At 40.6% G+C, this 144,179-nt stretch overlaps 1 protein-coding gene across 1 annotated transcript; it reads left to right on the top strand.

The window, feature by feature from the left end:
* The first annotated feature begins 45,711 nt into the window (after nucleotides 1-45,711).
* SLC25A13 (solute carrier family 25 member 13) lies at nucleotides 45,712-141,248 on the top strand. Its single transcript, XM_084282252.1, has 18 exons — nucleotides 45,712-45,734; nucleotides 66,424-66,477; nucleotides 70,394-70,536; nucleotides 77,310-77,425; nucleotides 91,588-91,727; nucleotides 98,392-98,538; nucleotides 100,330-100,468; nucleotides 101,300-101,393; nucleotides 101,569-101,653; nucleotides 103,725-103,809; nucleotides 104,286-104,444; nucleotides 110,584-110,636; nucleotides 111,549-111,629; nucleotides 123,957-124,097; nucleotides 135,430-135,568; nucleotides 139,017-139,175; nucleotides 139,260-139,350; nucleotides 140,155-141,248. The coding sequence occupies exons 3-18, from the start codon at nucleotides 70,427-70,429 to the stop codon at nucleotides 140,342-140,344; spliced, it is 1,929 nt and encodes a 642-aa protein (XP_084138378.1). The 5' UTR covers nucleotides 45,712-45,734; nucleotides 66,424-66,477; nucleotides 70,394-70,426; the 3' UTR covers nucleotides 140,345-141,248.
* The last annotated feature ends 2,931 nt before the right edge of the window (nucleotides 141,249-144,179 follow it).

Here is a 144,179-nt window from a genome sequence, read left to right as displayed (position 1 = left end):
GGGAGCTAAGAAATTTTAAAAGGCAAGTATATGAAGCCGAAGACACTGCCCTGTCCCCTGCCCTGCAGGCAGCTCTGTTGGGACCAGCAAGCCTTAGCGTGACTGGGAGAGGCCACGGAGAGCTGCCCAATGGGTAGGGATCATACCCTGCTTCCTCTGGGGATGGAAAATAGGCAGAAATTCAGAAATCTGATGTCGGTTCTGGAGAACTGAAGCCAGAAAAGTTCCTGAGGGGGAAAAAAATAAAAATAAGAATAAGAATAAAATGAATTTGCATCCTGTCAAATGGAATTGTTGCAGGGCTAAAGAAGGAAGGATCCAGTAGATCATAGACATTAAATATGCAGGACTGAATATATAACAGAAAAATCAATTGTTTCTTTTTTTTTTCTTTTAATGTGTTGAATTGTAATGGAAATAAAACAAATGAAAAAAAATTTGACTGTGATTTTTTTTAATTAAAGCAAACAAACAAAAAGTATTTTTAGAGTTGTTAGGCTATTCTAATTACATTCAGTGGGTTTGCTCAATGTTCTTCACTCAGTTGCACTCTAAGGACCTAAATTCAAAAATAACAATGCCATACAGGCAGCAGGCCATGCTGTGACTCTAGGATTAGCCACAGAGCACGCGGCACAAAGTGGTGACCCAAATTCATACAACTACAGCTCGGCTGGAACTTTTTTTTATCGCAATAGACAGAAGCAGGAGGAAGCACCCAGAGAGAATGGATAGTGCTGCAACTCTTCCCAGAAAGGGAGGGTGTTTCTCAGCTGTAATCTTGATGTCTATCTGGTTGTGCTGATTACATCAGTAGGTACCAGATTTTCCAGTTTCAGGTGAGATCTTGATGGTGATTATTTCACTAGTAGGTCTACGCTTCTGGCTGGGTCACCAAGGTATCTCCTTCACGTGTTCTGTGGGACAGGTGGATAAGAAAAAACATCGAACTCCTGCCACCCTGTGCCATGCCTGCCAAGAGGTGTCGAACTTTTTAAACTAAGAAAGCAAAACCAGAAAAGAGTCACAAGCGTGGAACCACCTAGCTGTTTCATTTGTGTCCTCACACACCACGTGGCAACATGTGCAGAGAAGAGCCAGCTACCACAGCGATGGGCTCACGCCACCTCAGGGGCACAATCCCACCCAGGAGAGCAATCTGAACTAATCCTGCTGGCCATTCCTCAGGTTGTCTTGTTTTTCTTCTGATAAAAAGGCACTGTTAGTGCCCTGCTCTCTTTTATATGATCAGTTTTACATGTTTTTAATGAAGCAAAAACCTGCTTTCTTGAGCTGTATTGAAAAAAAAAACACGATAACAAACAGTACCTGCTCCCCACGAAGAATGTGGAGCAAATAACGACACACCTGAAATAGTCGCTGAGGCACACGGGAGGAACCAGAAACAACATACAGGTCTTTGCAGTTCCATTTCTGCGTCGTACCAGCTGGTGCATATTGAATAGCACGTGGAAAAAAAAAAATAAAAAATGATTGGAATGAAGCTGCCTTAAGAGAAAAATTGCAAATTCGTTCCTTAAGTAGCTCCTCTGAAGCTTGTGGAGTTACCCTAGGGATGGATTTGGTCCGGTATATGTCAACTGGCCCTGAGACATAATTTGAACTTCTACTTTTGCCAAATGAGCAAATATACACACACCATTTATTGCCAGTTCTGTTGGTTTAAGAGGTGCTCTGTATTTCAAAGCTAACATTTGTACCACTTGTTGCTGTGGTTGTCTCTTATTAACACAGCAAATAGCTAATGAAAATCTATGGCCTTGGAAAAACCCAGCTCATAAGTTTGGACTTTAAATTAGTCTGCCTGTCATATATACGCAGCACGGTACCCCACCACTTTTTGTCTCATTCAGTCAGCCCATTTATAAGGACACGAAATCACTGGGTACAAAGGTTGCAAGGAAAATTTTTTCCAAGAGGAAACAAGCCTGGCTCAACGGCAAACAACTCATGCTCTATTTAAAGTCAGGCAGCACTCATTTTTCATGCCAAAGAACCCGATTCATCCAGGGTGTAACTCCACAAACACCAGCGGAGTTCCACCAGAGACTAATTTAGTCCAAAGTGCTTAAAAATCATGCTTAATTTATACACATTTCAGTTAGGTCTTAATGCTGGCAGCTCCACACGGCCTTCCCTGTGCTTCACCTGCGCTACGGCCGCCATCTCCTGCAGCTTATGGTGCCACGCTGCTGGCTCCCTCCCCTTCGCCCAGCAGGGCTCATCTCTGCAGTCTTTCATCAGTGCACTGAGGAGATGGTGGAAAGCCATCTCCTTTCAAACCCATCCTCCTCCACAGCATCACAGAATGGCTGAGGTTGGCAGGGCCGTCTGGAGGCCACCTGGTCCCACCCCTGCTCCGGCAGGGCCACCCAGAGCAGGGTGCCCAGGCCCATGTCCAGGTGGCTTCTGAAGATCTCCAAGGAGGAGACCCCACAGCCTCTCTGGGCAGCCTGTGCCAGTGCTTGGTCACCCACACAGCACAGACATGCTTCCTGATGCTCAGGGGAACCTCCTGTGTTTCAGGTTGTGCCCATTGACTCTGTGTCACTGGGCACTGTGAAAAGAGCCTGGCTCCATCTTCTTTGCACCTTCCCTTCAAGTGTTTATTCATATTGGTGTGTTCCCCCCGAGCCTTCTTTTCCAGGCTGAACAGTTCTGTCTCTCTGCTTTTCCTCACAGGAGAGATTCTCCAGCCCCTTCCTCATCTTCATGGCCCTTCATCAGACTCTTCTTAGTGTGTCCATGTCTTTTTTGTACTGGAGAGCCCAAAACTGGACCCAGCACTCCAGGTGTGGTCTCACCAGTGCTGAGTAAAGGGGAATTAAATTCCTTCCTCGAGTGTCCTCTTCTACAAAAGTGTGATGCTAGTCTGCCTATGACAAGCTGACCAGTCCAGCAGGAAAGTGTTTCCAGTTTCAGATAGACTTTTTCTGAGATGACACCTCTTTCAGGGATGCCAGGTTTACTTTGAATAACAATGTGATGGTTTGTAAAGCCCACTTAGCACAGTTTTTCATAGCCCTACTTGCAAGGATGCGTTTGTGGAAAGCAATAATAAACTGTGTCAGGTTCATCTGAGCCGTAACTCCCTGGACTGTACTTAACCTGTAACGCTTAAACAACATCAGAAGCTCAGTTTGTCTAAAATGTCTTGTAGTTCCATTTAATCTCAAATATAACACGTCCATCACTTAACGGGACAACATTCAACTTGTGAATGTGCACTCTCAAGATGCCATTTACGCACGTCATTAAGGTATGGCCCACTGGTGAGGGGATTGCATCCCAGCTGTAATCACCGGCCTATCCCTAACGTGAGCTATAGGCAGGTTGTGGGTTTGTAGGAGCTCCTCCCGGGATAATTAAAGCACTGAGCTGTTAGGATTTTTTAAACAAGGTTTCTGGCCCTTTACAAAACATGTGTGCTATATATCTTAAAACATGACATGTTTTCCTCAAGGAGTTCCTTGTCAAGAATCTTTGTATTTAATAGTGGGTGATGATGAGAATATGCCCTAAATGAAATGTAATTGAAAATGAGATTATGTAACTTTACTTCCTCTCTAAGTAGACTTTCCCTTGACATATTGTAGTCAGGTTTTGCATTGAAGTCTTTAATGTTAAACAAGCTGACAAATACAAGATTTCTTTGAGAAATTAAGCAAAAAAAAACCACCACTGAAATCTGATTTACATCTGCTAGTCACCTGCAGCAAAGGGGAGCAGAGATGTGTTCCAAAGTCATATACTTGAATGAAAAAAAAAGCCAGTGGGTGACAAATTATAAAAAAGTTAGTTTAGAGAGAAAAAATCCTCATGTCACTCAAATAAATCAGACATCAAAACAAACAAGCTTTAATTTACTAATTACCCTATTGGTTGTCAAATAAAATTTTAGTCACTATTAGTGCAGCTGCATATTCTCTTTTGTAACAGCTCTTGAAGAAAACGGACTGAGTTTTTCTCTAATTGTAGACTGTTAAAGTGTATGATTTTTTTACATCCAGGCTTGAGAAGATGAGGAGGTATTTTGCTTGAAAGTTTTCCTACCATTTCAGCAGGCAAAGCAGAGTCTGGTTAACTATTCTCAGTGAGACAGTAATCTGAGTTTGTCCGGCAATTCACTTTCAGACCGAAAAAAAACAAGCTTTAATTTACTAGTTTGAACAATGAAACAGCTTCTACACTTTAGATGTCCATACAACATCAGAACAATAATGGAATTTGTGGGTTACAAAATACCAATTTCCAAAACCACTGGAGAGAAAAAGATTTGGTGCACTGCTCTTTTGCAATGGACCTGGTTAAACTTTGTGATTCTGCAAGTGAGATTATTTCTTGGAAAACTGCATGTGGGAAGGTTCCTTTTTAATTTTCTTTTTTTAGCCCTTTAAGATTTGCTACTTACACTGCTTAGTGGTTAAGGCAGCAAAAGTATTCTTTTATCCTTACAAAACCAATGGGAGCTTAATAACAGTCAATAGTTTTATTCACCATTTTTACCATAAGCACGCAGCAGTAGAAGGTACCAAATTCTGTGAAGGCTGCTGGCTTCCTGAGTTTCATTGAAACAAAGTAGATTTTCCTCACATGTCTTCTTCCCAGAAATGATGCTGATACTTGCTCCATCTTTCTTTTCTTTACTAGAGGAATAGTCCTTGAGCACAGTCCACGTGTGAATGACATGATCAGCAAAAGTAATTACAGTATCAACAGGAGCTAAGTTTCTGTCAATACTGCTGTTTCTATGTCAGTTTTCAGTTAAACTGAAACACTTTAAAAAATGTCAGGGGATGAGATTTTGGCATCCAACATTCAGATTAGAAACATTTTTTTGCTGGGGGTGGTCCGCACTGGCCATGTATTTAACATCTGTATATCCAGGTGGAAGGAGATGCAACTTTGGGTAGGGTAATTGCTCCCACTGGGCTGTGGAAGTTACAGTAATGCACTCAGGGGAATTGCAGCAGCTGCATGGCCAAGGAGAGGAAAGAAAGAAAATAACTGCTGATCTTTGAGCAAAACAAACAAACAGCCCTAAAATTATGCTGCCGCAGCATGCTGGCTTGGGTTGTGCACCTGAGACCTGACACGCTGGTCAAGCCTGTGCAAGAGGGGACACGGTCTTGGCCTGAGCACTGTGTTCTACCACTCCACTCTACAGGCAGATGGGAGGTGACCCCAATGGAGGTCCCCTTGTCACTGCCCTACTCTCCTGCCTGTGGGGCAGGCAAAGGTGGTACAAAAATTCTCTCCGATGCAGCTGCTTTGCACATCAGCACCTGTGAACACTGCAAAAGATGATCAGAATGGTCTCTAAGTTCAGGGATGGTTTCTTATTGGTATGTTTGCATCTGCTTAGGTAGGCTTGTTGAGTGTTTCATGACTTGGGACAGCCTACAGCACACCTTTCCTTATGTGAGAACCAAAGAGGACTTCTACCAAATATTCCTTAGCAAACAGGCAATTCTGTCTGTCTATACCCTTTTCTTACATTTCCCACATAAAATTGCCATTTTCTTTGTCTGCTGCAGATAAATATCAATTTTTATTGATTTTTGATTTTATTGATTTTTGATTTCATTGATTTTTGCAGCTGAAAGCAGTCGAGTGCAGCCAGCCATTTGGCAGCCACAGCTCCTTGCCCGTGGAGGTGAAAGCCAAGAGCATCCTACTGGGACCCCCATGTGCAGAATGTGCATTTCAACCATGGGCAGTGTAAATATGAGTGCATGCGAACAGGACTGCAAGTGCTATGACGCATTAACGTGCCAGGGAGCTGGTACCTGTTTCTAGGGCTGCTTGGGGCCTCTGGATAAATTTAATCTGGAAGCCAGCAACCTTCTTCCACCATCACCCAGCAAGCAAGGTCATTAGCTCAGGCATGCCAAGCAGAGAAGGCTGCACTGTTTTGACTTATTCCATCAGTGTTCCAGGTGGGGCAAGTAGGACACCACCACGATGGCTCGCATAGCTCCAAACTCAGCAGGAGCTGAGGAGCCCCAGAGGTGCAGCTTGGCAGAGAAGGCCTGGGACAACCGCCCTGCTCAGGCTCCACATCAGGACTACTTTGGCTTCAGCCTGTCCACAGGGGCAAGGGGCAGTGGCTGGGGACCTCCAGGAAATGTGCCCAGGGCTGTTCTGGCTCAGAGGCCGGCTGGCATGGGAGGGCTGTGTCCATGCTATTAAGCTGTCCATCCCCCCAGACCATTGAAAAGGACGAATGATTGATTTCTAGTGCCTGGAAACATTCTCCAGTCCCATTTAATTTATTAGCACAGACAGAGTCGATCTGAACCAACTGACAACCAAGTCCAGACAAGGAGCTGCAGTCCAGCTGTTCAGAGGAGCACCGCCAGCCACCCACAGCCAGGAGGCAGGAAAAGGGGGATAAGGAGTTTTGCTCCAACTTTGCTGCCTTTCTCTATCTGCTGTCCCCTATCCCAGCCAAATTTCTTTCTTCTCCTTTTGGACTCACTGGCTTTAAGTGGAGAATTGTTCTACTTGTGAGCACTCTGCCATTTCATCAGTGTTCTGGGTTCATTACATGGGATGGAGGCTGAGCTTATTACTTATAACATTTAAGTTGATGCTTACACCCACCCTCCCCTACCTCCAGGCACTAGATTATTGTTGCTTATGTTTTGGAATAAACCCATGTAATATCAGAGCTAGATTTTCCATTGCATTAACTAAATTTGTTGAAAAATGTGGAAAAAGCACTTGTCCCCAGCCTGATACTCATTTTACAGCATGCATGTTTTAACCAACAGAAGGGAGAATTCATGATGATGGGAGTGCAGTTTACCAAGAAATTTTTGATGACAAGGCTGTCAGACCCTATCTTACAGCCTTCTCCATTAGGAAAACATTTTCCAACAGCCCCAGTGGAGTACTCCAGCCTTTCCAGTGAAGCTAACACCCTAATTCTTCTTTTCTTTGGGCTGGTCTGTTTCTTGTGCTGTCTTTGTGTACATATGGCATTTTCTAGCCTGATTCTCCCTTGCGGCACTCAGCTGGAAGCTCTTCCACCCAAGCTACTACCTACAGGCATGGTGAAAGTGGGCCACAAAGCAGCCAGGGTCAGACAAAACATAGGAAGAGTTTGAATAGAAACTGTGAAGAGAAGGGAATAATTATGGCTGAAACTGGAGTGGAAGCTTCCCTCCTTTTTCTCGCAGGGTGTTCCTGTCCGATGTTTGCTCCATTTTTTATCTTATCCTCCGCACTCTTTTGTCCTTGCATCCCCAGGATCCCTTCTTTTCTGTCAGTGCCTGAGTGTCCTGGCCTGCTCTGCACAGTGCATTCTTCGCTTTTCTATTTCCCCTGTGCTTTCCTCATGTAGCCTTATAGCTTAGAGAAATGAATGTAAATTTTTTCTTCCATTACATGTGGCTCATTTTCTTTCTATGCTGCATTTTCTACTTGTTATCTGTATTTGTATGTAAATATCATTTCAAGTTCCCTTTATATAAAAGAGGGGCAACGAGCACAAATGGCCAGCAGAGCTATTGAAAAGCCACCACAGGACATACATCTGTATGAAAGAATACACTGCCTTTTGATACCAGTAGTTGCAAGGTCATTAATGGCAGGGACAGGAGACAAACAGTGTTAATAACAGGCTAGTAGGGAGCTGAAGGGGCTTCACGCTTCTCATGAAAGCTTTTAGGATTTTATTCAAATCCTTCCCTGACAAGAAGGGGATGAGAAAACTGGGAGATTTCTTCCATCCTAGTCATTTCTTCAATACACCATAGCTAAAGCAGAACACTGTAAGAGTCAGTGTTTCCTAACCTGGCCAATTAATACGCTATGCCTTGACCACAGAGGTGGTGGAGCCACCTTTATCTGCCCTCTTCTAAATGAAGCCCTCTGAACCCATAGGGGATTTAGATTATAACTTTCAGGGCAATTGCAGAGATTCTGACTAGATAGGGAGAAGAAGGATTATGAAAGAGAAACAGAGAAAGATACGGTCTGTTTCCTCTGATGCTCTCAAATAGTAAGTACACATACTTACAAGACTCATCCACCTCGGTGGAGACATACAAGGTGAGGTAGCTCATTCCCATGTGATGGTGAACCAGAATTTGGCTCACCAATGTAATTGCTTTTACAAGTTGGGAACAGCATTTTCTTCAACAATAGTTCAATTAAGAATGTCAAGTAGTTGGGATCTGGCTTTCATTTCTGCTGTTTACTAATTAAATTTAGGTGGGATTAGACCTCTATGAACTTCAAAATGAGCAATTGTGATCAGCTGGTCAATGAACAGCTGATCAAGAAAGGTTTGCTTAATTAGGGAAGAAGAGTAATTAGCTTGTCAACATTTAAGCTCCAGAAAGACTACATGGAAGGATTCCTATCACCGTATTTATTGACCTTTAAACCCTTCAGCTCTTCTGTCATTGATGTTTAATCGAGTCACTTAGGCTGTCAGGCTAATAACTAAGATAATGAAGTAGTCTAGGACCTTGCTTTACTACTTTGTTATTCTAACGCTAATTTTAGAATGCCAAAAATAGGTTCACTAAAAATAAGACGTTGTGGGTGGGTTTTTCTCCTAAAACAATTGAGCTTCTGTTACTTCCCTCCCAGAACTATTGGGGCTTTATTAGTTTTTGAAGAAATTCTTTTGTAGTAAAAGTTAATTGTAATTTTCATAGTGGAGGGCTTCATAAACCAGTTTCACATGGCAATTATATTTGAGGAATAAAGAAGGGTAGGATTTGTTGTTTGTTTTCAAATCCATATGCCTAAACATGAAGGGAATATAATGCTTACGACATAGTGAAGGTAGCAGGAAGATGAATCATTTTATTGAAGGGCTATATCTTTAAAAATCAAAGTCATTGAAGCAGGAGCAAACACCAATAAAATGCTTTAAATGTATGCATGAGGTCTTCGTAAGGTTCTCTGGGTGCTTACCTGAGCATTGTTTTTCAAACCTGAGTTGCCTGAATTTATTTTTAAATGTGATTTTGTTAAATTGTTTTCTGTGTATGGAGTACTTGGGGCTCAGACAATGTTGATGTATATGTGATTTCTTTATTTACCCTTAAGTTACTGGTATATATTCTTAATCTTATACCCATTTTAATATATCTGTATTTTAGTATAGACAGATTAAATCAGTGTGTTAAGTCTTTTCAGGAAAAAAAGCATGCTACTAGAATCAAATTCTGAGGAGAAACAGAAAGCATTTGAGTATGTTTTTAAAAATACTTGTTTGACACACATTTTTAGCAAATCGCTTTCTTAAAAAATCTTATTTTCTTTTGGTTCTACTTCCAGACTTTTTTTTTCTATGCAAAAGCACCATCTCTGCTGATACTCTTCACGTCCAGAATGTTATATCTATTTATGAAATTCTGGTTGTCTTTTAAAATAAAGTACACTTTCTTTCCCAAAACTAGACAATAAAACACACTTAATACCTGTGAAAAATTCTATGAGATTTTAGGTATTAAACAACATTAAGGGAAGTGGTTTTTTTAGGAAAATGTATTGGAAAATGTTTTATGTATCAGAAAATTATTTCAATGGGATTTTGCTTAATGTGAGTGGAAGAAAATAAATTCCTTACATTTTGGACATTTTTTACAAAGTGTTAGCCCATTCTTTTTGTTTTGAAACTGTTCACTATGCCAGTTTGACCTGTCAGCTTTGTAGTAATAATGGTGCCTGGCCAACAGGTCAGCAATTGCTAACTTTACGTTTTCTTCCTGTCAAAGAAAAGTACTTTCTTGAGTTCCCATCTCTTCAGAAAACATTCACCAAAATGAAAGTTATGCGGATAGCCTCAGTCTGTGCCTGACAGATTTCCCAGATTATTATTTTGAGTGCCCTAGGTAGAGGGAATAAAGCTACTACTACTCCCAGATCCTGCAGAAACCCTTATCATGGAATCATAAGATGGCTTGGATTGGAAGGGACCTTAAAGATCATCTAATGCCAACCCCCCTGCCATAGACAGGGATGCCAGCCACTAGATCAGGTTGGCCAAAGCCCCATCCAGCCTGGCCTCAAACACCTCCAGGGATGGGGCATCCACAGCTTCTCTGGGCAGCCTGTGCCAGTGCCTCACCACCATTTGACAGTGAAGAATTTCTTACTAGTATCTAATCTAAATCTATCCTCTTTTAGTTTAAGACCATTCCCCCTTGTTCTATCATTATCTCCCCCAGTAAAGAGTCCTTCTCCATCCTTTTTATAAGATCCCTTTAATTACTGAAAGGCTGCAATGCATCCATCCAAGAGTCTTCTCTTCTCCAGGCTGAACATCCCCAGCTCTCTCAGCCTTTCTTCATAGGAGAGGTGCTCCACCCCCTGATCATCTTTATGGCCATTGAGCCAAATCCTTGTCCACTGGATGGTCCACCCTTCAAATCTATATCTTTCCAATTTAGAGATTAGCATATCGTGTGGGACCATGTCAAAAGCCTTACAGAAGTCCAAGTAGATAACATCGGTCGGTCTTCCCTTGTTGACTGATGCAGTCACTCCGTCACAGAAGGCCACCAGATTGGTCAGGCACAATTTGCTCTTGGTGAAGCCGTGCTGGCTGTCCCGGATCACCTCCATGTCTTTCATGTGCCTTATCTATCCCAGCCCCACACTGATTTCTGATTTAATGCTGTGTGCTATGTCTAAAAAAAAATAATATAATAATAATAATAATTAAAAAAAAACACCTTTGGGCTGAAGCCATATCTGTTTTATTTGTCTGGTAGCCACTGTGCACACATTAAGACACAATACAAATGACAGCAAGGTCTTTGAGACTGGTTCTGTTGTTTACTGCACTTTCATACAGGGCTTAAACCTGGTGGCAGCTTCAGCGTTAAATAAACCATAACACTACTATCATCTTGCACTGTAGTGACTTACGCAGTCTTCTGGGTCACATCCTTCTTCTTGTGGATCCCTGGTTTTGAATGAGATGAATTTTCCGCTTTAGGGAAAAATCTTTTCTGGAATTTCTTCACCATTACTCCAGGCCATGCAGGCTGTCAAAGGCTGCGTTCAGCAACAGACTTTTATCTGACCACACTAATGGGGGCTGACCTCTCCCCAGCCTCCCGAAGATACAGCTTCCCTCAACCCTGTCACCTTCTGATGTGTTGATCCCTATACTTCCTTCTGGTATCGCCAGCTGCTGAAGCTGGAAGGCAGCATGAGCATCAACCCTGTGCATATTTTTTCTGTCTTCAGTCTACAGCAACGCTTTTTGCCAACTGTCCCTGAGTTTCTCGGGCTGCAGTTTTAGGGAACAAGGTGGGTTTGGGTTAGAGATTGGTTGCTGTTGGACATAACCACATTTTGCAGGTGTACTGACCCATCCTACACTTGCCAGGATTGCTTCCTGAGCTTCGTGCCGTGAAGTGCAATGGGACTCAGGGCTGCATTTTGCAGCTGCTGATAGAAAGCAACAGGAATGTGCACGTCTTGGGGCATGGTTCCTGCATGTCGATAGATTGAGGTCAGTGGCCATCACAGGGAGGCATAACCCTGGTAGAATATATAACAGGGCATTATTCCCAGTATTTCCCATATGGAATAAAGGTCTTTTGCATGATCAAGTGTACATGCACAGATCACATACGGACAGTGGACTTGGGGTGGAGGGGCTATTTCAGAATAAAATATGCTCCTATAGAAATGCATATCCATTACTACGCCAAGAGAATAATTGTATTCTCATAATTGTAAAGGTGTTCTGGTATTCTACAAATGGTGAATTTCATTTTATTTATTTATTTTTTATTTTTGCTTCTACAGGAATGTTACGTGAAGCCCATAATTCATCTGCATCTCCAAGTTATTTCTCTGATGAACACTCTCTCTACTCTCTAATTACATTTCTGAATGTGTCTTTGACAAACACCTGCTAGCATCTCTGTGCTCATTACTTTTGGAATGGCTGCTGCATTTTGCTTTGGGTTTTAGTTTGTTCGCATCTTCTCTTAGCAGTTGTTGTCAGGGGATTCACCAGTTCCACCCAAACTTGCAGGCCTTCCCAGCTGCCACAGGCTACCCAGTACCTCATTATGCTGGGCTGACATGGAGCCCAGCCTGATGGCTGTGCAGCTGAGAGCTGCTTGCACCACAGATTACCAGGGAAGGAGGCTTGTGTCCATAGCTATGCTGCTTTGATGCCCTGGAGCAGAGTTAAGGCCATGTGCCCTGGCTACACATCACCTCCACCTTACCAGAGCTCACAAAAACAGCCCCACACAAACAGAGGTACAGGACACAGATATTTTCCATACTTAGCACTGCTCCTTTGCATCCTTGTCTGCATGCCAGGCACCCTGCAGCACCTCCAGGTTCTCCTTGATCCTACAGCTGAAAGCGTCCCTGCCTGGAGCCACCTCCACCCACCACCACACACCTCCTGCCACAACACATCTAAGCCCACGCCTCTGTGCACTTGGAGAGTCTTTGCTCATCTGGACTGGCCATGCAGATGTCCCACCAGCCCTGCCTTGGCCAGGAGGATGGATTTCTGGGACCATAGGAGCATTGATGACACACTAGACTACCAGTGCACTTTTTTATCCAAAAAAAAAGGGTTTAATTTTGGCTCTCAGCAAGATTAAATTTGCCTCATACCTGAAGAAGCCCAGCCCTCCAAAAATCCCAGAAAAGTCCTCCTTTCCCTTCCCAAAAGGCTGATGACATAATTCTAAAGCAACACTGGATTCTTCTCTGGCCAAGCTGTTTGGATCCACCAGAGAGAAGCAATGAAGACCTTGGACTGTGGGTCTCAGAGCAGATGGAGGACATGAAGGGATGCACCAGCATGCACTGGCTGCAGTGCCCTGCAGAGCAGGAGAAGAGATGTCTTGGTCCATGAAAGCATTGGGTGGGATGAGCTAGAGAGTAGTAGTGCAAAGTATAGGAACAAACTAGCAGAAAGCTAGCCTCAAAGTCAGGCTCCTGTTCCCTCTTTCACAGCAAGGTGCTGGTGAATGATGTTACTGGTCAGGCAGAGTGCCTTGCAAGGAGGAAAGCTTTAGGCTGAGATCAAGAGCTAGAAAAGCTTTATAAGATGTGCAGAAGATGTAGGACAGGAACAATGCTCAGAGATGCACGAGACACAGCGTGACAGCACTAGGGCAGCAAGGTGGGACAGACATGTCTGTGTGAACAGTGATGTGTCCTGAGTGGCGCTGCATTCAGCAGCAGCAGGACAAAGCTCAATAGACATGGGCTCCCGTTTTCAGGCTACTGTGAAGGATTAAGTGACTGGTAGGAAACTGCTGCAGATTTGCTGCTTGATTTTCCCAGTCCTACACAGATGTCCTGAGTACCTTAAGGCATCTCCCTGGCACTAGGTTTAGGCACCTGAATCCTGCCCTAGATGGCAGTAGTAGGACAATGAGAGGCACAGACCATTCTTCAGTGGGTGCCCTACCTTGGAAATGACACAGCTGCGTGTCTTAATTCTGTATTTCACACTAGTGCACATGAAAATGAAAACTCCAGGTTGCACTGCCAGCTGCAGCTTGTATGCACACCGAGATGAAAAGAATCAGTATTTTTACTCATAGTCAGCCAGCATCCATTTCTCACATGAAATTAGGATTTTTCTTGTCATCTTCTATAGAACATAATTATATGAGCTACTCCTTAAAGGATAGACTTCAATGTCTGATACTGCCCCACTCTGGGCTTCCTGGAGCCCAGGGAGCCAGCTACTAAGCTGGCTGACACTTGGTCACATTTACAAATAGCCCACGCCGGTAGGCTTGCGACTTCGGTTAGTGCTGGTTCAGCATCGCCCTGAGTAACACTGCAGCCACTCATTCACCCTCCTCTATTTGCATTCCTGGACATTTCAGGAATGCATTTGAGTTAGATTCTTCACCGCAGCTGTATTGACTCTGAAAGAGAAATGCTGGCCTTAAAAAAAAACACCTCTAGCTCTGTGAAGGGATTTCCAATTGTGAACTGAACTTCTTTAATAGCAGAAATATTAAAATTCTCTTCTGCTATTCAAAATATGTAGGATTTGTGGTTTTATGAGCTTTGCAAATCTATTCTTTTTAAAAGAAAACACATTAATTAGACTCTATCTGCCTGAAAAATATTTTGGCATGAAAAAAATAAAATGAAGTGACTAAGAAGAATTTAAAAGAAGCTAGAATCCTTGCTACAGATGCCTTTAATCTAAAAAAAAAAAAATAAAATAATAAAAGCTTTGCTTTTATTTATGCATTTATGTTGGAGGGTGTATGTGTGTGCATACATAATTAAGATATTTACTTTAAAAGGGTTTTAAATGTATTCACCAGTTTTACTTTAATATGGATTCTTTTCTTACAGTTGGGCTCACCGTACTTTAGAAGTTAATAAATAAAATAGTACCAAAAATTACAATGCGTATTTTTAAATCTCACATATTTTAAAAATAACTGCTTTTTTCCTTTGTGGGAATGCAGTGGCATTCTGCCACTGGCCATGCGCAGAACTGCCTGGCTGTGGGATTTGCTAAATAGGCTTAACTGACACACATTCTCAATGACTATACTATTTAATGAATTTGACTCACATAAGTGATAATACAAAGATGGTGTATATGCAACTGACGTGTCTTAGGGGATAAAGGTTTTGCTAGCTCCTGAAGTGGCATCACCGTGTTTTCCTGACAACGGCATTGTGACTGCATTTTTGGATATTTGAGTAAAGAAAGGGTTTGCATTTGCAGAGAGAGATTGGTTTTCCCTGGAATAGCAAAAAGTCCTCTAGGTGCTGAGCTCAGCTTACATAAGATTTTTCTCAGAAGGCAAGCTGGGAGCTGGCTTTATGTGCGCACGTTAGTATTTGTTCCCTTTGCCAAATCCTTCCTACTTTTGTGTACCAAAGTGATCACTGCTTTATTATTTTGAAAACAATAATTTCAGTCCATATTTCAGCCATCAGTTTCTGTTTTCTTCATTTTTTTAATTTTTTTTTTCCCTTCTCTTGCTTTACTTTGCACTGTTTGCCTCTGTGCAGTGACTTACTGCACACATATACCCCTGGCCATAGCCCAAACTGGTTAATTATACTCTTCCTACCTCAGATGATTCACCCTCTGCTTCCAAAATGTGAAGCTGTTCCTTTTTCCTCTCCTAAGCAGTCTCATATAGTGCTGCCGGAGAAGTATCTGCTATATTTAAGTGGTATGTGTGGCTATATTTCACTGATGTTTGAACAAGCCTTGTCAGGATTGTTCCAGATGAAAGTGCGTTAATTCCTGTTATTATCAGGCACAAATGCAACAGAAAAACTTTACTTCAAAGTGGATGCATACTTTGCTCCCTCAGCAAGTTGCTGGATGTGACAGCCAAAGGATTTTGGTGCCGCTTGTCTTCTTCAGCATGTTACTGGAATACAATGCCTGGCTGCAGCATCCCAGAAGAGATTAACTTCCGAACAGCCTTGACTTTCCAGCAGGCTCCTCTCAAACCAGGGCCATGGCACTGCCTGGTGGAGAAGGTGTCTTTGAGAAAGGACTTGAAGTCCTCTTCTCACTTCCTAGTTCCCAGCAACTGAACATGGAAATAGAAGACAATGAGATCTTCCAAAGTAAGTAGGATTCTTCTAAAGTGATGTCTGAGGGACACAAGATATTTTCAGAATAAAAATTCTGGTCAGTAGATATTGTGTCAGCAAAGGTTTTTAAAATCTGCTAATCTCAACACTAGGCTCTTGTGAATCTTCATTCTTGCACTTCATTAAGCAAAACCATGGTGCCACAACTCCCAGCTGTGATTTAGCTAGAAATGCTTCAGAAGTGTCTGTCACTGTAGTATCTAAACACTGCAGAGCCACCCAGAAGGACAGCAGATCAATTCAGTGATGAGAAGTCATACAGGATTTCAGCAGATACAATTCTATTCATTTATTGTTGTACCCCACTGCCAGCCATTGTAGGAAACAATGAATGTGGTATTCAAAAGTTGCAAGGCTCCTCCTAAATATTAACGAATAGCACTGGATCAAACACCACTCTAAACTCCTGTCTCCCAAAGGACCCTCAAAAGACGATGGCCCCACACGTGCAAGCATAGAGGTTATGTACCCACATGGGACCTTCATGGGGGAAATGGTGCTCAGCTTGGGAAAACACAGCACAAAACATCTGAGGAAGGAGAAGTAAAATACTCCAGCGCTGGAGCTGCATGTTTGCACTTGTTACAGGAACATTCCTGTAGATGTGTGCCCCATCATCACGCCAATCCCCACCTTCCACTGCCTGAACAACTTTAAAAGTGTAGTGTGATTACATTAGACCTGACTCCAAGTCATTGAAAAGTACAGCCACCTCATGTCCTGACAATTTGCCACCTGAAGCAGCTTTGATAATGTTTAGTTTTTCTTAATGGACAGAAGGAGTGTACAAAGAGGTCACCCAGCTCTGCCATTGTCCTCATACCTCCCTTCATGACCCCCGCCTGTGTCAGGGCCTTCTCCGGCCACCCTGAGCACAGGCCTTGCTCAAGGCCTACATCACCTAATGATTGTCTGCAGGTATTGAATGAAAACAAAGATAAATCAGCCTGTGTGGCTGTATGCAATCTTTTCATGCTGCTACTACTGGCAGAAAATCTTATTGATCAATGAGCTACAAATTTAAACAATATTGAATGAAAACCATGTGCTTGTAGTATGCTTTAAAGTTCTGGAGCACTTGGGGGCTGGTGGAAGAGCAACGGGAGAACTACAGGGCTTGGACATCTCCCTGGAAAATGTGCCATCTCACCTTCAAAGTGGACATATCAGAGGACTGTCAACAAAAAGCACTCACACAAGTCTCACTCATTGCACTGCAGCACTGGATTGAAGGAAACGTCTCATCAGAACTCACTGCCAGTCCTCAGAAAATGTGGCAAGTGAAGCAAGGACAGGGGACTGCTGGATCATGACAATGAAATGCATTTGCTAAATGCCTCTTCTCTCAAGTCCCAACAAGGTATCCCAGCATATATGTAGAACACCTATAAAGACTGAAAGTCATTTAGCTCAAGCTTGGCGGAACCTATTACAAAAAGAAGAGCTGTAAAAGATAATGAGTTTAAACTTGTAAACTTGTAAAATTGGACATTAGGAAAACAAAATGCCTATCTTTTATGTAGTAGCTTATATATTCAGTATGTTAGCACAGAAGTCTTCACATTAAAAGAGGGCTAAATATGTTGCTAATTCTTTCTGTTTAATCATGGATTTTAAAAAGCATCAGACTCTGGAGTCAAATGATAACAAAAGACTTTGATTTTTTAGAGAAGATTCTGAACATCAAGCAAATGAAAAGCTTACACTGTTTGAGCACTTTTACTCAAAATCCTTGGGCATTCACTCCTGGTGGTAGTGGGTTAAAACAGGGTATGGCAGACCTGTGCCTCCCTGGGAGAAACACCTACTTGTATTGTAAAAGAAATTGTGTGTCACTGTGGAGGTCAAACATTACCTTCCATTCTGGAAATGAATCAAGATGTAAAGAGTTTTAGATTCTATATATCACATTGCTTTTTATTATTTAATGGTACAATAGAAATCATTTTGTTTGCTCTATCCTTAGCCTCCTTTCTTGAATGCAAAGAATGCTATCTCCTTCATCCACCAACACAAATTTGGGTAGTCTTCCCATAGAAACCAGACAGATGAGTGGGGAACAATGATCAGGCAGTTTCAGTAGAGGTGTTTGTGACTCTTCAGTGCTCAGTAACAATCTAAAGGGCATGGAACAATAGCACCTGAGATTTGCACATGTATTCACTTCTGATTTAGCAGTTCTCCCCCAGAAGTAAAGGTGAGTCCTTCTTGTTGCAATGGCAAATCTCATTGGCATCAAAGGGAAAAGGATTAGCAAAAACTGAGTGCTTTTGAAAATCCCATAAGTACTATTTTCAACCTAGAGAAGAGTATTGGAAGATGATTTGCTTTTTGTGTTGATAAAAGACATTTGCGGTGCAAGGCGGAGTGCTCTGCGCTGTTCCTTCCCTCTGCAAAAGCACCATTTACCGTTTTGCCCTGCTTTTTCCTGTTTCCTCTTCACACCATTACCAAGGCAAAGTTTGTGGTGTTTTTGTCATCGTTTGACAGAAATGCACCTAAATGACCCGTTGGAGCCTGCTGCCAAGGCCACGGTGCAGCTGGCTGGCAGGGCCACTGAGGGAGGCTGGCAGCCAGGGCCTTCTCCCCACCACCATACACCTTGTCCCACAGCAGGCCTGTGTGCTCCTGGGCCAAGGCCTCCCACCCAGGCGGTCACTTCTGGCCTCCAGCAAAACAGGACAGTGGTGAAGAAGCCCGCTGGTTGATTGACCCCATCCGCAGACAGCTGCTGGATCCATCGAGGCATCAGCACCCACTGGAGGCTGTTTATTTTTTTCACGTCTTTTACTGGCTCTGTGGCAAAAGCTCTAAATACTGCCTTTTATCCCTCTTAAAGCTCAGAAGAAATGTGAATGTTGTCTCAGTGCATTCGAGACTGAACTCCTCTGAGAGAAAAACAAAACACATTTCGCATCCAAATATTAAGAGTTTTCTCCAGCATGTGTGAAGGGCTCTTTTTTTTACAGAAATATGAAGTGGAAAAGGTCCATGACCCATAGCCCCACTGATGTGGGGTACTCGTACCCTCTGTTTGGCTGAGAGCAGCAGTAGGGATGTTTGTTAACCTCCCAAAGAGCGGAAATTTCTGCATCTACAGTATATTTAAATCACTTCCAGCAGGATGACTGAACATCCAGATACAGGGCTTGGGTTCAGCTACTGACAGCAGGAGAGACCAGGAGAAAATAGAGCAGAGGGTTATACCTACTGAGGGACCAGAGGGGTTGGGAGGAGATCTTGGTGACACCCAGGTGTGAGGCCAGGACTGCAAAGCTCAGCCAGATGCTCAGTTCAAGCAGACAGTTATGGAAAAATAACAGAAAATAAGTGGGAGCTTAGGGAACACAGCAATTGTCCTTTTGGAATTTCTCCACTTTATGAGATAACCAGGGCATGGTTTGCATTAAAAGGCTACTAGTGTGCACATGTAGAGTATTTGCTTTCTCACACTGAATGGGTGCAGCAATGGCTCAGCAATGTGCATGCTGGAATTAAAAGAATATGTTTGTTCATTTACTCAAACACAGGCTACTAACACTGTCTCATAATACTGTATCCTTCCAGTCTTGTGGCAGAAGAAGATCAGAAAATAGGAAGGGCACTAAAACGTGCTTCAGTCTTTTATTTCTGTTTTATCCACCACCACCCCTTTTTACAACTTTTCTTGCACTACACTGATTTCCACTCCTCCTTGTCTCCAAAACATCACCTCCCAGCAGAACCACCTCTGCTTCACAGCAACCATCAGGGTGCATCATGAAGAAGAGGTGGAGCTGGCAGGGATGCTGCTGAGAGCCCCCCACACACTGCATGCACCACTACTGCCCCTTCCTCTCCCACACCTTCCCTGCCCAAGCCACAGCTGCTCCTCCTCATTTTGGAGATGTCCCTTTTCTCCAAACACTGGGGTTCCTATCGTTTAACATCAGGTGAATGGAAACATTGATTTTGTGTTGACTTATCCCCAGCTGCTCACCTCTGGGAGCCAGAGAGTGGCTCAGTGAGTACACACTGGGCTAAGGAAAATCTGTTTTGATATAGCAATTGTAAAAACTGACATGTAAATATGAATGATCGTACATGCTTGCAGTTACTAATTTGTGCTAGTAGGTAAACAGAAATGTCAGCGGTCAGGGAATAAACAGGTTTACACATCCTGTGTGGAAACATGGGGCTATGAGCTTCTTCCATTGTTTGCTATTTACATTATGGAAATCAAATTGACAGTCAAGATGCCAGAGGTTAAAAATATTCTGCAAACTTAGCTGGAAAAAAAAAAAAAAAAAAAAAAAAAAAAAAAAACTGTCAAGAGTTCAGGTAGCTTCTATTTTATTTTATGTGCTGTCAGTAATACATTCGCACTTCAAGAGCCTCTCGTATAAATATTTGCTTGCAAATGCCAGCGGAATGGAAAACTACATAGTGACTCCTGATGCTTTGAATCAGGGTCCAAGGCTAAATTGACCAACTGTTTTAAATGGACTGCCTTGGTAAATCTGCTGCCTCATTTTCAAACAATCTCATTTACTCTTTATCGGCCAAATATTTGTGTAAAAACTGTTTATTTCTGATTTTGAATAAGTCTCTATATTTCCAAGTATCTGCAGTGGTGCATGGTGATCTATCCTAGGGCTGTATTTTCAAGCATCATAAATCAGAATTACTACACTGAACTTAAAGGAGAGACCTTTGTATAAATGAGCTGAAGCTCTGGCCAGCCTAATCAATGTGAAGGATTAAATATTTTATTTTTAAACTGTTTTGTAAATTCAGTTAAACTGTGATGTAGTGGTAGTACTGCAATTGGTAATTGGCTTCTAAGCTTTACCAGATTCTTATCGTAATAACTGTTAGGAGGCAAATCAGTGGCATTCAGTGATGACTTACAAATATGCTCTATAATATCTTCTTCCTTTTGCTGTGTGTTTTTCTGAGGTTTGGGGTCTGAAAAATTAACTTTGTCTTCCCTGTGGACTTCTGTCTGAAACCTCAACTGTCTAGAGATCAAAGAAGATCCCTTGTCTGTGTTGTCATTTTGAGTGACAGATCAGCAATGTGTAATTCAGTAGATCAGCCCCTACTATGAAAATAATAATACCTCTTCCTTAGTTAGATCGGTAGAATCAAAGTGCTGGTCTAACACAACTTAATTTCATCCTTCAGAAAGAAGTCTTTCTTGAGCTCACTATAACTTCAGAGATCTTTCTTTGTAGCTGTTTCCTAATTAACCATTTCACTGCTCAACCCTGTGCTTTGATTGTCTTTTATCACCATACTGCATTTTATTTTTAATTTGCTTCCCTTTTCCCCTTTATTTTGATAGTTGTGATTTATTTTTGTTTTTAATGAAACAGTTCAGAGGGAAATCATCTTATGGAGGCCACCAGAAAGCAGTGAATGTGGCAGCAGGGTCAGGAAACCCAAATTTATGCAAAATCTGCCAAAAATGTCAGTCAGGTCTCCCTGAATATCTGTGTGTGTCACAGACTTTTTCCTGGCATCACAAGAAGACATTTCTACATGCTGCAAGAGAAACATGCTTTGTTAAAACTCAAAACTTGTGAGGACATAAAGTGCTGCTGAGATTTTGGGCTGTAAACGGAGGTGAGTTGTCTATGCATTGGAGGGGGGAACCATATTTCCATTTTCAAGGAGAAAAAGAGGTAGACAGCCTCCATCTTAAAAGTGTGGCCACAACCTTTCTTGCCAGGCTTACCCTTAGATTTTTACCAGATTCTCACCTGTAGACATAATCAGTTCTGAGCACATTGGAGGTGTGAACATCTGTATACACACATGGAAAAATTCCAGCAGGTGGGAACATGCAGTGTAACATTTGCTGTCAGAAACAAACAAACAAACAAACAAAAACGTGGTAGCTCAGCTTTGTAGCTGGAAACTGCAGAATGGCCATATGGGATCAGCTGGTCTGATCCGCATTAGTGACCAGTGCCAGCTGCCTCAAAGGGAGATGCACAAATCCTTACAATTAGCATCTACAGGATAGTTTGTCCCTGTGGCAGTTCACCTCTCCTTTTTGCTTGTTAAGGATGTCTCATGCAATGGCACGTAAAGGGTCAGCACTTCTGAAGTTCTCACTCAGTTAAAAGATATTTTCATGCAACTAAAATTTTACATAGATCTGCTATTCATGTAAATGTCCAATCTTTTTTTTTTTTTTTTTTTTTTTTATTTGTTCGTTTAATCTTGTTAAATCTCTGGCATCAGGGTAACTTTAGCAAGAGCTTCATAGTTTCAGTAGCACTTGCAGGAAAAGGAGAAGTTCTGCCTTGTTGTCTGCTAGAAACGCAAATTCTCTTTCCAACTCTTGCTTTTCAGAAAGATCTGAGAATTGCTCGGGTTTAAGTCAACTATTCAGAAGAGATGGCTAGGCCTAACCACACCAGTCCCAGCACCCAGTTCATTGTTTCACAAGCACACTTGTAAACTCATGGGGGACAAGAAAGCAGCAGCCAGTGTCAGAAGGAAGGAGGCTTTATGTTGGCAGAGTCCTTTGCATCACCTTGCAGGAACAACAGAGAGGCCCAAAGAAATATTAATAGTACATCGGCCAATGGGAACTAATTATTTCCATGTATTTTCTTTTTTCTTTTTTTCTTAACTTCCATACTTTGGCCAACTTTTCAGTTGTTCTCAACAATGGCTTGTACTGTCCTTGACTCACAGTGTGAAAGGATTATCTCGATTGAGGTCACACAGTAGATTCCATTTCTCTGATTGCTTGTATAGTTACTCTTGTCCAAGAAGGACCCAACATGTGACTCATTTGATGCTTACTTTGTTATTAATACATATTTGTGTTAATTGTGGTCCTAGTTAGAAACCAGACTTGGTCCTAAAGTTAAGACTGTCTGGTGTTAAGCCCAGTACAAAGACAGTTCTTTTTTGCACTAATGCACTATATAGCAAGTACATGTTTAAGGCCACCTAGCATTGCCAGAGTAGTACAGGAGAATCAGGCCCAGAATATCTGTGAACTTCTGTGTGAAGCATGGTTAACTTTTCTCCCTCAAACTGGCCAACAGTGAAACAGAGGCTGTTCTGCTGTCTTATGTCACTATGTCTAATACTTTTGCACTGTCCCTTTTTCGCTGCAAGCTGTCCACATGAACCCCTTCTTTCATGTCTTCAAGCTTTCAGCTGTCTGTGCCTGCAGTTACTGAGAGGAGTGGAGGAGTGGCTGACACCGAGCTGTGGCACTTCCTCGGTCTCTTGGGGAAGTCTCTCCACATTTGCCTAATCAAGCCACGTACACGTTATGTCATGGTGACATGTCATGTCAGCCGGATAATAAGGTGCCACCACTGGATCTGAGGCAGTGCAATGAGATATTCCCCACCATTCCTAAATGCCCTGGCTGGCTTTGCAGGTAGAAGCGTGCACAATTTGGGATGCAGGATCTATGCATAGTCTATAAACTGCTGTATATCTGAGGGCAAGGTGAAGCAATAAAACTGAGTGTATTAAGAAATCAGTCCACTGAATTTCTTTATTGGTGATATTTCCTCCTAATACCTTTCCACGTGCTTGAACTGCTCTGACATTTTCAAGCTCCTGCACCTAAAATGCTGGGATATTCATTTCCATCTGATGAGAACAAGAGATTGTTTCATGTCACAACATTGGATTTGCTCAATTTGCCCAACCAAATTAATATCAGGATTTTGTTTATGATAAAAGTTCAGGATGCTTATTAACTTCTGGGAGAAAACACAAAAGCTCTATTATATACTGTATTAAAACAAAAAATCTTTGATGTATTCAGCATGTAACTTTTTGAAGTTTCAAATGCAATACCAGGTGAACCGTGGCACAGAGAGCCTTTACTTTGGTCTCTGCATCTATTGACCTGTGATCTCATGCAATAAGCAACTAATAAAAACATAATTTAGATACTGGAACAGATTTCCTTATAAAATTAGACTTTTTTCCTCCTGTAGTATCACAAGTCAAAGTATGTTTGTAATTGTTTTAGCAGTCTCAGAGTCTCAGCAGACTCTGCATGCTTACAGAAGTTAAACTACTTTCAAAGGGAATGGCAAGCTGTACAGTCACAGAGAGAGAGTTTAAAACCCCTCACATTCATTAAAATGCATTTGAAGAATGATAAATCTTCCCTACATGTCAGACAGCCATCTTTTCTGTTTTATTTTAAAAGCTACTTTTCAGAGATCTGAGAGTAAACAGCAGGCAAAGGCTTCCTTAACTGCACCTTTTTTTACTTTTTTCCCTCTCTCTAATAAAAGAGTGTTTATGGCTTCATACACAGGACTCGAAAGAAAAGGATGTGAGTAAGAAAGATTAAAGGTATAAAATCCACAGGCTATATTTAAAAGTAACTTTAAGTAGCTTTATTCAATAAAGAGCATGAAAAACAATTCATTCTCCTTTTAGTTTAAATCAAACTATTGCAACTTCCTTTTTTTTCTTGTTTATATAATGTTATTAGTTGGCATCAGCTTTTATCTGAACCTAATGAAAGTTTGGGAAAACCTAAATACAGTAATGGAATTTTCTGCATTAATTGAACACACAACATCTAATTACAAGTTTTAGAAACAATTTACCATTTGCCTAGAAGAATAACCAACTTTATGCAGACACAGCATTGTGATGAATTGATTCTAATTTCTTGATTTCAAGCAGGGTAGCTAACTGTTTCTACTGTCAAATTCACGATGCTGAGATGTTTGTTTTCATAAACACAGATTATTCAGAAAGAGAATGAAAGTCTTCAAGCATTGTAATTGTCACCATTCATTGACCTCGCTAAGCTAGGAAAAATTCATGCCAGCTCAGGGTTTTCTTTCCAACTTGCTTACCCATAAAATTATAAAGTGCCATCTCTATATTGTCCTCAGTGAAGAACCACATCATTTATATATTCTTACCACACAGTGCTGAGAATGCTACACTAATTTAGTTGAAAGCAGAGATAAAACACATCTAATATGTTTTGTAATTATGGCAAGTGACTTTGCTCATTCTCTGTGTTCAGCCATCCTTCATATTCAGGGCAAGGGGAACAATGTTGCTCTATACTCCCTTTGCTATGTGCACCATGGAAGTCATTGCCCTTTTTAATATCGCCATCCAGCTCCCAATAGTCTTCTCACCTCCCTTTTCATTCACAGTCACAGCTAGGCTCTGTGAAAGTCACAGTGACTCTCTCATGCTGAGCCACTCTAAATCCACTACTCCTGATGCCATCTGACCTTCTAACAGTGATTTCCATGAGAGTGACATGTGCCCTAAATGATCTGGAACTGGGCATTTTCCTGCTGTCTTTCTGCCTTTCCTACTTTCCTAGACACACACACAAAGCCTTGGGGTGTAAATATGTACCCCTTTTAGAAGACATCTTGAGTCTGCTCTGAAAATAGGGAGTTTCCTAACAATTTTAGAGCACCAAAACCCACCATTAGCTTCTTACAACACAAAGCAACTTCTATGGAGGATACCCAGAGAGGCAGAGCATTACCTGAGGATATTACCTAATTTCAATTCTTTCTCTCATAAGTTTTCTGCATGACCTCAGGACATTCTCTTAGGATAAAATTTCCAAGAGGGATTTGGACATTAAGCCTAGATCTATAAAAGGGCTTATGTGATTAAAATGGAACTTAGGGAGGTTTTAAGTACCTATGACCGAGACTGCAATCTTGCCAATTCCTGCTCAACTACAGATTAACCTCAGAGGCACCTAAAGAACACACAGGTCTGAATTTTTATCTTTTCTTAAAATGCTTTAGAGGCAAAAGGTACTGCTCTGGGCATGCAAAAGACATAAAGACACCCATTCTGAAGCACACAAACTTCCTAAAGCAGCATTCATGGAAAATAAATGCCTAAGGAAAGGCCCAGTGGTTTGGCTACAGGAACTGGGCACCTCTGTTTTCTTCTTATTATGGGTTTGTAAGTGATAGGGACTTTCAATTAACAAGGAATTAACAAGGTTATGATACTTAAATATTTCTAAGCCTAATATTTTTAAGTGTAGAACAGCCTCAGGAAACGTTAGTGTTTTAAGTGCTACACTGTGATAAGAGCTGGAATTGCCATGAAACAACCACCTTAATATGCTGTTTCTTCTCTGAAATTCCAAGGAATTTGGAAATGAGTATTTCCTTTTTTCTTAAGCTATGAAATCAAATTTGTCAGAAAAAGTAGAGCAAACGAGTGTCAATGTCGAAAAAGAGTGAGTCTTCAAGAATCTTTCAACACCTGAGTGGTATATTTGTTGTGGTAATATGACAGTTATTTGCTCAGTTATGTGTTGGTCACACGAAATGATACATATTGCAGTTTTTAGGAAATTATTACATTTTGCAAAATGTTTCATTGGTACACGGGTCTGCAGGACATTCACACAGGACAGAAATATCAATGTTGCAAATATCCTACAGATGTAAAGGGTTATTGACCTCTGTCACCATAAATAAATAGATAAATAAAAAATCTTAAAACTGGAACATTTCTTTTCAAGCTCACATATTTAAAGATGGTGGGTTTTTTGTTTGTTTGATGGTTTTGTTTTGTTTTTGTTTTCTAGGTAGCTGTTTTACTAGGAAAGAAACTGTATTCATTATTTTATGGATTATTTCCTCCCTGTTTATAATTGTTTTGTCCAAAGGAGTTTATATAACTCTTAACAAAGGATCTTTGGGTATCATTTTTCTTTGGAAGCTGTTTCACAGTCTCACAGACATTTCTGCTTGGAACTCACTCTTGTCATTCTCAAAAACATCATTTGTTAAAATAATCACATTAATTTTTAATCCTTGCAACCATTCCCTTCAGAGGCTTTTCAAGGTAACAGGCAATGCTTAATCCACTGCTTAATCCTCCTCTGTTAGGCCTCTTCTGCAGCCGCTCACACATGCTAGCTATCTTATTCTTTTGCTCCCCTGGCTTTCTAGTCCTAGGTGACCAATATGAGAATACCATGAGAGGATCCTAGTGCTGAGCTTCAGGCCAGGCAGCTCAAGAAGCTGGTAAACTTACCTGTTGGTGTGATTTGCTGGTACTATAAGCAAGAGGAGCAGTATACCTGGGGGGACACCTCCACCTGAGACTTCTTGCTGTTCTTACACCAACTTCTTTGCAGGCTCCCTGCAGGATTTCTCCTCCAAGAACTCTGAGGAAAAAGAAGCAGCAGCTTGGTAACGCGCAACATTTTGCACTGCAAGTAATTCAGACTAAATCATTGCTAAGCCCTGTTTTATCTTAAATATCTTTGCCTACTTTTTGCTAGCTCAAGTAGCTCCTGCCTGCATGCCTTCCTGTTTAGCCACTCTCAGCTGGCTGCCTTGGCTCTGTCGGGGAGACTTTTCGGCTCTCTGTGTGTACTGAGTTGGTTGTTTGGTTTGCAGGGTTTTCCATATCTGAGCTCAGCTGTGTGGTTTGTTTAGCTCTTGGAGACTGGGGTTGGCCATTTGAATTCCTAGGTCTTGTGTGTCTGAAGTGAACCGGTTTGGTTTTGCAAAAATATTCTACAGTATGACAGCCTCTTGAATAGTAAATCAGTGTTCAGCAGTGATGACAGACAGTATCCACAGGAATTGGGTAATCAATGGAGCCTCAAGTAATTGGCATGTTAATGGTAAAAAAATTAACTCATTCCAGGAACATGAATGACATGGATTCTTGAATGTTTTTTTTTGTTTTGTTTTGTTTTGTTTTTTTTCAAAAAGGTTGTGATGTCAGTATCAATAATTGGCCCATAGAATATTAGCATAATGGAAATATGAGCAATGGATGGGTCCCTCGGGGAAGAAAACAATCCATCACATGGAAACATAATGGCAAACTGGTTACAGGATAATAAAAACAACATATACTTAAAGACTAAAGGTTTATTTGTATGTTACAATTACTACTAAACCTCTTAATGTATAATTACTAATCACGTAATCAAGTGTTTGGATTTCGAGCCCTCTTGATGACAGCAAATTAAGACCTTTTAAAACTGGAAGCTCTTTGGGGCAGGTGCCTATTTTTGAGATTGGGCATGGACACTGTGCTGCACTATTAACACCCAGTTCTCTGCTTAGGCTGGCTCAGTAATGTGAATAGTCAGTAAACCCAGACTTCTGAAGCACTCAAGATGAAGAAGGACTTGCCTTCTAAAGGGTCTCATGGTATGTAACAGTTGGGTTATGTACCATGGTAAGCCATGTATAACACTCAGATACATTGCAAGGTGTGACATTTATACCTGTGTATCATTTCACTGACCAATCATAGCATTATTTTTCCCTTAAAAAAAAAAAAAAAAGTTATTTATCATAATATATATACATTTTTTAAGTGTCTGAAATGACCTACTTCTGAAACAACATGACTTTACACACCTTGCCAACAAGAAAATATTGATAGAAACTAACAGTTAAATTCAGTTTTGTTGTTTTCCATAAACTAGGCTGACAAGAAAAGGCTAACTTCTCTTTCTAGCTTTCCATGGAATAGGAGATGCTGGTTTAGTCAGGAGCTGCGCTTCCTTTACTGTAAGAGTCCTCTGTTACACATAAATTAGTCTGTATAAATATGAACTACACTTGAGAAAGTTACTCCAAAAATATTGGGCTGCTGCTATCTGACAGTCATTCAACCAGTGGGAGGAAAGATGTATAGCACTGTCGTTTTTCACAGAGGGAACAAAGGGACATGCTAAGTTACCACGGCTCTTCTTTGTTGATGTTGGACACTTATTCTGGACAAAGTGATCCAGAGGAAGATAAATAAAAAGACTTTGATTTTTCAAAATAGTGACTTTGAAATGGCCGGAAAAGAAAAATAAAGAAAGCCAGTACCATGTTACCACATGCCAGGAGACAGTGGTAAGTTTTTATTTTTATAGCACATTCTGGAAAACATCAGGGAAGGAAAAATAATCATAGAATCACATAATTATAATCCTCTATATTAAGAAATAAAACACATTTTTGTATCACTTCTCTTATGTCATATTTTAGACCCTTTTGTATATTTTTGATAATTAACAATACTAAAAATTAAAGAGATTAGTGAAAAATAAATGTAAAATACATCTGCATTTTGATGGAAGGAAACTATAATAGTAAATCTGTCTCAGTTCCTGAGCTTATACCTTCCAAAGTGATCTGTGTTGTTTCTGTTGGCTGTAGTGGGCCTCTGGAAACACGGGAAGCTCTCGCCACGTGTTTGAGTGCAGGATTGAGACTTCATGTGGTAGGTCTTTGAATGTTCATCACTTTACACAGAAAAGGCTCTGGTCTACTGGTTACCACACTGTAACCAATGCAAGACTAAAAAAAGGGAAAATGGAATAACTGCATCATTTTCGTACTCACGTCCAAAATAGTAAGCCCACTAAAATGGCAGATATATTATATAGTTTCTCTTAGTTTACAGTGAAAGTTGCTCTTGGACTTTTGTGGAAACCTTAAATCTTTCTTCTGTGGTTTATAAAAAGCTCTACTAGTGATGCAATCCTGAATGACCTCTGGAGACCTCAGCGGACTACCTATGCAGGTTCTTCTGACCATGCTGGAGACCATTTTGACATTGCCTTCAAGATCTTATATGTGAAAGGCTAACTGTCCCATGCTGTAAAACCAGTCTGGTATTTCATAATGCTGAGCACCTTTGAAAACTGAGTGCATCTTGTAAATAGAAAAAAGAAATAGCCAAGGTTTCTCAAGGCTGGGGAGAAAACAAGTCAAACTGGGGCTGCACAAGACTCATGGCTACAAAATGTCTCATCTGATGTGAAGACGTGACAGAAGGGCTAATGTGTGCCCATAGCAGATGTATCACACCAGTTCTTCATTACTGAACACAGATCATGATAACTATCTACTGACAATTCCACTAAAAGATATCACTTTTATATCAATGCAAAGGTTATTCTTACATAGCACAATGTACTGCAGGTTGAGAGATGCCTGCATGCTCTCACCAAGCTAACTCGGATGTCAAAAGCAATAGGATATTTTTCAGCATTGATGCTAGCATTACGACATCCCTGCCCCCTCAGAATGGCTCAAGCCCAACCAGGAAGGAACAAAAACTGTGACCAAAGGGACAAATGCTCCACAGAAGAGATTCTCAGAGTGATTTTTCAAAGACAAAGACAATGACAAGTAGATCTCGAACATTAATGTAAGCTTGCCATTTTGCCTTAAATATAAATAAATAAACAAATAAATAAAGGTATTTGAAAAATCTTGCTAATTATATCACACCTAATACTGAGGGCCCAATCTCCACTGGAGCCACTGCTATTAATATAGGATGAATGAACAATAAGACCAATAACTAAGAACAGCTGAAGTCCTAGACTGGTGTATTCAAATATTAATAACCCATGGGCTTTAGGAAGAAGAAGAACCAAAATGGTCATAAAGTTAAAGGCACTTTCAAAGTAATGCAGAAGTTTGAAATTGAATCCAAATCTAAACGAGGAGATAAACAAAGCATCCAAAAGAGGGAAAAATGGTGAAGTAATACGAAAAGAGAAGTTTTTATTTCAGAATGTATGCATAGCAGTACAGTCTTTCCATCTAAGGCAGTATGGCATTCTTATTACTCAAAAGTAGTCATTATTTCAAATCATAATAAAAATACCCACACCACAGTTCTAATGAAAAAAAAAAAAATCAGACCAGAAAGGAAAAATCACTGAACAGAAGTTATCTTCTCTTGGCTCCAGCAGCATTTTCAGACACAAATTGTGGGCTCAACACAGTTTTATTCTAGTAAATGTAACAGGATCAGATCCTTAGTATTCATGACAAAAAAAAAAAAAAAAAACACCACAATTCTTTTGGATTTTTACTGACTACCTTAATGCGGCAGCATTTTGTAGTAGTGTGTTCTAAAACGTAATTATGCGCAGTGGAAAAGGCCATCTCTTTTTGTAGTTTTACATTTATTGCCTTTCAATTTCTTTGAAAAGCAGTCTGTTCTTGCATTTTTGAGACTACCAAACTCATTTTTTGCTAGAACAATCCTTTTCTTATAACATAACTGCCATCTTCTTAGTGAAGGAAACACCTTCAGTTGTTTTCTGTGCCCCCTGAGACTCTTCTCCACCCTCTAACAACTGTTGACCTTCTCTTTTGTTTGGTTTCACTTGATCAGTGCTTTGAGATTAACGTGATGGAAATCGAATCTGATATCTACAGGCAGATACCCATGAATGCAACTGTATCAGAAATGTCACAATTGTTTACTGCTATCATTCCAATTATATTATAAGACCTATTATCTGCTTTCATTCTTAATAACCTACCCTGCTGTTTGCTTTTGCTTTGTTTTCTCCCTGATGGACTTTGATGTTTATAATAGGATGCTGAAAGCAGTCTAAGGAATCTAGGTGAGATGGAAAGGGGTAAAAGGAGCAGGTACCCTTTTGCAACAATTTTCTGCTTTTCCCTTAATCTCACAAAGTGTTGTACACCAGCCTGTATGGAGAGAGAGGAAGTAGACAGGCCAGTGCTTAAAATACATCCTTCCTACTCACCATCATTCTTTTTGTTTTGTTTTGTTTTGTTTTGTTTTTCATTTTTTCCTGTAGACCCAAAGGACTTAAGTTCACAAACTTTTGAAGGGATTTCCTCACTATTCCTTCCATGCATATTTCTTCCTTCCCCTTACCTCTAAAAGGAATCCCTATAGATGCCAAGTTTCAGCTAGCCATAGCTGGAAACAGACAAAATAAATTCGCACATAAGCAAAAGAAAATTCAGGTGTAATATTATGAATATTCTCCTAATACAAGAATTTCTTATTGGTTCCAAGAAAAATGCTGAAATCTGTATAACCTGCATCCATTCCAGCAAGACTGGACAAACCAGTAAGAAACGCACTGAATGGTCTTGTCCACAGGATGAAAACGGCTTAAATACTCTGCTATCTTCAGTTTCTATGGTTTACAAAAGACAGTTTTTTGACAAGCAGACATAATCCTATATATGAATATGGATCTGTCACAAAGCTCATAGCAACTGCTCAGAGTTAGAGCTCACAGTTATCCAGCTGAAGAGACATTTCTGTAAGTTGCTCCCTGAATCAGATATGACTATGGGAACACCTGAGTGAAGAAGGAGAGTGATGATACCCCTGTGACTGCATTTTCATAGCCACTGGTTGACCACCATCAATGCCAGAACATAAAGTGTGGGTAAATTATCCACTTTACTAAGTGCTGTAGACTGTATACAGGGTTTGGATCAATGGCTTATTTCTCTTCAGAGTCTTCTCCACTCCAGCAAATGATCCGGTTGACTTCAGAAGGATTCTAACTCACATGAATCAAGACCACCAGATCTGCTCCTGGAGAGCGTGATTGGTTTCCTTAATGAAATCTTACCCCAGGCATCATTAATTTTAATTTGAATTCTAAGCAATTGCTTATGCTGTCACACATCTTTTGGCTGCTTGGGACCTTAAGGAAAATACACGTCACAAAACCATCCCATCGAGTAAACATGTTTGTGACCTGAATCTACTTTTGCTTTCTAAAGGCTAGTTTGAGAGAGACACAAAACCTCAGACTCCTCCTGGTTCATTCATTGCAATTGTTGTTCGTAGCTGTGGTTGTTTTCTTTTGGACACTCATTCTCCTTTTCCTGCTCTGTGGCCTGTTTTGCACAGTTTACTCACTCAGGCCACGGAAATAGCTTCCCTCGGAAAACAACACTGGAGATCTGCAGCTTAAAAATGTCACAGTGGTACAGAAAAGATTGCAGAAAAACATTCAGGGAAAAAGATGAGTTTTCAGAAATGCTCTTCAGCTTAAAAAGTGGTCCTTTACAAAATGGGATACATTGAAGATAAACTGAATTTCTCAGAGCTACATATACTGCCATGTAATGAATGTACTTTTTGTGTTTATTTGCTTTGCATTAATGAGTACTAGAATTTACAGTTGATGGCAAAGACTTCAGGTTAAAATTAGAGCACTGTATTGTTTTGTTCCTGGAGGAGTAGTGAATATTATACAACCAATAATTATTTATAATTAAATTTATTTATAATTTATTTATAATTAACCAATTAAATCTTTCTGTTCGGCCTTTGGCTAATTCTTGATTAAATGTGTTCTTCAACAGCAGTAACCTTAAACATTTTTTTTCTGTGTATCTATTCACAATCTTTTCCCTCAGCTTCCAGCTAATCCAGCATGACTGCCACAAACTGAACCGAGAATTTCCACCAGGGCATCAGAAGAAAACAGCCACATATATGTGACTTCTACTCCTGAGAACTGTAAGAATACACTGCAGAACATGAAAATTTCAGTTCCCACTAAAAATCAGTGGTGCATATTGCTATGCAACCTATTTTCTTGAGTTAGTAACAGGACTGTGCAAACCTAAAGGTGGGATCTGTGATCCTCATTCATACTGACTTCCAAATTCAGGAGCAGCATCATTATTGCCAATTAAATTATTTGTCCTTTAGGGTACTGCTCATCATGAATGGCACAGATCGAATTCCCTGAAAAAAAAATAATAAAAAAAAATCATAAACAGTATACCTCTACAGACCAATGTTATTTCAACCACTAATGTTGAAATAAGACCTGTAGTCTATTAGATTTTGTTGTTCAATCTGGGACTGGAACTTCTGCATCAAAAGTTGTATTCAAAGTTTTTAATTTTCCCAGCAGTGTAGAATTCATATTTCTTTTGCATTTGCATATATAAGTTTGCAGCCCATTTGCACCCTACATCTACAATTAATTCTAAATTAAAGAATAGTTACAACAATAATACAGGATGCCCTCTGAAGCAAAAGACAACGAAGAAATCAGTGATGTACTGTACAAATCCCATTTCTAGTCAGAATGCTTTTTAATGTTATACAATGACTTCCACAACTGTGTCAAAAACAATTTTGCTTCAGAGACTTTGGTTCTACCTTGCCAAAGTAAATATTTCTATCTAATTTCTATCGTTCTCTACAGACCAGTATACCTGTGTGAGGCTTTACAGTGTCTTATCAATGATTGTTTCAAGCAATGTCAAGGCTGTCTATACAGTCCATTCTGTGCAGTCTTTTACCCTTCTAGAAGAGTAAGCATATGAAGCATTTTAATTTGGAAAAAATACTCTTTTTTCTCTGAGCTATTTTTTGTAACTTCTCTATTTCTTCCAAGCAGGTGGGATCTTCCATCTAGCATGTAGATACAACAAGCAATTATTTATTTTTTACACAAATAACTTAATTATCATAAAACTCAAGATAAATTTTTATTTTTCTGGCATTTTCAATTATAAAATCTTATTTTCAATTGCTTATATATTAACCCATCAATCCGGTCAAGGATCTTGCATGCTATCTGGCTAACTGATGGTGAAATTTTTAAGAAAGTTTTAGCAAAAATTACCCAGTCATTTGGGAGAACAAGAAAATAAGAATGTTGTTTTCAATGCTAGAAAGTTTTCAGAAATTTAGCTGTGGCATCCACCATACTTTGGAGCAGATGAACAAAGACTAATAGACCGTTAATGCTTGTATCAGTCAGGCATGTGCTTTTCTGTGCTTTTCATTATCTCATGCCACTGAAATAAACTGCACAATATTAAAACTTTGGAAAATGTGAAATCTGCAAATTCTTAGCAATGTTTTGCTCAGGGTTGGTACCTAAATTCTTCAAATACTTGCTCTAAATGGAGCCAGCAGCTGAGGGCTGCAGGCTCTCTGCACTCCCATGGAATGACTGTTCTTTGCTACTGTTGGCTTACATAGAACTTAAGATCCAAACTCAAATTAGGGAGTTTCTGTTCTGCTTCCAGTGCACAAAAGAGGACAAAATGGCTGGACTAGGGCAAAGGAGAAACAAGTAAGAACTGTTGTGTTGTGAAACTAGCAGAGTATGCAGTAAGAAAACTGAGACTGAGGAATAGGAGCCATTGAAAAAATGTAAAGGAATTGTCCAATGAGTTCAAAAACTGGCATAAGAAGAAAACTAGAACTGAAGAGGGATGAGGTTGCAAACACGAGGATTAGAAATTAGTCAGAGCTAGGACTCATTTCGATGAGTGAGCACATTCACTGGCTGAGAGAATGCAATGAGGACCAAGAAGAGAAAGGCAATCAGCCTGAGAAGGGGTTTCATGAGTAGCTGAGGCCATAGAACATCTGTTGGGCAAAGACCAAGCCATGAAAAGGAGGAAGACTGGATGATGAGGTAGTAGATGAAAGGCCAGTGTGGATTTGTGTATGACTGGGGCAAAAAAAAACAAAAACAAAACAAAACAAAACAAAACAAAACCAAAACAAAACAAAAAACAAACAAACAAACAAAAAAAAAAAAACAAACAAAAGAGACCTAAAAATACAAGCATTGGACTACTTTACCTACAAGAACTGGAATACTTTAATGTGTCCAATGATCCCAAATTTTATTTTCTGCACCACAACAAAATGCGACAGAAATAATTACAAACAGTAGACACCAAATTAACTGGAGAGCACCATCATTCCCTTCCGTAGGTGTTTCTGAAAATTCCACTGGCTGTCCTATACCCTGCTGAAAACCACACTGAGAATCTGTTCAGTGTCCTATGTACCTCTCGGATCAAGGCCTTTGAGGCAAAGGAATGCCAATTTATGTCCTTAAAACCATGGCTGAGCTATGAACTAAGCTCCTCAGCTCTTACAGGAACAGGTCAGATGAGGACATAAGCAGTGGCATTGCTCTGGGTGCCTGTATAGGAAGGCTTGTGCCACCACAATCTATTTAAGAAAATAAATTTTAAAATAAATAAATAAATAAAAACACCACAGTTCTGCAGTCACATTCCCTACCATTTCACCATCCTTTCATGCATCTGATCCAGAGAATTTAGGACCTCTCTTTAGGCAGCACTAGAGGGGTTATGAAAAAGACCTGACTAGGCATTTTGGACACTTGAACAGAAGCTAGGTGCAGGTCGGTTATGTAATGACTGCCAGAGGTACTGGGCTAGGCAGAGCTGGCAAGAGAGCTTGGGATCACCTTCTGATACATAGCAAGTAGCTGACAAGTAATGATTAACAGACTCCAAATATCAACTTTAGACCATGTAGCTGTGGTCAGAATAAATGGTTCGTGTTAATGATTTACATAAGCAGTTCAATGTCGGTGGCACTGAGGTAAGTATCTTTCATTTTAGTAAGGAGACTGAACAGCCTGAAGGGAAACTGAAAGTTCAGCTGTTGTGATACTTGACCTAAGTACCTAACATTTCTCCCTGAAGCATAGAGTGGTGTCTCAGTGGTATCTGTTATCTTAGAGTAGTATCTTAGAGTGGTATCTCCGTGAAATATAGAGTGGCCCAGGCTTAGCTGCTTCTACATAACCACACATGGATTGTGTTTTATTTTCCACTGAGAGAAGGCTCTGACTTGGACTAATAAGACTTCCATAAGATTTGATTAGTTAAGCTATTAAAACTCATCTATAATGCCTACAGCTTAACTTAAAATGCATCAATGCAAAATGAGATAGACAATCCCACAAAAACTGATATGATCTCATTTTCTCGGTTCTTGTCCAAAAAGCACCAGGCAATGGGCTCTGCAACAGGCCCTGCAGACTCAGGCCCTGCAGAGAAAAGAGGAGAGCATGCCCTGGAAATTAAGGCTATTTCTGTCCACATCCAACTTTGGCAGCTTATAAGTCTTCTACTTCATATCCAGTACAACAAAGGAATAGAGAAAAGGCTGTCAATTTGCTTAGTTTTAAGGGCAAGTAAACAAAGGCCTTAATCCCCACTATATAACTAGGAACTCCTTCAGGAGATAAGTGTTGCATAAGAAGTGTCATTTTGAAACTTCCCAAAGCTAAGGAGACTCAAAGATACAACTATGGGACTTCCAGCTGCTACATACTATACTATATGAGTTTCTGAACAATATAGCAATAACAGCATGCTCCTTCAGGAGTTCCTTAAAGCTAGCATTCCTGCCACAGGCCTTCCTATTAAGTAGGCAGTGATATTTTCTTGAGTTCCAAATGTTCCTCAGGTTCAGCTTCTGCAGAGACCTCATCAAATCCAATCTCAAAGTCAAAAATGGAAGTGAGTGGGTGCACAGCCAACGAAAATGCCAGCCTCTTATGGAAGAGCAACCAGCTTGTAGCTCTTTGCTTGTGGCTATCACCTTAGCTTCTGAGTGGTGGCCTAGCAAGCAAGAAAGGTACTGCTTTCAAACAAAAGTTGCGCATTTTTCCTCAATCAATATACTCCACCTATTTGCATTAACTGGCTGAATCTAGGAATGACCCTCGTGCTGATTTCATGTACTCTGCACTGACAGGGAAATACCAGCAGAGTTAAGTACACAGGACGTGGGTGCATTTTATGATTACTTCTCCAATGCCCCTACAGAAGCCCAAGTTAATGAATTCCCTCACCATGGACACCTCGCAATGTACACTTTAAGTCACTGTATGAATATAAACAAGCAAAGCAGTACATGAAGAAGTTTTTCTCTCCACTGCAGCAGAGACAAGTTTATTTATGTTTTCCCTTTGCAGGTTTCTCTCTCTGTCCCTGGAAAAGGACTCTTTGCTGACTTCAGTCTGACTAGCCCTGTCACTGTAGTAGATGCTGTGGAGGAGATGAACTAGATTTCTTTCTGCTTCATACATCACTATTTGCCCACAAAATCCAATACTAGACAAATCATATTCTCAGATGGGAATTTACCCATTGATTTCAGTAAGCATAGCAATGGATTTTCTGTATTTATTGTTTAAATCTTGTTTCCAGCAGAAATAGTGGCTAAACACAAACAAGACATCTCTTGCAGTCCAACTGTCAGGAACTCAACTGAAGGTCCCTAAAATCTCCCTTCCATATGTAGAGAGTGAACATTCAGCTGGAAAAGCTCTGGGACACTGAACACAGAAGTTGCATGACACATTTTTCACCACTGATCACACAATTCATCCTGAAACATCATGCCTGCTTCTGAAGAATGAAACCATAGATCCAGATGGTTTCTTCCCACCTCCCCAAGGCTTATTCCAGCCACACCGAAAACAACAACAAACAAAGCTAAAAAAGAGGAAAGAAACAAGCAAAACAAACAAGAAGAGCCACTGAGAAAGTCTGGTTTCCTGTGGATGCTTCTGAAGTTTAAGAGATCACTAACTGGACTGACACATTCCCCTGTGGTTAGACTTTTGTAGTCTGTTCTTGGATATGGATTCTTTGGAGTCTATTAAGGGATGAACTTACAATGTAGTCTATTCTTTGGTGGAAGCAATAAGACGCCTTTATTCTTTATCAGGCTGCTGCTTTTTACAAAATCTGGAGGAATTCAATACCTCTGAGACTGCTACTTTTCTCTCAATCCTGGTTGAAACTGGCTAAAAGCTGACTTTTGACCAGATACATAAAAAGCAATGTGATCATATTAACTGCTTTTCTTTGGTAATCAAACAAAAAACAAGTGCTCAAAATAATTAGAAGTTATCATCATCTCTAGGTAAACACACTTGCTATCAATGCTTCCAGTTCTGTACATAATTAAGAACCTTTTGAACTTTTGTCTTTATCCAGCTCATTTTAACAAAACTAATACCAAAGCTGGGATACACTGATAATGGAGAGCTGTAAATACCTAGGTGGGGGATATTCCTGGAGTCTATGTAAAACATTGAAACTAATGGATAAGCTCCACCCGCTTCAATGGACTTTGAGCTAGATCACCTTTCTCAAGCTGTGGAAAAAGACTAACTCATACTGGGTCCTCTGGAAATGTGTATTTATAATTAATAAATATTGCATCTCCAGGGAAAATATATTTTTTTTTAATTATTTTGGCTGGAAAACCAAAGAAAATTCTCAATTTCAAGATGATCAAATATTTATATTTTCAGACACGTAAGTTAAATATAAGAGAAACTCAGTGCCTTGTACAAAACTTTGCAGAAGTTCCACTGCTTTCTGAAGAGTCTTGGCTAACAAAAAGCCAGCAGTCCTCCTGCACACAATGTATGTACAGTGTGTACATACAGTGCAGACATCAACACATATATTTCACAGCCATACACATGTATAAAGTGATGCCTAGTTTCATCTGTGAGGAAAGTCTGGTTAAAAGTAGAGTGGCTATTCCAATACAATAAAAATTTTGGTGAACTGACTTGTTAATGGATTTCAACTTATCTTTTAAGGGATAAAATAACAATGCTTTAAATTCTAGACGTTTTGTTGATTAGGTTAAATAGCAAATTAATCTATTGCATTGAAAATCTGATCTACTTTTGCTCACTATTTTTCAGTGATTGACAGATTTATTATAATTTTCTTCTCTTCATAAATGCTTCAGAATGGAGAAAATCTAATATATATATATATATATATATATTTAACTTGGTGTTGCAACTTTCCTTACTTAATAATTAAAATTACAAATAAAAGAAGCTACTTTACCCTTTGACAAACCTCACTCTTCTTAACTTCCATCTGTGAATAATGGCCAGTGAGCATGCACAGTGGCTGGTACAGATTGGATTTGGTGTAAAATGAAACAATTCTGCTGGCATTGTTAGAAGCTGGCATTTGCACTTATGCAAATTTTTTTTTTTACTGGTTCAGAATAACAATGATTTAATGCAGCAGCACGGTTCAGCACTTGACATGCTGTTATTGTGTTTTAATCTGTTTTTAAAAAAATACTCCTTATGGAAAAAAAAAGACAGGAAAAACATAGGTAACTCCTGTATCTATAATATAATTTACATTCTGTACTTCGCTTTAAAAATGGGGTAGTATTAGTACACAGTATGATAAATATTCCAGGCATATACAACTTGTGCTAGGTGATAAAATATTCTGAGCATGTCCTAAAATGATTCTCTCATCAGAGATGGCTTGTTACCTCCACCATCAGCAGATACTGATAATTAATCAACTGAAATGAATCTTTACAGAATAAACAAATCTGTTATACATGAAGGATGATTATGTTCTTTTGGCTGTGAAGATTTTTCATAACTTATTCATGCCAATGGTGTGCCTGAGTTATGAAGTATTTCTCACTTATGAAATAAATATAGCATCCTTTGTTTGTCATATTATCTCCTCTATTTTCTGGGCTTTACCCATGTAAATCAGCCCAAATCTATCAGCTATGCTGATTTACACCAACAAAATTAACCCCCCATTTGTAATATCGATGGTTCCATCTCCTGCGTTGTTTCAGATGCATTTCTAAAACATAGCATTGGCGAAGCATTTTCAAATGTTCCATTTTAACAATAATCTATGTGTAAATGCCATCATCAGCCTAAGTCAGAATCATAGCCATCTCTCCCCAGCTTTCTGAATTCCACCATCTCCTGGTAGACACAAGGCACTCAGTGGGGGACAGCGTCATAGTTTGAGATGGGAAAGACATGAAAATATACTACCATTTGTATGGATTTTTAAATGAATCCATACTTATGTGTGTTGCTTTTATGCTCACTTTTCCTTGAACTATTTAAATGACCAGTTTGGTTTTTCACTCACAGGAGCACTGATAAGACAATGAATTTTAAATAGGAACGTGAAAGTATTTGAAAATCTTATGTTCTAAGGGACAGGAAACAATATGTTTGGCTGGCCTACTCAGCAATCACAGATAAACAGCAGGGTTTAAATCACAAATACTTGTGTGTTAAAAAAAAAAAAAAAAAAAAAAAAAAAAAAGCATTGACAATCTTCAGACAACATTATAAAATAACCTGAAGAACAGCAAATATATGTGAAGAAATCATGATCCGCTGTGAATATTCTGCAAAGAGAGAAAGGACTGTGAATGATTCATTCAGACTGAGTCATACTGGATTTTATTAGAAAATTCTCAGGGTTAGGCCTACTGTGTGAGCACAAATTCTTGGCTAAGATTCACTAGACCGATGTGCTAACTCACACCAGCCAGACGTCCTTCATTAAAAACAAAACAAAACAAAACACAAAGAAACTAAAAACAGGGGGGAAGAGAACCCACAACCAAACAACTACAACAACAACAAAATCAAACCCTTAACCTAAGGAAGGAGATACTGCTTCATGTCTTTCCTAGAGGCTTCACTGAAGGAAAGGAATCAATAAAGGATTTTTAAGAACTATTCAAGCAAAATCTGCTCAGGAAAACCTTGAATCAATTGTGCTCATTTCTTTTGGAAGTTTAGGTCTTTGCCACAAGGAATGAGGCCATTTGTTTATTTCTAGCAGAAGCTGTACTTACAGGAAGACATACTTGGTGCAAGTTTTGTGGTAAGTTAATATGTGCCATACTATTCGTGCTACTGTATGTATAATATAACACAAAAGAAGCCATCTGGAAGAAAATTACTATGTTGTGGGGCAGGCAGAAGGTATACTGATGGAAACAGCTCAGTAATAGTCTTGAGGGTCTTGGGTCAGCCTTTGCTTTACCTTGGTCTTTCACTGAGGTACTTGGTACACTCAGATTTTTCCAGATCAGATTTTCCCACATCCAGTTATTTCCAGATCTTTACAGAACCAATAAGAGACTTCCTTGCCTTCAGGCTACATACTGCAATGCCTCCATCAAGTTGCCATTGCAAAATTCAGAACGTTGCAAGAGACTTCATGGAAAGAATAATGAATGTCAGAGTAAGCTGCAAAACAGCTAGAAGTCTGAGCTCTGCTTTATAATCAATAAAAAAATGCTGATCGTATGGCATATACTTATATCAGTCCTTAATGAAGACTAAAAAAGCCTATGAGTACCAGGCTGTCAGCCTCTCCAGGGTGATCTTTAATAAACTCAGCAAAATCCTGTGTGTCAATTAAGATACAGTTGCCCTGTTACATAATAACCTACTACACACCAAGAAGTGAATCAGCTCTCATTCTCTTCTACAAATAAACAACCAAAGCCTCATTTTTCAGCTCATGGACAGAGGCCAGATACTAGGTTGTGACTTACTTTGGAAACAAGCTACAGATCTTCCTGCAGAACCTGTGCCCATATGTATAAACAAATTCAATTTACCCTATATCAGAAGAGGGAACAACCAGGACCATAACTCTAGGTTGTGTCCTGTTGAAGAGAAGAGCCTGGGTGTGACTATGTGCTGTGTCTTGTGACTATTACAAGAACAGAAAAAGCCATTTATTCAGGAGACATGACCTCCTAACTTCTTTGAGAAATACTTATATATTTTGTGATGAAAACTGACTCAGAATTCACATCTGCTCACATCACATCTTACCATACAGCATAATCATGCTTCTCTCTGATCCAGCTGATCTTGGATTCCCTTCCATACAATGCCACAGCTTCGCTAAAAAGAATGATAAATGTCCCTCCCCTATTCCCCAGAGCAGTCCATGGTTTTGTGGTTAAAACATACTGAAAGGAATATGAAACATGGGCCTGAATCTAACCTAAGTCAACGGAGGACTTTGAAAACAAGTTGCTTATGCAGCCAAAGAGAATGCTGTAATCTACCACAGCCATATCACATGCCATTTCAAAAGCGAACATTAGCCTTCACTGCCTTTTATAGGAAGATAAAGAACTTGGGCCTGTGCATGTGCTCTAGATGTGGACAGATACCTGCTGAAACCTTTATGCTGATTGCACTCAGGTTTTCATACAAGGCAGGGAATGACCTTCTAGCCTTGTCACGACCGAGACACTCCTGAAGGCTTGCTCAGGACTTCAGGCACTTGGAGCTCTGAAAGGCTGGGAAATGAAGTGCTAGAAAAGCTTGGGTACTGTCACATTTAGGGAGCAGTTGAAAGAGGCTTTCCAGAGTCACTGCTTTTTATTTACTTGACTATTACCGCCAGTCTACTTGAAAAATGTGCAGGTTGTTTGTTTGTGTTTTTCCTTGATAATGGGCTCAAGACCATGTGGCAGTATAACGTGAGAACTGTAGGAATTTTCTTATCTGTCTCAGTTTTGAAAAAAACATCACATTGAGGCTTGTTTTCACAAAAATAAAGCTCAATAGGACAGACTTTCAGCCTTGCATCTAAATATCCTGGCTTCTGTATATTCACAAAATGTTATATTTGTATTCTAAGACGATTGTTATGCTATTTTCTCTCTGTAATTTTTCCTTCCTTAGTGGCATTATTAAAATAATCTGAGATTGTTTTTGTTGTTTATAAATGGACTGCTATTATCTATTCATTTGTGACAAGGTGACAGTATTTATTCATCCAGTTGTTTGCAGATAGAAACTACATAATTTTTATTTTGTGTTCACTTGAAAAGGTGTGGCTGGAGGAAGGCTCCAAGTCTGTTGTGCCCTAACTGCTGTTCTCTAGGTCAGAGAGAACTTGGAAGAAGGGAAAGGCTGGGCTTTCTCGGAGAGAGCTGTGCACATGCAGCAGGAACAAGGATGCAGGGCACGCAGAAGAGGGAGAGAATCCAGCAAGTGGGAGGGTTTGACAACAAGCAGAAATTGGAAGACTGTTGAGAAGTAAAGGAGGTACGCTGTCAGGTCTCACAGGTGATGGAAGAAACTTCTCAGGTACACAGAAGATTGTAGCATTTGCTGTAAACCAAAAAGTCATTAATTTACCGAAAACAAATGAAGTAAAAGAGCCATCCTCCAAAGATATATAGAGGGGAAGGGCAGATGAGTTTATGAATCCCTTTCATTTCCCTGTTGTCTCACTCTAAGACAATTGACCATAACCAATTGACGGGTTAATCGCTCTGGTTTATATTTTGTTAGTTTCATGCATGTTTCAAGCTCCTTGGCTGCAGGACCCACCTGCGGCCAGCCTAAAGCTTCCCCAGGAGCCGGAGGGCACGAAGCCAGTGCGAAGGGGCATCGGCAGGGCCAGCGATCACCCCCGTGGTGGCCAGGGCTGGCGTGCCAAGCGGTGTGCTGCCAAATGGCGTGCTGCTAAGCGGTGTGCTGCCAAACCTGCCTCGACAGGCGGGCGGCAGGCAGCGTGCAGACCGCCTTCGAGGCCGAGCACGTTGTGCTTGTGGTGGCTCTGGGCACGGCCACCGCTTCTCACTGGGGTGCTTGCAGGCCACGTTCCGGCATCAACAAAATTCGGCTGGTGCTGCCTGCTCTCAGGGCATCTCTGAGTAAAACCAGCCCCGGGCCGGGCCGGGCCGAGGCGTGCAGCCAATGGGCCGGGCCGAGCCGTGCCTGGCAGAGCGCTGAGGGCCGGCGCTGGCGGGCTGGTGCGCAGGCGGGGAAGCCGCCTGCCGCGGTCGGAAGGGAAGGAGGGAGGGGAGGGAAGGGAAGGAAGGGAAGGGAAGGAAGGGGGTGGCTGCGCCGGGCACAGCATGGCTGCCAAGGTAAGGCACCGCGGGCGGGCGGGCGGGGACGGGGCTGCGCAGGGAGCCCGCCGCTGCTCGGCACCGAGCCGGCGAGGGCAGCGGGGAAGGGGAGCGGGGAGCCGGGGAGCGGGGGGAGGCCGCCGGGCGCCCGGCTGCGGCTCCGGCTCCGGCTCCGGCTCCGGGCCGGATGGCGGCGGGGGCGGCCCCGAGCGGCTCCGCAGCGCCCGGGGAGCGGCGACGGGGCCCGTCCCGGGGCTGCCCGGCCGCTCGCCTCCGGTGCCCTTCAGCTGCTCCCTGCGGCTCTGCCCCCGGTCCCGCCGCTCCCTCCCGCACCAGGCGGCCGGGTGCCTCCGGGTTAGGCTCTCGCGCTGCTGCAGGAGGGGAAATGGGTGAAATATTTTTTCATCGGGGCTTTAAGCGCACGCCTCCACCCCCCCAAAAAAAAAAAGGCAGTGAGGTAGCAGCCGGGTGAAGGCCACGCTGGAAGCCGGCAGGTTTAGCTGTGGCTGTAGCGCTAGGCCTGACTTACATAAAGTACCGTGTGGCCAACACATCTGGTTTCGCATACAGAGGCGTTTTAAAACCCAGCAGCTCGCATCCTGTCCCGGTTGAAGCCAGTGATGACACTTAAATTGCAGAAACATCAAAAAATGAGGCTTTGAGCAGCAAAGCCAAGCACACACAGGCCTGCTCAGGCACTGGCCGGAGATCCACGCGCCCGGCCCCGCTCAGCAAGGCTGTGACAGAGCTGCTCCTGGCGATATCCAACTCTCTAGGAACTTGGCTTGTCCGAAATACAGCCAGTTTTAGTGGTTGGACAGCACACGATTCCTCTTTGCCATGGTATACAAAATACTCACCCCCCAACCTTATGTTTATTATTAGTATTAAGCTTTTTATTATTATTATTAGTTGCCCACTGGTTCATATGCACAGTGTATCACTTATACCATGAAACTCTAGCTGTACAAACACTTGAGTCTTCAGTTCACTCAATTTATGAAACATCTACTTTTTTTTTTCCTACATCATCTTTCCCTCTCCCTCTTAATCTGCAATCCAACTGAACCTATACTACTCAAATATATTTTTAAAATGTTGTATGCATAGCTAGTGTTTGTCTAATCAGGTACCCCATGCCACGCATTTGCATGGTGGCCTTTCACTTTGGTTTATCATAGAGGTCAGACCGCCAAAATCTTTCCAACAGTGTGTTGGAAAGGCTAAACGCTCAGGGAGAAACTGGGCTGAATGCGGTATGTTTCAGATTACGTCCAGCTTGGCAAAGAGGCACCTAGTAAAACAAATACTCAGTTGTTACTAGCGTCATAAAGTTCCTTGGTGCATTGCAAGACAGAGATACAGCACTTCGTACTGCACGTTTTACAGCCCTCAGGTAGCTTCAGAGGAAAGCTTCTACGTGTGGTCTTGAATGACCTATGTTAAAAAAAAAAAAAAAAAAGGCAGCAGCACATGGTAGAACTGGGAGCAGCTAGAATGGATTAATTATTAAGTTACCTTGGGAGACTTGAAGGGTTTTTATCTTTTTGAGGTGAAATGGTTGCTGTTAAACTGTTAAACACAGATGACTTTCTATTTTTATTGTAGTCAGCGACAAAATGTAAGTAGCGTTTTGTGCTCTAACGGTAACGTCTGAGCTCAGGTTCTGCAAGCACACACATGAATAACTTTGCCACACAAACAGCTTCTGGGCCTGAAGTTATTCACATGTGCTTGCAGGCATGGGCCTTGATTTGTGTTCTAACTTCCTCACTGATGCATCTCAGTAATGTTTGCCTTTTTCACCTCAGCCAAACAATGGACTGGTGAGTTGAATGATTTTTCTAAAATTCCTTCGGTACCTTTTCCTTGCCAGTATCCTGCATGACCGCTTCCTTTAATTTTTTAATTACACCATCTTAGGCGTACAAGGCTTTGAAACTGAATGTAATTGTTCTTCACTTGCAAAATTCCACTGTTGACGTTTTAAGTGGACTCCAGGAATTCGGTCTGTCAGGAGGAAAACCCAAGTGGGATACTGTTAAGGCTGCATAGTTAAGCACTCAGGTATCAAGAAATGGGCAGAGCTTTTTGTGTGGAATCTTTAATGTGGATCACAGGGCCATGTAATTTTCACCACTGCTACTTAGTGTCATACAACTTATACAATGTTTATACAGTGTATAAGTTTTTATACCTATTACACATAAATGGCTTTTGGGAGTCTTTGGAAACATTTTCTGAAAATGTTTTGCAAAAAACTTTATTATAAATTATATTGGCACAAATTTCTAGTGAAAACTATAGTTGAGATGTTTCAGTAGATTTTTACCCCGTTGATAACTGAATTATCAAACTAAGTACTGGCTTCATTCCCTGAACTGCACAGAACACAGGCTATGTGGAAGACCTTTATGGTAGCACACGTATAGAGCAGCAAGGAACGTGTACACAGTGTCTCGTGCTTTATTTCTTCATTTTTGAGTGTTTAACAATGCAGGCGCAATGTTTTGTCTGCCCTTTAGTCACATCTAAAGAGGCAGGTTACATAATCTAGCTAATGCCAGTTGCTATTCTCCCGGTGTGTGTCCTACAGCCAAGTTGGCCGTGCCTGCTGAGTGAATGTAAGCTGCCCGGGCTCGCACGCTGGTGCAGGGTGCTGGCCCTGGCAGCTGTATCAGGCATGTGCAAAGTGCGACTTGGTATCTTTTTAAAAGCCCTACTGCTTGTTAAAATATAAACGTATTTTCAGGGAGAGGTTCTGAGATAGTTCTTAATGAAACCTGTTCCCACACCTGATTTTCCCTTTGCTCCTTTGCAACTTTATCTGTTCAGCTTCAGGCCAGGGAGTGATATTTACAATGGGAGAAAGTATGCATATATATATGTATATATATAAACTTTATATTTCATAACCAACAAGCTACATTAAAAAGCTAAAAATTGTGTTAAAGCAAATTCTGAACTTGATTAATTTCTGTAGACTCATTAAAGCTTAGAAACAGTAAAACACCATGGGCTTTGCATGAAAGCACTTGCTCACCATTAAACTTCACCTCTGCCATGGACAGCATGTGAATAAATTTCGGCATTTGTATTGAACCGCATAGTACTCATATAGGATAAGATCTTTAAGTACCGTGGTATCTCTCTCATTTTCTAATGTAATTCATTTCTGTGCATGCGTGAACTTTTATCCATTGGGCGCAAGCCGGTTGCCTCAATTGTCTAGAATGTATAAGTTGCTTGTTTAAAGATTACTGTCTTACCAACAAAGTGCAACGCAAATGTCACGTGCTAAAAAAAACTAGTTGTAAAATGACTGTTCGAGTACAGGCATGAACCTTACATCAGTATCGGGTGGGACTCCTTGCATGCTTAATTTTAAGTGCATGCATCAATCTGTTGAAGAGCTGAGTGCCTGACTGTCAAAAATACATCACTAAGGAGGTAACACAAAGAGATTTGTTGCTGACCTTACCGACATGACGATATTGGGGATGTCTCTAATGCTGGGGAAAGAAGCTTTGTTATGCAGTTTGGGTATATTTAACAACTTATTCTCTTTCTGCTTGTGTTGGTTTTCTGTTTGTTTGTTCTGAACTGTTAACTATGGAAGCTGTGTCAGTGGAGTTACGTGTTGTTTCTGGTTACTGTCGTGTTTACTATTAAAGATCTTAAACCTTGTCATGTCAAAAGTAGTTAGTGCCCATCACAAACTCCCTGTGTCTCGTGGTGTTCACGTAGTCAGACGTTTATTTCCCCTGAGGACCCCAGTCACACGAGGTATGTCACCTTGACTGAGCTCACTGGAGCTCTGGGAAGGAGCGATGCTGCTGGCCCTGGCTCCTTAGGCCTTGGGGTCTGGATGAGCAGTGGCTGAAATACGAACACCATGGCAGTAAGATTTGAAAAGGTTGCGATTCCAGACAATGCCAAAACTATTTGATGCTGTTGCAACCATGCCATAAGGGTTGTTTTGCTCTCATGGGTACCCAGATGTTCCTTTTGTGCATCATCCAGCTGCATCATGCCTCTTCATTCAGCTCCTTCTCCCGTGCTCCTTTCCTCGTGCTAGCAGCAGGGTGGGATGTGTCTGGGAACGGGACGAATTCACTTTTCTTGCCCTAGATGATGCCATTCTTCCTCCAGCAAAATGGTAGCACAGAATGGCATTGTATTGCATGTGGATTCAGTGGATGCTGAGAAGGAAACAGGGGAGGGAACCGAGCATCACGATGGGTGCTGTGTCCACGAGGGGAGTGCAGCCCCTTACAGACAGATGCCAGCCACCCAGCAAGGTCAACGAAATTGTGGGGGAAGGTGGCTGGTGAGTAAGGAGAGAAGCAGCTCTGTTTCCTGGAAGCATCACCAAGTCTGTGTACCGTAGGTTTAGTAGTGTCATGACACTTAATTGCATCGTGATCACTTTTTTGGTCATAATAGTGCAGTGTGAGGGCTAAGTGGAAGTTCCCAGTGCTGGTCTGTACGGGCCCAGCAGTGCTTGCTGTGTAGGTTAACCTTTTGGAGCTGTACATAAGCGTGTACATTCTTAAATTCTGTATGTAGCATGCATGATTCTCTCCCCTCAGAAAAAAAAGTGTATTATTATGCTGCTTATGACTTTTTGCTGTGCCTTGACTTCTTAAGGCACCAGAATTGGCCTGGTAAAGGGACACTAAATTTATGTGGGAGTCGTGGTAACTTCATGCCTCTTCTAAGTGCAGAGTAGCACACGTGATGACTGTGACAGAAAGGAAGAAGGAAGCAGGCGGCTTACTCTCCCTTCCCCTCCTCTCCACCATTCTTACGCATTTGGTTTCATTCGGTTTCGTTTACTGCACAGTTCTTTGCTCACGCCATTTACCCTCCTGGGGACAGCTTGATCCCACAAGGTGAGTTGTGAGACCCACTGGCAAGAATAATCCCAAGGAGGCAGCCACCCAGGGAGCGACTCTTCTGGAAAAAGTGCAGAGAGCTCCCTTCTGGGAGAGCAGTTACCCTGAAAAGGAGCTTTATTTCTTTGTTCCTTTTTTTTGTCTTAGATGTGTTTGTCTGTTTTATGTGCTCCTGTTTTTCCCCCTTTCCTTTACCAGAGCAAGGTGGGGGCCAGTTTGTGGATTTGTGTCTTTCATAGGTGAAATGGGATCGCATGTTGCACCTGCTGGGGGTTTTAACACGTTCTTGAAATCTGCTCTTTTCCTTTCTGGTGTCTCTCTAAGAGAGCAATTGCAGCGTAACCTCACTTTCAGGATAGCTCTGGGAAAGTGCTGCTGGACCCAGCAGTTATGCATATACCCTCACGTGCATCTCTTCCCTTGTGATAGCCACTGGAAAGTATTTTAAGTTACACGGATCCTGTCACACCAGGAAATGAACTCCTCTTCCTATGCAGCTTTGTGTCCCAGCAAGTTAGAGATGCTTTGCAAGGTGTGCTTCAAATGACACGTTAAAGGCATTCTCCCTGACCTTGTAATCTAGACACGCTTACGTCCCTGAATGATAACAATGTGTCTTCTGACCAGCTTGTTTAGGCCAATATCTATTTTATTTATCTATGTTGTCCAAGGACTATGACAAGGAGGTATGTGATACTGTGTTTCCTGGAAGATGGCATGAATGTGCTGCTTAATTTTAGCTTCAGTGTTGCTTTTGATCTGTGCAATTGCTGCTGCTTTGGCTATAGAACGGCTCGACAGCGCTGAACAGACCCTGTATGTTTGTGTGGCATCAAACCTGAGCTTGTGTAAGGCTGCTGGGCACTTCTGTGATAACGCTGTTTTGCTTTGAGCTGCTGCACAGCCTTCAGAAACGTAGCAGCCGATGTTTTTATGGTGCTAGATAACTGTAGCTAGCAAGATGTAAGGTTGCATAATTTCTGGTGCATTCCCCCTCTGGAAAGTATCTGTATCTCAGGCATTTGTAGGGAGATAAAGAGGTCCTTATAAAAATACTCTATCTTCGATTGCTTTGGAATAAAGCAATTTCAACCGAAGCTTTGTTAAAACACTTAAAGGAACACTGCAAATGCATTTTTCATAACATTTTAAAATAATTTCATGCTATTTACCATACCTTAGAAACGTGCAATTGCAATTATATTCTTTACCAAAAATGTTACTCGGCCTGCACAAAACCCAGTGTGTTAAAGGATGAAATTGCTCATAGGGAGTGGGTTGTTGGCATTTTTCTTTCTCTTTAGAGAGAGGGGGAGAAAAAAAAGAAACATTTGAGAGAATGGAGGTGTGCACACATGTACAGCAAACTACATACATTTAGAGAAGAAAGAGGAGAAATAGAGCTTGTCACAAGGCTGACAACGACAAACTCCTCTTGCTGGATACTTGTGAGGTGCCTCAGCTCGGCTGCTGGAGCCGTGGTTTTGGTGTCCTGCAGCCTGCGGTGCCCCGTGAGGACTGCTCCCTTGCTGGCTCACTCTTGGGGTCTCCCTGCAGCTCTGCCTTGCTCACGGGCTCACCTCTAGGGCCTGTGAAAACCAGAGCCTGGAATTGAGGCACAAAATACCTTTTGGCCTTCTCTAGATCAAGACCTCCACACCTCACTGTTAGCCATTTGGCTTTGGCAGGAGAATTAGGAAACCTATCGGAGGCGTGCAGGACCAGGTATCAGCAGCAGGCAGCATGCTGAGCAATGGGCATCTTAGCTAGCGGGGGGGAATAACAAGATAAGGACCTCGGAGGAAGATCCTCAAGCAGCAAGCCGTACGTCTCTGCCTGAGGCAGGGCTGCTGCCTGGTTAGCCACACAAGGGCTGGGGGAGCAGGCCAGGACCCGCTCAGCTGCTGGTGGTGGGGGCACCCGGCTGGGAGGGGAGGTTTGGTTCTCCGGTGCCACCAAGCTTCTGCATTTTGCATGCCTGGTGCCTGGGCCTGCCATGCTTTCGGGGGGCTGCTGTGCGTGGTGCTTGGCTCGGGTTTGGCAGCGCCGGCGGGACGTGCCCCGCGCGCGGCTCCTGGCTGGCTCCTGACATGGCCGCCCCTGCGCTGTGGCGCTGCCGGCTCTGCACGCTCCTGGGGCTTTGGCAATCCTGAAGGTCTTAAAACCGCATTTTGGCTCGTGGATGGACCGTGTTTTGCATCATGCTCTGACCGGTAGCGGAGTGTGCTAATGGGCCTGGCCCTCGGGGGCTGAGCAACGTGGATTTTGCAAATAGTCAACAAGCGTTTGATTTGGGGAGAGAGCGCTGAGGTGGGCAGGCTTCTCTGGCCAGACAGCCAAACCTCTCCAAAGCATTTTAAAAATCATCTTAGTGTCATCACTGCCATGTGGTTTAGGGGGTTGTCAGTTCGTTTTTGGAGCCCTCAGCTAAGCTGGCCCAGGCCTCGGGGCCCGGTTCATCGCCTGGCAGTGCCTCCGCACTGATGCCAGCACTGAACCCACGGCGGCCCTTCTGCCGGTGGGGAGGTGCCCCTCGGCTCGCTGAGGCACCTCTGTGCTTCCCGAACCTCCAGGCCATGGTGTTTTACGAGCCAGCCTAACCCTGAAGCTGCCATTCGCCTTGGATGTTATTACTAGGCACTTAGTAGCACAAGTTGGGTAATGTAAGGTACCTGTTTGGTTGGTTGGTGGTGGTTTTTCTTCAGCTTGCTTTAGGTCAGATCTGCTCCCTAATACAGCTCACAGTAAAACAGCACAGAAATGAGAAGGATTTTTTTTTATATATATTTTTTTAAACCAAAATTAGGTCTGTCCTGTTTTCTGTGGATCAGGCAATTCATTTGTTGACAGCCCTGATGAGGTAACTGTACAGGTGCCAGGGCTTTTTTCCCTTAACGTGAGATGCACAGGGCAAGAACGTAGCCCCGAGGATGTAATGGTAAGTTCTGCATGGACAAAGCTGAGGCTGTCACAAAACTAGTTGCTTAGCTCATGTCCCTAGTATTTAGCTGAATGCCAGTGGGCAACAATCAGACTAAATCTTTAGAAGAGCAAAAGTAAAAAAAATGGAACTGAAACACCAAGAAACTTTCCATTTAAACATTTATATTAGTTTCTTTGGAAGTCTTTTGTCCCATTTTCTCTCTGTAGCCCAGTAACTGCACTCACAGGAACATGTTGAAAAGGAAAATTTTGATGTGAATTTTCCACAGAAGCAAAAATAAAAAACAAGACTGCCCTTGTTGCGTTTTTTTTTGTTTTGTTTTTAAGGATGTCTCTCTGGTTGGCTTATTTATATATTCGAATGTGAAGTGACTTTGCTGTGGAAGGAATAACTACTGCCTTTTAGGCAAGTTTACAGCTGCATTTCCCTTGATTAGCCTAGCGGGTTCCTACACATTTTTCTGACAGTGCTGATCAGCTCTAGCTCAACACCGAGGGAAATACCACACAGAAGACGACCGGTGTTGTTTTTTTTTCCCTTAGCTTGGTAGTTGTTGAAGTACTGATACACCTTTGAATTGGTAGACACTGTGACCTCTTCTGAATTATCCATAATAAAACGTACAAAGGTAAAAATTAAAACTCTAGTTACAATGAGGCTGGGTTTTAGGTTACTGCTGCCTTTATGACAGTGCACTCCACATACCCTTGGTCCCACTCCCTGCCACCCCCGTGTTAGCATAACTATTTGTTTTGTTCATCCCTTCCACAGGAGCCCCAATCTCAAAAACTTTGGACCAGGGCTGAAGGGAGGGGAGGTGTGTGTCCCTCTGGGAGTTTGTGCTGGGAGTTGTTATGGGATGGGAGGCACAGCCCTGTCCATGGTGTTCAGGGCCCTGAATCATCAGGCTGGCAATATAAGCCTTTTGGCTTGTACCAGCTGATATTTACATAGCCATTATTGCTAGCTGTTTCTTGGATTCTCTTTAGGTACTTTTATTTGCTTTCTGGTTTTGGCTGGGTTTAGATCTCCAGGTTTTGTTATTGTAGCTTTTTTTTATTTATCATATCGTAGTTAGAAAGCTTCTGTCCCCGCAGCAGCCCTTCTAGTGCCTCACAGCCTGCTCTCCTCATCAAGCAGTTAAGTTTACTGAACTTAGATGTATGTTTTTTGTTTTTTTTTTTGTTGTTTTTCTTTTGGGGGGGGGAGGATCTATGACTTCTGATTGCTTTTTCACCAAAATGTTAGCTGTGGAAGCTGAGAAGGTGAGACAATTTTGGTTCTCACCCAAGCTCTCGACCAAGCAGTGCCGAAATAGCCTCTCGTTTTCAGTAGCTGTAGAAAAAGCAGTAGCGTTTTCAGGAGCCTATCTCATCTCCTAGGCCTTTCCAAATTTTCAACATTCTTGCTGTTAATGGTCCAGGTGGCTCTGGTGGCAACGAACAGGACAGATAACCACCCTTGAAAGTGTTACTTCTTGCTCCACAAGCAGTCCTTATGACAGGCTTGAAGACTTCTCAGCCATTTGAGTACTGTTTGAATTACTACTCTGGTTAAAACTAGGATAACATAGAAGAAAAAAAAAAAAAAGCTGTTAACACTGCATCTTACTGCATAGTTTAGTTAATTCTGCTGTGTTGTGGAGGGAAGCACACAGAGGTATGCCTGTCTTCATTCAGGCGTGTAGGATCATCTGCTTTTTGAAGTGCAGTGCTTCACTGAGCGCAGATAAAGGCTGCGCTGCTCCAGCACCTCTGCTCTAAATGTTGGCTCTCTGAGAAGTACCAGCAAAGCCGGTATCAGGTAAGCAGGGAGGCAAGCAGTACAGCATAAATTGAAGATGAGTCGCTGAAAAAGTGACCTTTTTGAAGCACATTAAATGCTTTTTAACCAGTGTATCTCATTGTCCCAAAGGTGCCAGAGCACAGGTAGACTGACCTGCTGTGGGGTAGGTTTGGGTAAACCAGCAGCAATAATCCTAGAACCGTAGTTACCCCTAGAGCTATTGGTTGGTCTTCCGTTCAAAACAAAAATATTAAGAAGATACCTCTTAATAAGAAATTTAAATAAATATATTTTTTCAATCTTTTGGTCCGACTGTAAATAAGTCCATGTGAAAGTATTATACCCTCAAACTCTTAACATCTAGTTTATAAATATATATATATCAATATAAAAACTTAAAGGCTTTTAAGGACTATTTTTGCAGTTATGGGGACATACCAGAACAGTAATATATGCGCTTTGTACAACCATGATTTTGATGTCCTTTACGATTAGGGCAATTGAAGAATTGTGAAGAGCAGCCATCAGTCCAAAGCTAGAGCACAGAAGAAGGTGCTGTGTGGCTGGATGACCATCGTTATTTGCCAGCCTTATAAGTAGCTAGCTGATGTTTTTTCTTCCTCCTCCTTCGGAAGCATCTATATTAGTGTCCTGGTGTATTAAAGCATTGGCTGTAGAGATATACAGCCACTGAGGAGATGTAAAGCATAATATCACAGAGCAGTTGTAAAGCTGCGGAGGGAGGGAATGGGGTATCAAAGGCTGAATTTTTCTGATACAGCTGAACAGATTTATCTTAAATTGAAAAGTCTAGAAGGATGAGAATAGCAATATGTTGTATTTGAATTCAATTTATTTTCCCAATACAAATTATTCTTCCCGCCCATTTCTGACACTGTAATGATGTTGACACTTCATAAGTTAAAACCCATAAGAAACTGATTAGGTGGAGTTCAGGTTTGTTGTGTAAAATTCTGTTGGAACACTGATTTTTTCAGCTTTGTGCTCAATTTTATATTTATCTTTTCACATAATTCAGTTTCTGCAGCTGACTGTTACCTGATCTTTATTCACTGAAGATTTTAAAATGTTCTTTCCTGGAACCGAGCTTCATTTCCATCTGAGAGAATAAGTTTAAACTCCTCACAAAATAGAAGGTTCAAAGAAGGCTCCTTGGCAGGTTGGAGTCTTTTTTTAGTGCCGGCTTTGCAAGGAGACGAGGAGAGAACAACATCTAGCACGCTCTGTTCTTTTGTTTTTCTTTCTGGCATTGCACACTGGGAAAAAATATCTATAGATCTGAGAATATGGAGTCATGGAAGGGCACACATTTTTCTACCTTCTTCCTGATAGTGTTTGCATACTGCCTGAAAGTGCACTTAGTCAACAGCGGAGGATGCTTTCACGAGGATGATCCTGAGCCAAATGCCAATCATCCCGCCAGTAGGAGGAAGAAATTGTAATTGTCTTCATATTTAAGTTGCTGGGTTTTATCCCAACTTCTCTGAACTCTCTCAGCCAATAGAACCGTCAGGGTTTTTGTTTTTTTTTTTTTCTTTTTTCATTTTTTTTTTCCAGTCAATGGATATTTAATTCTGGGAAGTTAGCAAATGTGCCCATTTAATCTAAGTAAAGCAGTAAAGTAGAATAATTCTTGTAAGGAATAAATTAGAGCAAATTATTCAGTGTTGGAGTAGCTTGAGCTGCATCTGACTGCATCTTTCATCAAAGACTGAGAGCTTTGCAGTTAATCAAAATGCAGGTACCATCTCCAAAACAGCAAAAGCCATCAGCGGGATCACGACACACAAATTCTGTGTCTGTGCAAGCCACTCTGGCTGGGAGGTCTGCATTCAAACGTGTGCGTGGTGCCTCCAAATCCGAGTGTGCATATAAATATGTACAACGTGCGTGTATGTGCATAGCGCAGCCCCCTCAGGCCTCCTGCACTGAGAAATGAGAATATGAGGTCTTCTGCCTTATTATTTCTTTCCATTTCTGTGTAGTTGTGCTGTGGCAGCTTCTTAGCTGAGTCTCTGGACGGGTGTGTGATGTTACAGAGCAGGAGAGGGACTAGGATTTGCCTGCTCTCAGCAGCAGGGCAGGAGGCTCCCTCCCGAAGGAGCTGATTGAGAGGCAGGTTGTGCAGCAGCAGCCGAGCACTATCATCTGTCCCTTGCTCCGTGACTTTCCTGTCGCATCCATCCATCGCGCGACCTGTTACCTAGGTCTAATTTGGGGACGGAAGAAAATAGGTCTGAAAATTAACATCGCTGAGCAAACAGCGGGCCATTTGTTGGTGTAGTCATCTTTCTGTGCCTTGCAAACATGACCCGGGTCTACTCTTCCCCGAATCCCTGGCTACTAAAACCTCTTGGTCACGTGCTCTGTGATTGTAAGGCTTTATCATGTTTGACAACTCCTGCTTGGTGGAACATCACTGATTTAACAGAGCTTTGGCAGAAGAAACCTTTAAGCAAGGCACCGAGTCTGAAAAGCCATTAGGAAAAAAAGCGGTATGTAAAAATACCGTGTCTGGCTGATTCCTGCTCCCAGCCCATTGTGCAGGCTGAATCTGACTAGAGAAATCTTCACGTGTTTAGGGGAAGAAATTTTTGAATAATTTCGCATTTCCATTAAAATAGTTTTTGTCACTGACATCAAGTCAGCCTTCCTCCTCCCTGTCACTTCACCTGTCTAACGCTGCTTGCCATTGTGTGTCAGTCTAACTGGAAGCTACTTTGTGAAGATCATGAATTAGTCCCATGTTGATGCTGTACAAAAGGAAGAAAAACATGGCAACAACAAACTTCCTGCAGTTGCTTTTAACTCCATTCACACGCCTGAATCTCTTGATCTGCATCTTTTCTCTCAAGATTGACTGGTGGGAAGCAGTGGGTGCGGTCCTTCCTGCTTTCGGATGCTGTACTGCAGAAGTTTTGGACTTCTCCTTTCCTCTCACAGTAAAGAAAATGAGAGTAACCCTAACCTCTTTTGATGCTCCTGTAGATTCAGTATTTTGGTTATGAGTAACCCAAACCAGAAGACATAATTTTGAAGTGTGTAACCATTCAACTCAAATACTGCATAATTAATGTAGCAATTAATGGTTCCTTGTTTTATATGCCATTGACAAGGATGGTAAACCAGCTTTTTTCCTATTTCTTGCAGATGTGTGGGGAGGGAAAGAGGAGAAGAGGGAACTGCTGAAAAATGATGGAAACAGCATAGTATGGAGAACAAGACTTTCAAATGCATTATTTTCTGTTTTAGACAGTTTTATACACAATTGCTGTCTGCAGTTCTTGTATGGCTTAGAAAGTATGGGGGTGCTTTGTCCTGTGTGTGACCCAGAGTTTGATTAAATATAAAGTCATATCCTGACGAACAAATGAATCTACAATAAAAACTAGCGTAAGGTCTCCTGGCTATTCTGTTCACTGTTTGAAGGCTTCCTGGGCTGACACAGTTTGTGAAAGCTGTGAGGAATAACCACGGTTTGATCACCCAGTGCTTTCATAAGGCAGAGCATCAGTTTTTGCATTTCTAAGGCCTGGATCAACTGGCCAGAAAGGTTATTTGGGAGTTTTACCACGTTCACGTCAGTCAGTGGTAGAAGAGAACCACACCGTTGCATTCTCTTCCATGTTTCATCTTGTATTTTTAGATTTTAGTTTAACTGCAGTGTTAAAGAAAAAGGAAATCCTTTTCTCGACAAATCAAAATGATTTAATTAATTTTTTCTCTCTGCTAAAGATGCCTGTGTGAAAGTAATCTTAGGATTTTTTGTTTTGTTTTTATTTTGTTTCCTGTCTTTAAATCAGAGTACTCGGTTTGACATCATCATGATTTCCACAGCAACCAAATGATCTCATAAAAATACTGTGATGTGACTGTGCAGCACAAGTAAATGTAATGTTTTAATGGAACAGCTGTTGCTTTATGCAAATATATATAATAACAGAGACTCGCTGAGGAGAAGCCAAATCATGCAAGCTAAAATCTGAATTGATTCTAATTAAAATGGATTAAAATGCTGGAAATGTTTCCCCAGTTCCTTAAGGAGAAATGAGAGGTTTTGAGTTGTTGTCAGGTATCTTACAACTATTGCAAATTTTGTAAAGTTATTGTGAACTCTTTGATAATTTTGGCCAAGTTGCGGCAAGCCACCAGTGGATCAACCTTTGGTAATACAATATCTGCCTTATGTGACTGATTTAGATCGTTTGATATTCACATGTGAACCTGAAGATTATTTCCAAGTACACTTGTTAGTAGCTGGAGCCCTCTGTGCAGGCCCCTATCAAGAAGGAAGGTCACATTCCCACTGTAGCCTGTAGCAGCCGTGTAATCTGCCAATATTTAAGCAGCAACAGTTTGGTTATGGTTAATACTGAAGATTCTTGTTTTCTTTTTCCTTCTCATATTTCAGTAGCACGGTGTTATTATTTGCCCAAGTACCTGTTGGAAGGCTGCTGCTATTTTTCTTAGCTATGAGGAAAGGTTCCTGACTACAGGACTGAAGGTTTTCTTTGACTCCCATTCTTTACAGCCTTCCATAAGTTTGCTTTGTGCATGTGATGCTGCCTGTTTCCATTACGCAGTTGTCTTTTGTTCTTTTACAGAGTGTAGAACTGGATCCATGCATACACAGGGATTCATGCCCACTCCCACACCCTTCCCAGCTCTCCGAGCTACTGAGGTGTAGCGTTTTGAATAGAGTTGAATAGATGGATGTGGTTATAAATAGGAGCTTGGAAAGTGAACTTCTGTGTTCAAAGAAGAAAACACAACACTGAAACAAAATACATTTACCTGTCAGTTATTCCTGCATAATTCCTGTCACACAATTATTAGTCAAGGCATGAAATGTATAGGAACTGTTCTCCAGATCATCGCCTCTTGCAGGTACTCACGAGTGTGAAGTCACAAATAACAGCAGCTACTCTCACAACACCTTCAGCTCGACCTCTCCAAAAGTTTATAGCCACATCCATATAATGCTTTCTTACTTCTTTATAATCATGGGATTACAAGATACCTAAAATCAGAGCATCTTGTGTTGACACCCCTCTATGGCGCTGCTGTCCCTGTGTGTTGTTTTCTTCAGAGAGCAGCAGGTTCTCGTTTGGTGCTGTAAAACAGTTCTGCCAGCTCACAGAGACCTTGTGTCACAGCATAACCTCTGCAACACTGACAGTCAGGAGAGAAAAGCCAGGAGAAACCTCTCGAAACACTGTTTGGGGTGTCTGTGGATGCCCTTGTTCTCTGGCAAAACACAGAGGGCTGAGGGCTGGGTAAAATTCATGTTGCCCTAATAGTCTGCCACTTCTCCTTGTTGATTATTGAGTGGTATTGGTGTCTATTTTTCTGCTGCTTCCAGGAACTTGTTTTGGTCTTGCTGTTACACTGGAGAATTTTGCTACCCTTTTTGTCTTTGGGTTAAAAGTTCTTTGGGCTTATGTTCCTGCTCAACATAAGCCCATAAACATGAGCTCTACCTCTAGGAAATAAATTGCTAGTGCTGGGATAACTGCTGCTGGGAGCTGAACGTGAGGCTGGTGTCGCCCTGAGCTTATGGTCAGTGCACTGGTTGTGCAATGGCACTGTTGTAAGCCAACAAGCCCTGGGAGAACCAAAAGGTAAAATCTATGAACTGGACTGAGGGAGCTGCCAAAGACATGTTAGCAGGCTGATATTTGTGATGCTTGGATGTGCCTCCAGTTCTGAAAGGTGTAAGGAAGCGAAAGGGAAGCAAAGTCACGGTATTAGCATCCATCATATATCATTCACATGTGTTGAGCAGGAGAAGGGGATTTTTGAAAAACGCATGTGAGTTGATGAAAAGGTCACTTGACCACTATCATTTGGAAACAAACAGGTTGTTTTTATTGAAGAACCCCCAATATATCTCATGTGCAATTACTGCAGTTGTTCAAGTGAGCAGTGATCTCTAGTTTAAGAGTCAGTGAGATATATTAATAGTACGTAATGCCATAATAAAACAGCTTGCTTGTGGATCTTTGGATTGCAATACTGAAGTAAAAACGTGTTGTAGAAGAGGTATGAGACAATTTGGGATACTGCTTTGAGGAAGAAGATGGACTGATGAGCACTTTATGGTAGGTGGCGAAAGTGGTGGAAGAGCTGACCTTTCCCTCCTAGAAACATGAAAAGTTGAAGAGAGATTTCATTTATTCACAGAGTTGTTTTCAGCTTCGGTTTCTCGCCGTAGCATAGTGCTTCACCTTGTATCACAGGAATTACAGCAATTACTTCATTGTCCTAGTCCGAAGGCTGCCTACCAGCTTATAGTCCGGTTTGTTCCTAAGTGTATCGTCTAGTATGTGCTTAAATTTTGAAGCAGATAGTACAGGTTGCAGTGTGATGCTTGTCCCTTTTGCTAAACGTTTTTGCTGAGCAGTGACTGTGCCTAGCTATTTTTACCTTAATATTGGGCCAGCTGTATGGTCCATCTGTTTTTCAGGCCTTTAATTAAGAAATCTGTAGAAGTACACAGTCTAGATGCCTTTTAACAAAGAAATAATTACCTATTCTTTGAAATTCTTGTACTAATTTTCCGTAAGGTATTTCCTACTCCCACCTCTGTTTCTGGACCTATTTGGAAGCATTTGAGGAACTGGACAAGTTCTGTATTTGCAAGGTGACGAGAATTTTCCTGGGTGTATGTAATTGTATGTTGGTCCCCTGATCGGTTTGTATCTAAAAACACTATCGTTTATTGGGAATGTCCTTGTGCAAGAACCAGCTTACAAACAAGCCAGCTGCAGTAGCTTTGGGACTTTGAAGGTAGGATCAAAGGTAGCAGGTAATTGCCCAATAAAGTAGATCTGCTGGCTTTGATGCACTTGGGGAAGTGAGGCTTCCACTTACCATGGTGCAGAAGCTGGACTGGGCATTGTCCAGAGATTTGTAATTGTGACAGACTGAAGATGGATGAGAATAGTTTGAGATTGAGATTTGCTGTCTCTATCAGCTAGCAAATTTTTTTTCTCCTTTAGCACGGTGGGAGGTAGGCTCAGCACAACTCTCTGGTTTCAGGAGCTTTATTCAGTAGCTCTGCATACCAGATCAGCCTGTAGAATCCAAGAAGACTTTGTTGATTAGTGTTAACAATTATTTTTCTTGGCTTCATGGTCCACATTAGGTGTTACTAGACAAAGGAATACAGTAACTGCTACTTGGATTGGTAAGCCTGCGCTTCTGCAGAATATAACTGTAAGTCCAGTATGTTCAATTCCGAGGACGAAAGCTGTTTTTAGAAAATATTTTTTTTGTCTCAAGGCTGACCATGTTCTCACCGATCAGACTGAATGCAATAGGACTACCTGCCTAGTACTTATCAGCTTCTCTGACTTTCCTTCTTACCCTAACCCTTGAGTAGATATGCCAAATGCTGATTGTATTTTCCTAGGAGAGAGATGCAGCGTGCTATGAAGGAGGTCTGGCAAGAGGGTCGCTTTGATCCGGCGTGCTGTGCCAGCTCTCTTTGCAGTTGTCTGGTTCCCTGCTCAGTGAGTTGGTCCACATCTTGCCTGCAGACTTCCCAGTACTGCTGAATTCTGCACAGATGGCTTTCCATTTCAGATCACAGACAAGTCCTTTTCCTTGGAGTCTGTGCAGAAAGAATGACAGTGCTTTTATTGAGGTGAGAATAGGCAGAAGCGTGCTGGGCTAATGGAAAAGGATGACTGGAGAAGCTGAAATAGGAAACAGTGCCCTGACAGATGTTGGTGCGGAACACTGCTGGCGATGCTCTGCGTGATGAGGGAGAGCGACCAAAGAGAGTTGCTAGGTTAGAAGAGTTTTTGTGTGTGTTTGTGTTAACATTAATGGAAATGTGGAAGCAGAATGTTTCTCATCTATGTAAGCAAGTCAGACGTGTCAAAATTAAAACTTGGGTGTTGTTTCAGCGTAATACTTACACAGTATTAATAGACTTCTAGTGTGAATTCAGACTTGGTGAGTAGCTGCATTTTACCCGGTTTCTGATATTCCAGTCACTCATTTAAACAAGAATGTAAGGTCAAACCCTGGCTTGATCTCCTCTGGAGCTGCACATTTTGAGTGTATATGTGCACTTTTAGCCAGAAGGAAAGGTTATGATGAGCTAATCTGACCTCTTACATCAACTGGGTCACATGTGTTTAAGTCTTACAGGTGGACTCAATAACTTGTGAGGAAACCGAAGAATATCTCGAGAAGACATGAGGTTTCAATCTTGGCTTGAGGACTTTTAGTGGTGCAGAGTACATCGTGTTCTGCAGTCGTGTTTAAGAATGGAAGTACTTTTAAAAAAAAACACCTCTAATTTCAACATGATGCTACCAGAGTCTGCGATCATTTCTTAGGCCTTTCAGCAAACATCTCCCAGTACGTGCTTGTAGATAGCGTGCTCCAGAATTAATTAGGCTGAGCGTGGCAGTGAGGCAGCCCTGCCACAACTCCAGTTCTGTGCTTGAGGAAGAGCTGCTCGCCAGCCTCCTACCTGCTTGGAGTCAGGAGCTTTTAAAGACAAGGAGGTAGAGAGGAGCATCTTCACCTTCATCAACTTCCTCCTTCTCACCCGAGCTGTACTGAGGTTAAACTGTGAGGAAGAAAGCTGTTTCTCTCTTTATCTTTGACTGGGACTTGTTGTTGGGACTTGCTGTATTACTTTCTGTAATATTGTAGCAAATCCCAATTCTTGGATCCTTTCCACTTATCTACACTTCTCTACATCCAAATGGTGTCTGCTACAGTGATCTTTTTACTATGATAAGTTCAGATGTTTTCATATTTACCATTGGGATAATGTTATATTGGCATTATCAATTCTAATTTTTGTGACCTTTTTCTTGTTGCCCATGTTCTTCTTTGAGTGAAGCACAGTCCTTTTGTACTTTTGATATCACATACCATTTGACATCTTGTTCCTTAACTTGTTCCTTCTGTCTTATGTATGGCAAGTATATCAATAGAGTTGACTGGAAACTTAATATAGTTTTAATTGATTTTGGATTCCGTTTCCTTGCATTGTTTTATGGTTACATATTTGTGGAAAGAAACTGTGTTCATTTGCTGAGGGTGGAAGGGAGTCTGAAAAAGTATGTCAATGTAAATTGAGCATAAGTCAACAAGGAGAAACGATCTCCACTGGAGAAGATTGAGTGCGCCCTCAGCAGGTTTGCCAATGGCACCAGGTTGTGTGGTGCGGTTGGCACACTGGAGGGAAGGGATGTCATCCAGAGGGACCTGGACAGGTTTGAGAGGTGGGCCTGTGAGAACCTCATGAGGTTCAACAAGGCCAAGTGCAAGGTCCTGCACCTGGGCTAGAGTAATCCCAAGCACAAATACAGGCTGGGTGGACAATGGGTTGAGGGCAGATCTGAGAAGGACCCGGGGGTGTTGGTTGATAAGCTCAATATGAGCCATCAACAGGTGCTTGCAGCCCTGAAGGCCAACTGTATCCTGGGCTGCATCAAAAGCAGCGTGGCCAGCAGGGCGAGGGAGGGGATTCTGCCCCTCTGCTCTGCTCTCCTGAGACCCCACCTGGAGTGCTGCCTTCAGCTCTGGGGCACCCAGCACTGGAAGAACGTGGGCCTGTTGGAGCAGGTCAAGAAGAAGACCACAAGGATGCTCAGAGGCTGGAGCACCTCTCCTGTGAAGACAGGCTGAGCGAGCTGGGGTTGTTCAGCCTGGAGAAGAGAAGGCTCCAGGGAGACCTTACAGTGGCCTGCCAGTACCTAAAGGGGCCTACAGGGGTGATCTTTAAGGTCCCTTCCAACCCAAACCACTCTATGGTTCTCTGAAAATGGGCTGAAATTAAGATCCATGTGCAATGAGTCCAAGAATATGAACAGCTCCAGCATGTAAATCAACCTGGGCGTTGCTGTCCCTCACTGAAAGAGCTTCCCCTTTCTCTGTGCTCCCTCTGTCTCCCTTTGCTGAACACTATTGCAAATGGAAGAGCTTAGGCATTTTTAGTTCTGTTCTTACATTGTGTGTGGTGTACAGTGCTGGCTGGTTCTTCTTACCTTTCATGTATCCACCTTAGGAATGAAAATCCCTGTTGATGTTTTCTGATGTTTCTGCCCAGTCCCCTCTGTAGCATGTTCTGACTTTGCTATAATTCCTGTATGCTGTGTTGTCTTTCTCTTTTTTTTTTTTTTCTTTTTAATAAATGTCAGTTGTTGGAGAGCTTTCTTCACTAAACTAAAAAGTAAATTTTTTTTCAAGTGTTAATGTCTGTTACAAAACATCTTTTTGTGAAGAGCAACAGCAAACCTTATTTCCCTCAGGCCTGTTCTGTCAAATGCCTCCTCACACAATTAAAGAGATGTCACGTCTATCAGCTCATAGCTGGATTTGGCTTTATGGTGAGAAAACAGAGTAAGATAGATACCTTGTTCCAGTAACAAAACATGTCATGTAAGACCGGCTGTGTGGATGTTGAAACATCACCTGAAGGAGCAGCGGCTTGTGCCTGCGGGGCAGTTCTGCTCAGCTGCTTGCAGAACCAGGAACAGTTTTCAGAGTGGTCCTGAAAGCAGCTCTTTGACCTTGTCCAGAAGGGAAATCTGCTAGCAACGTGCGGCATCAGGATCAGTTCTTATGTCTGTGTGTGCAGCCTGAGCGTAGCCCACAGCAGATGTGATTGGAAGGCTGAATTCAGTATTTCTCTTAGCACCAGTAGAGCTGCATTTGCACCAGCCTTCCTGAGCTGGGACATCATGGAGGATCTTTTTCTTTTCACATAGACCTTTCAAAGCAGCAGCTGGTGGGTGATGCACTAACAACCCCATTATGGAGAGGTAGCCATCCCCTTCCTCTCCTGTTTCCCAGGAAATAGGAAAATGTGGAAATGGGCTGCGGGAAGTGCAGGGAAGCCATGGGCTGCAGCCACTGCTTGGGCCTCTGTGCATTCACTGACCTGAGCAGATGGACCATAAGCATGTTTTTGTCTCGAGTTTCCCAAGGTTGTTGATTAAAGTGAAATCAAAACAAAAATGAGTGGAAGTAAAATTATCAGCATGTACCCTTTTCCTTTGGTCTTCTCATCCTTGCTTTCTTTATGCTTAGATTTCTGGGACAGTGTAAAACTTTAAGGTGGATGAAAAGTGGTCCTGATAGTATTTTTAATAGATACAGATGTTTGAGGTGTCTTCTGTTTACCCATGTAGAGGTAAGATTCAGTGCTGCAGCAGTATAGAAATGTTGTGGTTTTTTTTTCCCTCCACAAAGCTCCCAATTGCTCTAGAGTGTTGGATTTTTGCAAATGGGGTTAAAGTAAATGTCTGCTTATTACACACTGAGTATATTTAGAACAGCTTGTACTGTAGCAAATACACATTTTTAGTTTCCCAGCTTCACAATTATACTTTGATTTTTTGCAACTGCCTCCACACAGATTTCTGTGCAAACGCAGAATCAGAACTCCAGCTATGGATTTTGTCAGTCAAGTCCTAGCATAACTTCAGGTGCAATTTTTTTTTCTTTCTTCCTTTTTTTTTTTTTTTAAGTATATATAAAAATCCTTTTTCATACAGTTTTCTTAAAATATTCCGTGTTATTTTGGTATATTTTCTGGCTTTTGTTTTTTAGTTTTTCAATGACCCATTTAAGCAGAGGAAGACCATAGTAAAGATCCCTCAATAAATCTACGGTTGAGGATATAATCCTGCTGTACAGACTTCTATTTTCCCCTTCTATCGTTTGCATCAGTAGCCTAGTATGGAAGTGCACTTGCAGTCTAGCTTGTACATTCACATTTACAGTTTACTATTGCTTTGGAAAGCCAAGAAAATAGGTAGACATGTTTTATTCATGTTTTATTGATAAACCTTTTGATGTTTAATTGTTAGGTGAGGATGAGATTTTGTGTCTTGCCCTTTGGCTCTTTGTTCACTGCTAAAGATGTTTTCATAAGTTTTTGGAAAATCCAGGTATGCTTACACAGTAATTTTTTTGGATTAGAAATAGATTGATGTGCTGAGTTGACTGTCAGATGGTGGTTTTTATGTTGGCAAGCAAGGTTTTATCAAGTTATCTTGAAGAAAGAATGGGAAACTCTATAGCAGGCACAGACTGAAAGGATGAATCCACTTACTGCCAAAACCAGCAAATGGATGGCATGGTACGTAAATGAAGAAAATAAGCCTGTTGGGCTTACTCCATAGTGCATATACAATATTCTTTAATTGATTGTTTTGGGAAGACAAAAGCAAAACACACACACACCAGCAAAACCTTTCTAATTATTTTGTGTTTTAGTTGTAAGTGACTGCTTGTCTGATCTACAGAAAATCTAGACGCGGTGCTTTCTGACTTTACCATGTCAAAAATGTCTACACTGTAAGTTTAAATACTTTAAAAGGTTGGAAGTAGGAGGTGGGTGTACTAATAAAACAAATAATTATGTTGGAATTCAGTCTTCTAGGGAGCTGCTTTCCTGGACAGGTTAGTAAGTCTGAGTATTTTATTCTTGCCATCTGTCAGCTGGGGGCTGCATGTGGTACTCTGAAGTTCTTAGATGAAGGACGCTGGAAGCATAAGAAGCTATATGGTAAAGATGGTGTAATGCTGAATTTCAGCAGAGAGGGATGTTGAAAAGATTTGATGCTTGGGTTATCTATATGACTTATTAACATGTGTTTGTTTAAGAATTGCAGGGCTGCAGAAGGGAAGCAGCTACAACAAAAATTTTGAATAATTTAGCATAACTGAAATGAGTAAAATAAACATGACCAGCTAAAGCAGTGCCTAATTTATCTAAGGTGAACATTTATCTTCATCACTCATTCTGTTGTTTGAATTCTTTCTTTTAAATGACACTTTGATATCTTTTCTATAAATTATGGATATTAATATAATTGTATTTACTTGTAGGTGGCTCTAACCAAGAGAGCTGATCCAGCTGAGTTGAAAACAATATTTTTGAAGGTATGTATAAAGTAAATATTTTACTCTTTCTGCTTAAATTTTTCATATCTTTTGCTCCTTTATTGCCGCATACAACTCTTGATAGTTTTTCCAACCATTAATCATTCACTGTATTATTACCATGTTAGACTTAAATACCATTATCAGAATTGAACAATGCTCACCAAGAAGTCAGATACATTCCTGAGTGATTATTGTATTGACTCAGAAGAAGTATTACTATCTTAGAGAAAAAAAATGCATTGTTCAGAGAATGGGGTGGGAGTTTCAGTATTGTTCCTACACGTGGTAAAATGTTAGTGTAGACACCTTGCTGTTAGACCATTTGGTAAATGTTCTTCTCCCATCCCTGCTGTCTTCCCTCAGTCAGGGTTATTCCTGCTTCTGTAGTCTGTAGAAGTGTTGGGAAGATCACCTTTTGAAGTGGTGGCCCTATTTATTTTTTAATTAAAATCCCTTCTGTGTTGACCTGCTATAGATGTATGCAAGTGATTAAATGTTGTGTGCTCGCTTTGTCTACTTGGAGAAGTGTGCTACAAGGTTTTGCTGGTATATGGCTTTCTTTGACCCATTTCCTAAATTTAAAGAAATATTCCTAACCCTATGAAGATTTATAAGTACAGTGCCTAGAATAGTTCAGTACTCTGATATGAAGAAAAATACAGAAGTCGGGGTAAGAATATGTACATAAGGTAAGTGCCGCAGTGCTGCAGGGAGCTCTTAAATCTGATTTTATTTTTTATGAAAGGGTTAAGTGCCTAAGAGAGCTGATACCTTTCTGAGTTCTACCCTCCTCCTTCCATCTCTCCAATGTCATATTTCAGTCTCCCTGTACTTCTTGGCATGTTTTCCATTGGCCCTTGTGATCTATTATTAACAGTATGTGTAGGTGTCACTATGTATATTGTCAGTATTTATAGATTTATCATATACTATCCGTATTTATAGCTCTGAAATTAGATTTGCAGTTGGGAAAGCCAAGATTTAACTTATTAAGCCCTGGAACTGCTATCTGTCAGACCGAAAAGACTCTTGAAAAAGAGTGGGATTTTCCTAGGTCAGTACTGGAACAGCAAGACCAAAGCAACATAAAAGGCAGATGGGGTAGACTGCTGACTCAAGAAGATAGCAGCATTGAGGAAGGGGGTACAACTGGCAGAGAGAAGACTGGTCCCTTCTGGAATATGAGGAGTTTGGCTGAGGATTAGCACTCTAACTGCCACCTCTAGCTTCTCTTTCTCGTCTTTCTAGTTTTCTCTGAAAAGTAGGGGTCTCAGTGAGCACAGTAATAAAGTATACATTTTGTTCAGTGCAGTACAGAAATTGTCATGCTATTCACCAAGAAGGAAGGATGAATGATGAGTGAGGTATGTAGGATTGTGCTTTACAGGCAAGCTATGTCCAGAGCATTAATTAAACTGCTTCAGATGAATGGTGAAGCCAATACAGTTGCTTCTGCAGAGTGTGGGATCTTCACTTGTAAAATAACTTGACAGCCATTTTTCTACTTCAATTATGAGTTAGAAAGTAAGATTCCCTGATAGGAATGGTGCCCACTGTGTAGAAATAAAGATGAGGCTAGCAGTTTCAATGCAGTTGATTACAATAAGCTTCCAGTATTTTAAATATATCAAGATCCCAATAAAATGTTTGCAAATCTTACTTAAAATGGGGTTGAACTGGTTAATACTTGAGTATCTAAAATGTATGGAAATAAGTTACCAAAAAGCCATTAAGTACTATTGTATAATATCAAATTCTCTGTGGGTATAATTGCCAAAGTGAGGAAAAATACAATTGTAAAGAACCATTTTTTTTAATGTCTCTCCTCCAAAACCAATAGAATTGATGTTTTTTCTCTTTTTGTTATGATAATTTCCAAGAGTAAGCTTAGTTTTTCAAAGTCTTCTACCATAACCCCTAAGAGATTAGATTTTAGTGAAAGTGATCAAGCTGACATTTTCCAAGGTCATTTTCTATATGTAGTATAGAGAACGTGATTGGATTTCAAATACACTTGAGTAAATCACAATGACAAGAAACAGGGGGACACTGAAACCTTGTGCTGTTTTCTGTTATTGAGTGCCCTAGCAGGGGGTTAGCCTGGAAGAAAAAAATGAAATATAGAAGCATAGACTGTCTGACTTATTTGATTTGTTTCTCAATAGCAGCTGTGTTAAAAGTTTTTGAAGCTGGGTTTCTGAAAGATTCTGTCTTCCTGCAGATGATTACATTGAAATCAATTGATCTGCTAGTTCTTGTAAAAGTATACAATTGAAAATTCCTTACAGTGTATCACCTAGAAAGCTCGTCTTATGAACAGTGCCTATTGAAACGTGTGTCCCTAAATGCTAACCAATATATAGATGCCAAAGCAAGTTACGTGTTGTTTGGGCTTGCTTCTCTGAAGCCTTGATCCTTGAAGATATTGCCGTACCTGAAGACTGTATTTATATAGCACTAGAAGAAAATAATCTACTTACTGTTACACTTTGGCATCCCTCTGAGAGTTATATGCCTACTGCAGGTCTCACGGCACTCGGCAGGCACCAGCGTGGCTCTGCGAAATGAAAACTGGCAGTTTCCTTCCCTTAGCAGAGGCACAGCAATGTAAAACAAAACACGTCTTTGAAGCACGCTACAAAATATCAATAGGCAACTAATTTATTTATTACTTCGGTGTGGATAATGCTCTGTGGGGAGCTTCAAAAATGGTTATTATCCTACCTTAAAAATGCTAGAGGAATTAACAAGTTACTTTCCTGTTTTCAGTGCTTGTTTGTTATCCTGGGATAGACCTTTCCCTTGAAGCTAACAAACAGTTCTGCTAATGTTTTTAGATTACCTTACCCTTCTTCTTTTGTTTTAGTTGTTGTCCTTATTTTTTTTCCCTTCCTTAAAAAAATATTTAGGGTTGATTTCAAGTTTGTTCTTCTGCAGAAGGTGAGAGCTTTAAAGTTTGAGGGAAGGCTGAGGAATCAGGCTAAGAGTGGTACAAAAGGCAATTTTATTTGTGCATTATCTTCAAAATATTTTAATATCAAGGAAAAGGAATATGTAACTTGTTACTGGAAGCCTCCTTTGGGAGCAAATACTCTTGGATATATTGAACACTGTATCTGGAGCAGTCTGCCAGTACCTGGCGTTGGATACTGTGTGCCAGCAGTGTTTGGTGAGGTCTCAGATCCCTCTGCTTATTTGTGCATTGTGCTAAACTGCCATTTCTTGCTGTATGTTTTTCTGCAAATCACTGTTCTCTGACCTCCTTTCTTTCAGCAGCTCACCCAAGGAGGAGTAGCTGTAGGTTTTCCTTTGCTTAGGGACTAGCTGCGGCTGAATTTGGTGTGCTGGAGTTGCTCCAAAACAGCACCCCCAGGTGGACGCTCTTGTGGGATCGTTTACTCCACTAGCACAGCAAAGTCATTTTGTCAGGTGTAACCTGACATTTTGGCATCTTTTCATGCCAAAATGGAATGGCTGCACAAAAGAGTTGTTTCAGATGACTAAAATACAGTGGAATATCCCATAGTTGTTACATTTTCAGTGGACCTAAAGTGCCGTAGGCATGTCTGCAAATGCATGTGTGTTTCTTGTTCTACTTCAAAAAACCCACCGCTAACAACAAATCCAATCCATACTGGAGTGTGAACTGTTTCTAGACTAAACATGGTGAAATTGTTGAGACGATAAATAAATAATCACATAGCTGACACTCACCTGGCTGGGAAGCAGAGCCTTTGGCTGTTTTAGCATTCCCCGCTTAGTCTGTCCTGCTTTGGTGCGGATTTGAGGTTCTTCATGGCAGAACGGACTTTATCTGCTGTAAGCCTAGGGCTGGTTGGGTGCTATGGATAGTGGCAATAAGTGCCTGGAGAAAGATGCATTTGAGTCACCAAATGTTGTATTCATTTAACAGTATGCAAGCGTGGAGAAGAATGGAGAATTCTTCATGTCTCCTAATGACTTTGTCACTCGGTACCTGAAGATAATTGGAGATGGTGTGCCTAATACAAACACGGTACAGCTCCTGGCGGGAGTGGTGGATCAGACAAAAGATGGGTAAGGTTTCTGTCTGTTTGTTTGTTTTCTTTCTCTTTGTTTTTCATTTATAAAATGTAAAACCATTCCTTCCAGAACAAGGCTGGTGGGTCTTGTTTTTGTTTGTTTTATTTTGTTTATTTTGTTTTGATGTTTGTTTGCCTGCAAATATATAAATGGATACAGCATCTTTAAAGTGGAAGGAGTAGAAACAATGTTTTGGGCTGCCTGTAGCATTTCGCTGAACAAACCATTTTCTGTCCACTGTGTATTTTTCATTCATTGAACCTTTCATGTTTGTTGGCTGGTTCCCATAACTTCTGCTTTCCTTTCTGTCCATGAGTTTTTCTGTCTCTGTTTATTTCATGTATTTGTCACAAACACATTCAAATAGCAATCCAAAACAAGTTTAGATGATGCAGGAAGAGATCGTAGGAAAACAAATGCCTCCACTTTGGTTTGACATAGCATTGTTAAGGGGTTTTGCCATTGCTTTTCCTCAAGAGGAAGGAGGAACAACAGCAATATTTAGTGAGCCACCTTGCAAACATGGGAAGACAGCAGTGAAGTTGGTTGCACGTGGCTTGCATTTGAAAGGCTGACTTTGCCAATAGGCAAGATTAGCTACCCCTCCATCTTCCTCCCCCCTTCTTTAATGAAACCCTAGCCTTTGCTTCTGGTACCTGCCCAGGCAGGCTGTCTCTTCGCCCATATGAATGCATTTTTTGAACCCTGCCTTTAAAGTATCTTTAGAGAAACTTTAGAATAATTAGCTGTGGACTTAAAGTCTGTAGTTGTGGTGTTTTTAGAAACCAAGAAAACTTCAGGCATGACTCATATCAGTGGTTGCAGAGAGTAAAATGGGAGATAAATAAAGCATGACTAGAGAATGCAGGCTTCCTAGGGAACAGATGCACGCGTAACTGAGAACTTTTAAAATAGTTCCTCTGTTCTCTTTTCTGCTCAGGCAGCCTCAGGTATTTGGCAGCTGCGCACCTTAAACCTCGAAGAGAAGTCAATGTAATTATTGTTATCCGTGGCAAAAGAATTCTGTAAAAGGTCACATTGGTGATGTTGGCATAATGGCAGCAAGAAAGTGGTGGCTTCAGATAGTGTTTGACAGAAAGCGTTAAGCTTTTTTTCAGATTTCTTCCTTTGGTTTGATGTCTATAAAAACTGCATTTTCTGGATTGCACAGATTCAAAATCATCTTGTAGTAAGACGATTGTGAGTATGATACATGCCTTGTAATTTGGACCTCCACAAGCAGAAGATGGTGTCAGAATGAGCAAAATAGAAAGCTGTAACCTATGCGAACTTGTTGACACGTTGGGATTTTGTAATTTGCAGTGAACCTGCAAGAGTTTTGCATTTTTGTAGTGTAGTATTGAAGCTTCTAATTGCCACTTTCTGCCATGGGTAAGGATTGTTTCTGCAGTCCAGCCTGCAGTGACAGGGGACTGCATGTTCCTACCACCATTTCGGAAGAGTCTCTTCTGGTATTCAGGCCATCTTCTTACTTAGCTGCTGCACTATTATGTAAAAGAATGGAGCAAGTTCAGAAAGTGATTAGCGTTCATCTTTCTAATCTGGCACTGTAGCATTTTATTTTTTTTTGCCATGTGGCCAGACGTTTGTACCTTGTGGTGATGGGGCGTAAAGTACTTCTTAGAGTGATCATTGGAAGCAGGGACAACTTGCTTTCTGGTTGCTAGAATGAAATCCCCTAAGAATGTCAACAGGACCTATTGATCTTCTCTTGAATTCTTTCCAACTTGGCAGTCCAGAGATCCTGGTTTCAAAGTGAAGTACAAAACTGCTTTTGTGAGGCTGGTCAGTGTTAAGGTCATTAGAGTCTGCTCAATACTTTGGCTTTATTTCTAGTAGAAAAAAAGAAGTGGCTTGCAATAGCAATGACAAGTTAATTTTGTTCTAGTGTTAATGGCTTAAAGTAGCGCAGTACTGAAAATACTACTACAGTATTTCTGTAAATGTATTTGCACTGTAGGGGATCTCAGGTTTTGTTCTGAAGGAGCAGAGTCTGAGCCCAGAACCAAAAGGGTTGTTCCTGGCTTTGTTAATATGGTTTTAATTCCTTTGGATTCCGCTGAGAAGTTGCGTATAGACACCAAGTGTAGTCAGTGAGAAATACTGAAGGCTGTAACTCAGGTGGTTGAAGGGCAGACAGACATCATGAGACCTACAGACTCATTAGTAGAGCGCACAGATTGGTGGAGGGTGGCTTACTCCGGAGCTGAAGAAGTCCTCAGGGTGAACAATGGACATGGAAATGAACTTTATGCTTCATTTCATCTCTCATCTAGATAGGATTACTTAGCAAATGATCAGCGTTTAACAGATTCTGTAAATTCTGTGTGGTGTAAGAGCGGTGTAGAGCAGACGAGGCAGTTGAAATGGACACAGCACTGGGAATTTGCTTCTTGCATATTTTTCCTCAGAGACCTGAACGAGAAAGAGAAAATCACAAGCAGAGAACAGTATCTTTTACACGTGATCTCGCTGTGGTTGCCATGGACAAAATCTCTTGTGTAGCTGTAGCACAGTTCCTGCACTGCCAGGAGTTAAGGATCTGACAGTGCCTACAGGATTTGCTGTCGGCGTGACAAAGACACGAGACCTCTCAAAGGCAGGCTCGGGTTCTGTGAGTATCTGTTGCCATGGGAGCAAGGCTTGTCTCCATCTCAAGTCAGGGCACAGGAATATTTGGAGGTGGGTTTATCTTCTTGCCTCTTACTGGGGCATCTTTCTAAGGTTTCCTTTAAGAAAAGGGAATACCTTTCTTGCTGATGTCCAGAGAAGCATTTCAAAGTAGCGGGACGGTAATCACACAGGTTCTGAAAGTCTTGTATCGCGTGGCTGTAGCTTGCATGAAGCAGATTTCAGAGCCTTGCTTAGTTCCAGATCCTCAGCTTCTCATTCCTAATTTTGCTTTGTGTAAAAATTCGGATTTTTTAGGAAAATTTACTTTTAATTTAATGCTTCACTTGGCTTCAGCTGGACCAGAAACTTACCTGAAATACTGTGGCTTTCTCAAGGCCTATCAGAACAGGCCAGGCATTTTCCATCTCGCCTATGGTAACATATTGCTTTTCAGCCTTTTGCTGTACTTTTAAATATCTGTCTAACAGAATAAGTATTTACTCCACATCTCTGTTTGGACTGTAGTAACTAACACTTTACTGAGAAACATTATACGTTTTATTTTTAGAAAGGACAAACTGTTCAAGAATAACACTTGGAAGTGCCAGCATTTTCCATTATTATTGGATATAAATTTATTCTCTAATGTACCAATTTACACTATACTTAGTTTACCTAGGTTGCAGCATAAAATAATAGATGTAGCTTCAATTTGTGTCCTATTATGTTATCATGTTCAAATTGCTGATACAGTAGAAACATATGCATTGATTTCTGAAGAAACCTCTTCATCATTGCATTTGTATGTATTATTGCAGTGGGTAATGGCTTTTTTTTCTTTATATGGCTACGTGCAGACTTCCTCTGGTGGAAAAGGATTACACCTGCCTGGTGCCCAGGTACTGTGGGCACAAGTGCCAGTGAAGTTTGGAAGAAAGGAGGGAGTAATAAATAGCAGTTGTGTTGCCCCATACACAGTTGTTGTTTTTGGCTTGTAGCTCTTGTGTGTGGATGTTTTTAAAATATCAGTCTTTCAGTCTTCCTGAATAAATTGTGCAATGTTGGCACTGTTAATGAGGTCATGAAGGTGAAGAAAGACTTAACCAGTTGGGTAGGATGTCTTTAACACCAAAGTAAATTTTTTGTAAACATTTCAGCTTCCTCTCTTTGCGCTGTTACAATCGCTAGGCTTTTCTCTGCTTTTGTAACATAAATGAGCACTTGTTTAGGTAGATAAAATAACTCTTAAGTAGTATATTGAAGTCCGTGTTAATATGTGCTGTTTAATGACACCTAATGATATTCAGCAAAGGGTTATGCTAAACCCAAAAGGGTGATGCTAAACCACAGAGAAAATGTGTTACCCAGGCAACTACCCTTGTGCAGTATAGAGAAGTGAGCATATGGCTATGTAGTACACATTATTTCAGCATCTTTAAGCATTAAGAATCACACGTGTAATTGACTGTGAAAAATTACTGCTCAGTTACTGTATTGTATGGTCATAATAGAAGTAAATGAATACGTCATTGTTGTTAGAATAGATCTGTTGGGAATCACTAGCAGGCTAGTCTACTTAGGGAGCAAAAATACAATAAGAAGAAAATAGCGGGTTTAATTAACATGTAAAAATTGGGTTAATTTGAATTCAGCTGGCACAGCAGATATTAATGTCTCTTCTTTAATAGTCTGGCAAGAACCACACAATTTGTACACTTTTAATCTTCCTAGGGCTATGAATAATTGTTTTTAAAAATGGATACGGGGTTATTTTCATCATCTCTCTCTGACTTATTAGGGGGGTTTATTACTTGCCAGGACTGACAAAGAATGCTTCTGCCAGTATCAAATATTGCAGCAGTGCTGGAGTCCTCATCGAATCCCGGCGTAGTGGCACAGGATGTGCTCGTAGCATGGCGTTGGGATTCTGCTGGGAAGGGCGCTGTGTCACCATTGCTGCACGTGTTGGGATCCCTTGATAAGGACATAGGTTGGTTGTTGTTTCGTACAAACAGCAGCTGTATCAAGTCGGTGTTGGCAGGTAGTTTCAATTCTAAACAATCCTATTCAAGAGTCTCGTTGCCTGCTATTTTGTTCCTTCTGTCTGGGCTTTATAATATTTGGGACAGAAGCATTCAGTGCTTTGTAGCTGTTTGCTGTTGTGGAAGTTGTCAGGTACGTAACAAATAATAATGGATCATAATGAGCTTTTATAACCTCAAAGTCACACAGTAACAACAAATATGTGTAAATGCAAAACTAAGTAGGTTGTGATGAGTAGGTTTAAACTTAAATTAAATATTGCATTTTTTTTTTTTTTTAAGCCTTTTGGTTTGGAAGAGATGGAAGTTTTCTGCCTTTTAAAGACTGAGTATCTGCAGCACGTTCTGGGTTTCACACTTGGTGGTACCGTGAGCTCCTCAGGAACTTGAAACAAATGATTTCACAGCCTGCCCGTGTGATAACGTGCACTCATGTTGCAGGTCACTGGCTTCTTTGCCAGTAAAACTTAAGGCCTGCTCATATGTTTATTGGCATCATCAGTTGTGAGTTTAATATTAAGAGTACCTGAGGAGGTTTCTTTTTATTTATTTTTCTTGCTACATAATTACTTATGGTGGCAAGTTTCCAAAGCTAATTATTTGTTAGAGTATTTCTGACTCTACATACGCTTTTATTTTCACTTTTATTTAGTGTGTGCGTATTGAGGGAGGTAAAGTAGAACAGCTTTTTTTCTATATTACTTTTTTTTTTTTTTTTAATAGTACTCTTCTGTTCATCCTCTTATTTTCATGTTCTTCATGGAAATCAGCTCATGGTACTCTGTGGCTGTTTAGTTGCTGACAGCAAGCACGCTTCTCTGTGACTTAAAAAATAATTCCCTTGAGACAGGGTGACTGGGAATGGGTGTACAGTCCTGGGTCATCGTAACGTGATGGGATGAAAAGAATGCCTTTTTTCTTCAAACACATAATTTTTTGCTGTTACTGCGTACCGAGTGGAAGTTTTTGTGGAACCAGTCACAGTACCATTTTGGGTGAAAGTCCTGAGGATATTGCTAGTTTTTAAAGTAGAATAATAATAATAATAATTTGTTTATTAACATTTGTTGCAATGAATTCTGTGCATCTTGGAAAGAAATCTTCATTCCCCAGGTATTTGCTGCCTTGTGGAGCTGTTAAAGCCACACGTTTGCTGCCCTGGCATACAGCAGCCCAGAGAGAGCCAGTCCTAAAGCTCCGCGGCTGGCAGCAGGCCCTGCAGCCACACATTTGAAGATGATTTTGAGCTGTACAACCCAGTCATTAAAGAAGCAGTGAACAGAAGAATGGTTAGCCTTTGTCCCTGTAAGAAAAGGAGTTTGATCTCCATTTAAACTCCTGGGCGTGACCCGGAGAAATTAAAACTGCTCAAGGCCTTTGCTGCAGCAAACCTACTGCTGGAAACGACGCCAAGTTGCCTCATTATGTATTTCTGCTTATTAGCTATCCTAAAGAAAGGCACCTCTGCTTTTATCTGTGCTCTGCTAATGCACGGGTGTCTTGGGAAGCTGGCTACGATGATGAATTTGACTGAAGTGCTCTTGGGCGGAGGCAGGCTGTGCAGACTGCTGCTTGAAAACCGTGACTCCACACGCAGCACTCGAGGGCTGCCACGGGTGACTAACATGTGCTAGCAAACAGGTAGCACTCCCCAGTCCTTTCCTTCAGGAGTGAGTGGTAGCATGTAGGTTTTGAATGGATTTGCTTCCCAGAAGCCCTAAATCCCGAGTCCCAGGGGAAGTTATTCATATTCTGGCTGGCTGGCTTGGCGCTGGAGGGAGGCAGGCTCCCCCAGAGGGCAGTTCAGGTAGGCATTAAAGCCGAGGTGAGTAGCCACACTGAGCGCCTGGCTGATTTTATGGCCTGTTGTGACTTGCTAAGCAGAACAGCTCCTCGTTCAACCGAGTCATTTCCATCTAGCAGTGTAAAGGGCTGCTAACACTGATTGGGTGTTTTAGGATAAGGTTTAATCCCTGTTGATAACAACTTGTATACATTTTTGTCTTCTTTTGCATAATCTGTGTTATATTGTGTTTTTCTTTTCTGCAGGCAGGTGGTTTCATAGCTTTTGCTTTTTCCTTCCTCCTTCAGGTTGATATCCTTCCAAGAGTTTGTGGCATTTGAATCAGTCCTGTGTGCTCCAGATGCATTGTTCATAGTAGCCTTTCAGCTGTTTGACAAGACTGGCAAAGGAGAAGTTACTTTTGGTAAGAATGGTCTGCAATGCACGCTCTTAATTTAACTATCCCTACTTGTACCAAACTATTTTACCTTTTGTTACCATAGCAAACATAGTGATTGGTAATAGAACTATATAAGTACCACTTTCTGGATGAATTATTTTAATCACTTACACGTGTATAATATGAAGTCAAGGACACAGTTATCTTCGTGGCTTTCTCTGGAAAACTGGTCGCTTCTTCTTCTCCCCAGCATGTTTGTGCAGGTCTTCAGAACAGCAGTGAAAGGTGGCTATAGGAAACGATTGTAAAACCACAAAAAAGTTGCCAGAGGACTTGGGCAAACGTTGAGTCTGAAATTACCCTGAATTATTTTTTGTTTATATTGGCTATGTTGCAAGCTGGCTTCCTTTTAAGGCTTAATACTTTTTTAATGTGAGATTTTTCAGTGATAAATATATTGTAACCCCACAGAAAATCCAGCTGTGCATCGGAGGTGTGGTGTTTGCACAGACAGCGTGGCATAGTTAGGACAGTTTAAAACATGGTTATGAGGACTATTTATTTCTAGACAGCACAGAGAGTTTTTGGTATCTGTGGGACTAACTGCCACCTGCCTAGTGACAAAGACCATTACGTCTGGAAGAATCAGAAATTAGCAGGCTTCAAGAACTTCAGACATTGAACTGCACATGAAAAAGTGTGGGACATTTTTTCACCCTAAGCACCTGCGTTGGATAAAAATGTTATTTCTAATCTGTTATATTTGAAGAGGTTTATCCATATGTCTCAAGTTTCATTAATTGGTTACTAAACATCTTTAAATAAAAGGAAATCTGAATGACAGTGGCCCTTTCTCTTTCCCACCTTCCCCTATATGGTTCATATGTCCTTTGTCTTTTGCTCCTAGTGCCTGCATATACCATATGCTTAGTTAAAAAAGCTCTTTTCCAGCCCATTTAAACTGACAAGATCTCCTGTTACGGTTGCTTGAAGCATCATTATCTTCCTTCTTCCATCTCCAAAAATCTGTATTTGAAGTTGCGGCTGGTGAGAAGACTTACTGTCTCTTCTTGTGTCTGTTTTGTTTTTTCCTTATTTTGGTTGTTTGTTGAGTTTGTGAAAGACATGTCTTGTGTACAATACTACTTGTTAGAACAGCTTTAAAAAAATTACTATGGATTCTAAAGGATTTGAAAGAATTTCAGGATAAATTTCTGCTGATCCTAACCTTGCTGAAGGAAGTATTTTGTGCCTGACAGTCTTGTGCATGTTTATGGACAGAGAGACAACGAGAGGCAGCATGCTTTTAAATCAGGAAGGCTCAGATATTTTGCAATGGTTTTGTTCCAGCATAGGCAAACCAGGCTTCCTGGAATGCCTGTGATGTGCAGGTTCTTGTCTGCGTCAGAGCCCCCAGTCGCTTGGAGCACTTGTTAATAATCTAGGAAGAACTGTAGTTGTTTGATCTGAATGCTGAATCAGTCCAACTTAGCTTTTTAACTTTTGGCGTTCTCGTTCATATTTTTCCTGCTGGCAAATGCTTCCCTTGGGGTTCGACACAGTGAGTCAAGGGATTCGTTTGGCATTTGAAGCCCATTGAAGTCCTTTTAGCAATAAGAGAAACTCTTATGCCAGGCTGTATTTAAGGTGTTTGAAAGAAGAAGCATGCCAACATTGGCAGAACCTCAGGTATCTTTTTTTTTTTTTTTTTTTTTTTTTTTTTAATTCCTTCCTCCCCTACTCTAAAATCATAAAAGCATTTGTAACTTCTGCATAGTACCTTGTAGCTACCGCCCCAGAAAATGCCTGGAGTAGGAAGGATGTGAGAGCTGTCTCAGTGCTGTGAGTTCTCAGCAAAACCAAATGAACTTTAGATAAAGCTAGTGTACATTTTCTGTCATAAGGGAGAAGCTTTGTTTTTTCCTATTGTAAAAAATAACAAATATTTTCACAAATTAGTTACTACAATGCTCTCCTGTAACTTTGCCACTCAGTGCCTCAGACATGCATCTGCGAGGTTAATTATGAGATCTTTTTCCATTGACTTGAATGAAAGTGGGATCAAGTCCTTATCAAGGTTAGGAGAGTTAAATAGGGGTTTTATGTACTGTGGAATTACAGTGTGAAAGAAAAAGGAGAAAAGGGAAAGGATCATTTTTCACTATGCTGCTGCTAAGTGTACTATCTCAAGGATCCCTTTATAAATGTGTATCTCATTTTACTGTTGTAAAGCATGGCTTATCTTTGCAGTCATTGTTTTTCTGTATAATGAGATAATGGTGTAAATATTTTAGCTTATACTGAACGAAGTATAGGGCTTCCTGGCTGTGAACTGCCCGTTTTCTACTAAGCAAGTCATCCAATTCATATTATTCCACATGTGTGCTTAGCTCGGCACCTTTGTAAAACACATTAATAATGGGTTTTACATCAATGAGCTTTTACACTGAATGCCACTTCCAGGCTGTGGATGTTAAGGGAAATGTTGTGGGTAAAAAGTTTTGGTATTCAATATTTTGCACTTTCATTGCAAAACACTGCATCTTTAGCTTCTGGGTTGGCAAGTCCTTTGCATTTTAGCCAAACCTTGACATCTCTACAATTTTAAATGTTTCTATTCTTTCAAGTTACAAGTTAACCGTATGTAGTTCTTTTGGCAGAGGTGGCATCTATTTAAAAGAACCGATTCGCGAGCAGTGTGTGTGTGGAGGTGGGGGGGAATATTTCTAGTTTATTGCTTTTGGGAGATGAATGAAATGGCCAGCAGTGAATTAGTGGCCAGTGGCTGACTGAGACTACACCTGGCCGTTGCATCACCTTGTAGATTTATCTGCTGCTGAAGTGTCAAAGCTTTGACAGTTTGCAAGGAGTTAAAGCTCTCAGCAGGAAAGTGGGAGGAAGTTTAGCTGGCTTTTAAATTCGAGGCAAAGAGCAAACCATTGCTTCTTACTGTTGAGTGTTGACAGGCACATAAAAGCTGATAATGTAAGTCCAGGGGTTTAAGAGACTTAGTAGAGTTGCTTTTTTGTCGTATGACTGTATTTTAATGCCTCATTAAAGAAGCAAAGCCCTTTGAAATTCTTTACTAGATGGCATTAAAAAAAAAGGTGAGATGCTTGGGTAAAAATGTCAGTGTTTAAAAACTAAGTTGTCTTAACCTCTATCTTTAATTTTGGATGGATAAATGAAATGATGAGAGTTAACAATTCTGAGCTGTGAATAACACAGCAGTGATACCTGTGAACTGCAACTTTATTTCTCATATACAGGTTCTCACAGCCCTAATGAAGGGCAAAATGAACATTGTAGATGTCATTTTTTCTCATTAATAAAGGAAAGGCAGAAAAAGAAAAATGATTGCCCAAGTCTGTGCTGACGACCAGCATTGAACCTGGCTTTGAAGATTTTCATTGATTTCTTTTGAACTAGATTTACCCTACAAACAGAAGTTCTAACTCTCACAGTTATTGAAATGTAGCTGTGGTATAGTTTGTGGTTTTCTATTTATTTATTTATTTCTTCTAAAGTCTTCTAATTCGACCTGAAGCTGTTTCAAAATGGATGCTATGCTGTGCTGCCCTGAGAAATATGAATATGCCGGAAAACCCGTTAGGCCTTTCATTAAAAAACAAAAAGAAAACAAAAACAAAAAATACCCTTCACTCCCTAGACAGCAAAAAAACCCAAAGGGAATGGGGAACCCAAACACTAAATTGTTGCTTGCTTGGCATAACAACTGCAGAGTCAAGCAATGCATCTGTTTTTGTCTCAAAACAGAACTCTATTTACATGCAGACAGCAGCTATTGTGGCTCTGTGCTCCTGTTATTAATTATAGCAGTACACATTTCTTAGAGGAACACATGAATTAATGATGCATCTTACTAAGCACTCCTGCTTGCTTATCTGATACTTGAATTGCCTGAACACTTGTTTGTAAATTCATAAAAACATGTAGCTCTTCACTGAGGTTTGAAGGTGTATATACAGCTATTGCGATGAGCTTCGGGGTTCTTGCTCTGTGATAACGCTCTGACTCTTTGTCAATATGCTAAGAATTATTACAGGAGTACAACGCTTGCTTTCCTAACCGAAGGGTTAGGTTCAGACTTTATGAGCTAGCTTGATTTTGTTGCAGAGGATTATTTTATGCTTTGCCCTATTTTATGCTTCGCTCGGTGTGACCTGGCTCTTCTTTTGGGATTTTTATTTTTTATTTTTGTACAACACTTAGCTTAATGATGCCCAGCCTGGTACGCTCAAAACCATGGAAAGCAAGGAAAAGCTAAATCTGAACGACCAACCTTAAATTGCCAAGGCTGTGAGCTTTGATCATTTGCTAAATTGCAATATTCAGTAATTCTTAGCAAGTTTTCCATTGCAGGTTGAAATTGGTTAGAAACCATTTGTAGCTAGTGATGTGTTAGCTTACACCTACACAGCGAGGCATTTGTTGGTTTATAACTGACAGTTGCCTGGATATGATGATCCCAACAGCAGCATTACAAGTGCAAAATGTGTTTAGTCTCTGATATTTTTTGTTGTTTCTACTGGATTTTGCACAAGTTACAGCTAGTTTTAATTAAAAGAGGATGTAAGGAAGACTTGTAAGTATATTTATTTTTCTTCAAAACAACTTTTGAAGTATACTTGATATTATTTTCATATAATTTCCTTTCTAAACTTACGTTGAACTGGCAAGCTTCTCTTATTTTTTCTTTTGCCTGAAATGTTACATAACTAGGCAGACTTTCATGAAGGCATCTGAAGTGAAACAAAGCGTGTTTAGTCACAAAGCCAATTTGTCCTTTTAAGTGTTAGGAGAGGTTCCATCCGTTCATGCAGATGTGTTTCATTGGGTCTAGAAAATACAACTGCGTTTCCTAAGTCATCCAGAACTGAAATTTGGTGTTTGATCTTTGTTGTTTTAGTTTTCTTCCTTTTTTTTTTTTTTTTAATTTGCTTTTTAAATTAAAGTCAGACCAAAGACTGAGCATCTCTCTTCTCTTCAGCAAAAAAACAAGGAATGATCACAGCATCACTGAACAGTTGAGGTTGGACGGGACAGTGGCAGCCAACTGCAGGGCCAGCAAGGCCAGGCTGCTCTGGGGACTGTGCCCAGTGGAGGTTTTAAATATCTCTGAGGATGGAGACCCTGTAGCTTCTGTAAGCAAGTGACTTACAGAGCTTGCCTATCATGATGGTGAAAAAGAAGTTACTGATTCCTGGTTGGGAAAACCCCATTCCCTCAGCCTGTTTTCACGTCACATGCATCAACACCCAACAGTCTTTGTGACTGTGATGTATAGAGATGATAAAGTTATATTTTAGGTAGCATATTATGTTTGTCTTGGTAGAAGTGCGAAGTACTCTGCTTTTTTTTTTTTTTTTTTTTTTTAACTATTATTATTCTTCAGGGCAAAAGGGGCAAGTTTTTATGCCCTCCTGGGGCCTAGTGCTTTCCAAACCTTTGAGTGGTCTTTGGGCTCTGGCAGTTTGTCACTCACTTCTAAGGATGCCAGGAAAGGTAACAAAGAAATGTAAGGTTGTTGCCAATAAGCTGAAATTATGGATATATTTCTCCAGCAGAAATATTTTAAAGGATTTACATCTTGAAAAAATGTTGAAAACCTTTTCTGTAAGCCAAATATGTAATGCTTTGTGTATAAATTTCATGTTATTTCCCCTGACATCCAAGGAGGGCAGAAGAAGCAGAGAAGTTTGGATGCAGGATCTTAAATGCTGAGAGCTACGGTACTCTAGAAAAAGAAACTCTTTTGGGGGGTATTTTCAATATTTAGCAGAGGTAATAGATGTGCTTGTCTCAGTCAGAAATCACAGCCAAGATGAATTGGATGATGTATGGGTTTGTCACAAGGAAGCACATTCAAAGTTTTTGAAGTGACCGGAGTAAAAACAACCAGAGCAGGGGAAGTTGAAGAGGATGACAAAGTGAGCACATTTTCAGCAGAGGGGTGAAACGTGAAGATTATCATGGATCTTTTGTGATTGATGAAAAATCACAGAGACAGAAGCATATTCTCTATGATGTTTTCATTGAAATAAGATTAATCTGTACTACTGCTCTGCCCTTGTTGAGAAGTTTGGATAGGGCAACAAACATAACCACTGAATTTTGTTCAGTAAATAGCATGTTTCATCTAAAAGAGAAGGCACACTGAACTTTTATTAGGATTTGTACCAGACTTCCTGGTTTTGTGGGGTCTTTGGGGGGATTTTTTGGTGATTTTCATTCTCATGACAGTCTTCTTAATAGATCTGAATGATGTTTGGTTCGTGATACTTTTCTTAATCTCACCCTTGTGTAAAGTATGTGCTATAAAGCCTTTGTTGCTTCTTCAAACCACAAAATGGATATGTTTCACGTCCTAGTGAAAGCAGACACTCTTAGCAAAGGAAGACTCCATCCTCCTGCTTCTCTTCCCTGCTAAGAATGCCTCTAAGGGAGCTGATGCTCCGGTTGGTGCTGTTGCAGTACTGCCTGGAGATGTGCTGAGTCAACCAGTTCATTTTATGCAGGCGTCTCGGGATCCATTGTAAGCTTTTGCTTTCCCCTGATTTGCTCCAGATGTTAATAGGTTACCTGGAGGTAATAAAAGGTGATAAACCATTGTGAAGGCAGCCACTTTTTGATAGAAGTGGAGCTTTATTGCACTTCTTTAAATGATCGGTTTGCATTCCAAAAAGACCCCAAAGCCAACACCATGATTTTTTGAGAACTTTTAACCTTTTTTAATCACTCATGAGCAATGTTTTCTGAACAACTGACTGCAGGTGCACACCAATATCAGACTGACATGCATGGATTGTGTGGTATCTTCTCAGAGACGGAAGAACGGCTCAGAAAGCTGTTCCAGTTCAGTGGGTCAAAAATCCACTTTTTATGAAAGGCTAACTGTAGATTTGCACGATTGACTATAATGGCTTCAATTTTAAAAGATAGAGGTAACAGAGAGCACTTCCAGTTGGTGGGATAATTCAAGAATCCTACATGCTCAAATGGCTAAAATATTGTGCTTTCTGCTGCTACTTCATGGTACTTAAAAAGAAAAAAATAGGTGTGGAAAAGGTGGGAAAAAGCCAATTTGAGAGTAAATCTCAACTATATGAGGTCACTCTTTGGTTAACAGTAAGCCCAGGGTTAGCCATCTTTCATGCAGCTGTATATGCTGTTGGGGAAAAAAATACAACATGATTACTTGGCAGCATTTGGAGAGGAACCAGAAGCTTCCACACCAGAATATATTTAAACTGTAGCAGCAGAAGTATACTATTTTAAGCTTGATTTTATTTATTTATTTTCCATCCCCTTTTCAAATTGTCCTAGAATTACGAACTAGAAGGCAAAAAAACTTCAGCAGGCCCTGAAAGCTAGCAAGGTATATTGTTATTACAAATTTTAATATGAAATTTCAGATGGCAAAATACACATACTTTCAGAGTGTGTGTACTTCAGTTTTCTAAATTGGAAAATCTGCTGTTACCTAGCAGTTAATAACTATTTTTTCCAACATTTGGAATGCAGGACCTGATTTGATAAGCTGATAAAAGAAAACAAAACTGAGAACATGTTGGAAATGCTCAAAGTGAAAATTACAGTTTAGGTAGGTTTGGGGGTAGATAGTTAGACATTTTAATTGAACTAAAATAGTTTTATACTAATACAGTACTGTTGTGGGAGTACATTTTGTGGTGCATTTGAAATTGAAGTATTTAAGTGGGGGAAAATGTATGTTAATGCTTTGCAAGAAAGTGATTTTTTTTTAATACCATCTATCTAAGCAAAATAGCTGTTAAAGAAATAGAGCTCTCAAGTCTGTATTTGGAGAGTAAAGTGTAATAACTTTTATGCTCTTTTAGAATAATTTCTCTGAGCCAGGAGTTTGCTTTTATCACTTTGGTTGGTGTATTAAACTGCTGTAGGAAACAATCAGGTGAACTCTGAAGGAAATTTGTTTTCCTGGACAGCTACAGCAAAGTCAGCCCCTGCCAGTGTCAAGAAAGCTGTTGAGTCAGTCTGGATTCTGAAAGTCCTGTGCTTTTAACATCTCCATGACAGGGATAACAGAAGTGAGTCCAGATGATGATTTCACTTACCATGTGGAAATTGGGACACTGAATTTGAAGCAACAGCTTTGGTTACACACAAGCAGCACTGGCTTATGTTAGGCAGCAAAACCTCTGCTTGTCCACTACAATTCAGCACTAGTCCACAGCTGGACTAGCTCAACACGGCTAAATTAGTTTAAAATTACCATTTTTATTATTTGTGTTTAATTGCATCTTTGGGGATTTTCTCTGAATTTGGAGTAACTAGTCCTATTAAAAAACCCATAAGCTACCACTTACACGCATATGCATACACAAAAATTTAACAAAAGCAAAATCAGTTTTTTTTTTTTTTTTTATTAAGGTGTTTATACCAAAATGTCTATGTACAGCCACACGTTTTAGGTGCAGGTGAAACTGATCTTAGTCTAAATATACAGGGTGCACTAATGGAAGGTTTTGCACTCCTTTGAATGAATGTTTTAAAACAGAAGCATACCGCATGATGGAGTGCAGATGAATTGCACTGACCTGAGCTGCTACCTTTTTTCAGATCAACCCCCACCCTTCTCGAGTCGTGAAATACAATCCCATTATCTTCAAATTATGTACTCGGTTTCTACTGTGCCAGCTTCAGCGTGAGAGTTCTAACAGATATCTTCCTAATAGTATTTTTCAGAAGGAAAGAACCTAACGTAATTTTTTTTTTTTTTGATTCCGAATTGTGGAATTGCTTGTAGCCCATGTTTTACAAGGAATTAAGAGGTAGAAAAATACAGCATTAGTGTACTGTGTCAGGACTTCTCACCCATGGAAATAGGTGGCTGTGACAGCTATTCCTGCTCTTCTTTGCTAAGGGATGTTGGAGGGATGAGTACTTTTCCTTTGCAATCCATAGTAATCAAGGTATTCCGAGATATTATTAATTCACAGCATGCCAGGTATAAAACTGTTTTAACCCACTTCCTTTACAAAGCATCAGGGAGATCAAGAAGGTGATTGTAATGCTAGTACTTCCAGAGTGCTCTAGCTTTTCTGGGTAAATGTGGATGACTGGACAACCCAGTCAAGTACTTGGACTACCCATAAGGAAAACATCAGTTCACATCTTAGCTGAGCAGATGTGATGTGAGCATATGTTTTCCAAAATAAAAAGGCATAATTATAGAACAGTCTTAGTGCCAGACCGTGGAAGGATGGAAATAAACTCTGTGCTGCATATTTGAAGTTCACAACAGTAAATAGGAAAGGGAAACGGAAAAAAAAAAGACAAAAAAGGGACAAAGAACCCTTGGACAAAACCCAACAATTTCAGTCAAAGAAGATAATACAAAATATTATTGCTTGAGTGTTTTTGACATATATATGTACTTGTCTCTAGACATACACGTTTTTGCACAGGTCCGTCATACTTTATTTTTGCTGCCAGGAGCAGCGAGGGCGGCAGCTCCACAGGGCGGGTGAGCCTGCAGCCAGCAGAGGTGACGAGAGGACAGGCAGGCACAGGCAGAGACCTCACCAAGGAAGGGCACAGCCCCATGCTGCCTAAACAAGGAGACCAAAGCAGGTCTGGTGACAGTGACCAAGATCAGCCAAGAGCCCAGCAACTGCCAGACAAGCCAGTGGTGATGAGGCAGGTTCAAGGACAGGCCTCAGTCAGAGTCAGCAGGCTTGGGATCACTAAGGCAGGTGGGCAGGCAAAAGTGTCCATATGGACTAGTTCAGGCAAAAACCAAGGACCTGAGATACGCGGCTTCTCACAGCTCTTTGCCCAGACCCTGATCTAAGTGCTCATAGATGGGGCAGGGGGAAGAGGTTGCAGAATCTGGTGGTGTGCACAGGGTCAAGAGCCTCATGGAAGAACGTAGTTCCAAATGGTCAATGAGGACTCAGTGGAAAGCCTGTAGAAGTCATTCTGTTCTCATCTGCACTGGGCTTTAGGTCAAGCCTTACTTACTGGTTGGCAAGGTGGTGGGGTTTCCAGTCATGACGGTGAAACGGCTACTCACAAATAGGTTAATTTGACCAACGGGACTTCCCTCTTTAATTTTTCTTTAATGTAAGCTTTTATCTAAATGACTTTGTAATTGAAAACATTGAACTTTTTTCAACCATTTAAAGGAAGCTTTTTCCAAATGCTAGATCACAGTAGTGCAACACTAACAAAACACATAAAGATATCACCTATTGTCTGAGCAGAATGATGGGGGGTTGCATATTCTGTTTTTTAAAAATCCATATCTCTGTATATCTGTCTGACACTCTTTGTATTCATTTTACTTTGCTGGAGCCAAGCTGTAGCTGTAATGCTCATATGTTCCTCTTCAGGCCCTTGAGTATGATGAATATAGAAGCAGCTACTGCCATAAGGGTTTGAAAAGTTTGTTCGTACATGTGGAACTCTTGTTAGCTTATGATAGCTCATGTAATTTCAAATTTGTCTTTTGCTTTCCTCTTTGCAGAAGGTAGCCTGTGTTCTTTACAGGAGTTGCTACTACCAATATCATCAGGATAATCTCATTTTTCTCAAGGTTCAACTTCTTAGTACAGGTTTTCTACAACAAGCAAAATAATAATTGCATAAAGGTGCAACATACAACTGTATAAAACAAATCCCATTTTGACAGCCTATTTGCAAAAAAATTGCAGCTATTTTCTAAGTGGGATTTTTGTAGATGGTGATTCTTTTTGTAGCTATGAGACATGTAGGTACTTGTGCATATATATAGTTTGAAAGTATCCCCATCCCTAGAGATAATCAGCCCTCAGCTGGATATGGTCCTGAGCAACCTGACCTGACTGGATTGTTTCTGACAGGAGGCTGGACCAAATGAGGTCCAGGTGTCCTTTCCATCACAAACTATTCTGTGACTCTGAAAAAAGTTCCTTAAAAAAAAACAAAACAAAACAAAAAAACACCTGGCTACTGAGAAACTTTTCTGCTACTCTATGTTTTAAGGTGTATAGTTCAGCTAGTTGGTGGAACTTCACAGCTCCAGGTTTGAGGTCCAAACTACATTTTAAAATTGTATATTTTTTATTTTAATTCTGTACTTAGATGATTAGTAGATTATATTTAGAAGTGAGTAATAATTTGGAGTGAGTTCCAGTACACAATTGGATGTCTTCTGATGGTTAGCAGGCTTGATCAGGTTTTATGTTCCTTTGCGTAAGGTTCCTTTTCCTGTTTGTAGTGCCAATATTAAGAGGTGGGGTTTTTTGTTTATTTGTTTTTGGCCTTTTGTCAGAAGTTAGCTTTTTTTTTCACTTTTTGTTTTTTGATTTTCTTGAGTGGTAATTTTTCTTGTATGCCACAACCAAGGAGTGTTTACAAGGCAACTCGGGGGAGCAAGACACATTGTACTTGCAACATAGCTCATGTGTGATAACTAATCAAAATAAAATCACAGTGACATAATCACAGGACACAGTAATTTTCATATGTAAACATAAGCAAAGATTGTGAGGAGCCTGCTGTCATCAAAAGAGGTTTGAGACTTCTTTTATATTAACTACGGTTTTCCTATCTCTTATTTCACATCAAGTAAGAAAGCGCTTTTTTTTCTCTTTGACAATGACAAGTCTGGAGTCCAACCAAACCTAGTTTTTGTAAATGTCAATGTTTCTAAACTCATCCAAACAGAATCAGTGTCTTGTTCTGTGTAAATCTGGGAGATGGGTTGAGAGGGACAAAGGAAACTGATGAGCATCTGAATGCTGTGTGGGAGACAGGCATCTAAATAGGTACTGTAGCTGTCCTGGGAATATCTTCACTCCTCTGGAAAAGCGGAGTGGTTGCTAGCAGGAGGAGACAGCTTTACAGTCCTTTTGTTTGTGGACAAAACTGGCTGCCTTCTTCATGCAGGTTCCTTTCTTTGAGGGCTGGGGGAGGAAGTCTGGCAGAAATCAGGAAGATAATCTCCAACATGTGACTTCTGCCCTAAGCTGTGTCGGTAGGAAGCATCCTAAATAACAGGCATTTGGTAGTGGGACAGTCGATCTGAACCAATTGACTTTTCCTCCCAGTTGCCTTGAGAGCAGAATTTTGCCACTGGAGAATGCTGGCTGACGAGACCCAAGCCAGTTGTGATGGAGCTTGAAGACACGAATGAACAATGCTGCCCTGGGGGCAGTGTCTCAAGTTGCTTGGAGAAAATTCTCATAGGACATTAGGGCCTGAAGATCTGAATTTTAAGAATTTGAGGTTAACTAGGGTCAGTTTTTCTGTTTGTAAGTTAAAACCAACTTGTTCTTTCACAACTGATCCCAGGGATCAGTGGGTGGTGCATTTTTAAAGATGAAACTACTGACTTTGTTGAGATGTGAAGAGGTCTTCGATATCATCTCTACTGTCTCCATGAATCCCAGACTATGACCTCCCCCCTTGCTTTAGAACAAGCTGTCCTTATCCTGCAGGTAGTACCAGCTGCAGTGAGTTTGGGTCTGTGTGAGGCAGGACACTTGCCTCTTTCACCACCTCACAACCATTTTATGTATGTCGTAGTCCTTCATTAACTTAGGTGCTTCCTGACATCTTCCAAGCTCTCAGCTGTTCCATCCTGGCTCTCACCCATTTCCTGCTTCTTTGTCTGACTGTGAATTTCATCCTGGCTGGGTTTCCCCAGGTCAGCAGAGCCGCTGTGCCTTTCTGACATGGACTGAACCAGAAAACAGAGCTCAACCTGTGCAGAAGATGAGACCTCATGGCCCCAAAGTGGCGTCTCCCACTTCACTTGTGGCGCTGGGGTGAGCAGGAAGATGGCTCCCAGGCTTTGCCCGTAGGTAGAGGCTGGCTCCAAGGAGGTGGCTTCCAGCTTCTTCTGCAGGCAGGGAGACAGACAGCTGTGCTGCTTTCCTTCCCCCCAAGCTCTGGTCATGCTTGGGAACTGGCCTCCAGCTCTGTGGCTCAGAGACAGACAGGAGCTGAGAGGTTGGGTTCCTGCTCTTCTGCGAAGTGTGAAGGGAGCAGGAAGCCTCCTCCTGGCCCTACCTGTGGGTAGGGAGCGTCTCCTGGGAACAGCTCTCCGTGCCCACAGGTGATAGCAGGAGACAAGAACTGGCTCCTGGCTGGCATTGCTGGAGGCTTGTGCAGACGTGAGGGAGGAATACAGCAGCTGGGAACCTCTGGCTTTGAGCTTGTCTTTGGAAGATGTGCTTGCCATTTATTTTTGGCTGAGACAACAACTGCTCTTGCCCTGAAGTGGGCTTCATCATATGAGAGACCTGTCTGAAAGACAAGTACTTCCTCAGGTCTTCTTACTGTTTCTGTGAGTTAAAATACGTATAGTCCATTTCCAGGAACATACTGCCCTTATTACTGATGATACAGGTTGGTGTGTTTCAAATAGTATTCATTTGCCAAAAATGTCATGTACTATCAAAACATCTGCCAAGCCCATAATAAACTGATGGCCAGTTAGGACAACTAAACTAATCTGAACTAAACTATCAACCTTGCATTTAGGTGTGATTAACAAAACTTGCTCGCCCTGCATCCCATAGCAAAAATGAGACTGTAAAGTCTGCTTTATGTTGGAGGTGGTGATAAGTTTGTATTCTGTCTGCCATGTCCCTCCACCCCCTGCCTCACATATGACTGTTCCTGTAAGGTAACTACAGAAAAGTGGATCTTGAAATACTGGTATTTTTATAGTTGATTTGTTTGAATGTGGAGAACTCTTGGAATAATACGAAAGCCTGAATTATAGTGACACAAAACTTTCATTGTTAGCAGTTTGAAAAGATTATGCTGAAAATTGGTTAGCTTTAGTCATCTTTTCATAAATTGTCTTTTAATTTTTTATCCTTTCTCGCTTGATTTTGAAACTTGAAATATCTAGTTGAGTCTCTTCCAATCAAATGCTGCGAATGTAGAACTTCACAAATAAGATTATTCCAGAGATTGTATTAGTGAGGGTGTTCAAAACTTTTCATTTATTATGATTTTGTTTAACAAAAAAGCTAGGTTAGCTTTACAATATGTTACTGCTTTAAATGAACAATATTGCTTTCCTGTTAGAATATGCTCTATTTGTTTTGTTTATGTAAATATATGCTCGTCTCTATTGTTATTTTATTTTATTATTAGACTAACATTTTTCTTTTTTTTTTTTCCAGAGGATGCTAAGCAAGTTTTTGGCCAGACCACGATTCATCAGCACATTCCATTTAACTGGAATTCAGAGTTCGTACAGCTGCATTTTGGAAAGGATAGAAAAAGACACCTAACATACGCAGAGTTCACCCAGTTTTTACTGGTGGGTATAGTACAGGTTATCAAGATTAATAAGATTCAAAGTACTTGCAAAATACCGTGCTAGTGGGAAAGTTGTGAGAAAGACTGTGTGGGTTTTTACAGTTGGACTGCTGAACTTTGATAGTGGTGATAAATAGGATAAGCTAGCGGTAAAGTTGCTGATTCTGGGTAGCTCTTTTTTTCTTCTTTTTTCTTTTGTTTTTGGCACCTGTGTGCAGAAAGTCAGGTAGTTTTTGAAAGTTTCCTATATTGCATGAGTCAAAGAATATTAAATAACAGTATTGAACATTTTGGACCCAGACTAGTATTAAGAAATAATTTTGTCCATAAATAGAATGTTTACCAAATTGGTATTTAATTCTGTGCTGCTATCCAATAAGATGATATTTTGCATGATAATTGCTGCAGGCCATTTCCACACAATTCTTTCCTTTTCCTCATTTTTTTGTGTGTACAATAGGGAAATACCACTTAGTTTTGCTTTTGGTATATAAAGAATAAAATAATGTATTTCTTTTACAAGGAATTCTTGCCTATATACACTTTGGGATACTTTGTTACAGAAAGCAAAATATTGTGCTAATAAAAAAATAAACAGATTATCTGCATTTCAGCACTACTATTAAAAATACTCTGTAGTAGGAAAAGTGATCCTTGAAGTGGTGAACATGTGAGATTCTTATTTGTATTCTGTCTGAATACTTAATGCCTGTATTAGTATTTACACTAGAGAGTTTTAAAATGGGAAACTGCTTGAAGACTGCAAGGTTTCTTTTTTTCTTGTTTACACAAGTATGTTAGTTCACAGTAGGGGGTGGTATCATTTTGATGAGGAATAATTAAGATAATGCTATTGAGACAAATGTTTCAAATTGACTTTGTAGAACAGAGCCTAATTAACTTTGTATGAAGAGGACGTCAGGTATCACATGATTAAATTGTATTCCCTTAGGTTTTGTATTGACTGTTGCAACTCCTAAGTAGCTTGGATATGCACCAGTTTTGTGATGCAATGCTGAGCTAGAACCTCTTCTGGATAAAAGAACCAAAACATTACTTTATCTGAAAAAAGGCCTGTGGCCACATGTGTTCCTTGGTTGTTCCAGTACCTCCTTCCATACAGAATAAGTCCTGGATGTGTATCCTGATTTTGTTGGATTACAATCACAGGCTTAACAGACTACCAGTCCTGTTTGCCTCATGTATCTGTCTGTTCAGAGATCAGAGGAAAACCTGAGGAAAAACACAGAATGAAGGGAAGACGTGTATAATCCTAGAATTGGATTTGAGTTGGAAGGGATCCTAAAGATCATCAAATTCCAACCTCTCTGCCACAGGGAGAGACACCTTCCAAAAGAAGGTGTCCACTTGCATGCACATACGCGCATACGAAAGAGTTTCAGAGCCACCAGCCTAAAATACCATATAACCTCATGGCTGGGTATTTGGAAGATTTAAGTTTTTGTTTGTTTGTTTGTTTTGTTGTTTGTTTTTTTTTCCCATTTTTGGGTTCTTTCATGTTCTTTCTTTGAATTAGGACAAGCAGGAGCTGAGGCATGACTCATCTAGCTTTGGATTTAAGTCCTAACTACTAGGCTTTTTCATCCTAGCAGAGGGGTGATCCTTTTTTGTTGACTAAAAGGACTTCCTTCTATGTGATAATTTTCTGGGGAGAATTGTGTTTGGTTTTAGTGTGTTTTTTTTGTTGTTTTGTGTTTGTTTGTTTTTTTAAACCTTTTTATACTGCAAAAGCATATCTTAGCTATGTAGCGGTGCAGAGTAAAAGGTTGTATTGGAACACATCAGTGATCCTCTCATGAACCAGGTGGTCCTTTCAGTCATAATCTTCATATGACAGAAAGAGGGAGGATGAGTATAAACATGGAGAGTAAGATCAACAATTTTAAGTGTCCTCTAGAGGGGTGAGATGCATTCAGGAAAAGTTGTAAGGCTGCAAATAAAGTTGTTCTCAGCATTGGCACAGACAGCAGAAACTTTTAAGCAAATTAATTATTTTAAAACTGCTGAAACAGTTGTCTGCTATCAGTACAGTTCGTTAGGATGCTCAGTCGCAGTAATTAGGTACATCTATTTACTTATTTTCTGTAACTGTAAATCCTAGGAACATGAGTTTTCTTACTGACTTGCTTTGCAGCTTTATATTATAGATAGTGAATTTGGGGCACAGGCATAGAAATCGTCCTTTAAGTTCTGTAACCTTTGGTACTCAGCCTTTCCTTCTGACATTCTGCCTTTGCATGAGTCAGTCTCCTTGTTCTGATGCCTAGACCTTGGACCTTAGACAGCAGGAGACCACAGTGGATACCAGATTACCTCTCTGCATTCCAGATGTGTGAATGCTCTTTATATTGCACTTAACATGGACCAGATGGTTCTGTAAGGCGCTTCAGGTACTGCTTTGTAAATACAATGTAATTTGCCACTTCTAATGGAATAATCCAGCTAGAGTCAAATTCATTCATATTGGCTCCTATTATACCACATAAAGTTGTTACATATTCATTATCTGTTGCAGCATTTGGGCTAATCATCACTTCTGGCAAAGCTGAAGCTAGGTGGAAAATAACATTAGTATATTTTATCCATGCACAAGACAGATCCCTTCTAGCTTTAAATAAGAAGAGTTCTTTTGGTGTTCTGAATATTTATATCCAGCCACCCCCTTTTTTGTCTACAGTAACAGAGAAGTCCAAAAGTATAGCCTCCAAACTATTTAGCTCAAGTATGCTTAACAGTCTATCTGCATGAATGCAGAGCTCAAGGTGTGTTGTTTTACCCCACTTCTCATTTTTGCTAGCTTAAAATTAGCTCAGATGTCTCTGCTACGTATCAGTCACATCTATATCTGTTTGGATATAGTCCTGTTCTATTATCACTTAAACGGCAAGTCTGCTTCATGAAGCGCGATGCTGGCCCCTTTCCCAGCATGTGAAATCTATTCTGCAGAATGGATTTTAATATATGCTTATATGTGGACTTGCTAAATCCATTTCCGCGTTATCTGGGGATTTATTCATGCCCAGCATATTAGTTGATGAAGTAGTACTCTTTATAATTGACACCCCAGGTTTTGCTCTGGTAGAAAGGATTGTGCTGCATATGATGGCTTGTAGATCCATTGGGATGGAACCCAAGCATAAGTTTCTATCTACCTGGAAAGTAATGAAGTTCGTAATGAGCTGTAAGTGAAAGCTGAGGTAAGATCTGTAGATGGGAAATAATTTCATGGACATTTTGGTGCCAGCATGCGTGCCATGATGTGCAAATTAATTTTTCACAACGTCTTATACTAGCTGGGGGAATTTTGGACTTGCAGCATCAAGGGAGAAGCTTATTTTCTAAAGTATATCTATGTTTACAAAAAGTCTAGTCAGAGAAGGTTCTTTAGCATGTGCAATTTGTATTGCAAAGCAATGAGGATTGTATTCCTTTTAAACATAATCTGTCTCAGTAAGCAATACTGGACAGAAATAGGTAAAACAAATGTTTCTGCAGATCAGATAGCGTCTGTAAATGCTACTACAGCTTTGCATTTTTTGAGTTTATTTTAAAGTCGTATTTTTTATATTACTGCATGTACACAGCATAGGACATGTTATGAATGTCTCATCAGATTTCCCTGATAAATTGCTCATAGCTGCTGACCCTCATTTTGAAACACAGTCAAGCTGTGAGGTGCCTTAACGTTGAGACTCACCAGGGACTGCTGGAATCGGTAGCTTTTCTTTGGAGCTAAGGAGTTTCAGGCGTTTATTGCATTGTTGTGCAATGTACAGTGATTAGAGAAGTGACATCTGTCTGTTTTGTGATGGATTTTATATGAGAAATTTGGTTTTGAGGCTAAGTTTCCTCTGCATATAATGTCTGAATGTTCTCATATGCCCTATCACTGTCTTGTTTGCATTTTGGGACTGTTCTGTGACAGCAGGTCCTTGTGCTTCCTTCCATTTGATGCAACCCGAACAAAGCAGTGCTTATCACAGCTCAGAACAGCTGCAGCCTGGAAAGACCCAACCTTGCTGAGAAAGTGGGATGTCTTCACTAACTATTTGCAGTCTGCTTAAACTCTTTCATTTCTGAACTAAGGGTGTGAATAGGGAGCTCCAGAAGATGGAGATCACCCTATTCAGAGCTTTGACTTTCTGTCTTTTTACAGCTAAGCAGTTATTTACTAGCTGACGAGAGTATGGGCAAGTGGCAGCACTGAGGCCTTGACCACGTGTTTAACCAAGTGGGATAATTAATTCTCTCTAGTTAATTCCATGGGTACCAAGCAAGGAATCATGTAAGCAAGGAGAAGATGGGGTGGTTTGGCTTGTACTTGATTGTGGTACTAAAGCCATTTTGTAATTAGCCGAGTGATGACAAGAAACATGCCCTTAACATATGTTTCTGGATCGTGAGCGCTGCTTTGCTTCTGTGGCTGTGACACTGCTCTCAGCCAAGGGCCCACCAACACCTGCTGTGCAGAGGTGGTAGCAAACTGGACTTATGTTCTGCAAGTGGTCCTCCAGGTTGTTGTGTTTTTTGTTTTTTGTTTTTTTTTTTTTTTTTTTTAACTGCATTTAAATGCTGGTTTCTGCCACCACAGGACTGTCAGCAATTTTGGTGGTTAAAACAAATGGAACAAGAGAGAGAAGAAAAGCAACATTCACTGTTTCCCATGTTATTCTTCTGCTAAATATAGGCGTTTTTTTATGATGCTGCCACTTAATGACAGTTGTTTTTGTTAATGTCTTCATATTTTTGTTCATTTGCTCCTGTGTTCCCATCTGCCAGGAGGTGAGCATTTAGGGAGACAGGGGTTGTTACACCTAACTCCTCTTCAGAGCTGCGTGCCTCCTGAGTACCTGCCTGCCTCAAGCTGACAAGTTTTTTTTGTGTGTTCCTGTGCTCCTCCCACTGTAAACCTCCCAGTGTTGCCTGCTTCCAAATTCTGTTGAAATTATAGGCACAACCAGAATGAAGCAGAAGCTTGCATGGCCGCATCCAGCCGGATTGCTCAATTGTAACACCTCCACACAGGGGGCTGTAATGTAAAGGAAACGTGACAGAACTGAAATTGTAACACTGCAAATTATACCCCACAAGCATTTCTCATTAAAAGCAGAAATTTCTGAATAATTCTGGGAGTGAAGTGCCCTGTTGAAACACCGATCGGGCCTTTCCTCTCCCCCCACCTTTAACTTCTTCTGCCTAATATACGGGCTGCTTTTCATCATACCTTTCAGTTCAGGGTATAGCGTTTTAATTAGGAGTTAAGTCTAAAATTAGAGAGGCTGGGAGACTGAAGTGAAAAGGCAAAAATGGTTTGAATGGCAGCGTGAGGTGGGTGAGTAGGATGGGTGGTGGCTGCAGGCCTTCTGTGGACCTGGTCCTGCACCTGTTGAGTTTGCCTTTCACCATTCACTCTCTGCCCCTTTGAATATTGCTGAGAGATAAACGGCAACTTACAGAGGATCGTGTTCACCGAGAGTACATCGGGCTTGTGATTCCTGACTAGTGTGAGTCTTGGATTAATGTGACTTTTAAGGCATATTTGCAACTGGAATTAGAGTAATAGGATAGTGTCGTTGTCCACTGCAAGACTTGGCGTAGTGTAACTGACATACTTTTGCTGTGATTCCATTTTCTGAGTAATTGATTATGAATTTGTATTCAGACGAGGCACTGTATTTCCAGTGAAGTATTTTTAAGCCTTGAAATTGGAAGGAAGGAGATGGTAATGAGTTGTTTTCTTCCAGTCAGTAGAGAAACACTGATTGGTAAGTCAAACTATGTCACCAAAATGTAATTCTGCTTTAAGGAAATCTGTAGAACTACATAAAACTTTGATACACATTGTCAAGTTACCATCTCTGCAGGATTGTTCTTTTTAATTAAAAAATAAGAAAGAATCCTAACAGTAATTTATGAAGAAGTGGAGAAGGTCACGGTAGAAAAAGACACAGATTTTTGAGTGGTCTAATGCCTTTTTATCTTCTCTCAGTGAATCACAGACTGAGTTTATCAGGTGGTTGTGTCAGATAGTACTTGTGATAGGTTTCTGCCTGTTACTGCAGCTGACATATTGAGAGGTGATCTTTAACCAGTCACGATACTATGAGTTTTAAATTAAACTGCTGCTGTCCTTTATAGATACATATATTTTTAAAGAGGATGCTTTTTGAGGGAATGCTTTCAGTACTAGTGGATGTCTGTGTGGAAATCTCTGGTCATTGCATTGTCTTAATTCAAATGGTAGCAAAGAATGGAATATTTTTTGACCTGCAGCAACACGTGCAATAAACTGGATAATGCACATCATGGAACACTTTAATGTTCATGCATGGGAGGTTGCCTCCACTTGTGGCATATCAACATGCCCTTCATTTCTCAGTTAAATTAATTGCATGACCTAATGCCCCCAGGGCAGAAAAATCATAGCTGTTGTTTTAGATGCTCAGATCAGTGACAAAGGCCATATATGTTGGAAACAGTTGGAAAAGGCTGAAAATTATACATACAGTATCAATTAAAATTGGGTTACATGTAACTGTGTTTTGTTAAGTATGAGACATTCTGTTGGATTCCATTAAATAAATCTAACTGTTAAGGTAATAATTCTGAACCTTTTGCTTTGTTTGTTTTTCATATATTTCCAGGAGATACAGTTAGAACATGCAAAACAAGCTTTTGTGCAACGGGACAATGCTCAGGCTGGAAGAGTCACAGCTATGGACTTCAGGGACATTATGGTCACCATCCGACCACATATGCTGACGCCATTTGTTGAAGAATGTCTAGTAGCTGTGAGTAGCTCTGGTAGCACCATTGGGAAAGACATGGGATACAAGGCTGAGGTTCCTTTTTTATGTAACTTGACTGCTCTGTGTGGCACATAGTCCACATTACAAATAATGTGTTTGTAAGCTTAGCAGTCATTCTACACATAGGAAAGTTAACCCTCATTACATTATGTGTTCTCAATGTTCCTGGTCTCCTGAGACAAAAGACAAAGCGAGTAGGTGGATCTTAGTAATGACCTACAAATGTGGAGTTCTGTGGCTATTTCTGGTCATTCCTTTCTTTTTTTTTCCTCAAAGTAAAAATGCACAACACTATTGCATCCTATTTAGGAACGCATCCTCAAAGAACTTGCTTTGTAATGTCAGTTCTGGTCTTTGGAGGGTAATTTCCAGACACCTGAGAGTGTGTATGAACTGCAACACCACCCAAGTGCATTCACTGATAGTAGTTACGCATCAAGTGTACACATTTTTTGGCTTGAAATACATTTTATTATTTAGTGGACATTTTCCTGATTTATAGACCCTATTGTTATATTTCTGTTATCCATTAAGCAGAATCTATAATTTTAATTTTTAGTAATTTATTAATTTTCTGCTGTATCTCATGAGGAAAGTCTCTAGTTTTCCAGGAAGAATGGCCTTTCAGAACATATGAGATTCGTCTTTTGTGAACTGTGTTTCTCACAAAGCAGAACTTCTATTACAGCATGATAGGCCAAATTAAATATTATTCATATTTAGATAAATATGAAGAGGGAAAAAAAAAGGTACATTTGGTTTTGACCACAGTTTCTAATCTTGGAAATTTGTAGCAGTTCTTTCCAAATAATATGATGTTTGGCTATATCCAGGTTTAAAGAAATTTGTTCTTCTTTGATTTGTAATGGAGAATTCCAGGGAGATGTGTAAAGTGATGAGAACTGCAAACTGGGTGCAGAATATTGGAAGGAGCATAGAGTGAAAGGCATAGCCAGAAGACTCATGGACAATGATTTCTGATACCTTCTTCCTCTGTTCTCTCCCCAGTCTTGCTAGCAGCTTTCCTGGGTCATATACTCTCTCAGAAAATATCAGATGAGGTTTTTGATTCTCCCTCAAGGTCAATTAAATTTTGGCAAGCTTACACATTGTTTTCAGAAATCTTGTAGATCATCAATCTTAAACTTTAAATTAGTGAATTGGCCCAATATTTTTTTTTCTGTGTGCAGACCCAACACCACTTCACAATAAAGGCTTGGGTTCAGTACTCATTTGAGAACGAATAACTGTTTGAACCTCATTGTTCCCATTTGGTTTGACTGCCTGATATAAGCCTGAGAGCTTACTGCTGGTTTTCCACAACTTGAAATGCCTGTGAATTTAAACGTTTGAATTGACCTTTTTCAGAATATGTTTTGATTTTGTTGAAATTTTCTGTATAGTAATATACTTTACATGTAGAAGTAGATTTCCTCATTACTAGAAATAAGCCAACTTATAAAACATTTCCAACTGAAACAGTACTGAAACTTGAACTTTGTAAATTACTACTGGTTATGTTGTTATAATCCTGCATATGTATTTGTTTAGGTTTGTAGGGTGGGGAGAGTTTTACATTCTGGTCATGATTAGTTTCAGTAACATAAGAATCTTTCATAGTTTTCTTTATTTCGCATTATTATTTTTTTTAAAAGCAACTCTGTGCTACTGTCACTCTTACAAAGATTTTGAAACATTAATTTTATGTCAAGATTTTTCTAAATCTTTTAACACTCTCCCTTCTCTTTTCTTCTTTTACTGTCTCCACTCTAGGCTGCTGGAGGTACCACTTCCCATCAGGTCAGCTTTTCCTATTTTAATGGATTTAATTCTCTCCTTAACAACATGGAGCTCATTAGAAAGATCTACAGTACTCTGGCTGGAAATAGAAAAGATGTGGAAGTCACTAAGGGTTGGTATAAATGTTTGCAGTCTGGAAGTTTCCTTGGGCATTTGGCTGGGGCAGGGTGGAGGGGAAGACCTCATCTGTATGCTTTTAAATCCATGGGAGGGGGAGACAGCCTGCTTTGTTCCCATTTCTTGGTACATCCGTAGTTTTGTACATTCCTGCTGGAGTCCACCTTCCAGGTTTTTCATTTGTTTCCATCAGAAAAAGGTCCTGGTAAAACTGGCAGTGGGGGCAGGGTGAGGAAAGTATGTATAGATATTTAAAAGTTTAAAAAACTTCCTAGGACTCCTGCCAAATTGGCAGCCTATTAAAGTGACCTTCAAGGGTAGTTGAAGAATTCCATAAACTTGTATTGGCGGCACAGTAAGCTGATCTACAAGCTTGGAACAAGATGTTATCTGCTATATCTAACCACTTTTATAGAGAATTCCCTGTGCAACGCCAAAGTTTCATTAATGTGGCCTACCCTGACTATGCATGAAAAGTTCCACATCTCTTGACTCCTGATTTTTTTTGCCTTTTTTTTTTTTTCCCCCTGACCCGCAACTGATTGATACCGTATGTCAAATATCCTAAATCCTGCTGATAGCACTAAGCTTTAAGACCAGAGAGTAGTGCTCGTTTGCATGATGGATATACCATTTCAAACATACATTTATGTAGCGGCAGGAACGCTTTAGTGGTGGGTCACTTTTATTTTTCTCTCCCCCTTCCCCTCCACACCCGCATCTTCTGCTTAATACTAAAATATAAAGTAACTCCGAAGTGCTTTGGATTACATGTATCTGGGTTGATTAGTTTTTCTTTCTCTTCTGTATTTCTGTTCTGTTGCAGAGGAGTTTGTTCTGGCAGCTCAGAAATTTGGTCAGGTTACACCCATGGAAGTTGACATCTTGTTTCAGTTAGCAGATTTATATGAGCCGCGGGGGTAAGTGAAGAATTATCTATCCTTCCCTTTTTTCTTTCCTCCTCTCTCATACTCTGAAGGAGAGGGAGGTGGCGGTGGGAAGCAGAAGGGTGTAATGTAGTGGTCAAGTGCGGGTAACTCCTTGTGATCCAAAACCTATCTGTAAGCAATCACTAAGCTGAATTAATTTCCTCAGGCGCATGACATTAGCTGACATAGAAAGAATTGCTCCTCTGGAGGAAGGGACGTTGCCCTACAACCTGGCTGAGGCCCAGAGGCAGGTAAGAACAGGAGCCAGCAAGATGCTGTTTTGTATTGTGTTCTGTACTCAGTGTTAGATAAATAGATATCCTACCTCTCTATGTAGTCATAAAGCTAAGTTGCTTTTCTCTTGTGTTTTGTAATATCTGTGAGGAATATCTTCTTGTTAGAATTTATTTTTAACCTGCATCATGTCATTTCCATCTCTTCTCTGTGCCCCTTTCTCTTGGGTTGCATTTTGACAGGTTAAATGTAATTTACTTTGGAAAGATAAAACAAGATGTATGAGTGTTATCCAGCCATTTAGTAAATATTAGGTGTATACCTAATTAAGTTGTTTATGTTTCATGATTCTGTTGCTCTCTGTTCTTTTTAATGAGGAAAGACTTCCTGCTCTAAGTATGGATGGTAAATTCAGCATCTAGTCTATTAAATGACAGCCCTTGTTCTGAAAATGCACGCATGTTCAAGGCTTCAGAGTATTCTCTGCTTTGCTTTATACTCTGCTGAATATCAAAATAGGAGAAATTATGTTTGGTCTACCATCACAATTTCCCTATAAGCAATAATATTCTCTGTATGTACAAAAACTAAAGGTCTTCTCTTGATGGTATAACAGAAGATGAACTTCTGTTGTGTTAGAGGAAAAAAGAAGTCAAACTTACTGATTTAAATGTCAAACTTACTGTTTTTTTAGTTTTTATATTATTGTAGCATATGTTATTTTTTCATGATACAAGTTACTATACAGATAGATTTAAAACTAAGTCTCTGTTTCTGTTTTCCTCTTTCTCTCTGTCTATTTTAAGGCAGTCTTAACTTTGTGTCTTGTGAGACTAACTTTTTTTGTTTTGTTTTGTTTTCCTACTCTGGGTCTGTGCAGAGACGCCAGTTTGACCACAATGATTTGATGCAGGCTACATTTTTAGGGCTACCAGGCCATAAGCCAAGCCTGCATGTGTATGTGTGTACACATGCGTCTCTTTCACTTCTCTTTCTTTTTCTCCTCCCTCCCCTACACTTGAACACCACCACCACAACTCCAAGACAGTATCTAGGATGGTGGTTTTTTTTTTGCTTTTTTTTTCAATTTTTGCTTTGGGGCCACTGTCTTTGCCAATATAATTTATGCCATTTTAAGAGGCTAGAACATATGAACCTGCTTAAAATCTCACCATTTCTCCGTATCTGCCTCTACCTTTTGGTTTTCCCATCCAGTTCCTTTTTAATGTCATCTGCTTGATGCTCAAACTGAAATGATTTTCAGCAACACCGATGCCTTCATCTTGTTTTTTGGCCAATTCCAGATAGATTGGAGTATTAGCTTAAACCTAAACTTATTTTCAGAAAAAAAAATAATTAAAAAAAAAAGTATATAAAATCTATATATATTTCAGAAAAAAAATCTATATGTATAATCTATTTTTCAGAAAAAAATCTATGAAGTACTAAGGAACCTGCATAATTTTTGTTATACAGATATATTTTCTGATATAATTTTACTTATATATGTATATATATATATATATATATATATATATTCTCTCATTGGATAGCAATTTTTAATCTGGAGCAGTTCTGAAATTTATTTTTCATTCACTTGAATCTAATGCTCATGGAGTGTAAGAAAACTGAAATTGTAGGGGTATTTTATGAAACCCTATTGTCCTTGAGCAAATGTATATGAATAATGCTCGCATACATGCTTTGACAGCCTGAGAGGTAATAGGCACACCTATTTTTGGCCACAATTCCAAACTGGAGTTGCTTTTAGCTGTAGAAAATTAATAACCTAAGGTGTAATATGTGTGCCCTTTTATATGCGTATTTGGATTGTTGATTTTAGAGTTGTATAATTTCTTGTAGCATCAGTCTTTCTTGTATTCTCTGTCCCAAACTGAAGAGGCTGTACTATATGATGCTTAGAAATGTATTGAAAAGAAATAATAATTAAAAACAAAATCTCCAATGTATTCTGGGATTTTCTCCAGGTATCTGTATACTGTCTAATCATGAAATATTCCCTTGTGAAATACAATTGTCTGATTATTTTTCTTGTTCTTTCTTTTATTTTAAATCCTGTCTCAACAGAAAGCTCCGGGTGATGTGTCTCGACCTGTTCTCATCCAGATTGCAGAATCAGCGTACAGGTTTGCCCTTGGTTCAGTAGCTGGAGGTTAGTCATGGCTGAGCGAAATAGAATTCATCTTCACTGGTTTTCGCTTGTATTTTTTTTTCTTCTGCACTTCTTCCCCTTCTCCACTTCTGCCTTTCAATTGAGTGTGGAAGGCTTCCCCATCTTTCCCTTGAATCCACATCTGAGGACTGGGATGACTATAAGATAGAAGGGGAAGAGGTGGTCTGGTCTACAAGAATTTATGGAATTTATGGAAAATTGTTGGAGTTTGCGGGTGGTGTTTCTACTTAATTTTGTCACCAAACCAGTTTCAGAAGAATCAGATTAATAATGAAGTAGGGTCAAGAAATGCTTTTGGTTAAAATTGTGGGTGGTAGTTTTATATATCCAAAACATAATAAGGAGAAAAAAAAAAGATAAAACCAAGTGCAGAGAGAGAGAGAAATGTGGAAGATGACAGTTGCGGACAAACACCACAAATCATTATTTTCTTACAGCTTGATTTTTATTTGCAGCTGTTGGAGCCACGGCAGTCTACCCAATTGATTTGGTAAAAACTCGTATGCAAAACCAGCGCTCTACAGGCTCTTTTGTGGGAGAACTTATGTATAAAAACAGCTTTGATTGCTTCAAGAAAGTGCTACGTTATGAAGGTTTCTTTGGGCTTTATAGAGGTAAGTTTGAAAGGTGGCTTATACTAATAAGATACAATGAAGAGTTCAGGGGAACAATGAATTTTTAAGACCATTTTGTAAAGACTTCAATTTTGTCTGGCTTGTACTTTTGCTTCATTTAAAATCTCATATTGATTTGCATTCCTATTCTAGCTGAACTGTCTGTGAACTTATTGATAATTAAAACATTGTAATGAGAATGTCTTTGTGGGACCTTTCTGTCCTTGCCTTCCTCATCTGCAATAGGGTAGCAGCAGCAATTTCCTGTAGCGAAACTATATTATTAGTCAAGTTTTCATTCCCTTAGCAGTCCTTAGTACCAAGAATGTTTTGTCCTGTTTAGTAAGAAGTTAGACAAATCATCCTTTCTGGTTTTGTTTTGTTTTGTTCTGTTGTTTTTTTCAGTGTTCTTTCTCATCTGTTTTCTTACTATTAAAAGCATACAACTGTATTGAAAATATGGCACCTTGTTATTAACCAGATCTCCTTTTGTGATATCTCTTGTGACAAATCGAATCTCTTTGAACCAGTTCCATGTGCTTCACTGATCACTGGGAATTGTCATCTTTATCAAGTTTTATGTATACCTCTTCTGTGCTTGTCAGTGTTGAGTCAGCCAGAGAGATTAGCTGGGATCAACCCACTTAGCTTAATATACGTAACCATTATTCCCAAGTTATGAAATTAGTTGTTCCAAGCTCCCTTTATAGTCAATGGAGAAAGCTCTTCTACTTGGTCCAGGAACTAAATCATCCTCACTTTAGACATCTTAGATAATTGCCCACAGTCAAGTGATGGATTTTTTATCTTGTCCTTGTCACCGTTATGGTGTTAGTGATGTAAGTTCAGGTAAGTCAAAAGTAGTTATAAAGAAACATAAACTACTGAATTCTGTGCATTTGTCTGTAGTTCTTTTCTGTCGAAGAGATAAAGCAAATTATATTTCTAGTATCTGCATTACTGAGATATCTTTCCCCCATCTGCCATGTTTATTGGGGTGGATTTGAAATTTGCATTATTTATTTTTAGCGATCTTGCTTAGGAACTTTTTTAATTTTTGAAAATGAGAATACTGTAATGACTGAACTGAATTTCTAAAAACAGTTGAGTCAGGAAAGAGGAATAGATTCAGTAGAACAAGTTATGGTGTGGCAAAGCTGTATGCACCTGAAAGGGGAAAACAAACAAACAAAATGGAAAAACAAAACAAAACACGCTAACAGTTGCATAAGACAAAGTGTGAAACAACTCTAAAAGTAAGTGTTGTGATACATGGGCACTCTGTAATATATGATCTGAGTTGCTGGAAGTTGGCTAAAGAGCTTCTCCACAAAATACAGACTTCGTCATTCTTTCAGCACAATTGGAGACGGGAAGAGTCTTGTTATCAATTGTGACTGAGACCATTTTTTGAGTAGGCCTAGTAATTTAATAAAGGGTATTGACATGGTTTCCATTTTATAGCAATCGGGATCATAAAAAGTCTCAGTTATTGGCTAAAGAACAAAATATATTCCCTGCAAATGTATGCTTGCTTTTTCCATGATCCTGAAAGAATAAATACACAGAACTCCACAACCATCCACTCCTGTCTTATGTAAATTCTGAACTATGGTGATTTTTCACCCAGAAAAAAAAACTCAGAAATGTCAAAAATGTGGATTCTTAATTCAATTTGTTTGTTGTGGTTTTGGAGTGATCTTTCATTGCCAAATTCAGGGAAATATTGAAGCCTCCATCAGTATAGCTTGGTTTTCCATTCTGCATCCCCTTTGATACTTTTCAGTCTTCCTAGGCATACAGAATAGTAAAATCCCAGACAGTCTGGTGGTGCTGGTCTTCTAAACCCAAGACAATAATCTCATTTCTGGATTATATAAGAGAAATTGTGCAGTGGCAAAGAACACCATCATTTCAGAGGCAAATTGAGACCTGCGCTTGTACAGATTCTCTACTTAAAAGGCAGCCTGATTTAACTTCTCTCATTAAAAAGAGTGAAATGCTGAAAGCTTCCTAAGAATTTGGAGCTTCCTCTGCGCATTTCCATAAATTCAGACTCTTGCCTAATTTCTAAGTAGATCATGTTGGGGAAAGCTGAGCAACCACGTGCAGAATAAAGGTTTCCAGTTAAGCTTGAGAGAGGACAGGAAAATTTGCAAGGAGCATTTTATACATCAGTATGTTTACACAATGTAGCGCAGTAAAGTTATAGCATGAATCATGTAATTCTAATCTTAGTTACCAGGCTAGCTAAGACAAACCGAAGTACATCACCTTTTGCTCCTTGTCAGTAACTGCTGTTTTTTCTTACACTGTGTGGCAGTCAGAGTTAGGCACATTTTTTTTCTTCTACTGGAAAAGGGAGCAGTAATTGGTAGTTTTCTCCTACTTAGCTGAATAGTGATGCAAAACCTTTAAGAAAAAAAAAAAAAAAGAACAACAAAAAAAACTTGTAGAAACATTTGGAGCAGTGGTCTGTTTGTCATACCACACTGCAAGATAGCCAGCAGGAATTACAAACCCTACTCTGAACCCAGCCATTTCAGAGGATATTTTTAATACAAGGCACATAGTTACATCCAGTGAAGTGAACTGATTTTTTTTTTATAATTATTTTATTCCAAACTGGAAAAGGGCAAAACCACCATGTTGTAAACCACCATCTCAGATAAGGATAAATTACACCATCTTGTGGATGTACAGAGAGCGCTAAATTCTGTTTAATGCAAATTTGGTTCTAAGGATAATCAGCATTTCTACTGAGAAGATGCTTTGATTTTTTTAAAAAACCAAATGTGATATCAACCGCTTTAGAATCGTTAGCTGTATGATATCCATTATTTGAATGCTGCATTGTTAGATTAATTTTTGTTAAGACTGTGCATCTGAGATAGAATTTTCATCTCTCTTTCTCTGCATGGCTTAAAAGAAAATTCATCTCAGGTACCTATAATTTACTGTTGTGGCTACATTTATACCTGAAATATGTATTTAGAAACTTGCAGGTATTTATATATATGCAAATACAAGAAAATTTTGGAAGCTGTGATCTGTCAACATCTCTTCCAACTGATGAGGTCACCTATATTTCTTAATATTATTTTAATTTTGTGTCCACCTAACAAGTCACAGAATGCTTCACAGTCTTAAGCAGTGAGATTTAGAGATTATTTCATCTATACCTGATAGAATTTTTATGGAAAATAAAAATACCAGAGATAAAATGCAGCTCATTAAAATGTTCAGTAGCGGTTTTCATTTTGCTTAATGCCACTTCACCAAGAGGATGAGAAAGACAGGAAATGCTGTGGAAGACTGTTATCTGTGATCATTAACTGGTAAGGAACCTGTTAGTTTTATTTCTTAAGATGGCGCTTCTAACACTGCAGTGACCCCAGATGCCTTCTGATCTTAGATCTTAACATCCATTCATTCATTCATGATCCAACTTCATTATTCTCGATGGACTCCCATGCAAATGATACAAGACCGTGGCAGGAGCTTTCCTCTAGAATATCCAACGAAGTAGCACTTTTGTAGAGTGGAAATACAAGCCTGCTCCTACCCTAAAGTTTTGTCACGGCACAACATCTTCATGAAATAAATACCCTGCTTGCAGTCTGATCGAGCTGTGCTTAAATGGCAACTGGAAATTAATTGCCCAATTTCTCATATGAATCCTGTAATAGAAAAATGTTGCAGTATTCTGTTCCCACCTTAACATCATATGTCCAAATGCTTTCAACTATTTAACCTACACTGAGCAACAGCTCCTTCACTCTGTAGGTTTTTCTAATACCACGGGAAGACGATGTTCATTACACAATGTGAAGCTGAAGTTTCACTGTTAAGTCTGAAAAATTCTTTGACCAAATAAGACTTGCTCAATACCATCACCACAACTGAGCTGGATGAGCTCTTGCATGTATATTGTTCGGTTATATTTAGGCTGCTTTCAGAAAGTAACTCTGAATGTAGCTTTCAGTAATCTTTCTCACGTAAAGAGCTATGAAAGAGCACTGGATATATAAAAATGGGTTGTATAATGTGTTTGCTATATTCTATACTAGCAGGCTGCTGTTGTGCGAAATGTTATTCTGGAATGTTACAAGAGCATACAGTTTTTTAAGACAATTCTGAGCCTGTCCTACATCTGTGCATGTGACACATTGCTGATCTGCTAATGCACAGTGATATTGAAAAATGCTCAGCATGTCAGGATAACCCCAACAGAAAAATAGCATTTTCTTACGTGTCCCTAGATGTGCTATCTTTCTTCTCAAGCCTAGCATCTCTATTCTCCTCAGAACTCTTTCAACAGTGTTTCAGGGCTTCCATCAAAAGGATAAATAATAAAGAGAATTGAGTTTTGATAATCATAATGTATAGAATGCACAGGTACCACTTGGAAATAGCTTTATTACATAGGTATGAGAGCAAATGAAGAGTTCTTCTACCTCTCTTAGCTGGAGACAGTGTCTTTTTAATCACCGAAGATACAAATTCATTAGCAAAAATGTCTGAACAAAGCCACATCTGTCCCATAGATGTAAATTTAGGTTAATATTGTAGCAGATACAAAGAGAATTTGGTCTTTATAAGATTAAAGCTGTAAAAATTATATTCAGTGTATATCCTTGCTTTTATTCTTAGTGTGACAGATGTACAATATTCAGTCATACAGTTGTGATGGTTTTAATGTTTTTTCATTGAGGTTTGAATTCAAGTCAACTATGCAACTAAAATTGATTCCAAAACTCAAATTCTGAAATTATACTTAGCAAAATCTCTTCTTCTGAGCAACTGTATGTGAACTTAGTATTACTGCACTCTTTTGTTTGAATATTCAGCCGTGTGATCATATTTCAACTTGGTTTTCTCAGGTAACTGTTAGGTGTGTATGTATATCAGCTGTATGTGCAATTAATTACTCTTTTTGACACTTTAAAAACAAAAATACTAATACAGGGGCAAAATTTTAAAGGTGATAGTTTATAAATATGGCTGGCTTTTTGGCTCCCACAAGCAAAATGGTGCTATTCTCTGCCATCTTTTCCTTGTTAAGGAAACTAACCAGTAACTGGTAGTAACCAGTAAATTGATAGATGGTAGCAGAATGGAAGAATAGGCTAGTCCAGTGCATGTTCATTTTTCTTTGTTATTCTGATGTTTAGCTTTTTGGGAAAATGCTTTTCAGCAAGTGAGCTCTTAGAGGTGGAACCTTAATTGTTGTCTCTTTTTCTCCAAAAAGAAAACCATGGAGACCTGCAAATATCAGACTTAGTAGAAAGTACCCAGAGGTGCTGCCTGAGCTGCTAAAACAAAGGGGTCTGCACCAGCAGCCTATTCTAGCCTGTGTGATTTGAATGGTGCCTTAATTTCATTATCCTTGTGAACGCTTACAACATCATTCTAGCCCCAGGCTTACTTGGTAAGCTCTGCATGTTTTTGGGTTGTGTTGCCCAAACGAGATACAGTCTATTCACTTCAGGCAAGTGAAACCAGTAGTCAGATTCCCACTTCCAGTTTATACTGCATCACTTCTAACAAAATAAAACAGGAAATTCCATACCCGGGAAGAAAGTAGCATAATTTAAGAACTGGTGAGTTAACTGGGCAAAGTGCTCAAGAATGCAGTCATACATGCTTGAATGTTTTGCATTATTTTGATTCTTTTCCCCTTGGATCCTACCATCTAGTGCTACTGTTTTTGCCAGAAAAAGGTAATGCACACATGACTTTTAAAATAAATACATCTTATATCTTAAAAATTCATTAGAAGGTCTTCAAACGTTTTTCTGTGAAGATGCAAAAAATAAATGTTAGTGTAGCACAAAGTACTGAAACATAGTTGGCAAAATCTGTATTGGTGTTTAAGCGTAAAGCAAGCTAATATCACAGATTTAAAAAAGCTAAAGTAGCTATGGTGTATGTAGGAAGTTAATCTGACTTGAAGTGAAGTGGTAGCACAAAGTTTGTTCTCAAAATGGAATGTTTAAGTACTCTCATTAAATCTAATAACACAAAATCGCTGCAAAAATTGCCCGTTTCTAGGTGGTGATCTCTACATACATTTGTTGATTTGTTTAGTTAATACCAAGTTACTTGATGCATTGAATTCTCCTTTTCCACGTTGCAGGTCTGTTACCACAGCTATTAGGAGTAGCACCAGAGAAGGCCATAAAACTTACCGTAAGTTTGCAAACGGATTATTTTCACATTTCTCCACATTTTAAAATCTGTCTAATTATAATTAGCATGTTAAAGATTTTTATTCTTAATGTGTCAGCTACATGGTACACTGCATTCCATCATTTTTGCTTGATAGAAACTTAATTACAAACGCACAAACCAACTATTTATATCTCACTTGCAAACGTTACAGGTGGCACACAAGTCACATACTTACACGTATATTTTAAGAATTTTACTGAAAACTTATTGTTTGGATTTGCTCCAAAATATAACAAGCTTACTCAATTTCTTCATCTTATCATCCTATTTGTAAATAGTTCAGGCCTGAGCAAAAATTTAGTAGCTATTTATTGGGTTTTGTGGGCTTTAGTTGTTGTTTCTCCATGTAGTTTAATGTTTGATTTTTGCACTACTGGAAATTATTTGAACATGTAGTGAAGTGTTGGTAAAAATTGCATTATATCCCAATTTCAATGACTGGTTGTTCATAAAAACTAGTAGAATGCATTTTAAAAACAGAAAGGTACTTACTGTTGTTAATGGAATTACTATTGCATTAAAAATTATTAAACATTCTGATATTAATTTGGATTTATGCTTAAATTTCCAAATGTAGTGAACATTTAAAAAATCTTAAATGAGTTTATCATTAATTTTTAGACAGTGATTATATTATTTAATTATTGAGTTTCCATTTTTTTCCAGTCATTCATTAACTGAAAGCTGAAAATCGTTGTTGGAAAGAAAATCTTAGCTAACTTTGCAATATGTCATTTGGTTTATCTAATATCTGTTAGCTTGGTAGCTTCATGGTTGTATTTGCATTTTCAGTTGCACAAAATTTGCAGCTCATGAGTGTTTTCTCCAACCTTTTAATTTATCAACTTTCATAAATGTTTGTTTTTTAAGGTTAATGATTTTGTGAGAGATAAGTTTATGAGTAAAGATGGCTCTGTCCCGCTGGCTGCAGAAATTCTTGCTGGTGGCTGTGTAAGTATCTTTAATTTCCTTCCTATGAGATACATGAAAGTACAGTGTGTAAGGTTAACTATGTGGACTAAGGCTTCTGTTTAACCACAGATCCGGTTCAAGAGCAGACTCTGCTAGAGCATCTCAGTTCTTTCCTAGATAGGCCAGCCGCTCTTGATGAAAGGGTAAATGTTTCTGTGCATCGTGCCTTTTAACTGCGCTGTATAATTCTCACAGCTTAGAGTTTGTTTCCTTAATAAAGAATGTGTCTTTATGAATGCTGGCTGTAGCTTATGGCCTAAAGAGGATTCATGCTAACCTTTCCAGAAGTTAATAATTAGTTACTACTTTGTGGCACCCACTCTGCCACGTCACTTCTTTCCTGATGTGTTATTGTGCCCACTAATTTTCACTTTTTGCAGTGATACTGGCTTTTTGAAATGGCAAAAACTACTCATGCTTCTTTTGAGTTCGTAGCAGACGTAGGCTGTGTAATGTTAACTCAGTGCATAGTGCATTCCTGAATGTAGGCTGTACTTAAAACCCACTACGTTTTTAAGATTGTTTTCCTTGCACAGAGTAGTATCTTAATGAACAACTGGTATATTACTGGGTAAATGATAATATTTCACATTTTGGTCTCGTTCTGTCTGTTCACATTACAGCTTACTTTATCTGGCATATTGATTTTGTTCTAGCAAATGCAAATACTTGAAGTAAAATGAATAGTTGTTCAAAGACCAGTGCACTTTACAGATAAAGAACACTGTTTATTTAAACTGGCTTTGATCACTGGGGCAGAGCAATGTTGGTATATTTTCAATCTATCTTTGTTTCTGTTGTCATAAGACAGATGAGGTCACATTTTCAAGCAGCTTCTACCTGTGTTGAAAACGTAGATTGAGCAGCAACTTAAAAACAACTGCTTGTGTCTTAACCTCAGTAGGTGCAGACATCTGTTGTGTGTGTGCTTGCGGAGAGCATGCTGCGATTATCTAAGCCTCAGGGTGCAGTGGCTTGATTACGTTGCAGGCTGAGAAGCCCCGGCTTTCTGTAATTCTCAGGAGATGGGGCAGGATTTGGCTGCTGTCTCACTGCTCCCTCTGTTTGATCACTGACCTGTTGTAGACTGCCAGGTAGGATCCCTTGTTCTGTAACTTTAGGAGCATTCAGGGGAGAAGAAGGGGGGCGGGGGGAGTGAAGAAGAATGTGGGTCTCTAAAGCCCTAAATAAAACGCATGCTGTAAATGAAGGAAAAATGCAATAAAGTACTTGCAGAGGAAAAAGTATTTGCCCCTTACACTAATAAAACATCTTATGAACATAGCAGCCATAGAAACTCAGCAAAATTTTCATTTAAAATGCCATTTGATCTAGAGTTTTTATTTTTACAGACTGCTGTGAATTTTTTTAATGCGGTAGAAAAAGCACTCTTTACAGAGACCTGTCATTCACGAGTACTGCAGCAAGCTTTTTGCCAGTAGTTCACTGCAAACTGGGGATCTGCTTGAAGAGATAGGTGGCTTGAGATGTGTCTTAAACATTCTGTAAGCGTCGGCTTGTCATATTTGGTATTTGAAATACACGTTAGGCATGGGATGCTGCATAAGGTTCTGGCAGTAGACGTGCGGTGTCAGAGTGCCCCGGGTTTCCTTTTAATCCGAGTGCTCTGCTTAAGGGAATATTTTGGTGCCAGGCAGGTAGGCTGCGACTCGTCTCTTCTGCAGGTGGTCTTTGTGGTTTTATTTTATTTATTTATTTGTTTGTAATTTTAAACTGAATTCAGACTGGCAACAGAGGCTGTCATTACAAGTGGTGCCTAGCGTTTTGGGGAAAGGAGATGAATTTTTCTCTCATGGTGTAAATATATGCATAAAATGTGAGATGCCAAAGGCAGGCCTTTACCTCAAGCTTTCAGTGTAGGACTGGCCTAACTTTTTGTCCCAGTTTAAGTTGGTGTGAAGCTTGTGATTTCGATGGAAACAGTAAGGACACTGTTGAATGCTTTTGAAAATTTTCAGCCTTGGATTTTACCTCATTCCAAAATGTAGTAATCGCGTATGTGGGAGGCAAGAAGACAGAAGAGAGCACGATGTGTTAGTCTAAAAAGGGGCAGCCAACTAGGATGAATTTTTTTAAAAGAAACCTGCCCTATCATCTTTCCAGTCTCCACATCCAGTTCTCAGCTGCGATTGTGTTACAAACACAGATGTTAAATTTTCCTTTTTCTCTGCTTATATTTCCCCAGAGTGCACTCATCGCTTAAGCAAGGATTTTGTGGGGGGATTCGTGCTAGGTTTTAATGGTTTAAATTCCAGTCCTATAAGTGCGTTACAGCATTGTTACTTAAGAAAGGGAGGACCAAGCAGATACTTGGATGGTTTTGGCTGTTTAGTAACATAAAGGGCTTTGAAGGGGTCAGTATCACCTGAGCAGCTCCACTCTGCTGGTCGCCCAACCATTGCCAGTCGTTGACTTTTAAGTCCCTAAGGAGCGCTCTTTGCATCATAATTACTGAGAATTAGTACACATGGCTGACTTTTGCACTTGCAACTAAAGCTGATTGTTTCACTGAACAAGTCTTTTTCTGTTTTGTAAACTGTTTTCTCTCCTGGAAAAAAAAAAAAAAAAAAAAAAAAAAAAAGAAGAAAAGAAGAAAATAGAAAGATCCTTTACTCCCTGACCTCGTGGCACTTAGTTCAGTTAACAGCCTGTTTCATAGCTTTTTATTATGTGAAGATGAAAGTGATAGTTTGAGGTGGTTTTTTTGTTGTTGTTTTTTGTTTTTTTTTTGAGACCCTCAAGAATACAATTAAAAGTACAGCCTGGATATTTTTATACAGAATCTTAAGGAGGGTTGTTATGTTAATCGCTGACTCAAAATTTCCATCTCCTCTGTAAGAATTTTTCCTAGTGCCTATAGGACTTGTTACCTATGTAAATATATAAGAAAAGATTTGTACGATGACTGAAGCCCACCGCAAACACTGGTCTCTCCTGTGTATTTAGTACTCTTATCACTCATGCGAATCCTGTATAGCCCTTACCATTATTAGACCAGTAAAAAGCTCTGGTTCCAAGACGTAGTGTAATGATACTGTAGGGCTATGATCTGCTAAGCCTCTAAATGACAAATCTGACTTAACTTCCTCGAATGAAAAAGTGCAAAAAACGTTAGGCTTGATTTCTGCTGATGCTGTAACTTACCTTCAGGGATTCTTAGATAAAAGGATGAGTTTGGGTAAGCTCTAAGTGCAACCTAAAGTCTCTTTATTTACAGTGGCAATAATCTTGTAGTCTTTTTTTTATGGTCTTTAATTTATATATAAAAAAAGAAAAAAACCCTACTCCAACTGATTTTAGTTGCTTTAGTTGCTCTCTTCAACCTAATTACTGAAAAGCTTCATTTAAAAATAATCTGATATTTTTTGGTACAGCACTGGTTATTATTCCTGTTGTCAGGTTATATTAAACAACTAAAACTATCTGTAAAAGTGTCATAAAGGTTATTTTTGGGGTTTTGAAATGTTAGCTACTTAGTTACCACTACGGTTTTAGATGAGACAATCATTTTGCTTATTTCCTTAAATATATGAAGCAGTTTCACGTTTAATTGAAAAACACACACCGTGTTTCTGGAACTAACAGTGGAAGAAATGCAAAGATTGAAAATAAAGAGCGATCAGAAAATACACACATTAAGAAAAACAGGAGAAGTATTATAGCATGGCTGAAAAGAAACAGCGATATAATATACATGGACTTGTCTGCTTATAGCAATACAATTATATAGGTAAATTGGAGACCTAATGTTCTGCAAGAAAAGGGAGAAACGTTTTGCTTTGTAACCTTTCCTTCTGCTCTCCCTCCTCTTTCCAAGTGCACGCAGTCTTTTCCTTCCCAGCTGCTCAGTGTGTGCTCACTATTAGCTAGTTTAAATCATGTAGCACAGTACAATTACAGACCCCGTACAGATCTGCTTTTATTTAAGCTGTCAAGACCATTTTAGGCATATTTCTAGAGACTTTATAGTAATCATCATAAAGTTGAAACATATTGGACCTGCTTGGACAACCTCAACTCTGCCATGGAACATAAAAATTAGATATGGTTAAGACGGAGTTCATCTAGAAAGTGCAAAATCCTGTCCAGAATTAATTTTTATGAGGGAATACGATGTGAAATTCCAGATGAATTGTGCCAAATAACCAGTCCAGTGCAAATAGTTTTATTAAGTTTTATTACAACATTTATTTTATGTTTGAGAGAGCAGTAAAGATAAGTCCACATTTGAGCTGCATTTTCTCTTTTGCATTGTGTTTGAGGTAGAGAGATGGACTACAACTGCTACACTTCCTAGATCTCTAATTTAGAAAAATTCAGACATTTCTAAGTTGGAGGCTAAACGATATTGAAGGTGTTATTCTTGTTTTCATTTTTCAGAAACCTAAATCTGACAAAATTCTGATCTATTTGGCAAGGAATTGTGAGCTATGGATAAAAATGAAACTGAGCACTAAGAAGGCAGGGACGGAATCCCTGCGTGTATATCTGAAAAAAATCTGAACAACTCTTACCACAGTAAAGTCTTGGTACAGTTTATTGAGATACTTAAGTAATAATGGTCTTCTTTACAATTACTCACAGTAGCTTTGAAAGCAAATGGCATACATTTCTTTTCTTGTACTCTTAACCGATTTGTTGTAAGATGTCTATTCTCCCTGTAGCCAGGGACTGTAACTTCCAGTGCTTTAAAGAGCAGTTCTACATACACGTATAAAAGCCCAGCAGTCACATTTCTTGTTTAAAAAAAGGTTCAAAAGGCTCCTAATATTTTTTTTTCTTGATGAAAATAAAAGTATTTACTGCAAATAATTGATTTTGTTAAATAAATCAGATTAAAAGTATATGTAATTTAATTAATATAATGTAACAGAGTATACTGTAATTAATTAGATATTTTAAAGTATAGTTTTCTTCTCTGAACCACTAATTGTAGTTATTTTCAGCATGCTGGTTCTAAGTAATTTTAAACTGATACAAAAAAGAGCAGCTCGATGTGGACTTAAATTTAACTTCACATTTGCAAACCCATTGTGTTTCAATGCTGCTTTGTTTTAATTGTCTGGGATAAATTTTCAACTAATCTTATTTTAAAGCCTTACAGTAAAGTTTGGGAAGGCAACATAGGGTAACATGATAGCCCTTCCCAGAGGTTGTACCAAAGGGTGGGGAAGTTCCTGGTGTAGGGTTCCTGCTTTTCTTTGACCTCACCCCACATTTCCTTGCAGGTTTGGATGTTTTAAAAAATAGTTCGCTGCATCTTTCACCCGGTCATACCTGTTTAAACTGGACTTTCCTGAATACATTCAGAAGTTATGCAGAACATGATATCGCTCTACTTTGAATTTTCCTTTTAGATTAGTTCATTCAATTTTAATTTTTTCTAAATGCATTTTCCCATAACAGCTAACATTTACTTTCCCCCTTTCCTTCCCCTCTCCTCTTCCTTTTCACATCTCTTCTTCCTCAGGGAAAAGAAAAAAAGTGAGACACAGATTAGGGGTGGAATTTTTACAAACTGTAAAACAAAAAAGGGTGCACAGAGGTAGGCTGATATATTTCTTATTATTGAGCAGTTCAGAACTATTAAAAAACGCATTTTTGCCAGCAAACATACCTCATATTCTTTCCATTATTTTTTTTTTACTATTTTATTAGAAATATTGACTGAAAAAGTTTATATGAAGATGCATTATTGCTTAAAACATAATTGTTTTGACAATTATATTTTATTACCCATCTCTTTCTCCTGTTACTACTTCTTTTACAGGCAGTAAAATATTGTAGTGTTTACCAGTGCAAGTTCAAAAATAGTAATAAAATAAAAAAAAAGGAAAACAAAACCTCAAGTTCAAATCAGGAATTAAAATCTAGCTTTCTAAGAGAAAAAGGAAGATATTTATTGATGTCACAGTAATTTATGATGTGACCAAGAAATAATGGGTCGCAGTTTTAATACAGCTACCATGCCTTAAGACTTGAAAGGTCTGTAAATCATTAAACGATTCCACAACTAGTCAAAATAGACAAGTAGAGCAGACAGAGCCAAATGTTAACATATTTGACAGGTCTGTAGCTTAATTGCTTTTATAATGCCAATCAAGAAGGCTCCACTTTGATTTTTTTTGGCTGGGCTTCTGAGAACTGAATTACCTATAACATAGAAAATATCAAATCCACAATTTTAAATTATTTTCCCATCGCAGAGCTGGTCAGTGCTTATAAACAAACCTTACTCCTGTTTGTTTCTGTTTAGCCCGGTTATTAATAAACTACTGTAGGGAAGTTGTCACAACTTGTATCTGAGTCTTGCAAATCTGTACGAAGCAGTAGCAGGAATGTTCTTCTTTTCTGGCTAATTACAATTCTATTTATGAGCACATTTACGGGAACGTTTGAAGAGGCTTGCTTTACGTTTTATGTACATGTGGACATTAACAAGAGTTCGTGATTATAGCAGCGTTCGCTGTTTGTGCTGCTTCAGACTAAAACCTCTGCCAGACCAAGAGAAGTCTGTCCTCGGAAGACAAGAAAGATTAGCTGGGGAAAAACACAGTTCTGCCTGAGCAGCATGAAAGCTGTTTCTGTGCTAGCCTGGTCGGGGTAGTGAAAAGCAGATGATTGAGGGCTCAGGAAATCTCCTCGTGGTCTCAAGAAAAGGTATTTACTATATGAACTCCCATTGCTAAAGAGCATTATCAGAATCCTGTATAGATAGGACCGCAGATGAGAGCACACAAAATAGCACAAGATGGCTTGTCTGGATTTTTGAAGCCTGGCTTTATCTGAAAAAAGGTAACACAGAACCAACCTTTTGAGAACCCAGTGTGATTTACCTTTGACACAGAGTGCCACATAATTAAGGTTTCCACCTTTGAAATATATAAGAAAAACAGTCACTTTGGACATATGTCTGTTACTCAGTACCTTTTCTGGTAACAGGCAAGTCCATAGTGAAATCACCTGTGCAGCAGCTCGACACAATTCATCTGATGATATCTTTTGGTATCTTTTGATACATAAACACCAAGACTTTTACAGGTAGTTTGGAGCACTGCAATGGCACTCTGTAAATCTCCCTTGTAAGCCTTAGAGTTAGTGATTCTGTGTTAAATCATTTATGATTATTTATTTTTAGTAATGTTGCCCTTTGTTGAGCATTGAAGATGGTGATTCTTGAATCTCTTGAGTGCCTTTTTAATTTAGATTTATTTATTTTTTATGATGGAACAATCTTAATTTTGTGTCTGTACAATGCTCAGTACTTTAGGAACCTTGACTTTAATTAGGATTAATGTATGCTAGCAACTGCACAAGAAAACAAGTTGCATCTGGCAGGCAGCAAGGAGTAAAAGCTTGGAACCGAGTGTGATATCCCATATGACTGGATATGATAAATAGTTGTCTAGAAATTTAGGAACTTGCACCAGTCTGTCGTCTTGTAAATCCACTGAGTAAGCAAGACATTTCAGACAATTTCTTTTCAAGAGGTTAATTGTATAATATGTTGCTTATGTGTTTTAATGGTTGGCATTAATTGCTATAATTGGCATTCTTGGGTGATATTGTTGGAAATATTAACACTCTCATAGCAGTAGTAATCCTTTCTTCATCCATAAACGCTAAAAGATGGTATGTGACAAGTTGGATAAAGAAGAAAGGTCCAGGCTGACCCTAAATGCTCTTAGCTGAAAACAAGAAAAAGGCTAGGGCTCAAAGTAGTAAATAAGGTTAATTAGATGTGCTAGAAGAGTTAATGAGCAATAGTAATGAAAGGCAAAGAACTTAGTACTTTCTTCTGGGATGGAAAACAGAATTTCCTTCCTGAATTGCAAGTTGGGTTATTTTCAGAACCTACATTGAAGCTTTCAGATGGATATTTGAAAGCTTCAGGAGGGTTAGATCTGGTGTATTGATTTCTTATCTAGACTGAGAGAGACACAAAATGTGGTTACATGAAAAAGAATGGCAATTTCTTGTCTTAGTGTAATGAAGCAGGTGAAAACCTGTTTATTTACCAATAAAATTTATTACAAGGTGATTTAGACATGTGAAGGAGAAGAAAACATTCTGACTTCTTAAAACTGGGGTGTTGTTAATCTGGTCATTATTAAACTTTTTAAAAATTATTATTTCAGTAGAGGGTAGGCTGTATTTCCCCATGGACAAAAAAAATAAAGCAACAGAACACCTCAACTATTCCTACTTCTCCTTTCTGTTCTGTGGGGTAGGAAAGTAGAAGGAGGAATGTGATAGATAGTAGTGCTACTGTACAAGGCTATACTGCCATCGAGAGGTGTTGGGTGATATCATACCAAGTACACAGTTAAAGAACTGCAGAAGTGACAAAAAATATATTTATAAACATTCACATACATATGGATGCATGCTAGCTGTCCACGTGTTAAAACACGCTGAACATTTTATAGGCATGCAGATTTCTAGTAACGCGTGTATCAGGTCTAGGATGATGGAGGGATGTATCTCTTTTGTTTTCTTGCTTTACATCAAACAAGACCGTAAGTGCTTGTGATCAGGTCAAATGTTAAATTCTTTCTAAATAATATGGGCCCTCTGTGGGCCCCTCCAGATAATTATGCACCAGCTCTAGGTATTCGCTCCTGTAAATAAGCCAAAATTGTAGCTTTTATTTAATCACATGATAATAAAAGCAATGGATTTGCTGTTCCAATTAGATCGTTTGTTTCTTTAAAAAGCTGGAAAAAAAAACAACAAACAATAACACATTGGAAGAGGTGATGAGGAATTCAGAGTTGGGGGTATTCAAGCTTGTAACTTCAGTCTAGAAAAATTGGTGTTACTGGGAGCTACCTACATCAAACATTTGATAAAAGTTATCCCAGAATGATTTTTGTGATGTTTAATGGAGAAATCATTAAGCTTAAGCTGCCTGAGCTTTAAACTGTGTTTATTCTGGCCAAGAAAATAGTATCCCAGTTCTTACCTTTGGGAGTGTACTTTAAAAGTTTAAAATGAGGAGATAAACTTTTAACTGCAGAAGTTAACAGATAAAAAGTTAAACTTTTTGCCAAATAAAATGACCGGTATGATACAACATGTTGGTTATGTTTTGTCTGTTTTCTCCACAACAGTTTATACCAGTACCTTGAAGAGACTGATAAAAAAAAATAGATGAATGAGATTTCTTTCATTGCATTCACTAAGTAAAAACTCAGACAGAAGGGAGAAACAATGCTATTGTGATTCAAGCTACTGATCTGGAGATCAGGGTATCTGGAGACTGTTACTAGTCAACCTAGGGGGACACACACACTGGGCATACAATTAACCTCCTTACCTTAAATCCCCTGCTTGTAAAACTGGAGTCATTGTACTTTCCTCACAGGAGCACCGGGAGGAAATGGCCATTAATATTTATGAGAGAGACACTTGCATGCTATGATGATGAATAACACAATAGGAGTTACCAGTACCAGACAAGCAAGAAATCATTTCATTAGAGAGTATAGTAGCCATCTCCAGTTTGCTTCCCCTCCCTTTTGAGAGTAAGGATCTGCAGTTACCAGCATAGACGGTAAAATAACAGGGTGATAACAGCACCCCACCAGGCAACTGTCCCTGTTACCACTGGAACTGCCCATGCACCAGCTGATGGCAAACCAGCCTTCGTCTCCATCGCCAAGTAGGCAGGTGGCAGAAACCCTCCTCCCCAGACCTTCTGTCAGGTATCGTCTGCCTCATCGCTTTCACTTACTCATCATTTGATTTTTGGGGTACACTTTTGGTCAAATTCAGGGGATGACAAAGGTTGTGCAGTGTGCTGGGCTAGTACCAAGACGGATTTGTAGAAAGACTCCATTGGAAATTTCCAGTCTCTTTCGTTAGGTGTCCTCTGTGGGCAACGAAACCAGGAGTCCTCACATCAGTTGTTCCAGTGTTTTTGGTAATGGCTGGTGCCTACGGCTCTCAGTGCTTTAAAAATTTGAATACAGCGAGCCTGCTTGTGTGAGGTGGGTCAGTAATAGCATCCCCATTTTTCAAACGGCAAGCTGAAACAGAGAAAGGCTTGTGTGATGTAGCCAGAGCCACAAGCATGGGACGCTCCAAGTATCACCGCAGCCAGGTTGGACATGCAAATACAAACACTGGTGTGTGCCAGCACTTTAAACACTTCCCATTCGTTAAAATTCAGAAATTATTTGCCTTTATTCTCCTTCAAAATCAGGTACGTTTCTATTTCCTTTCTCTAAATATGGAATTCACTTATAAACATCTTATAGATTTTAAAATTACTCAACATTTTGGTGCATTAATAATCATAAATTAAACTCAATTTTGCTGTCATCTTTTGAGTTTTGATATGGTTTTCCCATAGTGAGTATTAAAGAACCACTTCATGTGGAGTCATGCACAATGAACTGCAAGAATCATACTGAGAGAAAGCAGTTTGTTTGTGCTAACCTAGATCAGTTGATACGAATCGTTAAATAGTGTATTTTAGGGCATGGCTGTGGTGTAGCAAATTCGCAAATGAATATTAGCACCTTGCAATTGGGATATTATCCTTTTAGGAATAAAAAAGAAAAGGGTGATGGCATGTGGGAACACTTAATATTTGTAATACATAGACCGTACTGTTTATTACATAGGAATTTAAAATTCACCAGAAAAACCTTTCCAAGATTTTTTTTATTATTTTGAGACTTTGCAAGATGAGTAGACAAGTAAAAGAAACTGTCTCGTTTTTTGTTTTGAGTGCTTACTTAATATGTTTTAAGTGCAAAACTGAAGTCAGTACATGTGCCAAATAATTTATCATTCTAATTTCTGATGGCAATAAGAATAGCAATTTTATATGTACCAGGATTCTGGTTTGGTAAATGCAGTTAAATTAAATTATGCCAATTTGAAAGTCAAAACCAGTTGAGTTACACAAGAGCATGCTTTTTCTGGTCAAAATAGGAAACATTTGGGATATTTTGGGGGTTATGTAAAGACTTTAATTTGTAACCACACCGTGTATGCTCAGTCTAAGTGGTAGACAAGAATAGTTGTTCGTGCGATTTGCCATTTCTTCAGCACATTATTTAAACCATATTACTGTGCCTATTTTTTATTTTGAATGATAGTTAATCTGAGCTGTGATTAATTCTTTTAACATTTGGATAATTTAAAAAAGATGTGCACATACCGTGCGCATACTAGACATGGCTGGATGGAAGTGTTTTTAAGGGGAATTTATTTTATTTTAGTCGTTTTTGTTGTGGGGAGTGTGGAGGTTGCCCTTTGGATAGTCTGTGACTTCTGAACCTAGAAAGAGCATAGATGCTAGGCCTTATAATTAAGAAATTAACAGAAATTAGAAGAACACTGACGAATTTGGCCAGATAGAGCTTGAAGGTTTGAATACATGCAGGCTATGTTATGTAACCTTTTTTTAATTTTTTCTAATTTTTAACTGGGGATCTGTTGGTGTAGCAAAAAGGTTATGTTTTATGCTATATACTGTGAATGAAATGAGCTATGCTAGGACTAGTTCATAGTCTAAAATGCATCCCACCATTGCGTTTTAAATCCGACTAACTTTCAAGATCTGTTGAACGATACCTTACCAACAAATGGAGGCTGACACTCTAAAAACATTGAACAGTTCGTGATTAATGGCATCCTTCAGTATTGTAGACCTTCTCTCTTACTTGCTGCACAAATAACAATGTGGAACTCGGATTCTTGAATCAAACGGCACTTAATGACACCAAAAGTGGTGTTTCACTGGGATTTTAAAAAATGAAAAGTTATCTGCAGTTCTGGTCTTTGGAATCCCTGGGTGCTTTGTTGTATGAATTCTTGCCAAAATTGAAAAAGCTTCTGCCAGAGTTTTACTCTTCAATAGTGTTTTCACTTTCTAAGTACTGACAGGTTCATCTCAAATTCTTTCCTTAGTTACTAATTCTTTCTTTTGCTTCATTACTTGCTTCACAATGTTCTTGGCTTGTCAGTATTGCATAAATTGGTGTTTGTGAATATATCCTTGCAGCAAGAATTGAGCTAGCGTTTGGTTGATGTGCTGCAGTGTCCTGCAGTGGCTGGCCTGCTTCCTCTCTGTTTTCTGACCATTCATCTCCTGTGGGGTAGGTTTCTTGCCTTGTGAGATGCAGTTCGTTAGCTAATATTAAAACTCACATCTGCTAATAACTCAACTGATTGCAGCAGGATTAAAAATATCTTCTCTCGAATGTATCGAGACGTTATGTTGGAAATAATTTAATGAGTTAACATGCTGCCTTCTATTTTTAATTTCAGGCTGGAGGTTCTCAAGTGATCTTTACCAATCCACTAGAAATTGTCAAGATTCGATTACAGGTAGCTGGAGAAATTACTACTGGACCACGAGTTAGTGCCCTTACTGTGCTACGGGACTTGGGCTTCTTCGGTCTCTACAAGGTACTTTTTTATTTATACATAAGTTAAAAGCCACTTGTGAATATTTCAAACCGGAAGATCATTTCAATGTTCCCTCAAACTTTAATGAATGAACATAATTGTACTTCTTTTTAATTCTTTTTTTTTTGTGTGTGTGTGTGTAATATTGTATCTTCATTTTTCATTTCTAATTAAGGGAAGGAACTGTCTTGTGTTTGTGTGGTTCTTTTGAATTTCACTAACAATTCCTTTTATCATTTCAGCAGATCTGGCTGTAAGTATTGTTCATTGAGGATTAGTTTATGATTCCTGATGTTCTGCCTGGTGTAAAAATAGACTTATTTTCATCTGCTTTCATGATATAGAGCTTACAGTTGTGGAGCAATGCTTTTGCTTTTCTGTGTTTGATTCAGCAGCTTTCCCAGATGTCATTGTTAATCTGGTGATGGGAATTAATTACAGCACAATGAGGAGTGAGGAAATACAGACAGTGGGAGCCCAGCGTAAAAGTAAACTCCTAAAGCAAGCTTCCTCTTACTAGTTTAGAAGAACTTCGTAACAAATAATCTTGGGAAAAGCTGCTTTAATGAATGTGCTCTATGCTTGTGCTTTCTCCATTATCCTCCATACATATATATAAATACACTTATATGAAAATAAAGTTAGGTTTAATGTTAGACCAATAAACACACATGCACACACACAGACTACAGCAGGATTAAAAACATCTTTTGTAGATTCTAACAGGATGTATGCTTGGGTGTATAATTTAAAGGGCAAACATACTGCCTTCCACTTTCAGATGAAGTAGACAAGATACGGAGGGGTATGGAAGGTCCTGGAATACTTTGAGATAGCCACTACGCTAGGTATTGAAACAAAAATTGTAATGAGTGCCATACACTGCAGACCATCATGTGGTGTTTCTTAAAATTTCACAGCTTACTCTACAGGAGAAAGCTTTCACACTGGCTGTTTGTCCCAGTGTTTCTAGTGCAGTGCGTAGGATTCCTCTGTTTCTTATTTACAGCAGTGCAACTGTAAACTGAAGATGCTTCAAAAAAAACAAATGAGCCCCGTCCCCCTCCTCCACAATATTTAAATTTCATCCACATTTTAAAGCTCACAATCCTTTTAAATTGTTCTTTTAACATTACAAAGAGGAAGCCTGCCCGGGGAGTAGATGTATGTATGTTTTGGCCTGGAGAGAAGTAGCAGGTCTGAATAGGATTTAATGGGGAGTTGTTTTTTCCCTTTAAATCGACTTGCTAATTTTTTAGGTGTTTTACTGAAGCTGATGCCATTGTGTAAACTCCTAGTAAATGACATTATGGTGTCGATCAGGTCAACATTTACAACTGAAAACATGGATATGGTAAACAGTCTGCATCCCTGAGGCTGTGTAGGAATGGAGGGCAGCTCCTGACTTTTACATGAACTGGTAAAAATAAAACACAAAATGAGAAAGGATGAGAAGCTAGTTGACTCAAGGTAGCATTTCTACTTTTTTTTTTTTCCTGAATACTTGCTATCAGTTGTCCAACAGTGTTCGCTGTGTTTTTTCCATTTTTAAATAATACAACCTGAGATGATATGGCTTATTTGTGTTTTCTAGCATATATACTATGAGAATATTTTTAAGGAATACACCTGAACATGAGCTGTTACATCACTACTTTGCATTGAGACAGGCAGTGTTGTTTAATCGCAAGCTATGTGGTTTCATTGGTTCATTCATTAAGTCCATTTATCTGCACAAAAAAAAAAAAAAAAGCTAAAGAAGTGGTTTTAATTTGGTTTTACTCTTCTGCTGTCTTTTTTTCTCTCTCTCTGCCCCTTTCTCTTCTCTCCCTGACCCTGCTCCTTGTGTTCGTATCCTTTTGTAAGTCCAGCTTGAATTCGTTGCCTGCAAACACTGGACAGATTTGGCAAAACTAGAAAACAACCCAGGAGTCGGTCATCCACCCATCAGAGCACAGCCCACATCAGAAAGCTCGTGTCCGAGTGCACCCTTAGTCACTGCTAGCTCTGCCATTGGGCACGCTCGTGCTGTTATTCACCAAATATTTTAGTGCTGGAGCCAAAAAAAAAAAAAAGAGCAGTCCTATCTGCTGTCCATTCCTTACACCACTGTGAACATTGGTGCAGCCACATAATAATCAGGAATGGGAAATTAATTAAAACTGAAAAAAAAAGCTTAGTTTCTTGAACACAATAAACTTGCTGTGTAGTCCCTCACAATGGTCTGTCCACACAGAGGGAGGAGAGTGGCCTCACAGCATGGGGAACTCATCGTTCTGCATCAGAGAAGCTTCACGGTGCCTTGAGGTGCTTCTGGAAGCAGCAGTGCTAGATGCATCAGCATCATTTATCTGAAGGCCTGTGCTGAAGCTGTCAGCGTTGGCGAGGTCAGGCAGGGATTAATACCTCGGTGCATCGCATGTAAGTCGCCAGCCCCTGAAAGCACTGCCCAGAGGCACCAGTGGTTGAAACTGAATTTCAGCTTAAACCAGATTTGGAAGGTGCTATCTGCGTGGCTGGTGCTGCGCGTAAATTAATTCAGTGGCTGTATTGAGCAGTTGAATATCAGACAATAAATACTGTACTGAAGAGAACTGATCTTGATAAATTTGGAATGATTGTACTCTTAACTAGGCAAATTAGCTATAGAACTTTAAAATAGAAATGAGGATTTTGTGTCTGTCGCAGTACTTGTCGTGCTGGTCACATGAACAGGACTTTCATTTGCATCTTAACACTTTGGTTTAGCTTTGTTTTTCATATCCTCGTAAAGATATATCTGATGCCCCAAATGTACTTATTTTAGTAGAACTAAATGATGTATACACGCTACTGCAGAAGAACAAAAACAGATACTTATTTTAGAAAATATTTTTGTTTATGAATCTTGAAGTTATAGGCTTGATGGGCCTTCATGCAAATATTCCAGATGTTTAAACACTGTTGTGTGCTAGTGATGATTAAGGACCAACTGATTCACTTAATTTTGCAAGTGAAAGCAAAATTCTAGACTTCTCAGGATTTTTTCTATTGTTTGTTTGAAATGTTTTTTCTTTAATTATTTTTTTTTTAATTGTTTAACAGTCCAAAACTTAAATGTAATATTTCGTTTTGTAGTCAATACTTTTTTCATTTTTTTTCTGTTTGCTATGAAGTATTTTCTGAATAATTGTGATTTTTTTTTCTTTCTTTTGTGGCCCAGAGAAAGCAAACCCAACAAAAATTGTCTGTTCTATCAGCTTTGGTTCAAGAGATGATGTTCCCTCTTTTCCATTTGACCTGTTAGAAACTCTTGTAAAACTGCTCTGAGAAGGGTCGACCACAGTTTTCTGCAGTGGTTTCCACCACTGCTCAGTATCTGAACATGAGAAGGCGACCAGCCAAATAACTCACTTCTGATGACTGGATTAATAGAAAGGCTCAGGTAGGAAGGGACCTTAAAGATAGCTGGTTCCAACCCCCAAATGGCCATTAACCAGTGCCCGTAGTGCTGTGTCCTACACTACAGCAGGTGAAGTTTCCATTCTAGCATCAGGTCTGATGGCACTACAGGAAAAAGTGAAGATGGCCACTGTCTGGAGGAGGCCATGGGATGGTAGAAGAAGCTGTGAAGTGACACCATCCCCTGTTGCCTGCAGAACCTCCTCAGGGGTCTCGCTGTGAGAGGGGATGGAAAGGGATTCCCTCAGCCTAGCAGGTGGCTGGTGAAAGCCACAGAGAGCAAACATTTTCTGTACTGCTTACTGGTTTTCTGTACTGCTACCAGTGGAGAAAATAGACTTGCTAGAGAGATGAAATAAATGGGGATATATCACATACTTAATAGAAAGATGGACTCCAGAAGTTGTGATGTTATGTTGAAACTAATATTACCATAATGATATTCTTTTCAAAACAGAAGCACAGGTATCTTCAAGCAGCTGTATTTCTGTGATGAACGAGCACATTACCAGTCAGTCCATCAGCTCATGGTAGAGCAGAAGCGTTTCCATTGCTTGTCAATGCAAGTTTACTTCGGTGTTGATAAGTTACAAAGCTCTTAAATCAGGAATGGTCATCCAATCCGTGGCACACTGGCTCTTCTGGTTCTGTCTGTGCTTTGGTGCTGTTTCACTTACCACACTGCAGGGAGACTGCATTACGGTTCTGTGTTCCCAGTTCAGAAATAAATCAACTTGAAAGCTGTTCTGACCACGACAGATCAATCCAGCATGCTCTGCTTACTTCCTAAGAAACGTTTCTGCTAAAATTTGGGTGAAAATCTGTGAGTCCAGTATAACAGTCAGCAGGGAAGAATGTACTGCCATTAATTATACCCGCAGCCAGAAGGACTTGAGGGTACGTCAGTCCTAGCTTCACAAGGCGAATGCCTGCGTGTCTTAACAAGATCTACTGCTTGTTGTTTGAATTAGTTCATTTTGCATTAATTTCTAACCGTGAAACGCTTTTTGTAGATTTTCAAATAAAAAACTTCCACGCACCCCGATACGGGTAATTTCAGTGCTCCCGTTGTCCATTAACGGAGAAAACTAATGCACAGGCAAATAAATCTTGTGTCACATGTCAACAAATTAACAAAGGAAATGTTATGTCAACCTTTTTTGCATCCAACTGAGCGAATCTTGTATTGATTATGGTCGCAATTATCCCAGTTTTCTAGTCCAAGTGCAGAGCCAGCTGGTGATCAGTGGGAAGCTGGGTCACACGGTTTTGATGCCCCCCCGTTATAGGGAAATTAATATTCTTTGGGGCCATTCATTGGTGTGTTAACATCGTGCTCTGCTGTGCTCATGTCAGAACAACTCATGGGAGTGCTCTGCTGTGATCTCAGCTCTGTGCGCTGCTGGACTTACAATGTTAGAGTAATTTGTGTTGAAAGCTGGTCTGGAGTTCATCTGGGCACCCTGACTCGGTGTTTGACCACGTTCATGTTTCTAAACAACAACAAAACAAAACAAAAAAACTTTCCAACAGGAGGGGTCTTCCCTGCACCCTCCTTTTAGGTGGCTGAAGAAAGCAGTAAGGTGTCAGAGCTGGGCAGAGTTCCCTCAGCCTCTCCTTATGTGCCACAGGCTACCTGACCACCTTGGTGGCAGCGTGGCAATGTCTTTGGTGTACTGGGGAGCCCAGAACTGGCTACTGGACTCCAGTGCAGTCTCACCAGTGCTGAGTGGAAGGGGAACATCACTTCCCTTGCACCCTTGCTAATGCAGCCCAGGGTGTGGCCGTCTTTGCTGCACAGAGGCATTGCTTGTTCATGCTCAACTTGTCCACCAGCACCCCCAGGACTTGTGCTGCAAATTTGCTTTCTGGCTACTCAGCCCCAGCCTGTCCTGCTGCCTGGGGCTTTTCCAGTTCAGATGCAGGACTTTGCATTTGCTGTTTGGAACTTGATGATGTTCTTGTCAGCCCATCTCTCCATGCTGTGAGGGTCCCTCTGCACAGCAGCCTTGCCCGCTAGCTACTCTTCCAAATTCAGTATCATCCAGTAATCTGCTGAGAGTGCAGCCCGTGTTCCACCGCTGTAGCTATGAAGATGCTATGGTAGATCATCTCAAAAACCTTGCCTATAGTCGAGGATGGTATACAACATCCATTGCTGTCCCCTTATCCACAAGTCTGGAGGTCAGGTTGTTCAGTCACGGTTTGGTACACCCGTACTGGGTGTTCCCAACATCTCCCTCACCCTTCATGTGCTTGGGAACAGGTTGCAGGAGGATTTGCTTTGTAAATCTCCCAGGGACCGAGCTGTGTCCAAACAGCTTGTAGTTTCCCAGATCTTTCTTCTTGCTCCTCTTCAAGGTGGGTGTGATGTTTGTCTTTTTTTTCCAGTCATCTGAACCCCTTTGACTGACTCGACCTTTTGGCAGTAATAGCAGGCTCCCTGTGACACCAGCCAGCTATCACAGCACCACCGGAGGTGTCTCAGCTGGCCTCACACACTCTGTGTGCAGATGGCTTAAGTGCTCTGCCTACTGGAGGTAATGCCGTGCTCCTGCAGGCTTTTCTAGCAGGCTCATGTAGATGAGAAGCCTGAGTGCGGATTTTACTAGTAAAAAGCAAGGCAAAGAAGTAATTTCACCCTCTTTCATGTTCTTTGCCTCTGTGTTTCTCGCCCCGTTGAGCAACAGCCTCATAATTTCCTTCGTTGTCCTTTTGCTGATGTGCTTCCAGGAGCCCCTTTTACTCTCCCTCGGCATATCTCACTAGATCCAGCTCCAGCTGACTCCATCGCTGCGCACCCAAGCAGTGTTTCTGCCTTTCTCCTGGGTAGCTTGTCCCAGCCTCTGCTTCCTTTTTCCTTTCAGCACTGGAGCTCGCTCATGAGTTCCCTGTCCATCCGTGCTGGCCTGACACGCCTGCTCAGCTTTCTGCACAGCAGAGCAGACCGTCCTTGTGCTTTCAGGAGGTTATCCTTGAAGACCAGTGTTATCTTTATGTACCCTTGTAACCCTCAATGTTTTTGTTTGGAGGGAAAACACTATCATGGTGCACAGAGGTCCAGGTCAGATCACTCAGATCTCCACAGAGGTCCAGGTCAGATCACTCAGATCTCCTCTCATCTTCCTTCCCCACCAAAGAACTACAGACAAGTAGATTTTTTTTCCTGTCATTTAATTGTTCTTCATCACAAATACAACTTAAAATTGAAGCTACCTCCAGATTCACTCTACCTTAGATGTTAAGGGACTAGCACTTCTGTAACGATATGCAGCTTTGAAATAAAATTAACTCCAGCAGAAAGAAGACTTGATACATGCAGCTCATTAGGCCCACTGCTGGCTTGAAGCCCTGTAGTTTTTTAAAGCTAGAAAGCAAATATTGTTTTTTCTACCTTTGTCTAAAATTCAGAACTGCTTGTGTAAATACAATTTTAGGCCATTGTGCTTCTCAAAACTCAGCTGCTCCTTTGGGGAGCACATTGCAGCACTTTTGCAGAAGGAATTTGTTGCCTCTATTTGTCTTATTTCTGCCAGTAATTGTTGCTGTGAAAGCACCAGGGCATGGAAGCGTACGGGTGGTAAATCCTTCTTCAGCTGCAGATGTTCTGTAGATGACAGCTATTCTTAAAAATATAAAGACAGAATATCCCAGTCAGGGAAAATATCATTTAACCTAACGCAAAATACCATTTATGTTGGCAGAAGTGAGAGAGGATACATTTCAGGTTTTCACTGTTTTTAATAGATTTCATGTAATTTCTGATCACAATAGAACATTGAAGTGATTGTACAAGATCAGGTAATCTGTTTTTTGCCTATCTTTTACAGCAATATGCATAATGTCCTATTAAAGTCAGTTGAATTTATAGCACAGTGGTTTCCAAAGACATCTTTAAAATGTTCACGTACTGTTCAATGCTGGCATTGTGAGTATACCTACTTATTTTGTACACCATATGAACATATATAAAAAAATTAACATTAATTTTGCAATAAATTATTGCTCCTTTTACACATAATCACTCTGGATAATGCTTTGCAGCATAACACACGGTGATGCTTCCTAATTTTGTGCAACAAAGTTATTCCGTGATTCCCAAGAAGATGGGAATTAATATGGTAGTGAAAGATCCTGTGAGGAAAGGATACATTGGTTGTGGTAATGTTCATGATTACAGTTCCTAGAAGGTATTTAGCTCAGGTTCGTGCCTGGGCTGATACTGCCAACAGAGCTTGCGTTTCCAGAAAGAGTGAGAAAAGCTCCCAATAGTCTGTTCTTCAATGATACTTTGACAACTTCATAAACGGGCTTCTGGTGTGTTGACCTGGAAAGTGTGATCTCAGTTGACAGGGTGTGTACCAAGCTCCCACCTGGCAGCTTTTGATAACAGCCGAGGTATTTCGCCTCTTCAAGTTGTGGGTTTGCAGCAAGATGATAAACATATGAAACGGAGCAGAAAAAGTTTTGAATTATATTAATTTGCATCCAGCATGCTCGTTTGTGACTGTGTTCTCATACGTGAGAACCTGCTGTTCAGAAAGTTTATTTCCAAGAAAAGCCCTTCCGCCTAAGTGTTAGAATTTTTGTCTGCAAAGTGAATGTGAATTGCTGGCACAGCGTTAGAAACCAGTGCTTTATTCCCCCGACTTGATGTGCTAAATCAGTTTTGTGTGCTGGTTGGGGTAAACACGTGTGAATAAAAACCTACAGCGGCTTTTAAGGCAATGTCATTTTACAGTAGAAAAAATTACAGCCCTTGAAAGCAAATGCCAGTAATATTTGTCCGACTGCTACAAAACCTGTTAGGTGCTGTCACGGCTCCGGTTCCAAAGGGTTAACCGGGTAGTAAAACCCAAGAAGAATGCAAAATGATCAAGAAATGACATGCTGCCTATTGTTTGTAGCTATAGGATCAAAATAACAATTATACATGCCAAATAAATTCTAAACCTGTAAAGGAGAAAAAGAGGGGGTGGCTGTAAGTACAGGTGCCAGAAGCATTAAATAACCCTCGCAGACAAGGTGCACCACTGTTGTCTTGAATGCTGCTGGGTCCCCCCAGTCTGGCATTTTTCCCCCTGCACTAGACAATGTGCATTCACTGCAGGAGACTCGGTTAAGCCTGCGTCTCCCAGACCTGCCGGCTCCTTGTGCCCAACCCGACACAGAGGTGCCTTTGTCAGTATAATTACCCTCCCCTTGTAGTAGAAATAGTTTGTTTAGGGCCTTCTTTGCAGGTAGAGCTGGTATAAGCAGGAATTAGCATGCTAAAGAACCTGCCCCGGCACTGATTTGGGCTTATTTATCAGAATCTTTGGCAATCCGTTGTGGGTTTTTTTTTTTTTCTTTCTTTTTTTTTTTTTTTTTTTCCCCTCCATTGGTGTATTCAGTGAGATAGTATCCCAGATTAGGAGCTTTAGGGTTATTAAAGGGATGGAAGGTGGGAGCCAAGAGGCGTGTAGGATCTCCCACCCATGTCACGCCTGGCAGGGCTGCGCCTCGGCCGCCAGAGCAACCCCGGGCAGGCGATCCTTACGGCTAGCTGGGGACTGATTAAAACTCCGTATGGCTTTCAGCACGTTGTCCACATCAAAAAGGCGCGAGAGGCAAAATAAATGTCGCTTTTGCTTTTCAAGATACTGCGGCCAACTTCCCTAAGCCGTCCTAATTGGCCTAGGCCGGTTGCGGATGATTAACTTGAAGTTAAATGAGGCCTGCTTTTAAACACGCTTTCCCAGACTTTAAACGGGGCGATGGGGGGAAACTCTAGACTGTTGTGATACTGGAGCGGAGCCAATCCGGGTTATTATTCAAGTGGATCCAAGTTTTGATCCGGGTTTTGTTTACACTCAGCCAACTAAGTTGATGGACATCCTCTCTCTTGGTGTCCCCAAACGCGTGTTGTTGGTGATATCAGCAATGTGCTCTTTCTGTCCTCTGAAGAAGAGCCTGTTAACGAAGGGGGAGGAATATTAGCAACCCAGGTTTGGCTAGGAGTTGCTTGCAGTTGGAGTTTATTGATTTCCATAAGTTATTTTAGCTATGTAGAGATACTTTGGAGTATGAAAGAAATTCAGGGGGAAAAGCGTGCACGGTGCTTAATGGCAACACTGCAAGGAAAATAAAAGTAATGTGCCCTGAGGGCAAAGGCAGCGAGGAGATTTGCTCTGAGGAAAAGTAGGCTCTAAAAATAAACCTTGGAAGAAACTGTGTTGGGCTGGGAATGTTTCATTAGTGAATTTCATAATTTTTCTGTGAGGTAAGTACAGTGCAGACGTTTGATCGTTAAAAAGTTGTTTTTTCATACAGAGCTTGGTAAAACCCCAGTGGTTTGGGTTTTCTTTTTTTTTGGAATGGACTGTCGGGGGACACGGGCAGCTCCCAGTCTGAAAAGGACAAGAAGAAAGCTGAGGAAGCTTCCCAGTGGCTTCCTAGTGACTAGCAGAGATCTAGTGGCTGCTCTTAGATAAAATCTCTATTTTCTCAGAGGTGTTCTCAATATACACATACTGGCATCTCCTGTGGACGGGCTTACAGGACCTGATTTTACCATAATGCCCTCTCTGGAAGGCACTGCAGGCTTTGCAGTATTCCTGACGCCTTGCAACCCTTGCGTGTTTGCTGGATAACCAGCATCCAGCTTGCATCAGCAGTCTGTTTTCACTGCTGTTACAGTACAAGCTAAGCTCACAGATAGGAGCAGGCATATCATTAGGTTTAATTAAATTCTGGGCGTATTAGCACGTCACCTGCGAAATGCCTGGCAGCGAGCCATGCCCTGGCGGAACTGTACAGCCAAGTGCAGGAACGAGGGCATCCCAGGAGGGCTGGAGGATGAACCTCAAGTAGTTTCACCACAACTCCACCCTGGCTTCAAAGAGAGGAGGCTTAGCCTCGTCCGCCAAGCGTGTCTTTCTGAAGCTTGAGCTTACCCGTTTCCTAAATCCACCTCCTGTTTGTGTCTGCCCGCCTGTCTCAGCCCTGGTGTGTCCAGGCTCAGTTGTCTTCTGGATCTCCGTGTTGGGCAAAAGCAGGCTGCAAGTCGCTTTTGCTGTTGGAGCAGGGATATTATTTGGTATTACACATTGGTTGACCTCCTATAGAGGCTTTTTTTTTTTCCTCCTCTTGGTAGAAAACTTAGCAAGCTTTGCTTGCTTGCTGCTACCCCAAAGTTTTCCTTGCCTGTTTACTGCCCTCTCAATTTGAAACCCTCTGCGCTGCTACTAACTACGTTGGCTGTTTGTACCACTTAAACAAATGGGTATCAGGAGCTGAAGCTTGAAAACAAGCTGTATCCCAGATCACTCGTACTTCAAAATTCACAAATAAATCACCCCGTTACTGTTGTGTGAAAGGGCCGGTGTTCTGGCCCTCTTCCTCTCCCTTGATACATGTTGCAATATCAATTGCAGTGTCTGCAGAGATGCATGGACCAGGCACTGTTTTCTCTGAGGTATTTATTGTAAGTGGGAACGATAAGGGATGGATCTGGCCTGTGACTTTTCTTCAGACATACCCTGAACTTCCTTTGCAGGCACATGGCTAAAGCATCAACTATTTACTACTTCTCAAAGGTACTCTCAGAGTTTATGCCAGCACATGACATTTTCTGTATTACCGATAAATAACTACACTACTAGGGAGTAAGGGAGAACAAGCAGACAAGATAAATATAACAATAATAATCACTGAATCAAGAGACAATGCACAGACGCTACTCAGCAGAGTGAAACACGTGTATCTCACAAAATTTTGAGAGGAGGAATTGCTTTTCCTATAAGCCCTTTGTGGTAAGACAAAAATTGTGATGTTGCTCCGTTTTCTGGTGTTCACAGTTCATCGTGTTAAATTTGTTCATTCTCAAAACCTGTTCTTTTTTCCCACACAGGGTGCTAAGGCGTGTTTTTTGCGTGACATTCCCTTCTCTGCTATTTACTTCCCCTGCTATGCTCATTTGAAATCTTCATTCGCAAATGAGGATGGGAGGGTCAGCCCTGGAAATCTACTCTTGGCTGGATCTATAGCTGGTAAGTGCCCCAACTTCTTTCTGTGTGCCATTATGTCACACCTGCAGAGCAGTAGTTACAGCAATGGGAACTCTGAAAAGCTCAGAACTCGCAGCCTGGTGCCCAATAACATTTCTACCATGCTGTAGAAATGACTTGGGGTTAAAAATAAAGATCGTGTAAGTTCGTGATTTATTCGTAATGATCAGGAGGTAAAAGGAATGGAAAGATTTATGTTCTGATGTTTTGTCATCATCTCTAATCGTTGCTTGTGAAGTTACTGTGCTGTTGGCTTTGGCTGGTTGGCGGACTGGTAAGGTTCTGTTGAAATGGTTCATAAATGAAATCACTGAAACTAAAATCACGGCAGTCATGAAATTCCTTGTGATCAAAGGAATCTTGAATTTTGTTGTACGGAATCCAACAGCCATGCTGGCGGTACAGCTGTATGAACACAGACAGAACACGTGACAAAATGATGAAACTCACTTGCTATCCAGGGTACATGTATTTGATACACTTACTTGGCTTTGTGAGGACTTCATCCTTACCAGAACAGGAAAGCTTGAAAATAGTTCTGATGATTTAGAAGAAGACTTTCACTTGACAGTAGAAGGTATAAGATAAGGTAGAAGAGGGAATGTAAAAATAAAGCTGAAACCATGACTATGACAAAAGGTAAAAATGTAGAGGGCTTGGGAAAGGTGCTGCCTGCGCTACGAAGCTGCGTGATGGATGGGTGCTTGTTTCTGTCTGGCTGTGTTGTGCTGGAAAACAGTTTCAGAAGGGGTCATCAGCTTGGATCCTGCTCTCTTTCCCACTGCAACAGGGACTTGGCACAGAAGAAGGCAAAAGGTGTAGCTTCTTGTCTTGTGCGCCACAAGCTGCTGCTTCCTAGACTATCCAGATACGAAAGAGGTGCTGAGTATTTACCTTGAGCACTTGCTTGTTTCAGTCTGCTGCGTAGTTGATTTATAAGGTTTGTTGTTTGATTTGTAAGGTTTCTTCTCCCTGGGGGGAAGCTGTTCTCAGTCAGGATTACACACGGGGCTGTCCCTCCTGAAGAGCAAGGACCTTTTACAGGCAGTAACTGGATGTTGGCCGTGGTCGAGGCCAGTGCAGATCAGTCAGTGTGCCTTGCAGAAGTGCGTGGCCTCGGCTCTGTGTGCTGGCTCTGCATTCAGTAGCTCGTAGGCCAGAGGAATCAACCCGGCACCAGGAAAACCAGCTGTGTTCAAACGGCTGCTGCTTAAAAACCCTTGTCCTCTACCCTCCCCCAGCCCAAAACAGAGCCAGCCTCCAAGCCCCTCGTGGACGGAGCTTACATCCAGCTTATTTCTCACCCATTTTAGTGGAACAAAACAATTTTTGAACTTTAGATCATATTTACAGACTTGAAACATAAGCTGGCATTTTTAAGCCAAGTCATTTCTTAGATTTTCCTATTTTTCTCTTCCTAGCCATTGTCAGGTGATTGCAGACTGAGATAACTGCCCCTTTGAAGTTCAGGCACAGAAGCAGCCTTTATTGTTGCTGATATGGCTTCCCAAACTGGCTATAACGCCAATTTTATTCAGGGCTTCCTGTGAAATCCACTCTAAGTTAACTCTCATGAGCAAGTTACAGCAGTAAAGATGGAGCACTCATCATGCTGCGCACAAAAACAAGAAACATCTTGACTGGATGCAGGAAAAGCGTGGTGGGGGGCGCACACATCAGCGCCGTTTGCCACGAGAAAGCCAAGGGGAGGACACAACCAAAGCCCCGCCACCTCCCAGCTACTGGCTGGGGCTCTAAAGGACACCAGCTCTCCACAGCCCTCCGTACTGGGACGTTCAAGCTGGGGCTTAGCTGCTCACCTGCCTCTCTGGCCAGCAGGCGTTGCTGTGTGTGCTTTCCTCCCTTTTGTTCTTGCTGGGGACACGCAACGCGGCTGTCACCCGGCTGGATCCGCCGCTGGTTCGTGCTGTTCGCCAGATGTCTCAACCTGTTGGGCCACGGCGCGTTCTGAAGAGATGCTGCTAATATCAGCTACAGGATATCTCCCTAATTTGCTCCATCTGCTTATTGCTTCCCCGAACTTCCTCCTCCTCCCAGCGCTCCTCTTTTTTTATTGTCGGCTCCCGCTGTGTAATTTGTCTCGTTCCAATTGTGAGCTCCTCGGGGCAGCGACCTGTAAAGTTTTATTTGTCTGTGAAGTCTTTTGTGCTGTATAAATAGCTCTGAAAACAGGATTTAAAAAAAATACCAACAACTTTAAATGCAAACTATCCTCAGGAGTAAGGAATGAGGAATAAGGAGAGGGAAGTCAATGTGTAGTAAGCAAAATTGTTTCTAAGTACGTCCTTTGGTTTTCCTTGAAAACACTGGTTGGCTTTTGAAGGACAAAAGTCCAAATTTAAATTGAAGACTCAGCCAATATCCTGGTGTGGGTAAGGATAAGCACAGAGGAATTTCAACCTTTCTAGAGCTGAGAAACCTACGCTGGGTTTTAGCGCTTGCCTGCCAGGCTGATCACTGTGCAAGTTCAGCATGTGTGTGATCCTTGGGGGGGACCAGGAGGGGAGGGGGAGTTCTGATTTTGGTGGCACTCGCACATTTACATCTCTCAGAAGCAGTTTGCAAGAAGGGTGCTTTGGTGCCTGAAGCCAGACCATGCTGGTTTGGACAAAACTTGTTACAGAATTATTAAGCCTAAAAAAAAAGAAGGAGAGGAGATTTATGCATCTACATCTGACCAAGTTGGTTTGGAACAGACACAGGATGGAAAAGTAATAAAACCATAAGAGACAGTGTCTTCTGGGTGCAGTCTTGGTGCCTTTTTTTTTTTTTTCTCCTTAATTCTAAACATGGGCAGCCCCAGTTTGGACAGGAATGAGTTTAGAAGTCCTGCCCGTTGGTAATTTGGTAGCTTTTGCCTTTGGCTGATGATCTGCCAGGGTAAATTTAAATCTTCCTCCGAGTGCTCTTCTGAGGATGTCAGCTGTGGCTTTGCAGCTGAGCAGTCTGCCACCCCTAACGAGGAAAATGAACCTTTTTTTCAAGCCCTAGCCCTCGCGCCTTGCTGAGCATTATCTGGCTGTGGTGGCAGTGCTGTGTGAGGCTGAGGGGGACGTGTGTGTGCAGGCTATTCCAGCACAGCGTGCGGCCAGAGCGCCAGGAACCGCAGAGAGGCGTGAAAAGGAAAAGGAAAGACCGACCTCACCTCCCAAAACTTTGTGCTCATTAGCTATGCAAGTTTCTGGTTAGCGCCGAAAAATGCAGCCCGTGCCTCCCAGCTCGACAGGAAGCGTGTGAGAGGGGTGTTCCTCCAGGAGAGGCTTTCTCGGAGGGGAGCCGCGGCCGCCACGGCTGCCTCTTGCTGCTTGTTTGCCTTCCCAGCTTCTGCTGAAGGGAGACGTCTGCCCCTGGGGTTTGTGGCACCCGTGAGAAGTCAGCAGTGCCCCCCTGATGATTTTTCTCTTCCTAGGTATGCCCGCGGCCTCTCTGGTGACCCCTGCGGATGTCATCAAAACCCGGCTGCAGGTGGCAGCGCGGGCAGGGCAGACCACCTACAGCGGCGTGGTGGATTGTTTTGTGAAGATCCTTCGAGAGGAAGGTCCAAAGGCTCTGTGGAAAGGAGCGGGAGGTGTGTGAAACAGCTCTGATCACTGAGGGAGCTTTAGTTGTGTGGTTTTTTGTCACTTAAGAGACTGTTTGCTCTTCTTTCAAGCTCGTGTGTTCCGATCATCTCCTCAGTTTGGTGTAACTCTGGTGACTTACGAGCTCCTGCAGAGATGGTTCTACGTGGACTTCGGGGGAGTGTAAGTATGTGGTGTCCGAATCTGCCCGGGGCCCCACAGCTGCTCTGGGTTCTGTGTGTCCTGGATATGTCAGGGGAGGACCTTACCATCACGTAGGGCGCATCGCAAAGGTTTTGCCCATATTATTTAAGCCACACCACACCTGGATGTTCCAGGACCTGCATCACAGCAAGACATTACCACGTTTTATGTCACCATTTTGAGCTGGGGACCTGGGTTACGGAGACAGCAAGAGGCTAAATAATGGGGTGGGGATAAAGCTGCCAGGGATGTGTGACACCTACCAGGTCAGGACACACTCTGCTTTAATCCTCGTTAGTGTGGTAAAGGGCATTTCGACACCCAAAAAAGTCTCTGGGTGTCACCAGGCCCAAATACTGTTTGATGGAGCCTCAGCTGTGCCTCCTTTGTGGGCAGTTCATGTGGGTGCACACGTTGCTATTTTAACATACCAGCAGCAGCTGCAGAACATTTAGGAAGCTTTGGGGACAATAGATAGAAAGCCACCACAAAAGTTATTTAAACTCTGCTAAGTTCCCAGATTGGCTGCACGTTGTAGCAGAGGCTGCTGGAGCACAGCTTCCCCACGCTGCAGTTTTGATTAGCAGACTGTGAGCTTTATCTGGATTTGACCATCCCCTGTCTCAATGAAGGTGAAGGCCCATGACTGCTATTTGTCAGTACATAGCAGCACTTAATTTAGTCGCTCACTGGGAGGTGCACGCAGATTGCTTTTTGGAGGAGATTTTTGTGAATGCTCGTTTTGCACTATGGAAATTAATTCTTCTTATTATTATTTTGCAGAAAACCAGCCGGATCAGAGCCAGTTCCGAAATCTAGGATCACGCTCCCTGCTCCTAACCCTGACCATGTTGGTGGTTACAAATTGGCAGTTGCCACTTTTGCAGGGATTGAAAACAAGTTTGGACTTTACCTACCTCGGTTTAAGCCATCACCACCTACCTCAAAGGCTGCTGCAGCAGTAGGACCCTAAGTTTATTGCTGTAGATTTTTTGTTATTAGTTGGGAAAGAGCCACTTTTCTAATTGGTTAATACTTTTGTTCCTTTAGCTTCTCATCATATAAAACAATTTAGCTTCATTTGAGTTTTAAAGCAATTTTCATCTTAAACGTAATCATTTGTCTTTGTGCTTCCTTAACCAGATCACTGTGAAATTCTTACCAGTTGTTTTAAGTTTGGGACCATGAATGTATTTGTCCACATCTGACATGTGCTTGTGTTGGGAAGACACTAATTTTAGGTTCCATTTATTGGGGAGGGTTGGGTGAGAGCTGTGAACCAGATCATCTTACAGGCAATGCTCGGTTGCAGATTACCAGGGCGGATGTCACACATCGTCACTCAAATGGAAAAACTCAGTGGATATCACGGTGCTCGAAGCGGAATGATTCTGACTGTACGTGTAAATTGGTTATAAACTTAGTGCGTGGCTGTAGAGGTCAGCGAATAGAGACCCGGTACCTGAGTCTGCCAGGACAGCTTCAACTTTTTAAACATGTACACGCACAAGTTCTGTTTCTGGATTGTATTATGAAGCTTTTATGTGGAACATGTTTTTGTAATGGAAACCACATTTATAAATGTTTAGCCGTTGTATTATGTTACTGGTATCAAAATGCTCAAAAGAAAGTGTTATTGTCCATAGTCTTTGCACTTTATGGCAGTACTTTGGCATTCTACTACACATACAAGGAAATTTCATAACTAGGTGCCTATCTTGGGTTGCTGATGTTTGGAATTCAGTTTGTATATGCACTTCTAGTAAAACGCTGCTTGTTTAAATAACTGCAATAGAAAATTCATGCACTGTATCAATGGTACCTGCCTTAACTGCTGGCTTGTAATTGGCAAATAGGTGGTTTCAGATTCTTATTTACTTCATTGAGTCAACAGAGATTAAAATACTCTAAAAGAAAAGATTTTACTTAATTTTTTGGTGCCTTGCACAGTGTTTAGAAAATGATGTATTTATGAAGATAGAAATAAACCTTTCAAACAGATGCACACATGGTATTCTGTTACACAAATGGCATTGTACATCCAAAGGCTCGCTCGGCTTCATTTATGAAGTTAGCTTCAAGTTAAAGCTAATACGGGGACAAGGAGGCTATAGGAACACCTGCAGCTCGAGAACAAAGTTACCTGTATCCCCCTATGTATAAAAGAAATGCATTGGTATGGTTGTTGCACAAAAAAAGAGATTTTTCTTCAGTCAGAAAACAGGATTGAAGCAAGCTTTGTTTTTTTTTTTTGACCTTTCCCCCTTTTTTATGTTGTTTGTTTGTTAATATGTTATAATCAATCTGACTACCCAGTCAGTCGAAGATAATGTTGGGTGTCTTCTGTGATCCCTCTGAAGACCAGGATTGGGCCTTTATAGAAGGATGCTGTTTTCTTCAGAAGGGTCAGGGGGTGTTGGTGCCTGCAATATTGATTTTAAACTGAGAGAATACCTAGATGCAATATCTTTGCAGAAAAATAAGGGGCATGATATCACACTGTATTGCAATATGTTGAAATACTGATGTGGAAAGTGCTATATTGCTGTGTTTGTCTTCGAGTCATCATAAAAATTATTTTCTTGGACAAAGTTATATTCTGAAGCTACCGGTGAGATGGCGCCGTGGCAGGAGCAGCCCGCGGTACCGGCACACCTGGAGGTGCGGGGAGAAGGCCTCAGCCCCATCTGTCCACCTCTCCCCAGCTGACAGCTCCCTTGTCAAAAACGGGTTAAAAAAAAAAAATTGCCTCTTGTATCTCTCCAGAATTAACTATCAGGGGTTTTGGTTGAATCTTGTCATAAAAGTTAAACGTTCTCCCTGGGTGCTGCCCCTCTTCCCCCGGCCTGGCAGGTCCTGTGCCCTGTGTGCCTGCCACCCAGCCCAGGAACAAGGCCTGGGAGCAGCTCTCCCCTCACAGCTCCGTCCCACCAGGCCCCAGCCTCCCCCATTAGCTGTCCCCTGGGGGTGGGTCTGTCCTACACCTCTCCTCAGGGCCAGCTGAGGGGATGGAGGGCTGAAGAGCCCCTGAAGGCTCCAGCGACGAGCCTGTGGTGGCTCCAGTGGTGCGTGACCCAGTTCAAAGGGCTCTGAGCTCTGCCCGGAGATCTCGGGGAAGATCTTTCGAGCACAGTCGGCTTCCCCCAGACACAAAAGGACGCATTCCTGCTCTGAAAAGTTTACAGGCCCAGAAATTGCCGGGTTGCCTTGCAAACAAACAAAAGGCCCCGAGGCCAGCGTTTAGATGTTTGTCTTCTCGGGGCTTCTGGGCGAGTTATGCAAAGCCTTGGGAGGAACTGGATAAAATGTGACCTCGCTGGCTGCCTGCGAGTCCTGCCACCTCCCTGTGAGGGGGCTTGCCAAAAAAAAACAAAACAAAACAAAACAAAAAGGATGGGATATTGGTGATACCCATTGGTGTGACAGCAGGCTGGGGGGGGCTCTCAAGCAGTCCCCTCTTGTGTTTCTCAGCCACACAGCAGCCAAGGGATGGTTTTCTGCCTGGTCCCTGGGGAATGGGTTGGGTGAGCTGCCGCTGTTAGGGCAGCTTAGAAAGGAGAGCAAACATACCACAGACTTCAAAAATAACTTGGGCAGGTTTTTCTAAATCTGCTAAATACAGGAAACCTGACAAACCGCTCCGCATCGTGCTTCAGCAGGGACGGGCTGCTCGGGGATGCCCCTGCTGCATGCCCCGTGGCGTGCCAGCGCCGTCAGACTTCGCCCCACACGGGGCCGAGGGACTCGGCCGGCCACGCTGCTCAGGCACTGCTGTGAAGCTGAGGCCCCGGGTGCTTCCCAGTTGAAACCTTGTCCCTGTTTTGCATAAGCTGGAAGACAATTTCCAGAGCCAGTAATCACTCGTAAGTTATTTAATGGTCGGGAATATCTAAATCGCAAGGCATTTGTACTCTGAGCGTCTCCAGAGAGCTTCAAACACGGCAGAAAGAACAGAAGCCGCCTGGGATGAAGGGGTTTCTTCCCGCCCACATTGCTCTTCGCAGACACGAGGAGCTTGACGCGAGGAGGTGAGCAAGGTGCTTGTCACGCTGCAGACAGGCGGCATTTTACGATGGGTGGTAATTGCTTTGCCTGCTCCTTGCGCGGCTCCTCACGGCACTAGGAAGCAGTGGCGTTGCTTGAAATACTCATTCCAAGATCTCAAGGTGTTTTGGCAAGGGCTCGCTGGTCTCTGTGCTCACTCACATCCAGACTGTGGAACTGGTATGCTCTGGATGTGTGTTGCTTCTAGTGCCAAAGTGGCTCTGCTTATGAATTTGAAGAAGAACCAGCTCTGGAAGCATCCTGAGGCCAGGCTGCTGCCCCTAGAAGAGATGTGGCCTTCACTGAGACTGATGCTGCCCTCACGGTAGCAGAACCTCTTCCACCTGCCACTGGTCAGCAGGGACCATCCCGTGCTAGGATGGTTTCAAGCTCCCTGAGAGGTTCCCAGGCTTCCGCCGCCTCCGCTTTGTACCTGAGGGTGCCAAAACTCAGAAGCAGATTAGAATTTCTCCCACACATTTTGTGGGAAGAAACCTATTCCCAGGTGTTTCCACAGCACTGTAGTCTGTTTCCAGGCTGTAATCTGCAATAAGCTCTCTTGATGGTCCAGGGCAGGGTGGGGGCTCCTCTGCTTCCAGACGTAATGAAAGTTCGGGTGTTGGTTTTAAACCCCCTGAAGGAAATACCTTTCAGCTTGGAAGATTCACCACACAACACCGCCTAGTGCCTGCAGATGATGGCTTGTCCCTGCTGCATTGGGCTCTTTGAAGAAAGGTTTGAGGCAACGCCGCTGAGCCTCTTCT

The sequence above is a fragment of the Netta rufina genome (assembly GCF_964035555.1).
Source record: "Netta rufina genome assembly, chromosome: 2".
Taxonomy (NCBI): Eukaryota; Metazoa; Chordata; class Aves; order Anseriformes; family Anatidae; genus Netta; species Netta rufina.
Note: the sequence above shows the minus strand (reverse complement) of the source record. Positions and strands in the feature narration are given on the sequence as shown.

Coding starts and splice junctions, on each gene's coding strand:
- SLC25A13 (XM_084282252.1), top strand. CDS start 70,427: ATGTCTCCTAATGACTTTGTCACTCGGTACCTGAAGATAATTGGAGAT. Junction 110,637..111,548: donor AGAAGGCCATAAAACTTACC/GTAAGTTTGCAA, acceptor TTGTTTTTTAAG/GTTAATGATTTTGTGAGAGA. Junction 139,176..139,259: donor TCTGTGGAAAGGAGCGGGAG/GTGTGTGAAACA, acceptor TCTTCTTTCAAG/CTCGTGTGTTCCGATCATCT.